We start from the raw sequence: 143,205 nt of genomic DNA, 5'->3' as shown, positions 1-143,205 counted from the left end.
TGAATGTTCCATTCTACCTGGGAGCTGGGGACCTTGCCCCGGCAAACCATCTTCCTAAGTAATGGCCTCCAGGCAGATAGACGCTTCAGATAGCCAAGGACAAGGTAGCAGAAAGCCAAGGAAGAGTGTTTTATGTGTTTTTCTCCTCTCCTAGGTCTACAAACCTGAAACTCTGATGGGGTGGGGGTGAGGGGTGCTTCTCCAGTGCCATAGTGAAAGATTCAATGTAGGTAATGCTTCCCTTTGGGGCCACCAGGTCACAGCAGGTTAGAGAGAGGCCTAGGCTTCAGTGATGAGCGTCAGTATGTCTTGGTTTCTTTTCCTCTCTTAACTAACCCACCATTCTTCCCTAACTAATCCATCATTCTCCAATTAACCCACCACCTTCCCCCAACTAATCCACTACCCTCCCCAACTAAGCCATCACCTCCTCTAACCAACCCGCCACCTCCCCTAACTAACCTAGCACCTCCCCTAACTAGCCCATCACATCCCCTCTGGTCCCCTTCCTCTGGCTTCTCTGAGCAGTGAGACCCCTTCTCCCATTGATCAGTCTCTGGAAGACCAGCATCCTTCGGCTCCCCTGTCGCCTACACTCATTCTGGCTGTCTCTCAGCAGGATGAGAGGAAATGCACCCTGAATATGACCCGCAGGGCACAGCTGATCCGTGTCCTTCCCACTTGGCCCAGACTTATCTGCATACTTTGTCCCTGTCTCCAGACGGTCCTGAATTCTCACCCACCCGTCCTTAGCCTTTGTGGGCAGTTCCTTTAGTGTAGGACTCTGTGGTTGTTAATCTTTGTCTTGACTGGATTTATCTCCTTGAGAAGGCACCTCTGGGTGTGTCTATGAAGGGCGATTTTCATTCTCAGAGAGGTGTAACTGAGGAAGGAATCCCTACTCTGAGTGTGGGAGGCACTGTCCATGAGCTGGGGGCCTGGCCTGAAAGAAAGGGAAAAACAAGAGGAGCTTCCTGACTGGGGATGAAGACGGCCTTCCCTTGGAGGTCCCGACCTGCCCTCCAGACCTCCAATATGGACCTCACCCTCGAATAATAATAAGCCAAGGCAAACCCTCCTTAAGCCACTCTTGTTAGCAGCAATTCACGTCTTGCTTGTAGTGACAAGCAAGATTGAAGGAAGGAGTGTCATTTGGGGCTAGGGAGACCTTTGAGAAAACTGTCCCTTGAAGCCATTTATTTTAAAAAACGCTTTCCCATTGCTCTACCCTCAACCTCCAGAATCACTTCCCATTTATTTATTTATATATTATTTATTTATTTATTGGCCACGAGCACAGTTCCCTTTGCTGCTTGCCACTGCCTGTAACAGCCTGTGGACACACACTCACTAGACATTGCTGGCTTTGGCAGTGATTTTTCCCCCCTTTAATCTCAGAAGAATCTAGTAATAACAAGGTAATAGGTGGTTGCACTAACTGTACATACAGAGAATAATTTGGAAAACCACCACCAGACATTCCTCAAGACCACAATACTGTGAATGTTCTGTTGCTCCTCTCCTTCTGAAATCAGCTCTAAAGTTTCAGACTGCTGCTTTTCCATGACACAGTTGGAGAGCAAATCCACGGCCCGCAGTTCTGCAGTGAGGAGCACCCTACCTCTCCTGGACACGCTGTCGACGACCTGGGATGCCCACTGCTGGGAGAAAGGATTCTACTCTCGGCTGAGTTCCAGGACACAGGCTCCTCTTTGAGCACTTTCCATATTAGGACTGATAAAATGGCTGACATTTCCATAACTCTCTGAGGTTGAGGGAAATGTCCTTTCGTCTCTGTCAGGATGAAGTCCACACAGATGGCATTGCCAGTTGATTTTGACTTTTGTCTGGTTTTGTTTCAGTTTTGAGACAGGTGTATCTATGTAGCCCTTAGGTGGTCTCGCCTGGTTTCTGCCTCTGTCTCCCCAGATGGGGTCACAAACATCTGGCGCCACAGACTTTGTCAAAACAAGGCAGGACAGTGCTGCAGGGTTCACGTCTCACAGAAGAAACTGCCAGACATGCTGCAGAACGCAGAAGAAAGTGACTGGCACACTGATGATATAGGCAAACAGTCTTTCAAATGTCCTGCTTCATTGAAAAGTCTGCTGGATGCTACGTGCCTGTGGGCTGAAGATGGATGCCCCAACAGTATAGAAGAACTTTGGGTGACTGTCCAGGCAGTGAGATGTCTCTGTCATTTCTAGAGTTTTGAAAGTTGCTTACAATGCACTTCTTGGTTACTCAGGTAATATTATATCCTTGTGGAGTCTTTGATGGAGTTGAAGAATAGATAGTTATGATTATAGTTTTCCTTAGTTACAATAAAAGATAAATTAGATATGAAACTTTAAACTCACAAAGATAGGAGAGATGATAGAGTACTTTCTTTAATTTTGCCAAGTACAAATAGACTAAATAGTATAACTAATTCTTGGCTTGATAACCATTTTGTTATATGTAATTTTCCTGTGTTAAAGTTAAAACCTTCCTTTTTAATTAGACAGAAAAGGGGAGATGATGTGAGACACCCTTCTGTATGCTGTGAATATGCTTTGTTATTATTGTTTGATAAAGAAGATGCTGTGGCCTATGGCAGGGCAGAATAAAGCTAAGTGGGAAATACAAACAGATATAGGGAGATAGAAGGCAGAGTGAGAAAGACACCTGCAGCCCCCAGAGTCGCAAGAAGTGCGGTAACAAGCCACAAGCCTCGTGGTAAAATTAAAAATAATAGAAATGGGTTAATTTAAGTTGTGAGATCTAGGTAATAATAAGTCTGAGCTAACAGGTCAATTTTAATTAATATTAAGCCTCTGGATGATTATTTCATAAGCAGCTGCAGGGATGGGCGGGTGGGAAGGAAACCTCCAGTTATAAACCTGAATTTTTGACTTCTAAGATCAACTTCCAAGTAACCTCCCAGGGTGCAGCAATGGGGGAGGTGTGTAATTGAAGCAATCCAGTGAGTTTTCTGGAAATACTCGAGATCTGGTGCCATGAGTGGTTGCTCAAAGGGGCAAGCATGGGGGATGGCGTTCCATGGTTGGCTACACAAATGCCCAGAAACCTCACTTTCTACATCAGCCCACTTCCCAGAGGGTCTGTGAGAGACACCATCCTCAGAGGAGAAACTGAACTGTCAGAGAAGGCCACGGAGAGCTGACTTCTGCTCTAATGTCTAGTCCCCAGGAGACACGCCAGGAGCATTCACATCTTTCTGACTTCTTACACAATTTCTCCAGTTCTTACATACAGAGCACAGCTTGGCCCTGGGTGACTACACGGTGAGCCTCCCAGCTGGCCAGAGTTGCGCTTTGCCCTGTGCACGGCTTGGTTAGCCAAGAGGTCAGAGCAGAGGCCAACTAAGGTCACGGTCTTGGATGAAATTCCTATAAAGGCCAACCGGTGAGGCACACCCTGCCCCCTGCTCTCTCCGCTCAGGTAGCCAAGGGACCAGGAGAGAAGGTAGGGGTGGACAGCTCATCATAGCCCAGCCCACTTCCGTAAACTGCTCTTGTGTGTCCAGAATGGTGGGTCAGTAAAGAGACCTCAGACCCGAAGAGGCCTTGATTAAGCAACATTTTGAATGAGGCAACACAGCAGAAGAAAAAGAAAAAGAAGTTCTGGGGACTTGGAAGAGCAGGAAGGGGAAGAGGGGTAATGGGGGTGAAGATGATCAACAGTATTACATACATGCATGGGAATGTCACGATGTAACCGTTAGCATGTATAATTAATATGTGCTAGTAAAACACTTAACCAGGGAGCAGGAAAGATGGCTCAGCAGTTAAGAGCACTTGCTGCTCTTGCAGAAGACCCGGGTTCAGTTCCCAGCGCCCACATGATGATTCACAAATATCTGTCACTCCAGTTCCAGAGGACCCAATGCCTGCTTCTAGTCCTTTCAGGCACCAGGCATGTATGTGATACATATAACATACATGTAGGCAAACACTCTTACATATAAAATAAAAATAAACAAATCTTTTAAAAGTTAATAAGACACTAAAAATAATCCCAGCACTGTGGAGGCAGAGGCAGGAGGATTTCTGTGAGTTCAAGGCCAGCCTGATCCACTTAGTAGACTCCAGGTCAGGAGGAGGACAAATAGTGAGACCCTATCTTAAAAGCAAACAAACAAAAGAAAAACAAAAGAAAATTGTGGGGACATGGGAAAGGGAAGGATTCCCTCATCCAGAATCTGGTTGACTCCTCATCAGCTGAGAAGCCAGAATTCCCACACAGTTTTCAAGATTTGCCACGAAGGTTGTCATCATAGCGACAGTGTCCTTCCACAGACAGACAGTTTTTGTGAAGATAATGAATCTCAGGTAAGGCAAGGCCCTACTGCTTTTCCTGATGTGTTCTGGAAATCACAGGATTAATGACTTCATTTACAGTGGAGATAGCCTACCTTCCTGTGACCCATCTTAATCAACTGCAGTCTTCCCTGATGCCCTCAGGGTCCGCCGTATGGTCTCATTAAGGCTCCTTAGCACCCCCCCTTTTACTTTCTTTTTAATTATTCCTTGAGTCATGCGTCTCAGTCCCCTTCATTGCCTGTCCCTGTGCATCTACCCTCTGTCATCTTAGCAACCCTTTGAAGGTAACAGCTGTAAAAGGCCACCAAGAACAGAAGACATCGCTGTGGTGAAGACAGTGGAGTGTGACGCCTCAGAGCTCTCAGGTGTACACTAGTCTCTCCTCAGACGCTGTCTTCCTCTTAAGGCTCGGTTTACAGTCTGAACTCTTTAACAAACCCACACCTCTGCATCATGCTGGCCCATCCTAGAATTCTTTCCTGCATTGAAACCAAGGATTCAGTTTTACCTGAGACTTGTTTCCTAAAGATTAAGAGAACTACTAGGACCACCACTGCTGACAGCGTGGAACTGTTTCTCTGTGCCTGCCACCTCCGGCTGGAAGAAACACCAGGACAACGTTCAGCTGTGATGCTGTGGCATGGATTAGTCCCTGCAGATACAACCCTCCTGCTAACAGACAAGCATTCTGTCTCCTGCTGCACTCAGAAATATCGGCTGCACGGCCTCAATTTGCCTCTGAGCAGTCGTAAGTCCACAGGCCCCTTCCCCCCTCACGTCCCTCACCCCACAACTCTTTCCCTCACTCACCCAAGGCCATTTCTTTCCTGGCAGCCACTAGGGATTTCATCTTCCTGACTCAGCAGAATGAGTTTTGAGATGGTTGTTTATACTCTCAGATGGACAGATTGCCTTTTGCCACAGTGGACTCTGTCACAAGGATTTAAGTGGACATTAACTTTCAAGGTTTTTCTGAGCCACAGAGGGTGGCAGTTAACAGCAGGTATACAGGGCCTGACTGGGCCTGGCCAGCTATCTCCCGGTATGTGGCTTGGGATATACCGCTTCACCCTACCAGGCTTCAGTTTCTGTGCTGTAAAGGAAAGCCCACACGTGTGGCAGTGTTGCCATGGGGACCAAAGAGAAAATACATATTTGCACTCAGCGTCACCAGACCTATGACAAGTGTTATCTGCAATCATTTATCTGCCAATCGACACACAGAAGGCTTCTTTTGTTAAAGGCCTTGGTATGATAGCCTGCAAGTAGAGAGAATGGCTCATTTCGGTTTTGTCTAGTTTTTCTTGTTATTGTTGTTTTGTCGGTCGGGGCAGAGTCTTTCTAGGTAGCTCAAGCTATCCCGGAACTAGAGATCCTCCATTCCTCAAGCTCCCAAATTCTGGGATTGCAGTGATGGGCGCCTACGCCCAGACACCTTCCTCACTATGAAACCTTTCAGCGTGCAATAGAAAGAATTTTATAAATGGCACTCTTACACCTTGTCTGGATGTTGTGACTGCTTATGTTTTATCATAAACATCCATTTTTCTGAACTACTTCCATGTAGGATGTAAAAGTCAATTAAAACATGTGAATATAGCCAGGTGATGGTGGCACACTTAATCCTGGCACTTGGGAGACAGAGGCAGGTGGATCTCTATGAGTTCGAGGTCAGTCTGGTCTACAGAATGAGTTCCAGGACAGCCAGGGCTACACAGAGAAACCCTGTCTTGAAAAACAAAACAACAAAATAAAAAAACACATGAATGCTTATCTCTTGAAAATGAAGATGTTCTCCTACGTATTTCCTTTACTAGGCTTTAAAGAATTGACAGTAGCTACCTGAGTTCACCTATTCTCCGGCCGTGTGACATATTCCTGTAACCTTCATCAATGTCCTTGAAAAGTTTTATTTTTCCAAATAAGAGCCAGTCAAAGCCAAACATGGCATCTTTATGATGAGTCCTTGGAGACTGAAGTAGGAGGAACTTGAGTTTGAAGCTAGCCTCGGTTACCAAAGGAGTTCAAGGCTAGCTAATAGCCAGAGCCTGTTTCAAACACACACAAAGAAGATTCAATCAGCACCTGACACTGGATCTAGCCGTTACATATCTGTTCCGTTATTCCAGAGCATGGCGGTGGAGGTGCTCCAAGGCCCATGTCATTACAGATTTAGCTGCATGAGCGGTGGGCTGCAGTCTCCTCCACGGTGGCCCTGTGACACGGGTACCCAAGCTGGGCTATCAGCTGCCCACCACCCGATGTCTTCTTTGTCTGCTCTGCACACAGAACCTGCTGCGAAGGTAGCCAAAAAAAGTGGGTAGAAGGGGCAGTTAAGGCAGCATCTGCTTAAATCACAGGACTTGGGAGATGCGGACAGGAGAATCAGAAGCCCAAGGTCACCTCCGCTTTATAGAAAGGTTGGGGTTTGCCTGGGTGACATGAGACCCTGCCTCAGAAAAACAAACAAATAAATAAATAAATAAATACTAATATATATGTGGATGGTAGGAGGTAGCGGGGAAGGGAAAGCTCTGCTCTCAGGGAGGTGCCCTCCCCACTTTGCTCCGAGGAGCCTGGCTTCCTGCTGCAGCTGAGCACTTCAGCCAAGGATACCAGTCAAGTCCCTTTCCCGTGCTGTACCAAGGCATATGACAAGGCCAGAATGAGGAAAGAAGTATTTATGTTGGCTCACACTTGAACTTGAGTCTGTTATGGTGGGCAAGGCTGCTGCCACACTGCACCAGCAGTCAGGAAACAGAGGAGGGTGTTTGTTCAGTTTAGTGGGGTAGATGAAGACTGTGCGTTCGTTTCCTGGGCACCCACTCCCATAATCACACAGAAACTCTATTAATTACAACACTGTTTGGCCGATGGCTCAGGCAAATTCCTAGCTAGCTCTTACATCTTAAATCAACCCATTTCTATTAATCTATGTATCACCACAAGGCTGTAGCTTACCAGGAAGATTCCAGCATCTTTCTCCTTCTGCAGCTACATGGCATCTGCCTGGCTCCACCTTCTTTCTCCCAGCATTCAGTTTAGTTTTCCCGCCTAGCTCTATTCTGCTCTACCATAGGCCAAAGCAGCTTCTTTATTAACCAATGGTAATAAAACATATCCACAGCATACAGAGGGGAATCCAACATCATCTCCCCTCTTTTGTCTAAATAAAAAGGAAGGTTTTTACTTTAACATAGTAAAATTACATATAACAAAACAGTTATTAAGCAAGCATTATAGTTACAATATTTAGTCCATTCACACAGCAGCCAGGTGCACCTTCTCATCTCAGGTAAGCTGACCTAGAAACCCCTTCACAGGCACACCCAGAGGATCTGGCTCCAAGGTGATTGTGGTGGTTTGCATAAGGAATGTCCCCCATGGTTCCAGTATTTGTATATTGGTCCCCAGCTGGTGGAGCTGCTTAGGAAGGTTTAGGAGGTGTGGCCTTGCTGAAGGAAGTGTGCCATTAGAGGAAGGCTTTGAGGGTTTAAAACCTCACCCATGTCCAGTCTGCTTCCTCCCATTCCTGCTTATGAATGAAGGTGTAAGTTCTCAGCTGCCTGCTCCGATGCCTACCACTTGCTGCTGGTGCCTCCCCACCACAAGGGACTCAGCTCCCTGGAACTGAAAGTAAAAGTAAACCCTCTCCTTCCCTAGGCTGCTTTTGGTGCCTGCCGGGGCTTGCTGGGCCTGGGACTGCACACCGTTTCCTTTGTTTGTTTGGGTTGTGTCTGTTTTGTTTCTTGAGACAGAGTTTCTCCGTGTAGCTTTAGTTCTCCTGGAACTCTCTATGTAGATCAGGCTGGCCTCAAACTCAGTGATCTACCTGCCTCTGCCTTTCAAATGCTGGAATTAAATGCATGTGCCACCACCACCCAGTGAGGCACACCTTTAATCCCAGCCCTCTAGAGGCAGAGGCAGGTGGATGTCTGTGAGTTCTAGGTTGGCCTGGTTTACAAAATGAGTTCCAGGACAGCAGGGGCTGCCTAGAGAGACTCTGTCTCAAAGGAAAAGTAATGATGACTGTGAGCCTAGATCTTGTCAAGCTGACGGTTAACGTCACCTGTAGCCGCCTTTTCTCCTTCCTCTTTCCCTGACTGAGTAAACCCCGGCTCCCTCAGACTCTGCTGACTGTAACACCCGACCCCTGTCTCTGAGACAAGGCGGGGCATCTGACTTGGTCTAAATAGGAACCTGCACCACATTGTCTTTCCCTCCGCCATGTTCCAGTCACCCTAACAGTGGACTCCCCTGTGATTCTACACACAGCAATGAAATTCCTGAGCACAAAATGAATCAAGAGAGACAAACCCTCCATTGAGAGGGTGGGCCATCTGTAGTGGGTGTTCTCCACTGAGGAGAGAGGACTCTGACCAGATCTCAGAGCCCTGGGCATCTCTCTCCAAACACCGCTTCAACCTTCAGGTCAGAATCAAATGAAGAGCTAAAAATCTTGAGGAGCTAGCTGAACATGGTGATACACACACCTGTCATTCCTACACACAGTAAACCGAGGCAGGAAGACCATGGATTTGAGGTTAGTCTGGACTACAAAATAAAAGAATCTTTCTCAAAAAAGAAAAACTTGAAACACCAGAGGGAATGCCTGCGGGAAGCCCTGGATTATCTGCATGGCAGCCTGGCTAATTCTCAGTCCTGGCTAACCTGGCTGCTGTTTCCTTGTCAACTCTCCTTGACCAGATGTTGGCTTCTGGCCAAAATACACATAGCCATTTAATTATTAATCCGAGCAAAACATGGGTAGGCACTTTCGCTGTGTGGTTTCTGTGCGTGTGCACACCACAGCTACTTGTTTGACGTCTCCTTTCTTGTTCCTTGGGGTTTTTCTGGGCTGCTGTCCCTCTCCATTTGTGGAGATGACCATAAAGTGACTGTCACCGGGGAATTAATTCCTAAGAACCTTTTGGTTCTCTCCCTTGAAGGTGTGTGGAAACATTTGGCTGCTGTGGAGAGCTTGTGTTCACAAGAAGTGAGTGACCTTGGGCGTGGAGTGGAGTGTGTCTCTGTGACCAGGAAAAAGCCCAATGTTTGTGTTTGGTGATGGTTTTATGCCTTGCTGTCAGTAGAGACATTTACAAGCTTCCTGACAGCCCAGGCTCCGAGAGCCTCACAGTGACTTAGCCAACGGCTTTCATGAGTCCATATAAATGCATTCTATTTTTATATTAATGCTAGGGAGGGGAAGCTGAGAGATCAAACACAGAAGGATGGACTTGAGAGACACCTGCTCAGAGCCAGTGGGAGGTCCACAGAACTGGGCTCAGCACGCTGCTCTATCATTTCCCCAGGGTTCTCATTCCTTCCTCACTGTGTGTGTGTGTGTGTGTGTGTGTGTACACGCGCGCACGTGCACATCTGCACTGTGTGTTTGATAGTTTTGTTATATAGTTCAGGTTAGCTTTGAACTCCTAATTTTTCTGCTTCAGCCTCTTGGGTCTTCAGATTATCAGCATGCACCATCATGCCTGGATTTTTTCCTTTCTTCTTCTCTCCCTCTCTCCCTTCCTTTCTTCTTTTCTCTCTTAATATAGTTGTTATTATAATTGTTAATATACTTATTATGTCTTGGGCACAGTCCTAAGTGCTGAAGATACAGAAATTAATAACACATATCTTCAGTCCTCTTGAAACTCAGCCAAATCTGGGAGTAAGAAAGAGAGGGACAGGGAGAGAGAGAGAGAGAGGATGCACATTTAATACACAGAAGGGTTTTCTGATTTTTTGGCTTGGTAGAGAGATGGGAAGCTTCCTGGAAGAGACGACTGAGGGACTGACTAGAAGTGAGCCAGGCCCAAGGTCTTTCTTTCTCAACAGAGCAAGATACTCATGAGGTTTAAGAACACTGGACGAAGGGAATGAGGTAGAGGGCTTTAGGGATGTGGGCCTTCCTTAAATGGGAGATGTACTGGCCAGGGTTGTCTAGAGTAATAGAACTTATGGAATAAATCTCTCAATGTAAGAAGGAAGGGGGTTTATGAGAATGACTTGCCGGCTGTGATTCAGCTGATTCAACACTGGCTGCCTATGAACAGAAGGTTCAAGAGTCCAGTAGTTGTTCAGTCCCCCAGGCTGGGTGTCCCAGTTGGGCTTCAGCATGTGCTGGGATCCTGAGGAAGTCACTATAATGCCAGTGAAGGGATGGACTTGCCACCGAGGGTGAGAGCAGGCAGGCAAAGAACAAAAGCTTCCTTCTTCCGTGCCCTTTATTTAGGCTTCCAGCAAAAGGTGTGACCCAGATTAAAGGCGTGGTTTCCCACCTCAAAGATCCAGGTTAGAAAGAGGTCTTCCCACTTCAAATGATTTAATAAAAAAAAGAAATCCCTTGGCAGTGTATGCACCGTTACTCCCAGCACTCGGGAGACAGAGGCAGGTAATCCCTGAGTTTTAGGCCAGCCTGGTCTACAGAGCAAGTTCCAAGACAGTCAGGGCTACACAGAGAAGCCCTATCTTGAAAAAAAGATTCCTAATAGTAGTCAAGTTGGCAACCAGTGATGGCCATCCCAGAAGACACACGAGTGTGATGTCGCTGGGGTAGTGAGGACCACAAAGGCAGGGCAGGGATAATACTGAAATGGTTCAAATCTGAAACATCGGCTCCTTCTTCCTTGGTGTCTTGAGTACTTGGTGCCCGTCTGGCAGTTCTTGTGTGTGAGGCCTTGCTGGAAGGTGTTGTCACTGGGAGCACTGGGAAACGAAGATGTTGTCACTGGGAGCACAGAGGAGAGCACTGGGAGCACTGGGAAATAACCTCTGAAAATCACAGCTCCGTCACCGGCACAGGCCGTGTTCTCCATCCTGCCTGTGTCAATGTGGGCAGCGTGGACCACACGCTTCCACTGTTATAGACCAAGCTGCCTAGCTCGCCTTCCCCACCATGAAGGATGGAGGCCTCTGAAGCCATGAGCCAAAACAAATCTTTCCTCCCCTTCAGTCATTCCTGTCTGTTTGTCAAAGACACGCCTTTCCATTCTGGGAACAGCCAGGTGACTCACTCCTGGGAGTCTGGACTTGTTTCAAGTCTCAGGTGGTTGACAGCAGGAATGAACGCTGAACTGAGGGTCTGGGGCTCCGATGGCCGAGTTCCATCCCCATGGCTGTATGTACCCGGTACGGGAGCACATGCCCATAATCCCAGCATTTAGGAGATGGAGGTGGGAGGACAGAAATTCGAGCTCAAACACCTATAATCTTAGCAATCCAGAGGAGAAGCAGGTGGATATCTGTGAATTCAAAGCCAACCTGGTCTACAAAGCAACTTTCAGGACATCAAGAATTACACAAAGTAAGTTTAAGGTCATTTGTGGCTCTATAACAAGTCCAAGGCTAGCCTGGGATAAATGAGAGCCTGTCTCAAAAAAAAAAAGAGTGTAGGGAATTAGCGGAAATGAAGCTCTTGGAGAGCAATGCACAATATACATGGTGGTCAACTTCTCTGGACTGAGGGATGCGTAGAAAAGTAAAGTGTACTTCTGGGTGTGACTGGGAGAGTATTTCTGGAGAAGATTGACACGCACGTCAGAGAACGGAGTGGGGGAGAATCACTCTGAACATGAGTGGAACTTTCCAACAGGCTGAGACCCAGGGAAAGGTTAGTGGAGGAGGGGAAGCAGGAGCAGACAGTGGGGGAAGGATAAGGTCACTGTACCAGATAGGAACAGAAAAGTTTTCATAAGACCTATCGTTTTGCACAATGAATAGTTAAAAAAAAAAAAAAAAAACCCAAAGGAAAAGAATCTGCCAACTACAGAAAAGGGGATGTTTTGCTTAACTGCTTTCTCCACTTTTCAAAGTTCTCAGTGTGTCCAAATGCCTTGTGTCAAGTTCTACTCTCAGTGGGGTTAGAAGGTCAAAGCAGACCCTCCCCCATCACAATCCCTGGTTATTTAAACTCAACACAATCACTGCTATTTACAAAAAAAGTTACTACATTTTCGTTGCGTGAGGACAACTTACAGGAGCTGCTTCTCTCTGACTATATATATTGACTCCAATTGTCAGATTTGATGCCTTCACCTGCTGAGACATCTGGTCAACCTTCAGAGGGTTTTTTTTTTTTTTCCTTTTCTAAGCATGTTCCTCCATTTTTACACCTGTTTTATCCAGTTAGGTCCAGAGCAATGCTATTGTGGGGGACTTGGGGTTCAGGAATTACTGTTTGGAGCTGCTCCCTTACTCTCCCCAATACCCTCAGCTTTCTGTTCCTTCTGTGAAAGAGGGGAGCAGCACTGGTGACTCCCTCCATTTGGGGACTGGGTCTCTATTGAGCTCGGTTAGCATCATCAAAACGCGTCATGACTGCTACCAGGCACAGTGACCTGGTCCCATGGGGTCTTCTCTTTTCTCCCCGGCTCTGTGTAGCTCCCATTTGAGAGTGGCAGAAGCAGGATGCAAGCTACCTCACGTGGACATCCAAAGGAACTGGTAGCCCACGGTGTGAACAGGAGTCAGTGGGCTGTGTTTTAAACACCCGGGAGTCTATGATAGAGGCCAGATCACTCCACGGCTCTTTCATTTTCCCTCACCTCTGGTTTTTCATTTTTGTTTCAGCTCTGTGCCTTCGTGTGGCTTTAACTCAGTGTGTTTTCTCTTCCTGGGGGACTTGGATGTCTACCTTCTCTCTGAGGGCAAGCTGAGGTGCATCCTCTGTTAGAAGATAACAAGTCTCCTGCTGACAGCTCTGTACAGTGAGGCAGCTGTGGGTTTCAGGCTCCCAGTGACACCCTGTGACAACCTCTCCAGGAGGCCATGAGAAGAATCTGTGTGGTCTGCCCGTTAACAGAGCACAGGGGATCAAGAGGCCTGCTGTGATCCTAACCCTCTTCCCCAGAAGAATTCACTCTACCCCTTCAGAAGGTAAAAGAAACCCACTGGAGCAGAGGGAGTGACTTCTGGTTCACCCTGATAGCCAGTGTGCGGTGCGCTCCACAGGGGGGGTGTGACTCACCAGCCTTGGTCATGATTCTGCCCAGGCTTCACAAGTCTTCCAGAATTAGCAACCGGTGCATACACCCACGTAGCTAGACAGCTCCCATTCAGAAGGCTCAGCAGGATACCTAAACACACAGAGGGAAGGCTCACTTGCTGTGGATGACCCCCGCTCCTCTGACTGACCCACAGAGGGACTCCTCCCTGCTTCCCATACATCTGTAGATCTCCTTCTAGAGAGTGGACTCTCCTGCTTAGCCTTTTAGTACCTGCCCACTCATCCAGCTCTGGACTCTCCATCACCAAACTACATCCCAGCTAAGAACTACCGGATACCTTCCCTGTGTTTTACAGTCTTCTGGGTCCCTGGGAGGTATTCGTAATCAGGCCATCTTGTGGAGTTCATCATTCGGTGGGGAACCTTGGGTCAGTGACCTAATCCTTCACAGTGTGGTTTCCTGGTCCATGGGATGGGGTAACGATACTCCTGACTTATTAGGTAATGCACTCGAGAGTGTTCATCGGCACACCCGGCACTTAGTGGACATTTAATTACGGTGTGCTGTTAACTTCTATTAAGAAATGGCTGGTGTGGGATTACGGTGTCCTGAAGGGCCTGCTGGTGCCCCACAAAACCAGCTCTGGGCCTGGACAGCGCCACACTTGAGCGCTAGGTCCCAGCGGGGTGGGAAGGGAGCTGCTGAACTCAGTAGGAGGCTCTGCCCCACGGGTCAAATAATCTGAAAGAAAGCAGGGTGATCAACAAAGGCAAGCAAAGGGAGAGAGAGCTCATTCTGAAGTGTCATCATTTTATAGCCAATATTTGTTTCCTCTTTCATGTGGGGAGCCACCCAGACAGCAACACGATGGAAAGAAAGCCTGGGGTGCCAAGCTGTATGGCTGGCTACTGTCCCACGGCCAGTCAAGGGGCAGTCAAGCTGTAGCCTGCAAAGGCCGCCTTCAGGGCAGCCTCCCAGGCCTGCTGCTGCCCTGGGTCTCAGGTCCCTCCCTAACCTCCTCTTGGTGAGGTTTCCGAGACCACCCCCATCCCCAGGCATGGACCGGTTCTGCTTTTTACTAGCAAAGACTCCTAACAGGGATCTGTCCTTACACTCTTGTGGTGTTGACATCCGCCCCAAGTTCCTGATCAGATCCCACTGTGTCCCCCAGGCCTTCTGGAAAAGATGGGGCAGCCTCTGATGTTCCCAGTGAGGCGAACGAGCCATCCTGCCGCCCTTGTGTGAATCCAGATGGCTGCCAAGGCATTAGTCCTCCCAGGTGATCACTCAGCCTTGTTAACACGGGCAAACCGCCCTGGGGCAGAGAGAGAAGCTGATGATTGGCAAAGGGAGGTGACTGTTGCTTTCTACATGTAACCTCAAAGCAGACAGAGGGCACCGAGCTATCTCAGAGGCTCCTTCCCGGTCTGTGATTCTGGGATCATAAACGCCTTTTCATTTTTATTTTTCACTTTTGCAATCCTGGGGGTTGAATCTAGTGCATTATATATGCAAGGCGACTTTTATCATGGAATTGTTGTGAGCTAACAATAATGTGAAGCTGGGCAGAAAACCCCAGGGGGGAGAGGAGGAGACAGACAGAGAGAGAGAGAGAGAGAGAGAGAGAGAGAGAGAGAGAGAGAGAGGGAGAGAGAGAGAGAAAGAAAGAGAGAGAGAGAGAGAGGAGATGTTCTAGGAAGTGAGCAGCGAGCTTTGGAAAATCCTTGGAATATTCCTGTTTGAGCCACGTCTGCATCCAGAGCTATTCTTCAGCATAAAAAGGCTCTGCCCTCAAGAGTGTTTAGAAATTTACCACCTTCAGATTTCAGTCAGAGTCCCAGTCTGGCTAAACCCTGTGGACTGAGGTAGCGAGAGGGCAGGAGATCAGAGCAGGCACCCGGGCCTCCTTCCTTTGCATCCCAAGTACCACCTCCAGGAGGCTCGACTTGCCCTTCCCAGCCTGTGTGGCCTTGCCTTGTCCTTTCCTAAGCCCCCTGAGCATTTGCTCTGGGTTTTAGAGTTTACTTTGCATGTTGGGGTGTAGTGGAGCCAGACAGATCTGGTGTGTTCCCCTCCATTTGTTAACTATCAGACCTGAACGTATTTAACTGGCGCTTCAGTTTCTTATCTTCCAGATGAGACCACAGGAAGGTAGTGTGTGGAGTCTCTGTGAAAAATGAAGTGTGAGAGAGATCCTGACTCAAAAAACACCCCAAAGTTAAAAAAATGAATAAAGCCAGGCATTGTGGCGGTGGTGCATGCCTTTGATCTCAGTGCGTGGGAAGCAGAGGCAGACAATCTTCTGAGGTCAGGCCAGCTAGTCTCCTGAGTTCTAGGACAACCATGGCTACACAGAAAGACTCATACAAAAAATAAAATACGTAGAAATTAGATGTGGGCATGCATCTGTCTCCTGCTTAAACTATGTGTATGCCTGGTAATGTCTATTAGGAGCTATGAGGCCTTGAGCAGATTACTGTGCCTCAGTTTCCCGCTCAGTAAAATACAGAGACAAGTGCTACCTACATCAGTGGGCTCTGTTTAAATGAGTTAATACATGTTAAGATGCATGTAAGTAGATCAGCAGGTGGTTTGTACTGAATCCCAGCTGTTAATGCGATTTAAAACACACCCAGAGGAATGCTAAAGAAACAAAACCAACCCAAAATCTCTGCCCCTGGCACCTGGGATTCTAAGTCTATGGCAGATCTGGGAGCTCCCTGCTCTCTGGCTGTCCTGGGCAGCTGCCCCTTGCCACTCTTACAGTGACTTGGTGACTGCTTAGCCAGCAGGCCCGTGTTTTACGACACAGGTATGTCAGCAGGTCACTGGAAAAGAAAGTCACTGTGTGTGACTTGGGATCATCCTACGAAGTAGACAAGCATTCCGGAAGGAGCTGTCACTCAGACTGAACCTCTACACTTCATTAGCATTTTAATGTCCATGACAGCTCTCTGGATTGTCTCTCAGGAGGTCATCTTCTAACCTGCACCCCGAAGCAGGAGACTGCCAGGCTCTCCTGGCCACTGCTATGCTCTTCAGGGAGAAGTGTATGGGAAGGCTGCCATGGGGGAGGGGAGCTCAGCAGCTGGTCCAGACTGGCTGTGCTGGATCTGCAAGGAGAAGACACCTACTGCAAGTCAGCAGAATTGGTCACAGTTGGAGTACCACCCCGTGCCAGGCACAGAGGCACAATGGCTTCACGACACCTCCCAGACCCTCAAGGAGTTCGCTCACCAGCCAGCCAGATGAAGGGTGTTTGCTGCAATAGGTGTCAATGACCTGTCAGGCTCTCTCACTTCCAGGAGAGGGACATACAGAGAGAGAGAGAGAGACAGACAGACAGACAGACAGACAGACAGACAGAGATAGGGGGTGAGAGATTGATTTTGTCATGTACAAAGTTAAAATTTGAGAAACAGGCAATGAAGTCACAAAAAATGTCATTTAATGTGATTTTATTTATTTATTTTGGTTGTCCAAGACACAGTTTCTCTGTGTTGCTTTGGAACCTGTCCTGGAACTTGCTCTGTAGCTCAGGCTAGCCTTGAACTCACAGAGATCTGCCTACCTCTGCCTCCTGAGTGGTGGAGCTAAAGGTGTGTGCCACTACTGCCCTGCCTAAGTGACTTTGTTATTTTGTGTTGGATCGCATTTGTATCTGTCTAGGGCTACATGCCCCATGATTAATGATTGCACACCACTGTGTGTCCAGGCTACATGCCCCAGGATTGCGCACCACTGTGTGTCCAGGCTACATGCCCCCAGGATTGCATACCACTGTGTGTCCAGGCTACATGGCCCCAGGATTGCACACCACTGTGTGTCTAGGCTACATGCATCCAGGATTGCGCACTACTGTGTGTCTAGGCTACATGCATGCAGGATTGCGCACCACTGTGTGTCTAGGCTACATGCGTCCAGGATTGCATACCACTGTGTGTCTAGGCTACATGCGTCCAGGATTGCATACCACTGTGTGTCTAGGCATTCTTCCACAGGCTTTCCCCCTCTTATTCATGGCACTATTTTGGAACAGGTATCCATATTCTCATTTTTAGATGGGGAAACTTGGCATTGGAAAGTGATGGGAAGCAGGACAGAGCTAAGCCTCCTACCAACTCTGCTCCAGAAGGCCACAAATTCACCTTCCAGTCTAAATGTCTTACAGCCAGAGAGGGTGGTTCTGGGAATGACATCCTTCTCTGTTTCAGGATACCCACTCCCTGGTGACTTCATCGGAGGGACTTTAAGCCACAGTGTGTCCCTGTGCCTGCTCCTGTCTTAGGTCTGGGAGATGCTGACAGCCCTCAAGAGCAGTGCTGAGGGATCCCTGCTCAGCCTCCTCTTTAGCCTGCCTTGTCACCACCCAGGACAGGAGTCCCCAGCAGGGGCTCTCAGTACATTTCCAGATGGCTGTCTTTGGAGGAGATACCAACCCATCCAGTTCTGACTGGGGTGGTGAGAGGTGCGTGGTCAAGAAGAATCGAATGGTTTGTTTTAACCCGGAAGAGCTTGCCTGATGCACGAATAGGCAGCGGAAGGCCAGCCTGCCAGCTTTACCTCCGTGCTTGCCCTGAGTTGTTGCTGGCTGCTCAACATACACGTTTGCACAAAGTGTATGCATAAGTCTGCTAGCACTGAAAGATAAACTGTCTAACTATCTAGCCACAGGGAACTGGGTCAATAAATTCAGGTGTTCTAAACACCAGGCTCCTAGATACCATCAAAATCAGGGCCTACAAGACGGTACAGTGGGTCAAGACGCTTGCTGCCAAGTCTGATGACCCAAATTTGAATTCCAGAACTCATAAGGTGGAGGAGAGAATGAACTCTGTGGCTGTCCTCTGACCACCGCTTGTGGGCTGAGACGCCGGTCCTTGTTGATAAGGATAAAAATGTTGTCTCTGTCTGTTTTCTTTTGCTACAGCAGAATCCCACAGGTCCCATCATTTATAGACTTACTCACGTCATCATTCTGGACATCCAATAACAAGGTGCCCGCATCTGCTTGGTCCTCTGGCTAGGTTATAGCATGACAGAGGCTGTCACATGCTGAGACTGAATTATGATGCTGGATTCAGCCTCTTCCCCATCTTCTAAAGCCACTAATTGTATTGTGGGGGCCCCACCCTCATGACCTCATCTAATCCTAATTCTCTCTCTAAGGCCCCTTTTCCAAATATAATTACGGTGACTTGGGTTAAGTTTTTAACACATAAAATTTAGAGAACATTTTTACACGATAGCATGCTTATAGAAAAATTAATTTATGTTCATTATTAATTGACACAACCTCTGACAGGAAGAATAAAAATTATTTTGTTTATTTTCTTTCTGATTTTTTATTTTAATTTTGTTTTTTTTAAGACAAAGTTTCTCTGTTGCTTTGGTGCCTGACCTGGAACTAGCTTTTGTAGACCAGTCTTGGCTTCGAACTCACAGAGATCTGTCTGCCTCTGCCTCCCGAGTGCTGGGATTAAAGGCGTGTGCCACCACTGCCCAGCTTTCTGAATTTTTTAAAATGCATTTAAATGCAATTAAGCCGGTGGGTTTTTAAAGATTTCTCTGGGAGGTGCAACAGGTGAGAGCCAGCGGCATTTTAGAAACAGCCCCAGCCAAGGAGGATGGATAGCGGCTGTAAGGGGGGGGGGTCAAGGGGCTGGACTTCAGAAGCCTGTGTTTCCAGGCCTGGGCAGTTTGACGCTGTCAGGCCACTTCATTCCATTTGCTTCCATGGGCACAGGAAGGGCCAGAACCATTCCACACGGAGGTGCCAACTCTAGGCAGAGCAAGGCAGAGCGTGCTGAGGGTGGTCCTTCACTGTCCTGAGCCTCCACTGAGTGGCAAACATGAGGCTGCTTAGCTGCAGATCCAACCAAGAAAGTAAAACCACGGTGACGAGGGACAGAAAGACTAACCGTCAGCTCTTTCTTACAGGTCTGCTCCCCCGGAAGTTCGTCCCACATGAAGGCAGAGGCCAGGTCCTCATCTTTAGCTTGCACTGAGAGCTGTTCATTCTTCTTCCCTTTCTGAGAAGCTCAGTAGTGAGGCTCACACCCCCAACCCCCCGTGTGAAGCCAGTGTGAGTTGCTGCCCTGAGATCTGTCAATGTTTCTGCAAGTGTTCGCTTTTACGTTGGTCAAGACTTTCCCTGGCAAACTTTGGAAGCCTCATGTTAGTGAGAGTAGACCACAGAGGGGAATCAGCTCATGAGATAGTCGAGATTCCAGATAAGTGAAGGTTGGAGAAAAGAGCCTAGACCCCAAGAACCAGGAGAAGCACTTATGTGCGGCCCGCCTCTGCAGCGCCATTTCTCTGTCCTCACTCATGCTTGCTTCCTTCTGTTCCAGACAGGTGAACCGCCTCCATTTCCACAGCCTATCCCTCCCGCTTCTCCAGCACAGAAGACAGACTCAGCTGATCCATTCTCATGGTTGCAAGGTAAGAGCAGTTGGCTGTGACCAGTATGGGTCGTGGTATCTCATTGGTCCATGGAAAGATACAGGTTCTCAAAGGTCTGAGAGGTCAGCTGGACAGGGGTTGGGACCATTTGGAGTCCTGGCCTCCAGCTGCTCTTCCCTGCTAGAGATCTTTATTTTCCTTCTGATTTGAGTTACTAAAGGCTGTGTCAAAGTTGTTTACCAGCTCTGCTTCACAAGCACGCGTTGTCTTGGCCTTGAGGATCAGGGGATAAGGTTTTCACCTGTTGGCTCACTTTACTGTTGTGTATATGAGCCTCTGTAGTGCTATTGAATAAAGGGCTTCTTACCAGTGACTAGAGGTCTGTGTCTCTGTCTCTCTGTCTGTATGTCTTTGTGTGTGTTTCAAACTCTAGCCCCTTGCCCAAAATTTGCGAACTGTATGGTAGCGCATAGAGCACAGATAGGTGTTGTATGCTGCAAACAGGTGGCATGGCTCTGTCATCCTAGCTACTCAGAAGACAGAGGCAGAAGGACTGCAAGTTCAAACCTGAACTGCAGAGCGAGTTCTAGGACAGCCTGTGAAATTTAGGGAAGAGCCTGTTTCAAAACAAAGTTTTAAAAGGGCTGGGTATAACTTAGTGGCTAAATGCTGGCCTCATGTGCAAGGTTCTAGGCTCAGCCCCCGGTGCTGGGTGGTCCTGGGTGAAAGTAAGGTTATCCCCATCCTCATCAGTGTCATTTTAATAAAAAATAAATAAATACAATAATAAAAAAAATCCAGATTTCGAGGCCAGCCTGGTCTACAAAGGGAGTTCTAGGACAGGCTCAAAAACCACAGAGAAACCCTGTCTCGAAAAACCAAAAAAAAAAGAAAAAAAAATCCAGATTAATAATAATCTGGATATTAAAAAGTCATGATAAAAAACCCTAGCGAGGTCGACCTGTAAGACGGTAGTCAAAGGCTCTCACAGTGCAGCCTGATGGCCCGAGTTTGGTCTCCTGAACCCATGTGGTGGAGGAAGAAACAACTCCCGCGGGTTATGTGCACATACACACCTGGGTGCACACACAATTATAGCAAACAATCTAGCCAAGGACATCCATCCTTCCTGTTTAGGCAGTATTTTCACAACCAGGGTGGGGGTGGGGGAGCTGCTTGGCTTGGTCCCCTAAAGAGTCCCACCTGGGTATTAGGCCTTGAGTCAAATTGAAGAAGGCTTCTCCTCTCTCCCCAGCCCTCTCTACAGAGAGCTAAACCATGGGGAAACAATCCTATAATTTTAACTGTATTTATAAACCCTCCGTCCTTTATGTAATGCCTTTTTCTGCTCTGTGCTTAGCCCCAGCGTTGCTATTTTCTCAGAGGAAATCAGAGGAAAGAGATGGTAATTATAGGTCAAACGTCAGCTCCGGAAGCGGGACAGGCAGAAAGGAGCTGAGTACTCCCTGCCTCTTCCGGGTACACCCTGGACACCCCCGCTTTCCCCGTGCCTAGGTCAGCTTTCCACCTCCTCATCCTTGTGTCTCTGCTGTCTGTCATTTGCCAGCCCAGCAAGGGACAAAACAGAAAGGGAATTGTTTAAAAGACAGTGAGTTAAAACTTTATGATGCTCGGGTAGGCCTGCCTCTTGGAGACAATTCAAACGGGAAAGGAAAGAAGAAAAGAAATAAAACCAAACCACAACATTTCAGGTCATTGGCCTTTTTAAATAGACCGCTGGCAATATTTACTGCTCCTGAAATAGCAGTCACACGGAATAAAACCATGTCGGTAAAGCCTGCAAAACAAAGGACAATTTACAGGCTGCCATGCTCACCGAGGGACCTCTGTTTGCTGGCTGACCCGGCTCTGCTTCCTGGCCGTCCCTGCCACCTTCTGCCCAAGGCCTTCAGGAGGCAGATACAAGTCAAGGTCAGGCTGCCCAGGAACCCTTCTCACCTTAAGATGGGAAGCAGAAGGATGAGGAGAATGTGGACTTTGCATCTACCACAGACGGGTGCCCAGGGAGGAAACACCGTGGCTGTTCCAAGAGCATCTGCCAGCGGTATCCTGTCTCTCCACCAAGCCATCTTATCTCCTCTTTCTCCTTTTCCTCTGCGTCTCCCCTTTTCCTCTCCCCTCACACACCACAGACACACAGACACACACAGGCACACACCTTTCTTACATTCTCCTGATCTCTCCATATGACTGGGGTCTCCCTGGATCTCTATCAATTAGCTGTTGCCTGAAGGTCAAACATCGTCACTAATGGTGGGTTAATGAATGAATGGGCCAGGTCGAGGCTGCCACACGCTCACACTGGAACAGATGACTTTGGTAAGGACCACGGGAACTTTCTGGCCCTTGTTCTTTACATCCTTCTGCTCAGTTGACAACACACAGTTAAGAAACCCATCATTGACAAATAGCTGTCCTATTTATAAACACTACGCTCCTCCACACCATCCATGTCATTTATGCCAGGTGTTTTCAAGACCTTAGGAGTTGTGCAAAGCAGCTGGAGAAGCAGAAAGAGGTGTGGTGTTAACATGACTACATCAGAGAACTACGACAAAGGGCCAAGGGAGACTCATCCCAGACCTCAGAGAGGGTCCTCCAGCGTATTCTACGACCCGAATCTCTGGCTTCTCAAACTTGGGGTGCTTCATGGACAGTCAAGATCACCACGAGGAGAGACACGAAGCAATCTTCCCTGGGTGTCTTGGGTTCCTTCCTTTACATCACTACCTTGAGAGGACCCGTTTTGATTTCTTTTCCATGTGTCAAATGCAAGGCAAGTGGGGAAGAGTTAGAGATGGGCAAGCATGGCATACACCCGGGATTTCAGCGTTTGGAGGCCCAGACACAAGCTTGAAGCTAACCTGGTCTACAGAACGAGTTCAAGGCCAGCCTGTCATGTAATGAGAATCTGTTTCAAGCAAATACATACACAAAAATCAGATGGTCAGAAAAGTATGCAGTATATTCCTTTCGCCCAAATGATAGACAGTTATGACCATAAAGAAAATTGTTTGAGGTCTCCTGTGAAGTCTGTCTGCCTGTGTGCTCAGCACGGTGCTAATGGCACTGGGGAGTCTGTCTATGTCTGTGGGGTTATGGTGTGGCAGGAACTGTGCTTCTGCTGCTAAGAGCCACCTCTGGCCCTCTCAGGAAGAAGGACCACTTTTGCCTGGGACCACAGATAGCTTAAAGGACTGGACATCATCTATCCAGAGAGCAACCTTAATCGGTGATTGGCAAGTGTGGGACATGCCTGTCACACTGAGGTCTGGTACGCATTATGACTGCCCCTCTGTGGGACTGGACTCAAACCCTCGCCCTGTTTTGGGTCCCACATAGTTCCTGAGCTGCTCTCCAATCTCACACTGGAGTCTTCCTGGAACACATCCTCACAACCTTTGTCCCAAAGTCCTCTATGCACTTCTGGGAAAATCTAGCCAAGGAGAGTTTGGTTGTGCCCCTGGAGCCGTCCCAGCCCTGGCCTCACAGTCAGAAGAATGAGAGATGAAGGGATGAAGGCTGGGTCTGCCATTCGGCAGAAAGATGGTATGGAAGGCGCTGGCTTACGAATGGAGCAAGGGAGAAAGGTGGTATCTCCAGGTTCTGTGTAGAATCCACTCCCAGGGCTAGGAAGGGAGGCCTGCTGGGAGCTAGCCTCCACCTGATGCCTTTTCCAGAATACTAGAAGACAGAATGGAGACTGGAGACAAGTCTCAAAGTGGACTGAGGTTGAGTCTGCCCTCTGGAGGTGCTGGGGGATGCTCAGGACGAGGAGGGAAGCGCAGTTGCTTGCTACAACATGGGTACCCTGACACACTTGTGCTGAGTGCAGACAGATACAAAATGCCATGGAGTTACATTCACATCAAACACCAGGCTAGTGATGAAGACAGCAGTGGCCAGGGGCTGAGGCAGGGGTGGGAAGAGACCGAAATATTCTGGAACGAGCTGGTAGAGCTGGAGCAGGACCTCGAGGGGACTTAAAACCCCAGAGACGCACACTTTAAAGGGTGCGTCTTGTGAGGCCTGGGGATAGCTCAGCCTTTAAAAAACAAGGGAATCTTTGTGTGGTAGAGGGGCTGAACGCCTGATGGACGGGGATGCCACACGTTAGGGCACTGTTGGTTCCTGGGTTTGGCTCTGCCCTTCATGAGCTGCAAGCTCACCCTCCTTCTCCGGTGTCCTATCAAATCCTGACCAAAGGCAACTGGGTCGGGCAAGGGATTATCTGGCTTACACATTACAGACACCATCAAGGGAAGCCAAGGCAGGAACAGAAGCAGAGACCACAGGGGAGTGCGGTACTGGCCTGATTTCCATGACTTGCTTCTCCAGCTTTTTTATACAGCCCAGGGCCACCTACCCCGGGGTAGAACCACCCACGGTGTGCAGAAGGCCCTTCCACATCAGGCAGCAATCAAGAAAATGCCCTATAGATACGCCTACAGGCCAATCTGATGAAGACAATTCCTCACTGAAGTTCCCTCCTCGCCAGTGACTCTGGTTTGGGTCAAGTTGACAAAAAACGAAGCAGCCCAGGTGGATGTGGGCCGGGCTCACTGGGATCTCTGGAGTCGTGTGAGGCAGCGCGTAGCCCAGCACTAGGCTTATGCAGCAGAGCCAAGATAGACAGGTGCTGCGTACGGTAGCCCCGGTTAGTTATTGCGGTGATTGGCGCTATCAACTCGACATCTGGAATGACCCAGGAGCATGCCTATGAGCACAGCTGTGAGGGATTGTCCAGATGAGGTGAGCCTTCAGGTGTCCTGTGAAGGACTAGGGATGATCTGGGTGAGGTGAGCCTGCAGGTGTCCTGTGAAGGACTAGCTTGACTCTGCTGAGGTGGGAAGACTTACCGTAAAAGCAGGCAGCACCATTCCCTGGGCTTTGGACCCTAAACTCCCTAAAAAGTGAGTTGCATGCTCGTTCATCTGTTTCCTGACTGCTCATACAATGTGACCAACTCCTTGAGCACCAACCATCTCCACAGCTCCTCTACCCCGTAATGGCCTCTGTCTGCCGACTGTAAGGCAAACCAAACCTCTTCTCCTTTCGGTTGCTCAGATTTTTTGGGTTTTTTTTTGTTTGTCTGTCTGTTTGTTTGTTTGAGGGCTGTGTTTCTCTGTGTAGCCCTGACTGTTCTAGAACTCACAGAGATCCTCCTTGCTCTATCTCCGGAGTGTCTCCTGAGGTTTAAAGGTGTGTATCACCCCTGCCTGGCTTGGTCAGTGTGTTTTAAAAGACACTAAGACAGTTATGTATTTCGTGAGTTTCTTCAACACTTGGGAGAGCACAAGCTAGAATGTTGTAGATTTTTAAAATTGTTTGAGAAGTGTTCATTTGCTTTCCCAGTTACAAGGTAATTACTCTTTCTTAACTACACTGTCTCTTTAGGCAAAGGGATCTGCTCTTTCTTTGCTGGTCCAGTCTGGGTGTTAGTGACCAGGCACCAGCATCTCCCCTGTGAGGCCCTCACAATGCACAGGGCTCTGTTCTGTTTGCAGAAAACATTCCCAGATCCTCCTCCAAGACTCAGGACTGGTTCACGGGCCAAGAGGTCTGCCTCATCTCCTCTGCCCTGTGCTTCTCAGCGCTACCTGATCCCTTCAACAAAAAAGCAGCTTTGATTTCTGGAGGTCATTGTGGTTGATTTTCCTTGATCACGATACACTCTAACATGAAATAGGCTAATCATGATAACACCACTGATATCAAAGCCCTGATGACCAAAGCCAGCTCAAAAGTCTGCAATTTCCTCTTTGTGGAAGAATGAGTTCACGTGCGAGAGTTTAGTTCCATCCCGCCATTCCAACCCTCACAGTGCCATTCGCTTCGCTGATTCAGAACAGAACATTTTCTGGCTGGATTTGCTCCTTCTCATCTAATGACTGTCAGGAGCCTGTGTAATGTCCCAGCGTTCCGAGCGTTGAGCCGTGTCCTCTCCTCATCTCCACCCAGTGAAGGACAGTAGCGTTGCCCTCTCTCCATGGGTTGGCATTTCATAGGAGTTTGTTCCCAGAGCTCCACACGGGGTGTTCCCTGGGCACTGGGTGTTCACTGGGATGTAGAAAAATGTCACTTCCTGGTTCCAGAGTTGGCACTGTACCTGCCCACCTGACCATTGGCTTTGAGCCAGAGATAGCCCAAGGGCTAAGGGTTCTATCTAAACTAGCACGTTTCCAGTGTCCCTGAGTCACAGCTGCGGTTCCTGCCTCCTGTGCGAATCTGTGTGTCTGTGCTTGCTGAGGTTTGTATAGTCAGACTGGGTGCTGGAGTATGTGTGTGTTGGTAGCTGGAGCGCCCAAATGTCTATTAAAAAATCAATATTTATAAAGAAATACCAAAGCAATCAAGAAACAAAGCTCTCATTCATTCCAGCTCTGAGTATCTACCTTCGACTAGGTCATGGACTTAACGTATGAAGGAGACACAGATCTTAAGATTCAAAGACTTACAAATAGCATAAAATATCTTGGAGTAACTCTAACCAAAGAAGTGGAAGACTTGTATGACAAGAACTTTAAATCTTTGAAGAAAGAAATTGAAGAAGACACCGGAAAGTGGAAAGGTCTCCCATGCTCTTGGATAGGTAGAATTAACATAGTAAAACTGGCAATATTACCAAAAGCAATCAAAGATTCAATGCAATGCCCATCACAATCCCAGCAAAATTCTTCACAGACCTCAAAAGAATGGTACTCAACTTCATATGGAAAAGCAAAAAGCCCAGGATAGCCAAAACAACTCTGTACAATAAAAGAATTTCTGAAGACATCACAATCCCTGACCTCAAACTCTACTACAGAGCTACAGTACTAAAAACAGTCCGGTATTAGCATAAGAACAGACAGGAGGACCAATGGAACCGAATAGAAGACCCAGATATTAATCCACACATTTTCGAACACCTGGTTTTTGACCAAAAAGCAAAAACTATCAAATGAAAAAAAGAAAGCATATTCAACAAATGGTGCTGGCATAATTGGATATCAACATGTAGAAGAATGAAAATAGACCCATATCTATCAAAATGCACAAAACTCAAGTCCAAACAGATCAAAGACCTCAACATAAAGCCAGCCACACTGAACCTCATAGAAGAGAAAGTAGGAAATACACTTGAACGCATTGGCACAGGAGACCACTTCCTAAATATAACCTCAGTAGCACAGACACTGAGAGAAACAATTAATAAATGGAACCTCCTGAAACTGAGAAGCTTCTGTAAAGCAAAGGACATGGTCAACAATACAAAACGACAGCCTACAGAATGGGAAAAGATCTTCACCAACCCCACATCAGACAGAGGTCTGATCTCTAAAATATACAAAGAACTCAAGAAATTGGTCATCAAAGAACAAGCAATCCAATAAAAAAAAAAAATGGAGTACAGACCTAAACAGAGAACTCTCAACAGAGGAATCTAAAATGGCTGAAAGACACTTAAGGAAATGCTCAACATCCTTAGCCATCAGAGAAATGCAAATCAAAACAACTCTGAGATTCCATCTTACACCTGTAAGAATGGCCAAGATCAAAAACACTGATGACAACTTATGCTAGAGAGGATGTGGGGTAAAGGGAACACTCCTGCATTGCTGGTGGGAGAGCAAGCTGGTACAACCCCTTTGGATGTCAGTGTAGTGATTTCTCAGAAAATTAGGAAACAACCTACCTCAAGACCCAGCAATACCACCTTTGGGTATATATCCAAAGGATGCTCAATCATGCCACAAGTACATGTGCTCAACTATGTTCATAGCAGCATTGTTTGTCATAGCCAGAACCTGATGCCCCTCGACTGAAGAATGGATAAGGAAAATGTGGTACATTTACACAATGGAGTCCTACACAGCAGAAAAAAATAACAACAGCTTGAATTTTGCAGGCAAATGGATGGAGCTAGAAAACATCATTTTGAGAGAGGTAACCCAGACCCAGAAAGACAATTATCACATGTACTCACTCATAAGTGGTTTTAAAACATAAAGCAAAGAAAATCAGTCTACAAATCACAATCCCAGAGAACTTGGACAACAATGAGGACCCTAAGAGAGACTTACATAGATCTAATCTACATGGGAAGTAGAAAAAGTAAATTGGGAGCATGGGGACCTTGGGAGAGGGTTGAAGGGGAGGAGAGAGGCAGGGAGAAGAGCAGAGAAAAATGTAGAGCTCAATAAGAATTAACAATAAAGAAAAGATCCAAAGGCTTTGGGAGAGGGGAGGTAAATATATAAATAAATTACTGCAAGTCAGAGTCATTGGGCAAATTACCAAGAGATCAAAGAGGAAGCATTGCTATCACCAAGGGGAAATGTGGAGGTGACATTTTAAATGTATATCTAAACCTAGCACACACACACACACAATCAAAAGGAGAAAATATTTGCCAGAATTAGGGTTGGATGGAGTGGGAGGGAGGAGTGAGAGCCGTAAAGCCATGCAAGGCTGAGCAAATAGCAAGTGTGAAAGTTCTGGAACACTCAGGTGCGTGGACTCCAGGAGGGGATACAGGGAGACTTAGACATGAGGCTGCAAAAGGGGTGGGCTGTCTGGAAGAACACGGGCACGGTCATGGTAGTGTCTGTCAAACAGGCTCTGTAGCTGGACTCCTAATCCTCCTGCCTCCACCTCCTAAGAGCTGGGATCACAGGGACGTGCCGCCACGCCAGGCTCCCAGTGGTGTTTTATAAGAATTGGACAGTGTTCTGGAGGAAGGACCAGAGTTAGGAAGGCTTGAACAGGAAAAGCAGCCATGATTAGAATACATCTCGGGGTCCTGACTGCCCAGGAGAATCATCTGAGGGGTGATTGGTTTGATCTAGGTAGTCTGGGATAATGTGGTCTAAAATGTTCTCAGCCCTAGCGTGGGAGCCATCAGTATCTGAGTGGTTAAGAGTGTAGACTTGGCTGGGAGCGATGGCTCAGCAGTTCAGAGAGAGACTGGCTGCTCTTCCAGAGTACGTGAGTTTGATTCTAATAACCTTGTCACCACGTCACCGTAGGTAGCTCCAGCCTCAGGGTATCTGACATCCTCTTCTGGCCTCCGGATCATATGTGGTACAGACATACATGCACGCAAAATACCCATGCACATAAAATAAAATGAAAGAAAAAAGGAATACAGGTTCTTAGCTATTGCAGGGGCGTTGGGCCAACTTTGTTAGTATTATTAATGCCCCCATTTGTACAAGGTGAGAAAGCTGCCTCTTTAACCTTGAGTTGAAACAGGTCAGACACAGAGGGCTTGAACCCTGTTGCTAGCCAAGGGAACAACTCACGGCGGCTCCCCTCCTTACTTTGAAATGATCCAGGAAAGAGGTGGTGAGGGTTGGTGCTGAGTCAGAAAATGCAGGTTGAGGAGAGCAGAGAGCCTGAACGGTTAAAAAGAAAAGCATACTACGCACGAAGATGGGGCTTGGTGGACACGTATAGATGGATGAGAAGAGTTAAAGAGGGTTTCATGATGTCAGGAGGCGGCGAGAAAGCAGAAGGCCAGGGCGGGGCAGAGTGTAAGATGTTATCAGTGCAGTGCAGTACCAAACCTGTGGGCCATCAGGTGAGACCTCCTACGGGGAGGGGGTAAGAGGGTCACGATCAAGGGGGCCGATCTGGGATGGGGTGTCTGTGCGGAGCTGTGAACGTATGGGCAAATCCTGGAGCTACAGAAACAGACAACATCACTAAGGAAAGGATGAGTGTGAGGGAAGAGATGAGGTTGAGTTTAGAGCGTGGGAAGTGCTCAAACATGAGAGCAGGGAGAAGAAAGGGGCCTATGACCAACCCGGGGAATGAAGTAGGGTTATACAGAAAGCATAAACCGACAGGGACCATCATGAAGAAAACACCCAGGAATAGTTAGCAGTTACCTACTGAAGAAAGTCTGGGCTGGAAAAAGCTTGAGAGCATTGAGAAAAATAATCAGATTTTATGTGTGTGTGTGGAGGGTGGGTTTCAAGACAGGGTTTCTCTGTGTAGCTTTGGAGCCTGTCCTGGAATTCACTCTGTAGACCAGGCTGACCTCAAACTCAGAGATCTACCTGCCTCTGCCTCCCGAGTTCTGGGATTAAAGGTGTGCACTACCACCACCCAGCTAATAATCAGATTTTAAAAGACAAATCTCTCTGGATATTGTGGCACACACCTTTAGTCCCACTATGGAGGCAGAGGGAGGTGGATCTCTGGGAGTTTGAGGCCACTGTGGTCTACAATGTGACCAATATAGTGACCGGCCAGTAAAGACTACACAGAGAGAGACGCTGTCAAAATGCAAAAACCAGCCGCTTGCTTCCAGGAGGCACAGAAAAGCCTTCCACATTCTCTCATGTTGTCCACACCCTGCCCACATTTTCTTTTTGTCTGGGGCAGCCCCAGAGCCAAGCAGAACAGTGGCAGCTGCAGTAATGTCTTGCCCTGTGCTGGTCCTATGATGGCGGGAACTGCGTTCGTCACACAGCAAAGTGCCCTGCATGCACTTTGTACCTTTGCTTAAGGCTCTCAGGGGCCACCCAGGAGAAGGCGCTGCTCCACACAACTCTAAGGAAACTTCCTGCCATTTGTAGATGCTAGTGGGCTGGCCACTTCATCCACTGTCAGCTCCCTAGCAGTCAGGAGGACACGTCCCCAAAGTCACCAAAAGGGGATGAGTGACTAGGCTTTCCCCAAGGCTCAGAAAGCTCTCAGGAGCAGCAGCCTTTGTCTGTGGGCGACTGTATAGTGTGTATCTGGTGTTAGTGGGTTTCCAGTCACATGTCTGGAGCCAGCAGCAGCAGTTCAGGCCCTATCCTAGACCTGACTCTGGAGGCTGGACTCCAGCAGTCTTTTTATTAATTAATTTAGATAATTTTGGTGGCTCTAGGATTGAGCCTAGGGCTTCAAGCTTGTTAAACAAACATTTTATTACCGAGCTATGTCCTCCACCCCTCCAATCTGTTCTTTTTATTTTGGGACTCAGTGCTGGCTGTCCTGAAACTCAATACATAGATCAGGCTAGTCTCAAACTTTTTACAAACCTCCTGCCTTTGTCTCTAGAGTAGTGGGATATTATAGAGGAGTAGAGGCCACTACAACCAGCTTTCAATACGTTTGTTTTCTTATCTAACTTTATGTGGGAACATCGTGTGTGCACACACCGCATGACATGCATGTACAGATCAGAAGAAAACGGTATGGTCACTTCTCTCCTACCTTTACCCAGGTTCCCTGGGTATCTGACTCAGGTTGTTCAGCTTGTGGGACTAGCAATTTTTCTCACCGAGCCATATCAGCATCCCTAATCTTTATTTAATATTTATCTTTAATGTGTACATATGCATGTCTGAGTGCATGTCTGCATACCACATACATGAAGAATCCCATGGAAGTCAGAGAGGGCGTCAGATACCCTGGAAGTGGAATTATAGATGGTCATAAGCTGCTATTTGGATACTGGTAACTGAACCTGGGTCCTCTGCAAGAGCAGCAAGTGGTCCTAGCCACTGGGCCACCCACACCCCACTCTGTTTTTAACACACCCTCCAGGTGGTCCTGAAGTATGTGCAGGCTTGAGAAGCCCTGCCCTGTACAATGGTGAGATCCCAACTCCTCTTCTCACCTCCCTCCCTAGAGCACAACGGAGCAAGTGTTGCTGGGCCGGTGAGAGCTGAGGACCTGGTTGACACAAGACTGTTCCTGTGCTCACCGCACACATTCAGGCACGCGACAGGCTTTGTCTGAGTGCTTGTTCACTGGGAAGCTGGAGTTCATAAGCAGACAGAAGTTAGATCAAATTGCAGAGACTGCTAGGCAGGGGGCCTCGGGATAGGTGCCTGCACCCGTGAGTGACTCCTGGGGACATGGGAGGGAGGGAAAGAGGTTGTCTGTAATGAGTAGGTGAAAAATGATGCTGCAAGGAACCAGTCAGGCCATCCAGAAACAGGGACATCAGGTGGGCGCTCGTCCTGGCTACTGTGCGTTTGCTTACTCAGAGGCAGAAGAAAACATAGAGGGACAACCCTAGTTTATAAGCATTAAAGGACGGCTTGGGTGTAACTCAGTGCTGGAGCACATGCTTAGCAAGCATGGGCAGTCTCTCTGTCTGTTGTCTGTCTGTCTGTCATCTGTCTGTCTCTCTCTCAGCATGGGCAGTCTCTCTGTCTGTCTGTCTGTCTGTCTGTCTGTCTGTCTCTCTCTCTCAGCATGGGCAGTCTCTCTGTCTCTGTCTGTCTCTGTCTCTCCCAACCCCTGCCCCTGGCTCTCTCTCTCTAGCCCGGGCTGACCTGAAACTCATCCACTCATGGATCAGCACTCAGGAGGCAGACACAGACAGATCTATATGGGTTCAAGGCCAGCCTGGTCTATATAGCAAGTTCCAGAACCAGCCAGGGTTACACGGGAACACACACACACACAACAACATAAAAATCCTAGATGAAGCCGGGCGGTGGTGGCGCACGCCTTTAATCCCAGCACTCAGGAGGCAGAGGCAGGTGGATCTCTGTGAGTTCGAGGCCAGCCTGGTCTACAAGAGCTAGTTCCAGGACAGGCACCAAAAACTTCAGAGAAACCCTGTCTCGAAAAATTAAAAAAAAAACCTAGATGAGAAGTTGAAAAAGACAAAATCTCCTGAGTAAATGGGGATCATGGGAATCATGGGGGAAGGTCGAAGGGGAGGGGAGGGGAGAGGGAGGAGAGTGGAGAAAAATATATAGCTCAATAAAAACAGCTTTTAAAAAATCCTAGATGATGCAAGGCCCTGCTGCAATCTCCAATACTGCAAACAAACAAAGGAAGGCAGAGGCTAGGCCCCCGGGGCACAGCCTGTACCACTTAGGAGGCTGAGGCAGGAGGATCAAAAATTAAAGAACAGCCTCAAGTATACAGTGAGTTCAAGGCTAAATTAGGCAATTTAGTAAGTACCTGTCTCAAATTTAAAAAAACTAGAGTAAAAGAAAATGAAAAACAAGGAAGAAGAGGAGGAGGAAGAAGAGGAGGCCAAGGTGGGGAAATAAGAAATAAGTATGGTGAAACCAGCAGACGGTTGGTGTTGTAAGGCTGTAAGTTTCTGTAACCCAGGGTTTGGTTCTGCTTGCCTGCATTTCAGTGTGTGGAAGGGCTTGGGCAGGGCTGATGAGAACTGGAGTCTTTAGAGGAAGACTTGTGAGAAGATTTGTGTCTTCTCTCCCTCCCCTTCCCTGAAGTGTGCCTTCCTCCCTTCTCCTCCCCTTCATTTCCCTCCCCTCTCCTTCCCTCTCCTCCCCTCTCCTTCCCTCTCCTCCTCTCTCCTTTCTTCTTCCTTCTCCTCTCCCCTCCCTTCTCCCCTCCCCTTTCTTTTCCATCCTTCCCTTCCTCTCCCTTCCTCTCCTCCCTCACCCCATCTCCTCTGCCTTCCCCTTCCCTCTCTCTCTTCCTCTCCTCTTAAGTTAAGGCCCTCTAAGCCCAGAAGGTTCAAGGTTAAAGGCAGTCATCAGGCAGGGTAGGCAGAGAGTGGTAGGTATGAGCGGCCCTCAGGCAGTGGGGAGCTTGCTTGGGGACTTCTGCAGGCAGATTACAGAGGAACTTGGAGAATGGAGACCTCCAGGTCAGGGCCTTGTGCCCTAGGTGGTGTTGCAGCCTCTGTGCAATCAGGAAACTCAAGTAGTCATGGTGGCCTCAGGTGGGGGTTGTTGCTTCCTCCAGGCTGAGAAGTGACAGGGGCTCACTTTGCAGGGAGGGAGGGCTAAGGGGCCACCTCTGCAGACTGTGCTGGTGGCTCTTCATGGAGCTGGCACAGGAGTGATGAGCTTGGATGCTTGCAAACCTAGCATTGCGGAGGATGAGGCACAGGCACTGCTGAAAGTTTGGGTCCAGTCTGGGCCACACAGCGAACCCCAGGTCCCAGCCTGGGCTAACGATCTAAACCCGGTTTGAGAAAACTGAACGTGCTGGGCAGTGGTGGCGCACGCCTTTAATCCCAGCACTCGGGAGGCAGAGGCAGGCGGATCTCTGTGAGTTCGAGGCCAGCCTGGTCTACAAGAGCTAGTTCCAGGACAGGCTCCAAAACCACAGAGAAACCCTGTCTCGAAAAACCAAAAAAAAAAAAACAAAACTGAACGTTACGAGTGGTGAGGGAGAGGTACAGGCAGGTGACACTGTAGGGCGTGTCGGGAACACATATCCACAGTCCCAAGGAACCCTGGGCTTCTGAAAGAATGCATTCCTGATGTGCTGAGAACCTTCTGGTGTGCCACAGGAGTGAGCTCTTCGTCCGTCCGACCCAGCAGCTGTCAGTGGGACAACACAGATGAGGACTGAGGAGCAGCCTGGGGTCTGGAGGTGGGGCCAGCTCTGTCACCGTCCCCTGCCTGAGATACCCTGAATCCCTTCTCTAGATGTCCTCAGTGGGTGTGGACGGCCTCCCAAACCACAGAACTGGGCAGGGGGGCTGGTGCCTTTCTCTCATGACTGTTTAATTATGGGACTAACAAACAAGGGGACAAAAACTCAGTCACGTGAGGATTTCAAGTCCGAGATGGCTCCAGCTGTGGAAGCGACACGGGTTGTGCAACAAGGGTTTCAGGGTGGAAAGGTCGTGTGTGATCTTGGTCTGATGGCCTGACCATCTACAAAGCACTGTCCCTTTGGGAGTGACTGGTGGGGCGGCGCCGCCCCCTCCCATCCCACAAGCAAGCAAGAAAAGGAGAAAGACCTGATGTTCGGTGGCAATCTTAGGAGCCACTTGTTGGCTGTTTCTGATTCATTTTAGAAAATGACAGTAAGAGGCCAAAGACATAGAAGGTAGATTTTTTTCTCAACTGTCTTCCTTCCTGTTAAAAAACCTCCCAAGCTCAGCCCATCACCTCCCTTTATCCCTCCCTCCCCCCACCACAAACCCACTTCCTCCCCAGGCCTGGCCCACCCATTAACATTGCTTCTCCCCTGTCCCTTCTGCTCCTGCCCCCACAGCTGCCAGCTCAGGGTCATGCCCAGGCAGCCAGATACTGGCCAAGATTCTTACCTCACTTGGCAGCTCTGCGCAGAGCTGCCAGCACAGCTGGGTCACCTTGGGAGAAGGCAGGAGTGACTGGAGGTAGTGGCCTGAGAGCAAAGCCAATGGCAGCCTGGTCTTGTAATCATTTCAAATATGGCATAGTAGAGCCACTCCTAATCATCCGCAGAGAGCTACCACTGAGGGGTGCTGGCTTTCAAATGCGTGCAAAATTCCCTGCTCAGACTACATTTACCCGCCTCCCTGAAGGAGCACATGAAAGGTGTGGCCTCTCCCTTTAGAGACAGCGACCTGGTGGCAGCTTGCAGGGGTACAGACTCAAACACACCTGACTCCAGGTCCCCTGCTGACCATCATGGCAAGCAGCTTCAAAGGGCGTTTATTTACCTTGACTTCTTCCCACCTGCTGAAGTGGGAACGCATCTCAAACAAGAAGCCATTTAGAGGGGAAGCTGGTTGCCAGGAGCCAGGCTGAGACTGCTCCAGAAGCCCCAGGGACCTATAATTGGTCATCTGCAGGGCAGCCTGCTCTTTCTCAAAGGGGCTGTTGCCAAGACTCCTGCAAGCCAGGCCTCTGGGCCTGCATCCTAGTCGGTTTAGTGGTAATAGAGCCAAGGTCACAGGCACACTCCTAACTTTAGCTAACATTTCTCAAGAGCAGTCCACTGGGTGGGGGTGAAAATGACTTAGCTCAATGCTCTAATTTTTCAAATAAATAAATAACCCATAAAATCGTCTGCAATACAGATGGATGTCAAGGGTTATAGAGACATTTTTAAAATAGTTTCTATTTGCAATAGGAAAGACCTAATGTTTCAGTGAATCTCAACCCCCAAAAGGCCAAATTAGAAATCTACTCCCTTCTCCCTGAGATGGTATCCTGGGAGGTGAGAGCTGTGACTTACCAGTCAGGGCCAGTGAAGGGGACACCTCCACCGTGTGCAGCACTGGGGTGGGCTCGGCAGAGAACCCTGGATGCTTGTAAAAACTTTAGCCTTAGTGCAGGAGACAGGGCACACACGCCTGCACACAGAAAGAGGCATAGAGCCGGATGGTAGTGGTGCACACCTTTAATCCCAGCACTTGGGAGGCAGAGGCAGGCGGATCTCTGAGTTCAAAGCCAACCTGGTCTACATAGAACTTCAGGACAACCAGGGTTATGCAGAGAAACCCTGTCTCAAAACCAAAAAACAAAACAAAACAAAAAAAAAATAGGCATAGAAACACGTAACTAAAACACAGCACAGACAACAACAAGGTGCAAAGAGGTGGAGAGGGGGGGCTGCAGGAGTTTAAACAAGAAACAAGCTTCTAGGCGTAGAAACTTGTACCTAAAACTCAGCACAGACAACCACAGGTGCAGAGAGGTGGAGAGAGGGGGCTGCAGGAGTTTAAACAAGAAACAAGCTTCTGAAAGAGGGAAAGCACAAAGCTCTCAGAGCTGAAGCGTTGGGTCCAGGTGAAGATGAGCACATTTCCAGACCCGGCTGGAACAGGCAGGTTCACATTTGAATCTAAACATAAAGCTTAGGATGCAGTGAGAGGCCCGAGGCTGGCCTGGAACTCTCAACAATCCTTCTGCCTCAACCTCTCATGCGCTAGGATTACAAGGTATGGACCAACATGACTGGCTAGGATGAAACAGTAAAAGCAGCGTGTGATTCTGCGAGCAGTAGTCTGACTCTACTGGAGAGTGGGGAGAGTGCAGAGCTTTTGTGGAGAATGTGACATCCTTCTCAGTTCTGCCCTCTCACCTCTCACCCTGCTCACTCCCAGCGCCAAGAATGTTGTGAAGGCTGTGCAATTCTGCTTCCGCTAAGAATATCCGAGCAAGGCTGGTGCAGCACCTCCGCATGAATCTCTACAATTCTATTCAAAGTGTCCTTCGAAGACGCCAGAGGTTTAAAGTGGCCTACTAGGAAGAGGCTACCAAAGCCTTTCTTTTTCCTTTCCCTTCCTGGCACTGAACCCAGAATCTGATGTATAATAGAGAAGAAGGCAAGCTCTCCGCCATTCCAAAACCCCAGGGAAATGCTGGGCCCTAGGCACTAGGAGCCAGGATATTCGTGATCATCTTGCTTTTTGCCTAGAATAGGCTGGAGGTAGGAAGGGTGAATGGACAGACAGCGGACAGATCTATTGTAGTAGTTTAGTTTCATAGCCACACCCTGGTGCCACAGTCTCCCTTGACACCTGCTGTAGATCTCCACTGACAGAATTTTAACCTAGTTTGAGTGATTTTCCCTCTATATGGTTTAAATGTCCATCTGATTGCTAATGCGCAGTAGATATTACAGCATCTTTTAAATGGATTCATCCCTTTCCACATGGGAAATAGAACTGTCCAAGTTCATTAAAAAACCAGCATTGGAGATTTTGGCTTAGGGGCTGAGAATAAAGTTAGAAGGAAAGAAAGTGTCTGGACCTGGTTGGATGAAGAGAACATGAGACAGTAATCAAGCTGGCTGGGTCTCGCTGTGCATGCTGATGCCTTCTGGAGAGACAGGAGCCAATGCCATTCACCCAAGACAGGGTACCAACAGACCAGGGCAACATGGCCACTCAAGTCTAGCTTAGTGAACGGTGAGTTTAACAGGAGCTGCTTACAGAAAGAAGCATGGGTGAGGGTTTCTGAGAGGAACTTGGACAACTTACAGACAGCTACATCACCAAGGAAAAGCCTGTCTTCACCTCAGCCATTGTCAACCACTTTTATGTCCTCAGGGAGGGAAGGGATCGCGTGAGCCACCTCATGAATGCGCCTCTCACTTCCTTATGCCAACAGGACAATCAGAGGGTCCTGTGGGTAAGGGCCCCATGCTGGTAATCACAACTACTCTGATTCATAACCACAACAGCCATGCCAATGCCTAGAGGACAGTCTGCAAACCACTTGTCTCTGAGTCCCCGACCCTTGAGCCTAGAGGCTAACTTGTTAGATATGCCCCATCCCCAAGTCCAGTGATTGGTGGTCCTTGCCCATGGACAGTGTAAATCTCCACTTGAGTGTGACCGCCATCAGTGTTCCACACCCAACGACAGCAGTTTATCTTTAGAACAGAACTCGGAAGTGAGAAGTCACTTCAGCGTTTTGCACACCTAGCCAAGCTCACAACGCGGTCGGTGACAAAGACGGAATCACATCTCTGGGTTCTCTCACACTGGCTCTCTCCTGTCTTGTGGATTCACCATAAATTTGGAGCCACAGAAGTTCAAAACAAAGCTGAATCCTGTTTGGGGCTTTAAGCCCGTGAGTCACAGTTAAACAGTGGCTTCTTTCTTTCTTTCCATGTTAGCTGGGTTTTTCCTCCCCTGTGGCCTCAACAAGAATCAACTTTGTGACAATAATTCATTCAGTGCTGCCTAGAAGCAGGCACTGAGTTGGGAGGTGACAAGCTCTGTAGTGGCCCAGGTAGCAACGTGTCTTCTGCTTAGAGAATGCTGAGGTAGGGGGAGGGCACTGAGCCCAGCAAGCAGAGGTCCTGGATTCGTTCAGAGCTCAGCAAAGGCGGCCCGTGGAAGAAAGGCTTTCCAAATATCTAAAATGCCTAGGTGCGGGAGAAGACTCCAGAGGCGAGAGGGAGTGAGCCAGCCCTGGGAATGAGCGCTCTGAGAACCGCACTGGCTGGATTGGGACCTATGTCGCTATCGTATCTGTGTGGCCAAAAATAGTTGTTGGGGTGCTTTGGGAAAGAAGCCCCTCCTTACCTGTGGGGGCCATGCTGCAGGGGGGCATGCACAGCTTACTGACCTCTGCCCTTAGTGTCCCTGTCAGCTCTGCTCAGTCCTTCATGCTTACCTCAAACTTGTGCCTAAGACTTCTCTTCAGTGGTACTTTTTGTTCCTTGTAGGGGATACTGTGGTCTCCAGGTCATTTTTTTCCCTCTCTCTTCTAGTTTTTCCAAATGTCCCCATTTGCTGTTGGCTAAATATATCTTTAAAGCTCTTTATATGCCCTGTTGGGGAATTTACAAATTTTAAAATGTTAGCCCTGACATAACCTGGGAGAAAATACACAAAATTCCCTTACTCAACAATCCAAGGCAACAGAAAACTAAATGCTGAATATTTACACTACACAGGAAATGCTCAAGGAATTGTAGGGGGAGGGATGCTGCCCTGGGTCAGGAGGCTAGACCTTAAGAGAAAGTGGAGAGGCAAGAGATTGAAGCTGCTGCTCCAAGTGCAGTTTCCTGCTGGAGACAAAATAAATGACCAGTCGTTAGGAGTGTGTGACTTAGAGCTTCTGAAACAAACCCACCCTGGAACGCAAGAGTCACAGAACCTGCCGCGCCTGCCTTGGGGTGCCTACCTCCGCTCAGCCACTTGGCTTCTCTTAGTCAGCTGAAGCAATCGATGGTTAAGGAACCCCTCTCAGGACTCTCAGGACCACATAATAACTGCTACTGGATGGCGACCCAGTGACTGACAGAGGGCAGTTACTCTGTATCAAATGGGAGTCAATCACAGTGATAGAGGGCAGTTACTCTGTATCAGACGGGAGTCAGTCGTTCCTGAGGCAACACTTGAGGTAAAAGTATCATGAGCCTCAGTTCTAGGTGAGAAAAACTCGCCTGTTGTATATAAGAAAGCAGCATCACCGACTGGACTCATCTGCCCAGGAGGCCCTCCTTCCAAGCAAAGCTGCCAACAGAGGAAGAATTCAAATCACATGCTCTTGTAGTTGTGGTAGAAAGAGAAACAGATGAAAAAAAATTGGTATTTTGAGAGAAAATCTGTTTTAATGACATATTTTTTCTTCAAATATCTCAAAAACGCCGCTTAAACATTTAATCAGTATAAAAACTCTTCATCTCACTTTGCTTTTCTCATGTGAGCTCTTCTGAATTCATCTGTGTATTTTTAAACCTACAGCGTATTTCGATTCAAATGCTAAATTTGCAACAGAAATCTGTATTTATATTTCACATAATTTATGGCTGCAACAGGATTCACATACCTGATTTGTTCCAAACATACTTCAAAGTTTTCCAATATCTAGGGCGAGTACCAAAAATAATTTCCCCTCTTAATATCTACGTCCATATTGCTTGGTCTAGCTTCTTTATTTTAGAACCGACTTTAAAGCACAACCCCGTGGATTTCAGAATTGTCTAAGTAACTTGCTAACTTCGTGTGATTCTGTACTATCGTTCATTTACTTGGTCTTTAGTTCAGCACACAAATGCTGGGTTATCCTAGCTCACGGATCCAGGCTACCGCCTATCATCTTTTGCATACACGTCATCACGTCTAGTTGTCCTCATCCCCCCCCCCACACACACACACGCTGCTCTTTCCTGGACCCCTCCCTTCTCTGTCTGGTCCCTTTTCTTACCCCGGGTAGGTGGCCCTCTGCCTTCCTGCTGTCACCCTATCCATTCCCCACCTCAAGAACTCCTCCTCCTCTCTCCTCTTCCCCACCCTAGTTTTGCGACCAATCCATACACAGAAATGCACTCCCGCTCCCGCGTACACTTCTCACTTTCAATACAGATTCCACACGTCCTGGTTTTGTCTCTGTCACTGTGACGAAACCTCTGACAACGAGCAACTCCAACGGCTTATCTTAGCTCCCAGTTCTAGGCTACAGTCTATCACCCAGGGGTTGCCATGACAGCAGGGGCCCAAGCAGCTGGGTCATCACATCCACAATCAAGAGCAGAGAGAAACGAACACTTGCATGCTCACTGCCTGGCTTGGTTTGCCACTCAGGTATAATCCTGGACCCAAACCCAGGGAATGGTGCCGCCAGTTTTAGGTTGGGTCTTTCCACAACAGGTAACACATTTGTGACCACACAGACGCGCCCAGAGACCATCTGGGTCTAGACCATCCCTCACTGAGACGACTCTTGAGCGATTCTCAACCGTGGCCAGTTGACAATTCACAAACGAGCACAGGACATACGAGAGAAAACATGAAATATTTGGCTTCCTGTCAACTCAATATCAGCATGAAATTCAAAGCGGTCTTCCATAAAGTAAAATTACTGATGTTTACTTCATATTCTTTTGTCTTTGCAACGAATTAGCATAACACTCTTGAGTACAATGGAAATCTACCCACTAAGTGACTGATTCATACTGCTTTAAACATTCAATTTCCTCATAATTTTTTTTGTGCCCATCACGCTACATCACAGGGAAGCTTTGATTTCTGCAAAGCCCCAAATTAGCTTATTCATGTATAAGAGGTGTAAATCATCCTACTGCCTTGGATGATTGGATATCTAGCAACTATTCCTTTTGCTTCAAGAATATCTTAAGTAAGAGATAACCATGAAATCTTTGCAGAAAGTTCTCCACCACTCTGCCAATGCTTTTCCTACCCCAGGTAGGTGCCCACTCTGCCAATGCTTTTCCTACCCTAGGTAGGTGCCCACTCTGCCTCCTGTCACCCTCTATTCCCCAGCTCCCCTTCATCATCATCTCCCGAGATTTATGACCAACACATGTACAGAGTGTTGGCAGAGAGCACAGATAACTGTCTTCTGTTTCCGCGCCCACAATAGGATGACTCACAGCGTGTGCACACCTTAAGAACTACACCCACAAGCTCGCTCAGCAAGCTGAGCACAAGCATCTTCAATGTGGATCATTTAAGTGGAGCAAAGAGCAGGGTGTTGGTGGTGCACACCTTTAATGCTAGCCCAGGAGATAGAGGCAGGTGGATTTTGGTGGGTTTGAGATATCCTGGTGTTCATAGTGAGTTCCAGGATAGCCTGGGCTGCACAGTGAGCTTCAGGATAGCCCAGGCTGTACAGGGAGACCCCGTCTCATAGATAGATAGATAGATAGATAGATAGATAGATAGATAGATGATAGATAGATAGATAGATGATAGATAGTAGATAGATATGAATGAATGAATGAATGAATGAATGAATGAACAAACAAAGCAAAGCAACAGGCAAAGGACAAGCTTCTTGTCTTGAAACTGTCCTGAGTCCAGGGAGGTGTGCTGGGACACCCCAGTCCCAGCTCTCCATGGGAGACCCTAGTCCCAGCTCACTGAGGGATACCCCAGTCCCAGCTCTCCAAGGCAGAGACAGGAGAGTTGGAGGCCTGCAAGATTTTATAAACTTAGCTTCTTGAGCAGCTGGAAGAGACCCTGCCTCAAAAGACATGGGCTGTGGTGTAGAGCACTTGCCTGGAATATGAGAGAGCCAGCGAGTACACTGAATCCAAGCAAGCAAACAAACACCACAGGCAATCCAGTCCTTGATCTACTGTCTCCAGCACCCTTCTCTGTGACAAGAGTCATGCTTGTCTTCTCTGGCAGAGGACTTTGACAGATGTAAAACTCACAAGTGTCTACATAAATGAGTTCAATATTCTACATAATGACGGTACTTTAAAGAAATGACTTTGCAAGTCCTATGAGACGAGTCAACCCAAATATCTTCCTTACATCACACGATTTTCTCTGTAGCAGAAGAAAGTCCTTCTTACATCACGTGACTTTTCCTGTAGCTGAAAGGATTTTGAATCAATCAGAATTTGATGCTATGAGGGAGACTTTGTGTTCACGAGCAATTGGTTGTTTAGTTGAAGATCTTTTGTTTTTTTTTTTCCTTCCAGCTTTATTGAGGAATGCCTGACAAAAGCTGTGCATATTTAAGATGTATGCATCTGATGAATGCCGTGGCGTGGTTACTGAATAAAGCCAAGGATTTCACAGTGACCACCTCAGGTGCCCTTTAGTGAGCAGTGGGAATACTTACAACCTAATACAGTATGCAGCATCAGTAATTCATACATGCTGATTTTATCGTTGTTTTGGTCTGGGACTGAACCCCGGGCACTGCTTTTGCTAGGCAGGCATTCTACCACTGAGGAAGAACCCCAACCCCAGAATCATTACATGAACAGCGACTCTCTAGACCTCCACACTGTGAACTAGATCTTCATCTTACAAATAAAAGCAGCATCTCCCCATTTCCCATACTCCCCATCTCTAGGTTCGCTGACACACGTTAGAGAGTGGGTGCAGCATTTGTTCCAGAGCTTCAGGTTTATCTCTCTTAGCATGGTGTCTTCCAGGCGTAGCCATGTTGCAGGAAATGGGTTTCCTTCTTTATAAGGCTGAATCATATAGATATAAATGTATATCTTTATATATCTGTCTATCTCACATTTTCTTTATCTATTCACCCACCAGCAGGAGTTAGGCTGTTTTCCTATCCGAGCTATCGTAAACGATGCTGGGAAAAGCAGGGTCTAAACGTCTCTTCCAGGTACTGACTTCATCTCCTTGGACCGATACCCAGAAGAAGGATTGTTGGGCCATATGGTAGTTCCGCTTTTAATTATTTTTGAGGAACTTCCAAAACTGTTGCCCTAACGACTGTGTTGAGCTTCCACAAGTTGTTAAACGTCCTTTAGATCTTTTCCTTTCTGTTCCAACAGAATTTCCATGATGAAGATGGTAATGTCTTTGGCTATCTCTCCCAAAAAAAGTGGTTCTCTTTTGGGTGTGAGAATTCAACTCACCTTATAGACCAACAATATGAGCTAGATCCTGGTAAGAATTGTTTAAAATTTTTATTGAACATCTAATTCCAATTTCAGGTAACGAATATTGACTCTCATTTAACTGTTGAGAGAAAGTATTTTTAAAATTTCTGTCTTTTCACTAACAGTGTCTGAGACAGCCTTGTGTAGCCCAGGCTGGCCTAGACTTCTGATCCTCCTGCTTCCACTACTCAAGAGCTAGGATTGCAGGTGTGCCCTCCACACGTGGCTCACTCTAAGTTGTTTGTTTTACAAAACAGCATTTTCATAGCCTCTTTTCTGCTGCTATAACAGAATACAACAGACAAAGTAATTTATAATTTACAATATCAGGGAACCATCCTCACCTGACAGTCAGCAGGACCATTCTCACCTATCAGTCAGTCAGTCAGCAGGACCGTCCTCACCTGTCAGTCAGTCAGCAGGACCATCCTCACCTGTCAGTCAGTCAGCAGGACCGTCCTCACCTGTCAGTCAGTCAGCAGGACCATCCTCACCTGTCAGTCAGTCAGCAGGACCATCCTCACCTGTCAGCCAGCCAGCCAGCCAGCCAGCCAGCCAGCCAGCCAGTCAGTCAGCCAACAGGACCATCTCACCTGTCAGTCAGTCAGAAGGACCATCCTCACCTGTCAGTAAGTCAGCAGGACCATCCTCACCTGTCAGTCAGTCAGTCAGCAGGACTATCCTCACCTGTCAGTCAGCAGGACTATCCTCACCTGTCAGTCAGCAGGACCGTCCTCACCTGTCAGTCAGTCAGCAGGACCGTCCTCACCTGTCAGTCAGTCAGCAGGACCGTCCTCACCTGTCAGTCAGCAGGACTATCCTCACCTGTCAGTCAGCCAGTCAGTCAGTCAGTCAGTCAGTCAGCAGGACCATCCTCACCTGTCAGTCAGCAGAACCGTCCTCACCTGTCAGTCAGTCAGCAGGACCGTCCTCACCTGTCAGTCAGCAGGACCATCCTCACCTGTCAGTCAGCAGGACCATCCTTACCTGTCAGTCAGCAGGATTGTCCTCACCTGTCAGTCAGCAGGACCATCCTCATCTGGAAGAGCAGCAACAGGATGGCAGGAGCTTGCCTGGCAATTGAGTAACATCTCTGTTTAATCATGGTTTCCACCATACAGATTTCACCTGTTTGATTCTTTTTTTTTTTTTTGGGATTTTTCGAGAAAGGGTTTCTCTGTAGCTTTGGTTCCTGTCCTGGAACTAGCTCTTGTAGACCAGGCTGGCCTCAAACTCACAGAGATCCACCTGCCTCTGCCTCCCGAGTGCTGGGATTAAAGGCGTGCGCCACCACTGCCCGGCTACCTGTTTGATTCTTTCAGAGAGAGAGGAAGAGGAAGAGAGAAATGAGGAGGGATAGAAGGAGGGAGAGAGGAGGCATCTTGCCTTTGTAACAGATCAACACACAAGACAGCTATCTTACTATTGTGACCAGCTCAGAGGTTCTTCCACACCATCACAGAACAATTAAACATCAACATGAATTTTGTTAGTGGGGTGGCACCCTCTTGTGCTACTGTGCCCTGTGTGGAGAACAGAAGGCACATTACAGGAGTTCCACCCATGTCCCAGGGATCAAATACAAGTGTCATGATTTGAAAAAAAATGGTTTCTTTTGATTTCTGTCTATGTGTGTATAGATACATACATGCATGTATCTTTGGAATTCTGTCTATGTCTGTATAGATACGTGCATGTATCTTTTGAATTCTATGTGTGTATAGATACATGCATGTATCTTCGGAATTCTGTCTATGTGTGTATAGATACATGCATGTATCTTTGGAATTCTGTCTATGTCTGTATAGATACGTGTATGTATCTTTTGAATTCTGTCTATGTGTGTATAGATACATGCATGTATCTTTGGAATTCTGTCTATGTGTGTATAGATACATACATGCATGTATCTTTGGACTTCTGTCTATGTCTGTATAGATACATGCATGTATCTTTGGAATTCTGTCTATGTGTGTATAGATACATGCATGTATCTTTGGAATTCTGTCTATGTGTGTATAGATACGTGCATGTATCTTTTGAATTCTGTCTATGTCTGTATAGACACATGCATGTATCTTTGGAATTCTGTCTATGTGTGTATAGATACATGCATGTATCTTTGGAATTCTGTCTATGTGTATAGTATAGATGTCCTTGGAGACCAGAAGGGGTGTCAGCTACCCTGGAGTTAGAATTACATTGGTTATGAGCTGCCCAATGAGGTTGTGGGGAACTGAACTAGAGTCCCCTGGAAGAAGAGTAAGTGCTCTTACCTACTGACCATCTCCTACAACATGAGGTTTGACAGAATACTCACCCACGTCACTGCTTCTGCATCCACACTGATTTCTGTGTCAGGAATAGTCCTTCATTTTAAACATTACATTTTTTTCATGATTATTGTTTGAGCGTGGACTATAACTTATTATACCATATTCAAATTAAAATATTTCAGTTTTATTACCAATTTTGGCTTATTCAGATATCCCTATCACTTGCATTATCTCATCAAACATTCAAAGAAACATATTAAAGCCTTGTACTGATGTGTAAAAAAAAAATCACTCAAGCCACTAATGGCAGTTAGAAAATGTGTCTAGTGGTGATTCCCTCTGTGGGCTTACTGAAGAGAATTAATTTTAAAAGAGGACACCCACCAGACAATACTAATTATTTTCATGAGGCAAAATACTGAAAATAAGGAGAAAAAGATAACTCAAAACTTCATGGCATTATGTTAGCATAAATTTTAATGCCCTCTTATCACAAGAAGCTGGGATGGTTGGGTGCCCATGAGAGTTATTTTCTTGAAGAACTGGAAAATAGCAGCAAAGGGGAATAATATCAAGAGGTCCATTGCCTAGCATGGCAAACATAAAAATTATATTCATATGGAATCGAGGAAGTCAATGCTCATTTTTTTCTTGCAAATCAGCCCAATGCCTAGAATAATGCATGATCAAATAGCTAGGCCATTTTGTTTGTTTTTTTTGACATATAAAAATAAAGATTACATTTATTAATTTTTTAAAAAAAGAAAATGTGTCTAGTTGGGCAGTAGTGGTGGCACATGCCTTTAAAACCAGCACTTGGGAGGCAGAGGCAGGAGGATCTCTGTGAGCTTGAGGTCAGCCTGGTCTACAGAGTGAGTTCCAGGATAGGTTCCAATCCAAAGATACATGCATGTATCTATACACACAGAGAAACCCTGTCTCAAAGCACCAAGTCTATTCAAGTACCTAGCACATGCTGCCATGTCTAACGCTTTCCACAACAGGATGAAGGAGAGATGATTTGAGGTCAGTACGTAAAGAGGCTTGGCACCAAGCCTACCAACTTGAGTTCAGTCCCCGAAACCCATATATCCAAGGGAGAGAACTAAGTCCTAAAAGCTGGCCTCTGGCCTCCACATGTGCACTGTGGCACCTGCATGCCCACCAACCCCAAATTAATAAATAATGAAAAATTTAATAAAATGTACAGGTAGGTGTGGTGATACAAAATTGTACTTGAAGGTTGAAGCAAGAGTCTAAAGCTAGCCTGGGTGCTGTAGTTCCAAGCCAACCTAAAATACAGAAAATCTCTGTAACACACGCCTTTAATCCCAAAATTTAGGAGGCAGAGGCAGCCGATCTCTTGTGAGTTGGGCGTCAGCCTGCTCTGCAGAGTGAGTTCCAGGACAGTCAGAGTTGTCTCAAAAGACAAAGAAAAGAGGAGGGAAAAAAAATCTCTGTATCAAAATAAATAAATTAACTGATTAAATTGAAAATCCATTTAGGCTAACGACATTTTACATGCTCAATAGCCATCTTTGGTTGGAGGCTACTAACTTAGGCAGCAGACAACATAACTCCAGGCTGTTTCTCAGCAGCAGACTCAGAGTCATGATTCGAATCCAGTTCTCAAGTCCAGAGTGCCTTCTTCTGTCCCTACTGGGTCTCAGGAAAGGAGCCTTGACTTCTAGGAGACATTTTTATGAATATCCACAGCCTTTACTTCAGTCCTTTTAATCCCTCTGCAGAAGGATGTGGTAAGTGGCAGGCTACCCCAGAGTCTCTCTTGAAGGCCCCAGGATTCTGTTCTCAAAAGGACCAGCGAGGTCTGCGTGTTCTGTCTTGTCAACGAGACGTTTCCCTGCCTTCCATGCTCGGGAAACTATTCCGCTTCCAGTTTCCAGGGGGTTTCTTAGACTAGGCGTCGAGATTGCACCGTGTGAAGCTTTGTTTAGTTACCAGGAAGCTCTTTCCCCGTCTCTAGTACTTACTCTGCCTCACAAACGCCTCTGGAGCAGGCCTGGGTGGAATGGGGAGATTCTGAAGAGGCACTTGGGTTTCTCAGTACGACTACAAGACTGTTCAAACAATCAATCCCAAAGAAATGGGAGCTTTCCCAGGAATCTCACGCTGGGAAAAGAATCAGGTACCACTCCAAGTGGGGCCCTGTCTCTGAGGGAGAGGGAAGAGAGGGAGGAGAGGGAGGGGAGGGAGAGACCACACAGGTGAGATGGATCAGGGGTGGGTGGAGCCACACCTTGACCAGGACTGCTTAGACCTATAAATCCTTGGCCCTAAACTTTGGTCTCACTTCAGGATCCAGAAGATGAACTTGGAGGTGCAGGGGCGTGGGGTGATGAACTTGGAGGTGCAGGGCCGTGGGGTGCGGTTACTGAACCTTTTGGTTTCTCTTGTCAATGTGGCCACATTGAATGGATACCCTTTTCCTGCTTCTCACTTTGAATTTGGCTCTTAATTGGCTTATTGAGAACAGGTGATGGGACCTGACTTGGGTCACAGGTTGTGATGTCACCGTGCCTTCCAAATGTTGATTTGTTCCTCTTCATTTCAGCAAGACTGTTACATCCACCTGGACTTCCTCTGTGGTCTGGAAAACACATCCAGGCAGAGCGCCAGAGATACTGTAAGGGCGCCTCATTTCTCTCCCTGTCCCATGTATGTCCCCCAGTTTGTTGTTTCCTGGTGAGCTGAGGAGCACGGTTGTGTGAACACTTGTCTGGAAGTCTCTGTGCAAATGGAGTCACTACAGCTCCTCTTCTGACAGCCTATTGTCTTCTCTGCCACCACACAGTCTCTCTCTTCCTCCTCTGCGTTGTTTTTTCTCCCCAGAAATCTAAAGAACCGAACTTCCCTTGTCTTTGTTTCAGGGACCCATCTGTCCTGCCAGCCTTCCTCTGCTGCTGCTAGTTCCCAGTCACGTTTTCTGGACTGCACTTCCTCCAGGGAGGCACTGGAGACGATCTTCCGGTATCCCTCTCTTTTGTTTGTGGGGATTCCTCCTCTGGTGTCTGAGGGTTGGCAGTCTGTCTTCTGGCTGAATCCCATGTAGGCGGCAAAGGAGCCTTCCCTCCCTGGTTTCCCTCTTTGACAGAACCCAGATGTCAGTTCAAGCTCGCCATGTCAAAAATAGAGGACCTGACTTTTTCTCTCCAAAATCTAAAATTGCATACATATATCGGTATGTCATTCCCTGCTCACAAACTATGTAGAGAAAAGAATGATAACTCAGCACCCAGAAAGAAGAAAAACAAGGGCAGCGTTACAGGTGGGGTTTATTTTCCCTCCCTATTCTTCTCACAGGTAGTAACCAGTTTATTGAACCAGTGTGTTTTAAAACGTTACTTATTGCTATCATCAGTGTGCACATGCCACACACATGTGCAGTTAGAGGGCGAGCCTGTGGAGCCAGTTCCCCCCTCCATCTGTACTTGGGTCCCAGGGATCAAACTCAAGTCTCCAGGCTTGGAACAAGCACCTTCACCCACTGAACCATCTCATTGGATCTGAATCCTCGTGTATGTGTGTGTGTGTGTGTGTGTGTGTGTACACTGTGTTTACAGTGTGGGTACATGGACTATAAAGTTTTCTGGGTATGAATTGTATGTATATATACATACATACGTATACTTTCCAAGGATTCATAAACAATACATAATACTTTATGTATTTCATTAATGAATCCAAGATTATCACTTTTATGAAGCCCCTGCCTGGAGAAAGAAGACAAAAATAAGACATTCAGCAGAATTCCATTTCCCAGAGGCTGACTGTCTACCCTGCAGCGTGGCTGTGTGGGGAAGATGGAGCAGTTAACTGCTGTTTCCATGCTGAGCCTCGGTCATTGCAGAGAAAAGGCAGCTGTGGGGGCTGCACGTGTTTGCCACTTGTTTTTGTTTATTGGCCTTGAGGAGGAATTCCGGAGAGAATAAAAGGGCTAGCGGAAGAAGGAACGGGGTAGCCGCCTCTGACGTAACCATAGCATCCTTACAGACCCTGCCTCATGCCCATTGTGAGTCAGGCGCTGTGCAGTCTTTTCTAAAGCTTTGTGTCTGGTTCCCAAAACAACTTGAAGTAAGCCTGCTTGTCCCTGCTTGGAAATGGAGAAGCCGAGGCGGCCCAGACTATAACTCCTGACAGGCAGGCCCTCTTTCCAAGTCTTAGTACATTCACTCAGAGATTGGGCTGACATGTTAAGCCCAATATGTACAAAATTTCTCTCTGCCTTTATTCCCCTCTCTCTGACTTTTTCCTGGTGAATAGTTGCAGAATTAAACCTTGTTTTAGTTTATGTCCTATTGCCACTGTAAGAAAGACCATGACCTAAAGCGACCTGGGAAGGAAAGAGGTTTTTTGGCTTACACATCCAGAGAGCTATCCATCACTAAAGGAATCCAATCAGGAACTTTTTGTTGTTGTTGTTTTGTTTTTGTTTTTGTTTTTCGAGACAGGGTTTCTCTGTGGTTTTGGAGCCTGTCCTGGAACTAGCTCTTGTAGACCAGGCTGGTCTCGAACTCACAGAGATCCGCCTGCCTCTGCCTCCCAAGTGCTGGGATTAAAGGCGTGCGCCACCACCGCCTGGCTCCAATCAGGAACTTAAGCAGGGCAGAAACCTGGAGGCAGGAACTGAATCAGAGACCATGGCTTGCTCCCCACGGCTTGCTCAGTCTGCTTCTTGTACAACCCAAGACCACCAGCCCAAGGATATTGCTGCCCACAGTGGTTTCTCCTCACCTCCCAATCGTTACCCAGGAAAATATCCCACAGACATACCGTAAGTCTATCTAATGGAGACAATTTCTCAAGCAAAGCTCCCTCTTCCCAGATAACCCAAGAAGCTTGAGTCAAGTTGACAAAATTTAACAGCACAGGCCTCTTAGATCCAGGCGTAACTGGGACTACCCTGCTCCAAGCTCCTCACTAGTTCCTCAGCGCCCAAACAGCGATGTAAAAAGTTCTCACCTTGACATTCCAAGTCCAAGTCCCTTTACACTTCTTTAATAAACCTGACTTTATTGCTTATTCTCCTCCCAAACCCCAGCCAGCGCTCACACCTTCTCAGCCGCCTGTTCCTGCTCCTGTTCTTCCTCTTTCTGTTCTGTTTATCCGCTGACTTCCCACGGACCCCAGTGGAGACTGGCTAGGCGGTCCCTGCCACTCCTTTTCTTAGCCCCCAACAGAATCCGCCTCTTCCTCTTCCAGCCCTGACTGAATTTTTATACGTCCCTTATCTTCTTGGATTACCCTGTGATTCTCTGTGTGCTTGCCTTTCCCAACCCCATAAAATTGTAAACTCCCGGACCATAGCTGTTTCCTCCTCACCTTTGCTCCCCCTAAGGTCCAGGAGGAAAAGGGGCGATCTGCGATCCTTGAATTGATGTGGCACCTTCTCTACCAAACTCAGAACAATTCATGTTGAAATACAGAGTTCAGCCTTGTTCAGCCTGGGCACAGAATAAATTGCATCTTGCAGGAGCTTAAGGTCACACTCCCCTCTCAACCTGGATCGGTGACCTGGAGAAGCTGGGAAAGATAGCTGTTGTAACTCAGTGTGTAAGAGTAAAGACAAAGGCCTGGGGCCAGGGCATAGCTAAATCAAGACTCTGGGAAGATGTTTACATTTTACATAGGCCTTCCCTGAACCTGGGAGACAGCGCTCGATGGGCAGGTAAGACTTCACACTTGCTCTGGAAAGGCATTGTGCAGACTTTCAGAGTTCCAAGTGGAAGATGGTTAGGAATAAATACAAGGCAGATGACAGTGTGTGCGTTGTGTCGTGGACACACACTTGTGTAGTGGACACACTTGCGCGCATAGAGCACGCCCACAGTGGCTCTCAACCTGTGAGTAGTGTAAGCCGCCTTATTCCTGGCTTCCATCCCACTGGCGTAGGAGTATCGGGTTGTGATGGGCTTTAGGGTCCCCTCCACACAGCCCTGCTGCACCCTCAGTCCCAGAGAACCCCGAGGCACATGACAGGCCATGAGCTTTGCTTCTGTCGTGACACTTTTTTTTCCTGGAAGAGAAAGAAGCTTGTGTTTGTATAATTTTCTCCTTTGCTCTGGACTACTTCAGGCTGTCCGTCCGGTGCAGTCATCTTCTTTCCCCAATTAATGTCCATGTCATCACCCCTCTTTAAAAGTAAGGATCCAGCCCGCCAGCTCCAGTGACCTTAAGAAAACTTTAGTAACTCAACACTGCTAACCTTGGACTCTTCTTTGCTTCCTTTTCTTCCTTCCTCTGACATCCCCCTTACCCCCTGCCAAAATAGACCTGGCTCAGATTCTGTCCTTTCGGTAAAGGGTCCAATTCTCTTGATTACAAAACCTTGACATCATTTGTAATTCTTCTGACTTGACAGTTCCCAACCCTACAGACCGTGTGTGTGATGTTTGTGTGCATGAGTGTGTGTGTGTGTGTACACACACTAAACCCGTTATCCCACACATACACACATGCTGGCCTAGCGCCCTACAACTGAGCTACATCCCCAGTCTTCTGTTGCTTGAGCTCTTCCCAAGCTGGCCTTGAACTTACTGTTCGTGTTGATTTGGTTCTCTTTTCAGGTGGCTGTGGTGCTATTGGATCCAGGCCTTGCACACACTTGGCAAGTGATGGTCTACTACTGATCTACAACCCTGGCCCTCAAACCCCATCTGTGATCAAAACTCCCTAGCATTTCTTTGTTGCAGCTCCCAGCATCTATTCCCAAAGCCACATTTAGCTTAAATCACTCATTGCTTAGGGATTGGGGAAAGGGTTGCATTAGGAGATTTATTTCTTTCCAAAGCTCGGTTTGCCTCCTCTACCTTAGGATTTTAGCTGCCTTGGGGGAGCTAGGGGTGATAGCATTAAAAAAAAAAAAAAAAAAAAAAAAAAACCCTGGGTGTTCTTATACACACTGCTTAGCACCACACAGCCCAGCCCTTGCTTCATGGACACTTGCAGTCACCTCTAACCAGCTCCTTTGGCTTCTGCTCCCCCAATCTGCTGTTCTGAGAACACCGCTTCCAACCCAGCATCTTCCATCAGCTCCTCCTGCCTGATCTCAGGTCAGGTCCAGGATCGACTCTGTCATCAGATTGTCTCCTAGCATCTGCTGCAAACTTGACCACCCCAGTGGCATCCTCGCTGTCATCCCTTCTCATTCCACATACTCCAACTCCGCCCAGTGCAGTAAGCCAGTACCCTTTGTGCTCCATTTATTCTGTGTACCCTCCCAAGTCTGTCTCCAGCCTACATCTCTTTCTGGCCAGACTTCACTGTCTAGCTACTTACTACATGTTTCACAGATCTAAAGCGCCACCCCAACCCTATCCACTCAATCTAGACACCTGGGAGTGGGTCATCCTTCCCTCTTTGTCCCCAGCCCCTATGCACATGCAACAAGCCATCAAGTCATCTCCTGTATTTTGTGTTTGATGTACTGTACTGTATATGTATACCCTTATGTCTGAATCTGAGCTCTGTCTCCCATCTCAGAAGCAGATCCAGGCTCCTCCTCCTTTTCTTCTGGTCTCCTGGTCCCACTCTGCCTTCTGTAATCAGTTCAGCCTCTACTTTGCCAACAATGTAGTTTTTCCGGAATACACATCTAGATCCCCTCCCAGGCTCCCCCTCCTTTTCTTCTGGTCTGCAGGTCCCTTCTGCCCTCTGTAACTTTGCCAACAATGTAGTTTTTCCGGAATTACACATCTAGATCCCCTCACAGGCTCCCCCTCCTGCCATCTGCAGCGCTCAGAACAGTGCCCGCCCCTCCAGGCTCCTGAACCACCTCTTCTCAGGGTTCTCATGCACCTTGCTCCCCATGCCCAGAACAATTTCCTTCCTTTGCTCTGCTAACTTCTAGCTCCTTGTGATCGCATGCGTTCATCCAGAGCTTCCCCTCCCTCCTCGGCTGGGACCTGTGGTATCTACACACCTCCTCCATATCTACTCCTATCCAGACAATAGAAAGCCACGACCGTGAGCTTTGGGGTTTTATCTCTCCCTGCTTGTGGCTTTTCCCGGGGATTTGAGAGGGTAATGTAAGACCAAAGAAATGATTTCATGAAAGTTTAATGTGGTAAACCGGTCAGTTTAATTGGGGTTACTTCCAGGATCATGAGCATCTGCCTCTATGGTGTGATGCTCATCAAATAATGTCCCAAAGGAGACTCTGTCTCTTCTAGATGCAGCCTCCTCTAGAACGAATGCTCCCTTAGGGCAAAGACCACAATGCCTTCCTATGGTTTTCTCAAGACAGGGTTTCTCTGTGAGACAGGATTCTTCTGTGTAGCTTTGGAGCCTGCCCTGGAACTCGCTCTGTAAGACCAGGCTGGCCTCAAACTCACAGAGATCCACCTGCCTCTGCCTCCCGAGTGTTAGAATTTAAGGCGTGTGCTAACATCGTCCAGCACACTGGAGGCCTTTAATAAATCTGTTTTATTCATATAAAGGCCCACTATCCTGGACTAAGAGAGTCCTGGGAGGTAGGACTTCAGTGCTGGAATCTGAACAATCCCTAGCAAAGTCTGCCATATTGGGTCACCTATTGGCACACTGAGTTTCCAGCTGGGCTTTAATTGACGTGAAATTTCACCTCCACAGATGAGTTTTGTCTCATCTACTGATGTTCTCCAAACAGCCGACAGGGCAAAGCATGTTGTATGTGATTAATGGATAAGTCTGAGTGAGGGAAAACTCTGACCACCTTTCTAGGCAAGAGCAAAGGTCTACGGGAGCAAACACCAGTCCATCCTGTTGTCATCTTTGGTCAAAGCTTCTGCTCAGCACAAATGGAGTCTTCAGTCTCAACCCTGAGTTTTCGATGAGAAAGACAGACAACATCAGGATACTATAATAAAAAAGACACTGATGCAGGGGCCTCGTGCCTGTAACTCTAGAACTCAGGAGGTTGAGGCAGTAGGATTGCTGAGAGTTTCAGAAGGGGCAAGACTGTGGGGTGGGACCCTGTCTGAAAAAAAAAAAGATCCGAATGTGTCAGAAATGACCAAGGGGCATGGAGGAGCGAGAGAGGCTGTAAGAACAGCTCCACCTCGCTTACTCTCTGCCACGCTCTTCATATTAGGGGTCTGACACACGGCAGTGTGATATGTATGATGGAGATTATATTCATACAAACAGACCCATAGAGACTCCTTCCTTCCTTCCTTCCTTCCTTCCTTCCTTCCTTCCTTCCTTCCTTCCTTCCTTCCTTCCTTCCTTCCTCTTTCCTTTCAGTAAGGTCTTGCTGCATAGTCCAGGCTGGCCTCAGATCTCCAACCTCCCTGCCTCAGCCTCCTAAATGATAGGGTTTTAGGAACCGCATGGCACCTGAATTCATACATTCTGTTGGTGGTGGTGCTGAAGCTTTTTCTTTTTTCTTTTCCTTTTGTCTTTGTTTTTGAGACTATGTAGCTCTAGTTGGCCTAGAACTTGCTACATAGTCCAGGTTGTCCTGGAACCCACAGAGATCTGCCTGCTTCTTCTCATTCACAGGGTTCTGAAAAACTTTTGCTATGGAAGCCAAAATAGAGGCTCTGAAGATGACCGATTATTTCTAACTCAATAATTCCTGAAAACCCCTCACATTTCCATTATTATTTTGTCCAACCGTCGACAGCACTACTGAAGACAAAAGTCAGCTTGCTGGCTGATTTTTTTCTCCTGTAAGCCTGAGCCTAAACCACAAGCCAAGGGGAGAAGACAGACGGCTGACATTCAGCAGCTGTGTGTTTGAGAACAGCAGCAGCCTCAAACTACCAGATGCTTCTTCAGGTAAATGAGGAAAGGCCACCCTCAGACTTACATAAGAGCTGCATATCAGCACCAAGGGGACATGCAGGTTTTTGCATCACTGCTTTTCATAATATGGCTAGAGGACAGTCATGTGACAAAGCCCACCTCTCCCTTCTTTCTCCAGGTCAAATTCTGAACCAAGATGTGGCATAAGGTATTTTCCTATGGCTTCGGAATTTTAATTTTTGCCTGGATGTTATGCAAACTATGCAAATCTTTAGAGTGAAGAAGAAATGTCAGAGGACTAATTTCTAAAACAGCCAGATTTTCTTTTTTGATGGTCGTCTTGAAAGTTTGTTTTCTTCAAGTCTCATTTTTTCAAACATGGTTTCTGTTAAATTTCCTCTGACTCCTTCTTCCCAAACCAAATGATATATTTTCCCACAACACCACGAGGAACATCTGTGGTGAGTTTTTGTTCATTTGTTTTGTTGTTGTGACTGTGCTTCTTTTATTTGCTGCTTTTTATTTACTTTTTTTCCTTCTGTTTTTGTTTTTTGAGACAGTGTGTCAAGTTGCCCAGGCTGCCCTCAGACTTGTTATACATTCAAGCCTGGCCTTGGACTCCTGACCCTCCTGTCCCTCCTTACCAAGTGCTGAGACAACAGTATGCACCGGCCCGACAGGCTTGTTTTGTTATTTGTTTAAGTCTGTCCCTTCTCACTGGGCAACTCTTTATTATCTCTTCATTTCTAGTGATTGGCATTTTGCCCGACACAAGGACTCTTATTAAATGCATGTTGTAGCATGGGGAGTTTGCCAAGCTCAGGCGTTTTAGTTGCACTCACAAGGACAGTGGTTCATGACATGAACTTTACAATTCTGTCTGATTCCTCATCTACATAGGTCCAAGATAGGGTAAAGCAAGTGCTAGCCGACGCTGATGCTCTCAGCCCATACTGATGGAGCACAGGCTTCCTAGCTATGAAGAGACAGTCAGGCGATCATAACACGGCAGGATCCTCAGGCATATGTACACCTTTGCTGCCCTTTAATCCACCTGCTGGTCCCTGGTACTCCTTGCCCCAAACAGATCTCCAGCCTAACCATTTCAATTGTCGTTGGCCTTGTGGAAAGTCCTGGTTGACCAACACAGTAGCTCATAGCAGACTGAGTTGAAATGATGAGCTTCACGAAAAGTTTATAATTCAAAAGAGAAAAGTGTGACTTCTCACCTTGCCCTGCTAGCACCTTTGTCTGAAGTCACAGGAATTCCAATCATCTCAACACACACTGGCACCCAGATAAACCACGTGGAATTTTAGTCCTTGAAACCTAGAAAAGTGGCTGGGGGTGATGGCATTTGTCTTTAATTCTATCACTCTGGAGACAGAAGTAGGAGGATTACAAGTTCGAAGCCATCTTCGGTGATTTTTGCAAGATCAAATTTCTATACCTTTTAACAGCTTACACAGCAACTTAATAGTCGAAAGCTCTTCTTGCACATAGCAAATCTTTGATAAGACAGTTTTGTTTTGTTTGAGACAGGGTCACACTCTGAAATCCTGGATGGTTAGGAACTAACTATGGACCAATGTAGCCTGGAACTTTCAGCCGTCATTCTTCCTTTGCCTCCCAGGGACTAGGTTTACAGGTGTTTGCTACCATATAGATGGTTCATAGTGACCACATTTCTGTCTAGGGCCCAAATACTTAATTCAAGACAGAGGGTGGAAAATAGACTTTTGACAGATATCTGTGTGTAGAAGAGCTGCCTGTATAAGGTTCATTTTATCAAGTGTTGCCCTCAGGTGTCATATTTAAAACCTGTGCCAACCTCTCCCAGGTCGTGCATCTTTCCTTCCTACCCGTGTATGAATGTGGAAGATAAGACTCTGAGAAGGTAATGATAAGATAGGCTCATATCGTTAATGTCATTTAAAGTTGGGCCAGTTCACTGCTAGGGTTCCCACGCTGCAGTAGATAGCCCACATCTGTGCACACAGGTCAGCAATAACTGGACTTAGTGGGATGTAAAAAAATATTAAGTTGGGGGGGCTGGACAGATGGCTCAGTGGTTAAGAGCACATGCTGCTCTTCTAGAGGATTGGGGTTCAATTCCCAGCACCACATGGTAGCTCATAACTGCCTGTAACTCCAAGATCTGACTTCCCTACACAAACATACATGCAGGCAAAACACCAATGCACATAAAATAAAAATAAATAAAAATTTAAAAAATACTAAATTGGGTCTTTGTTCTGAGACAGGGTCATACTACATCTTATCCTCCCCAAAATGCTATGAACTTTGAACCCTTGTTTTTTCTTTCTTTCAGGTTTTGACTTAACCTTTTCTTTCAAACTTCAAAAACTTTTTCCCCAGGTTCTGCTTCAGACAACACCCAAATAGTTGTGCTCATTCTAACTGAATTACTAGGAGTCTATTAGTCTTTACTTAGACAAACTTTCTGGTCAAGACCCCCAGCTCACAAATAATGACACGGAGACTTATTATTATGAAAGCTTGGCCTTCCCTTAGGCTTGTTCCTAGCTAGTTCTTATAACTTAATTAACCCATGTTTTCAAATCTACATTCTGGCACATGGTTCATCACCGCATCTCCCTACTGCCCAATCTACTTCTTCTGTGTTTGGCTGGCAACTCTGCCTTTCTTCTTCCCAGAATCCTCTCTGTCCCTGCAAGTCCCACCTCACCTCTTTCTGCCTAGCTATTGGTCCATTCAGCTCTTTATTAAAAATAAATAAGGCACCTTGGCAAAACCACATCTTCACAGTGTAAACAAATATTCTGCAATACCTTTTTTCGTGTGTGTGTATGTGTATGTGTGTATTCTTATATACACTGTCTTTGTTATAAATATCACTACTTTGCTTTGTGGACATTTACTCTCACTTGGGGGTGGTGCTAGGTACTGAACCCAGGGCCTTGTGTACGCTAACAAGTATTCTACCTCTAAGCTACACCTTCAGAACTCTATACTTTTTAAAAATATTTAGGTGACTAGAGAATTGTGATTTCAGACTTCTGTGTACACAACAATAGAGAGCTTATTAAAAATAGATTTCTAACCTTTTCTCCATATTGATATAGTGCATCAGGTGAGAGGTCCAGGAACCTGCATTTCACATAATCACCTCTAGGATTCTGATGCAGGGAATCTGACGCAGGGACTCCAGTAACCACACTTTCTGAGACTACTGGGAGCTGAAGACGCTGCTGCTCAATACTGCTGTCTATTTCAGGAATGGCTAGGAGCAACAAAGTAACCCAGTTCCCGCTTTCTGGGTGCTTCCAACTCTTCAGAGGAGTTTGGGATGGCAGGTCCTGTGGTGAATATGGATAAGACATGCAATTGGAACTCTAAGAAGAGAGGCATTCCCCTCCCTGGGGAGGGGGCAGATTATTGTGAAAAGCTTCACAGAAGGTAGCTCTCTAGCTGGGCTTTGAAGAGAAGACACGTTTCAACAAGCGGAGATGAGGCGGATCATTTCAAGAAGGTGGGGTAGCACTAAGTGTCAAGAAAGCAAGGTCACTTTGTGGGATGCTGAATTTGGACTCTGCTGTGTGGGTACTGGTCCATTAGAACCAAGAGGCACAGGTAGCTAAGGGAGGCTGAGAGCTGGAGAAACAGTCTTCAGGGAAGACCACACTAAGTGGTGATCCAGGGCCGAATGGACTGAACAGGTTGTGTTTGTATATTTAGGAATGTGTGTGTGTAGCAACAATTCAAGAAAAAGGCTATGAATTTGAAAGCGAGCAACGAGGGTGGTACAGGTGAGGGTTTGGAGGGAGGGGAGAAATGATCTAATTATATTATAATTTTGCTCTCTCCACATATGTATAAATACACACATACACACATGCACACATATATCTCCTCTTGAAAGATCCTCTGGCGGTCATCTTGAAACCCTGAATTATGATGGGTGATTCATTTTGCAAATTGTTAAAGACATTTTGAACCTTAAAGAAGAGTCAGCTTAACCTGGTACAAGCCTGGATGAAAAGGTCTTTTAGTTGCTGATGAGCCTCCTTGATTGGGAAAATTGTATATAACCTGGTTGTTTAATACTTAATTTCTTATTAGAAACTTCATACAAGTATTTCTTGTGCATCAAACATATTCCCCTCCCATTTATTAATTAACCCCTTTTATTCCCGCAGACAACTTCATGTCTACTTTCAAGTTGCAAATGCATACATGATTTAATGTATCTATGTAAAATCTAGGAATCACAAACAAGAGGAAACAGGATATATTTTTCTTTCTGAGACTGCCTTATCTCCAGTTCGATCTTTTTCCTACAAACGATATAACTTCGTTCCTTATGGTGAAAAAATTTGTATATTCGCCACATTTTCTTTATCCACTCCTATTGTTGGCTGGTTATATAATTTGTTCAGGAAAATGTAGGGCTAGAACTCAACTTGTACATAACTCTCGACCTCCTCACGCCTTAGGTCAGTCTACGTCAACAGTTTTTATTAGGTCAAAACGAAAGGGTGTGGCACTTGCAGGGGAGACTGAGGAGGTTGGAGGTCACTTACTGTCGAAGCATCATATGAAAAGCACTGTACAAAAGCTAACATGAACAATTCTTGGCTTTAAATTTAAAACGCAGTAGAAACCTCCAAGGCCGAAATCCCAAGACCCCCCACATCAGCGAATCTGAACTTGACTGCAGATGACAGAGGTCCTCAGCTGAAGGGGTTAAACTGGGCTAAGTTCGGAACGGAAAAGTTCTTTTCAGAGGGCGTGGACTTGCAGAGTTCTTTGAAGTGGTAGAGTCGACCTTGCCCAAACCCCACGCGAGAGCAGCGCTCAGCGAACCGCGGCGCCGAAACCCCGGGAGCTACAAACCGACTCCCCAACCACGGCTTACGCCGTTGAAGACCTGGGAGGACCGGGGAGGATGAAGGCCCGCCCAGGAGCCCAGCCCCGCGTTCCGATTGGACGAGCTCATTCCTCTCCGCCCGGGGGCTCCTTTGACTGTCAATCACACTGCTCTGACACGCCCCTGGCCCCGCCCCTGTGCCACTGACGCAACACTTGGCGTTCTTGGGCGCCCAGGGGCGGGCGCTCTTCGGCTCCCTCTCACCCGCTGCCTGGAGGACGACCCGGGTGTGGAGCCGAGCGCGGGCGTGCGCGAGGCCCGACCGTGGCACCCCCACTTCCCCTCTGCCCCCAAACCCCGAGAGCTTTCATTACAGTTGTGACGCACAAGGCACCCCGCTCCCTGCCTTCACTTGCGATTGGCTGGCACCCGCGTCTGTCACGCAGCCCCGCCCTCCCATCCCCTTCGGACTCGCGGTCGCCATCGCGGAGGCCCCGCCCCCCGCCCCCCGTCCTGCCGCTGAGCCCTGCGATTGGCTGAGGGAACTGGCATGCTTTCCCGCCCCGGCCCCCTCCGGAGCCTCGGGAGGCTTCGTGGGACCCCGCGGAAGTTGTCAGTCAAACTCCTCCCTCCACCCCCCGCGAGCCCTCCCCCGGGCCGCGCGAGCGCGCACGCACGCGCCCCGGGTCCCCCTCCCCGCCCGCGCCCCGGTCGCCCGGACCAGCCGCCCTCTCAAGTTGTAGCAGTTGCTCGCCCGGCGTGCTCCGTGGGCGGTCGGTGGGCGCGCGGGGGAGAGCTAGGGCGACGCTGCTGGGGTCGGGGCGCCGGTGGCCGCCCCGGGCGATGAGGGGTCGGCGTTGACAGGAGAGGCGAGCGCTCGGCGGCGGCTCGCGCGGACCCGCGATGGAAGCGCCCCGGGAGGAGGCTCCCGGCCGGGCGGACGGCGCGGGCAGCGGCCGCTGAGGAGCCTCCGGGACTCGGTGCGCTCAGGGGACGCGAGGCGCGCTCGCTCGCCCCAGCCGTCCAAACTTCGGGCTCGCCTCCGCCCGCCCTCGGCGCGGGGCGTCAGCAACTTGAGCGGCCCGCGCGCCCCAGCCCTCCCCTCCGCCAGCCCCGGGAGGCGGCCGCGCGGCGCGGGGATGCGGCCGTGAGGCGCTGTCGGACGGGGAGCAGCTCGCGGAGCGCGAGGGCGGCGCGGCCGGAGCCCGGGGCGCAGGGGCGCAGGCTCTGCGCGCCCGTCCCTCGCCCATTTCCCGGGCCAGCCGCGGCGGGAGGTGCCGGGCGCCGCCGGGGTCGCGGAGATGTCGTCGCCGTCGCCGCCCGCGCCAGTTGCCTGCGCCGCCATCTCGGCCTCGGAGAAAGTGGACGGCTTCACCCGGAAATCTGTGCGCAAGGCGCAGAGGCAGAAGCGCTCGCAGGGCTCGTCGCAGTTCCGCAGCCAGGGCAGCCAGGCGGAGCTGCACCCCCTGCCCCAGCTCAAAGGTAAAGCGCGCGGCGGGCCGCCCCTGGTGCCCCTCTCCCGGGTTGCCCACCTGACCTTGCCGTGGCGACCCCAGGGTCCCCCAGGTACCAGCGCTTCCTTTCCTTGTCCGGTTCTCCGACCCCTTACCCCCACTTTGCGAGCCTCAGACCTGGCTCTCCTCCACGCTGAGCTATTTCGTCACTTTCTGTACTTGTCTCTCGGTCGCCAGATCCAGGGTCCGAACAACTGCCCCCAAGTTAGCTGGCCTTTAGACGTAACTATAAAGTAGAAGCCTAAAACCGCGACCAAGTGACGTATCTTCCATACTGTGTCGGTAGGCTCAAGTGTCATCCCTTAGAAGACCTCGATTGTCGTTCTGAAGGAACGAGTATTTCTTTGCAGTGGAACGGGAACTTGGTTCTTGGGGCTGTGCTTCCAAGGACTTTGCAAGGTTTTGTACAGTAATTGAAATTGGTGTCCATGCCTAATGCCTCGCAGGAGAGGTTGGCAGTTCTTTTGGCTCGCCTGCTTTCCCCAGTAGGTTTGGAGGCTTTTCACGAAGTTGTTTCCTGGTGTTCTTGCTTATTCTTTGAGAGTTACTGGCTTTCGATTTAATAATTTTACGTCTAGATGTCATTATGGAAAGATAATTATATTCCTAGATACTTAAGACATTCTTGCAAACCTGATAGAATCTAGAGAATGATTTACAAGGCCAAGAAATTAAAGGCTCATGCCTAAATAGATAAATGATCAGCAGATTTTTCAGTTCGTTTGACAGAGATCCAGCAACCCTTTCAAGGCCAATCTGGTTCTGATTTGTCTTTGGATCTGTGAATCCTGACATAGTTTGGCAAGGTGGATAAAGAAAATCCCAGATCAAATCAACAGTTGACTAACAACAACTTTGGAACCCTCTTCAGACCCTCCATCTTTCTCTTGGGGTGCTTCTGAATCAAGGACATACCACAGCTAGGCTCAGACGGACTTGTGGGAGAGTTTATGTATGTTCAGTGTGTATCTCATTTATTGTTAACACATTGGAATTGCTAAAATTGGCATGGCACAGTCAGCGGGGTGCAGCAACTGTCATAATCCAGTACTACCTATTAGGCTATTGAACTCAGAGGTTTAAGTTTTTATACTTCATTAAAACCTATTTTATACTTTGATTGCTTTTCATTAATTTTTCATGTTATTTTTAGTTTGAAATCTTGATACTCGCATTTTTCTTTTATATTTAATCTGCTCAAGTGAGTTATTCTTGTTCTTAATGTTGTACTTACTGTTCTTACCTAATAATTGAATTTGAAACATCTGGCTAGTCTCAAGAGATGCAGTTTTAATAGGCTTTATTTTTAAAGCCGACACGTTTATAGAATCAGGAATTATATTCTAAGTTAGATGGTGTTTGCTTCAGAAAGCTGTGGGTTCCATAGTTTTTATATACAGAATTTGGTCAGTAGTGGAAAAAAGAGAAAATTGAAACTCTAGGTTGATTTCAGATACTTGCATGTGTTCTATTGCTCAAGGTATTATTCATGGTAAACTCATGCAGATCCAGTTGAGGAGATAAATTTTCACTTGGAAATAAAATCCTCAAACAGAAAAAAACCTACTTTCGCTCAAGTTGTTAAAATGCTTTGAGAAGTTGAGTTTTACTTGGCTCTTTGTCGGTGCCCTTGATACCACAGTTTTGTATGTTTTTTTCTGTTGGTAGTACCCCCCCCCCATTTGTGGGTTTAACAAAAACAACACCAGAAAATCCTTTAGTATGAAAGAGAGTTAGTTCTTCCTGCTCTGAAATACAGTCGTACTGTGAGTGATTCAGATATCCGTGGGCATCCGAGATGTTTCAAGTATTTATATCAACCTGCTTACTCTACACTTTGTCCACGGGGATCTGGGCTGGACAGGTGCCAAGTTGTTTTCTTAAAAGCAGACTGGGAGTAAGAATTAACAAAACAACCCAACCTTTTCAGTTTATTTTTGCAGAATCATGTAGGTGAGTGAGTTGCATGATTTTTTTTAATGTTGAAAATGTTCAAAATAAACAGTGAGTTCCCCTGAGAGCTAGGTGCTAGAAAGTAAAATTAGGAACACTAAATGGGAATCATTTTTCTGGCCTTGGAACTTACATTCATGTAGGATGTAATTTTTTCACCTGTAACTTGATGATCATGAACCATTAGGAAATTTGCTTTTAAAGCACATTCAGTGTGTTTAGTCTGTTTTGGTTTAAATTTCTGGCCTGGTAAAACAGCTGATTCCTTACATGTGTATAAGAGAGCTTAGTATTTCAAATGATTATCTTCAGAAAAACAACACAAACCAGTGTTGTCCATGACAACTGGAACAGCCCAGAATGGTGTATTGTTAACCCTTCTTCTGCCTTTTCAGAGCCACCATGGCAGTGCTGTTAGGCTGTTATTGACAGTCTAGGGCTCGGTGTCTTTCTTTGGTTGATACTAGTAACTTCATTTAGGAGAATATTGAGGCTTAGAAAGGATAGTTTTAGGCCGGATTATCAGGATGGTGCTTCATCTGACTGGGGGACTCTGGTCTAATGCCATTGTTTTTGACGTAAATTCATTTTATACAAACTTGAAGTAGTATGGTTGAGAAAGTCGGGTCTATGGGGGTTAGTTCAAGGTGAAAAGTTAGTTTTTAATCTGAGTTATTTTCCTTATCTGTAAAGTGGGAATAACACTGTCTCCCAGGATTGGAAGGATTAAATGAAATAATGTAAGAATGCTAGCTCTCATCCCTTTTGTGTTTGGAATCCAAATTAAAATATTTTAAATGAAGAATTACTAGTAATACTCAAACATAAACTTTTCCAGAATATCATTATGTGCATGTGAGTACAGGTGTCTGCAGAAGCCAGAGGTGGTAGATCCTCCTGGAACTGAACTGGGGTCCTCCGGGAGCAGTATGCTTTTACTCCAGGAGTCATCTCCAGCCTGGAGAAAAAGGATCTAGTCATTATGATTATACAGATTTGTGTTTCTCCTAGAATAGTCAGTAAACAGCAAGGAACAGAAACTGATTTTGAGATTGAACTCTTGAGGTAGAGAGGGGCTGGAGAGATGGTACAACAGTTGAGAGCACTGACTTTTTCCAGAGGACCTAGATTCTGACCCCAGCACTGAACGTGGTTGTGAAGTTTCAGGGGATCCAGTGCCCTCCTCTGGCCTGTGAGGACACAGCACATAAGTGGTACACAGACATCCTATCATACAAATATGAATAAAAAAAGATGAGGTAGAGAACTCCCCGAGAATCATTCAGTTTCACTGTTGACCTCTGAAGAACTGAGGCCAGAGCCTTGCTGCTGTTTGAAGGAGCTTGCTTAGCAGTGAGGGAAATGTGTGTGCTTGTTTGTCAAGGTATGTGGTCTTCCGAGTTAATTATAACTTAATTCGTTTTCTAGTTGTCCTGATTTGGGGAGGGATTTGCTACTACTACTTGTTTAACTTTTAACTGGATATTCACAAATTATTGTTCCATCCAAACACAAAACTTTGTAATTAGGAAAACACTAAGGTAAAGTTGAAATTCATCTGAGTAAGTTAAGTGTTTTCAGTGGCTTCCAATGTTATTTTAGGACTGTTTTCTGACTCTTGTCATGTCCCTCTTAGAAGACATAATTAATTTTTCTTTTTACTTTTTAAGGATATACTTAGAGGAATTGCTAAATATAGTGTCTAGTTCTAGTACTCACATGAGGAAATCTTTCCTCCTTGAAGGTTAACATCTTCAGAATTCCTATTTAGGATCATATCTTGCCTCCTCTCATTTTTTTGGTTGTCTTTCTTAATTATTGATTATTTTTGGAAGCATCTAATTGAGTAAAGTGATAATCCAGGAAAATATATCTAGCAAGTTGGTGATACCATTTGGGGCAGAGCACTGTCCTGTAAATAGCAGATTTGAATTGTCTTCCCGCTTCAGTGGTGACTCACAGCTGCTTGAGGCTAGCTTTGGCCCTGTGAACTTATCGCTTTCACCTGTAAGAATAACAGTCTCCTTGATAAAGGCACTGTGAAAGTTGTTCTTTAGGCTTCTTTGAGTTTTAGAGACAAAAGTTTAGCTACAACATAATACATTTGGGAAATAGTAGATTTTTTGTGCTTTGTTTTGTTTTCCAATTTAGCTTTTAACATCTGGGGCAGGGCCTAGTTTACCTTTGTTTTTATGTATCGAGCGCATCTTAGTCCTCTTAAACACTTGGAAAACTTAAACCCACACCTGGCCCTCATTCCTCCATCAGCATTAACTGGTCTAAGGTGGAATCCTGGCATGTTTATTTTTTAAAACTCCCAGGGTGATTCTCAGATGCAGTTAGGAGTCAGGGCCAAGCCTCATAGTATCAGCGTCTGCTGGTTTAATTCATTCATTGAAGCTTTGTCTTTCCCTCTGATCCTCAGGGCTCCTTACTCAGCCCATTAACTTTTCTGCCCTCCCTTCACTTCTGGTGCTCACAGTTCACTGTCTTAGCTCTGCTGCCCCCTATGGCCGCTGATCAGCTGTCCTTCTAAAGGGGAGACTGCTAGCGTCTGAAGTTTTCATATGATGAGGTGATTCTGTTAGATCTTGCTTTATTTATTTATGTACCTAAATGAAAGCCCAACTATTGTCATTCAGTGCCAGGTAATCAGACCTTTATTTTTTTAAGAGCTGAGATTTGAGTAGGCAAGAATTGAGAACATAGGGTAGAGGTTGGCCTAGCTTTAACCCAATTTTTCAGAATCACAGGGATAATGGCAGTCACTTTGGTGTATCAAATGATGTCTTCTATCTCATGAGTATATTGAATCAAATGTAATGGTGATGTACACCTTTAGTCCCACCTCTCTGGAGTCAAACCGATCTCTGGGAGTTTGAGGCCATCTTGGTCTGCATAGCAAATTACAGTCCAACCAGGACTGCATAGTGGACCTGTCGAATTTAACTGTTTGGATCATGCCTTGTATTTATTTTGTACCAAGTATTTTCTTTCAGAGAGTTTTCATGGTTTTTTGTTTGTTTGTTTGTTTGTTTAGTTTTTGTTTGTTTGTTTTTCGAAGCAGGGTTTCTCTGTGAAGTTTTGGAGCCTGTCCTGGAACTAGCTCGTGTAGACCAGGCTGGCCTCAAACTCACAGAGATCCGCCTGTCTCAGCCTCTCGAGTGCTGGGATTAAAGGCGTGCACTACCGCTGCCCTGCGAGAGTTTTCATATTGATGTTTAACTTAATCTTGTGTGAAAGGTATCAGTGAGGGTCTAGAGCGACTTCTAATCCATTTTCCTAATTTGTCTGTGGCCTTTCTGCTGACCGCATTGAATAACACTAGCATTTGTTGGTTTATTCCAGGTGAATGTTCCCTAGTATGAAATGGTAAATTTTGTTTTGCAAAAGTGGATGTCATTATCTCCCACCCCCCCCCAAAAAAAAACTCATAGTACCAAATGCAGTGTATTAAATGTCATGTAGACACAGTCGCTATTTTGGTGAAATTCGCCTTGGTTACCTTAGTCACTTACCTTCCTGCATTGATAGTGCTTTCCCCAGAATATTAGGTATTGACTGTCAGATATTCATTCTCTTTTATTTGCCTTTTGTTTAACATATTTATGCCTAAAGCAGTTCAGGCTAAGTACATGAATTCTGATTTCTTAGTGCTTTGATAGTGAAGAGTAAATACGGGTTTGGCTTGGCTTTTGTTTTAGTACATGTGCTGCTGAAGTGAGCAGAGTAATTACTGGATTAAAACAAAGGTGTTTGCTTTTGCATTTCAACATAGTGTGAGCTGTGTAACACCGATTGTTCTAGGAAAGCTGTGTATACAGTTGTGTGGAAAAGTAATGCAGGGTTGACTTAGATATGGACTTACATGTGCTTAAAATTGGATAAAGTGAGATAGCTTATATTAATTTTTTTCTTTTTATCTGTGTGTGTGTGTGTGTGTGTGTGCACGCGCACTAGGCTCTCATGGTGTAGCCTGAACTGACCACAGACCCAGAGTGGACTTGAACCCCTGACCCTCCTTCCTCCCAAGTGATGGGATTACAGGCCTGCACTACTGTGCCCCTGCACTAGCATGCCCAGCTAGTTTATATTAATTTCTAAATTTGAGGTGCAGCCTTAATTTATGAGGATGTTCTTGAAGGAAATAAAAGACATAGATTTAAAATGTATAATTACTTTTAGTGCATTATTACGTAACAAGAAACCTAATTGCTGAAAGTTTGACGTGACAGGCTGGGTTTATGTAAAACAGACTCTGCTTGTCTGAGCAGGATCATTGGCTAATAAGCAGTTACAGAACTATTTTTCATGTGTATCTTTTTGAACTCTTCCCTGAAGGAATTTGTTTATGTGAGCTTTTTGAGTGAGTAATGAAGAATTTTAGAAATCCTGTCATTTTGATTCACATTTCCTTAAACAAACTTACTGGGTTTTATGTGTCCGTGCCTGTTGTATTGTAGTTTGTAGGTTTACACGACCTGAGAGAACCTGTCTCTGACTTGGATACTGAACGCTAGAGATTCCTTGGGATCACAGTCCTGGAATAGCTAAGCTGCTTCCCCTCCAGCCCACTGTGAGGTGCTGAGCAGGAGGGCCTCAGGAGTCCTTCTCTTGAGCCTCCTTTGGGAACCGATTTCACTCTTCTACATAAACATCATTCTGGTCATCTCACCAGAGAGAGTCTCTGAAAACAGGGAGGCGAGTTTGGGAGTAAAACAGTATAGACGGGGGCTGCAGAGGGCTCGGTGGTTGAGAGCTCCGGCTGCTCTTGTAAAGGACCCACATGGCAGCTCACAACTGTCTAATTCCAAGGGCACTAGCTGTGCACACGGTACACACACACACATGCAGTCAAACACTCCTCACATCAAAACCAATGAATCTTATAGGAGTAAAAGTAGTACAGGCAGTGACTAGGTGCCTGAAATAAGAACTTTTTAATATCTGGGCTTAGAACTTGAAGTTCCAATATCAAATGTCAAAACTAGAGCCCCCTGCCAAATGTATGCTTTGTCTGATAAAGGATGTTCTAGAATTATAGTTATTACCAGAAGACAAATAGTATTTGAAATCATTATTAGTTATTTCCTCAAAATTGATAAAAGTGCAAAATATGACAGATTTTTTTATAACCCTGAAGTTAACAGAGCTGGATGTGTTTTTAAAACATTTTTTTCAGATAGGCTTGTGAAGATAAACATCTGTTGAAGTTCTAAGTAAAATAAGATAAAACTTTTGCAGAACTATGTGTCCGATAAGAATTACCCTTACCACTACCATTCTTTGAAAAGAGTTTTCTTGCCCGATATGAACTTTGCTTTAAAAACAAAAATCTAGTACAATTTTTTTCTCTCTCTCTGGTTTCCATGGTACTTAAATTTTACATGAGCCATTGGGGAGATTAAAATGTTACTTAGGTAAATAAAACAGTAAATGCTTTTTCTTTTGAAATTAATCGTATTTAGTATCTTATAGTGGGTAAAGAATATATACTTTAAGAACTTTCAATCAGTTTGCCAAGTATTGACCTGTCAGGGAATTGTGGAAGAGACCTGGCCTAGGTTTATTATGGAAGGAGAGAAAAAGGAAACCTGCCTGGTGTAGGAGATCAGCTGAGACCAAACAGCTAGGTGTTAGGCTAAAGTAGATGGAGTTGAAGACCCATCCGTTGGACAGGATGTGTGACCCACAGTTGAACACAGTGCATTTGAGGATTGGCAGCTTTTGTGTACTTAGAGAAGACAAGGGAACAACAGTTAGGACTTTGGTCTTACTTTCAGTGTTATGTTGTGGCAACACAGGCCTTTAATCCCAGCACTCGGGAGGCAGAGGCAGGAGGCCTTGTGAATGCAAAGCCAGCCTGGTCTACAAGAGCTGTTCCAGGACAGGCTCCAAAGCTGCAGAGAAACCTTGTCTTGAAAAACCAGAAAAGAAAGAATGGGTACAGGTACTATACTGTGTTTATATCTACTGAGGATTCTGGGAGGTGGGAATAAGGATTCCACTTGTAATCTGGACATGAAATACAAAAATAGCCTTCCTAAATGGAGATGGGGTAGTGTCTCAGCAGAGGACTTGTCAAAAGGAAGTCAAGAATGATACAGTTTTTATTTGAACAGCTAGTAGGTATATGATAGCAGTTTGTCTGTAGGTAGCCCTGGCTAACCTCAGATTCAACAATCCTGCCTTACTTAGCCACCTGAGCAATGACATTACAGGTATGCACCACCTTACCAGCTAAAACAGTTTACTGAGAGACAAAGCAGATTTGTGAGAAGAAAAATAACATTTTTATTGTTTTGTTGGTAGTTAGTGCTTTTTAAAAATCTTGTTTTTGTTTTGAGATGGGATTACACTATAGTGCAGGCTAGCCTAAATTCATGGTGCTCTGCCTCAGCCTTCCAAGTGCTGAAATTACGGGTGTGAGTCCCCTGTGGTAGGCTTAAAAAAGCAATCGTTCTTCTGTGGGAAGTTAAAGTGGCCCTGTTGGAAAGTTAATTTGTGCCTAGAGCTGACTACATGTACACTATGAGAGTAGTCTGGGAGTCTTCAGCTTGTCCGTGGCCTTTGAAGCAATGGAAGTTGAAGCAGCTTCTCAGTAGAAATCTGTAGAGTGAGAAGAGGCCAGAGCATACCAACATCTAGAGGTGAGAGAGACCAAGGAGAGGCTTAGTAAGTGAGTAGGTAGAGCAGATAGCAACAGAAAAGTGGGTGAGTCAAGTAAAAATTAAAAGTTTCCATACTTTTGATAATCTTCCTTCTGGTGTCGTTGATTATTTTGGGGGGTCATTTCAGAGGGTTGATAGACTTGAGATACCTGTCGGGTAAAGATGAAGTAGAAATTGTATAAGCACAGTCAGTAAGTAAGAATAACTCTTTTAGAAAGTCTGGCAGACATAGATATGTGTCTTTCTGTGTATTTGTATATTAATTTATTCATTTAAATATTGGCTGGAGAGATGGTTCAATGGTTAAGATCACAGGCTCCTCTTCCTCGGGACCTGGGACTCATATCCCAGCTCCCACATAGCAGCTAACAACAGTTCTTAACTCCACTTCCAGAGGATCTTCTGGCCTCCACAGGCACTGGGTACACATGTGGTGGACAGACATAGATGCAGGCAGAACACCCATGTGCATTAAAAAAAAATCTTGAAAAATAAGTGTTATAGCTGCAAAAGGGAGAATGGATTAGAACAGAGCAAGGTTTTAAGAAGGGAAGGGCCAGTCAGGAGGTTTTTTTTTTTTTTTTTTTTTAATAAGGTTTTTATTTATTATGTGTATAGGTTTCTTCATGTATCCTGCAGTACAGAAGAGGACACCAGATCTTATTACAGGAGGTTTGTTTTTAAGGCTAGCTAAGACATGCTATAGCCACATCCAGAATGGTTAATGCAGAAGTGCAAAGAGGTTTATTTGACATGTACATCATAGGTAGGGCTTGTTAGTTGTTTGAAGGAAGAGGTAGAAAAGGAAGAACTGGTCATCCTGAGGTGTGCTTTATCCTGGACACGTGACTGAATGCTGCCACTGAGGACTGTGCTAGGAAAGGAACCAAGTAGGGAGGGAAGGTCAGTTTTATTTTGTAAACTGTAAATTTGGGATGCTTTTAGAAATGCAGTTCTAAATATCAAAAAGACCTTTGGATTTTTTGTTACACATATTTCTATGTGTGTGCACATATTCATGTATGTGTGAAGGTCAGAGGACAACTTAGGGGAGTTGGTTCTTTCCACCACGTGTGTCCTCAGGATGGAATGCAGGTCGGCAGGCTTGGAGGCAAGAGCCTTTGCCACTGACTCATCTCACCTGCCTTGTGTGTGAATCGAACAGTGCTCGTTTGGGTAGTTCCTTGACCAACACAGCTACCTTCAGGAGCCTACTAAGACTCCCGGATTTTCTTTTGAAGGACTTGTAAGCCGTTGGTCTTCTGCGTACATGTGGTGCAGGATGAAATCTGTTACGTGTGTCTTCCTACACAGCATTTAGAGCCTGCCGTATTGTTTATTGAGGGAAATAGTGAAGCAAAGGCTGTTATTAAGTCATCTAAAGAAAAACATTTTCTATCATGTTATAGTTAACATTTTAATATATATTTTATATCGTATATATTTATATAAATTATATATTTTGTAATGTTTAGTAACTGTCTTGGTTATTTTTCTGTTGCTATAAAGAGATACCATGAACATGGCAAACTTATAGAAGAAAGAGCTAATCGGGAATTTACAGTTTCAGAGAATTAAGAGTTCATTGCCTGTTGCACAATTTCTAGTTAGTCTTAATAATAAAACCTGGAGTCAGATATTAGGGAGTTAAAGCTGAAAGATCAGAGCAGCCAGCCCTAACTAGTTCTTACTTCTGTGAAATCCTCAGACCGAATGGGGTCTCCTGTTTCCACAAGTCCTCAGACTGAATGCTGAGCTCCTCCTCCAGCTTTCTCTCTCCACCCAGCCTTATCACTTCCTGTCTCCACCTCTCTAGTGCTGGGATTAAAGGTGTGAGCCACCACTGCCTGGCCTCTATGGCTAACTAGTGACTTGATTCACACTCTGATCCTCAGGCTAGCACAGACATGACTTCTGCCTTGCTTACAGGCATGTTCCTGGAGCGGTAGCTGAGAGCTTATATCTTAACTGCAAGTAGGAGGCAGAGCAGGGAGGGAGAGGGAAGTAAAGGAAAGAGAGAACACTCTCTGAAATTGGCATAGGCTTTTGAACCTCAAAGGCCACCCCCAGTGGCACACGTCCCAAACCTCAGACAGTTCCACCATCTGTGAGCCTACAGGTGCCATCATTCAGACCACCACATTAACTGGGTACTATGTAGCTATACCAATATTTTTACCATTTTGTAGATAACCAAACCCTAGATTAGGTCATTTATAGTTTGATCTTCTCAGTTGGTTAATTCCTTCTCTGTAATGTTAAACTGAGGATGTATGTTGACTGCATCAAAGTAGAATTGTTCCCTTCAGTGCAAAGGAAAGACTGTGGTTGGAAATTTTCTGAGAAAGCTGCTGATTTCCTAGGTGCTGGACAAATGGTCCATTACTATCTAACACTGTCTTCGCTGCCCTTAAATAGCCTAAAGCTTGTTCTAAAAGTAGGTGGGAACATTTGCTTTATGAATAAATCCTGATGATGGGATAGCTGTTGGTGCAGCACATTTGTGGCAGGTAGATTGTAATCGGAGCCTCCAGCCACTCCAGTTAGAGCGATCTGTTCCAGAACTGGATGCTGTACCTACTCTCCCTCTCCTTTGGAAATGCTGTCTTTAAGAGTTTGGAATTTCCTTACACTGTGGCCACATTAGCGTAGCACTGTCTTTCCTGGTGGTTTCCCCCAGTTTGAAAACTGGAAATAGTAGGACTGGAAAACTGAGATTTGCATAGAGACCTAATTAGGAAAATTCATCAAACACTTCACTAATTTTAGTCTCCCGAAGTTTCCAGAGGAGATAAAATTGGACAGTTATGTATCATCTTTTTAAGTAGTATTCCAGATGCATTTGTGCCTGCGGTTAGGGAACAAGCCTTAGCTCGAATGTATAGTTCAGCCAGAGTAGCAGGTGTAACCGGGAAGTGCTTCTCAGTTGGTTGTCTAAGTCCTGTTCCCTTCCTGGGAAGTTCTGGTCTTGCAGTAGGAGAGAAGAAAATAGCTCTGCTCTCCTTAGCTGACCCAGCCACAGGGCAGCCACGATGGGGTCGGTACATCATGTAGTCAATGTCTGGTGTAGTGTGATCACCTGGATGACCTTGCACACACTTGGAATGTGTTTTTAGTTCTAGAACAGTAGTGACTAATTTAGGATATAATACTCGGTGTGAGTCATAATTGAGTCTCAGTTTTCATTGTTTTCTGAAATAAACTCATTTAAAGAGTACACAGTGAGAAATATTCTGAACTATCTCGTTTCTTTGTGTCTTTATTTTTTAAGAGCTTGTAGATTGTTAAAAAAAAAAATCCCCCATTCAGAATAAACCTCAAATTTAATGTCAGTGGGACCAGAGTAACTGTAGGTTGTTCACCCCATGCTTTCACTTCTTAGAATATTATAAATTGCATGCTTTTTCCGAAAGGAAAAATAACCATTTGGATTGATCCTGAATAAAGTATTTATTTCTAGAAATTCTGAGTTGGGTCATTTTGAAACCTTAGTTATAAATTCCATATACTAGGGCTGTTGAGATGGCTCAGCAGGCAAAAGGTGCTAGATGCCAAGCCTAGTGACCTGCATTTGGAGCGTCCTCTGATTCCCACTCCTGCCCCACACTCTGAGATCTCATACTCAGTCTAAAAGAAATAAATGTTAAAAAGTAGATAAATTACACAGACTAAAAGGGCTTCTTTTTTAAATTTTTATTTATTATATGTTTGTATGCATATGTGTGCACTGACACAGGCATGCCTTGGAACACGTATGGAGGTCAAAGGGCAACTTGTGAGAGTTGGCCCTTTTGTGTTGATTCTGGGGATCGGCCTCAAGTTGTCAGGCTTAGCAGGTGAGCTATCTCTCTGGCTCAGAAATAGTTTTTTTTTTTTTTAAAAAAAAATCTTATTTTTTTGTAGTGCCAACTATTAAATGAGAGGCAGCAACTATTCTGAGTACTAAGTCTTGTTTTAGGAGTTTATACATAGATCTATTGGAAAGTCCAGCTAAAGTCATCATTTCCCTAGAAAATCAATGAAATATCCTGAGACTTCCACACCTGGCCGTCACCCAGAGCCAGTCTGCGATGGTGAAAGGAAGTGGAGTGGGTGCGGAACTGCGGTGCTGGTGAAAGGGGGCGACACCTTCTGCACAGGAGCAGGGGCCTCGTAAGAGCTGCATAGACATCAGCATGAGCTAGAGTTCCTCACAGCCTCCCCCTCCGGTCCTACAGGTCTATCTAAAGTCCCACATACTGTTGTTTTGTGAATGGCAGGTTTGTAGTCAAATGAGATTAAGGAGACGGCACAAATTTTCCATTTATTCTCAGCACCATGGTTGTTAATGTCCACAGCCAAAGGACTCTGTGTCACACATCTAGTAGTAGCTCATCTTTCTTCCTTGTTCTGGCTGTCTTAGCGGAAGTGATATTTGAAATTCAAAAGATAATATGCAATTAACTTCCCTCCTCCTTCCTCCTCTCTCCTCCCTTTCTTAATGGGGTTATATAGCCCAGGCTAGCCCGGAGCTCTCCATTCTCCTGCCTATGCCTCCAAAATACTGAGATTATAGGCATGTGCCACCTTACCCAGCTTACTGGGTTTTTTTTTTTTTTTTTTGAATAAAAAAACTTCTATAACAGTAGTTGTGGGTACAATTTTGTTTGAATGGTTAATTAAAGTTTTAGCCAGTAGCCCAGTGATTTTGATTAACATACATTTACATATACCAGACCGACAGTGTCCACGTTACAGTTTCCTAAAGTGTGATGTCATACATTTTTTTTGCCGTTTTCAGTTGTAATGAAATCACAGACTCTTAATTAAGTCATAGTGCAGAGTCATTTGTTAAAATACAAGTATTTCCCATGCTCCTTTGACTTAGCCCGATCTCTAGTTCAAGATAAAAGCTAGCTCAGGTTCTTTGTTTTAATGTTCTTGGGTATTGCTAAAAAAGCAACACGTTCTATATCCTGTGACAGTCTCTTAAATTAGAATTCTGGACCACACCCTCGGCATACCACTGAATGGCGGTCCTGGGTTGCTAGGATACTGCACTTGTTCTATAATTTGTAGCATGAATCCTATATGAGATGTTAGTTTAGATTTTATATAAACGAGCAGCAGTACCTGGGGATATGGTTTGCAAAATTATCTTATTACAAATGATGCTTACCTTTTCAAATATTTAAATACAGCACTAACAAATGAAAAACCTGAAATAACTTGATTGTACCTGGGTTTCTCACACTGTAAAGAAGATGAAGAAGCCAGCTTTAAGATGGGCTACCCAAATATCAGTTCCCCTTCTGCTGGCAGCAGCCATCAGGTGGGCCAGGATGGGCATGTACCAATACATCCAGGAGCTGTGAAGAAGAAGCAGTCTCTTCTGTGCTACACAAGGCTCCAAACCCCACCCAGCCAGCTAAAGCTTGTGGGCTGGGATACAGAACCAAGCAAGGTTATGTCGTGTGCAGAGTTTGCCCAGCTCCTTCAGTCTGTTGAGAGCTGAGTACCACTGTGGGCCTCTGAGAGTTTTGAATTACTACCAGGCTGGTGAAGATCCCACATACAGATTCTTTGAGGCTGTCCTCATTGTCCGTCCCATAAAGCTCTCAGCAGGACCTCTGACACCAGTGGATCGCCACACCCATCCACAAGCACAGAGAGATGCATGGGCTGACATCTGTAGACCACAAGTTCCCCCACACTGCTCTCGCTGTGCAGCCTGGAGAAGGTGCAGTACTCTCCAGCTCCACCGTTACCCATAGCTAATACATGCAATGTCTTCAAAATTCATATCCAATAATTTGATGGTTAAAAAACCCACAAAACTTGTGTTCTTCAACTTGGTGTTTGAAACCATGTGAGGTTAGAATATCGACTAGATTTTCTGCTGAGATGCTCTTGAGACAGTACCAGAAATACCATATTATAGGGCCAATTCTAAATCATGTCACTGTAGTAATTTTTTTTTTTTTTGAGACAGAGTCTCACCATTTGTTCTGGCTGTCCTGGAACTCACTGTGTAGACCAGGCTGGCTTTGAACTCAGAGATTTACCTGCTTCTGCCTCTTTTGTGCTGGGATTAAAGGCATGTGCCAACACACCCAACTTCACTAAGTTTTAACGGTTTGGCAAACTGTTCTACAAACCAATCCTATGTAGCCCATGCATTTTTACTATATCTTTATTTTATTTCTTGCTTTTGGAGTTCTTATTTATGAGTCCCTACAGATTTTTTACTGAATCCAATTTAATATTATAAAGATAAAAGAAATCTAAGCATGTGTTCTCTATGTTTGGTGGACTTGGTCAGAGACATGACTACAGTCAATCATTAAACTGTTATTGTCTCTCAGTAATGTCAGATATTTGACAGGAAAGTGTTTGAGAGACTGGACTACATTTTAGGAATGGCCTTATTAGGAAAAATTTACAGGGCTGAAGATGGAGCTAAGCTGGTAGATAGAGTGCTTGCCTAGCATGCACAGCCTAGGTTCACATAACCAGGGCCGCATAAACAGACCAGTGCAATGTGCTTGTGATTTCAATTCCTGGAGGTTAAAGGTTGGAGAATCAGGAGTTCAAGGTCATCCTCAGCTACCCAACTAATTTGAGGCCAGCTTTGGAGATGTGAGACTCACAAGATCCACACACTAGAAGCCACCCGTCTCCGCAGTTGAGTAGGTTTTAATGTATTCACAGATGTGTGCCACGTTTAGAGTCAGCTTTAGAATATTTCCATCACTCAGTTTTTTGTTTGATAATGTCTTTTTTTCCTTTCTTTTTAAAAATAGCTTTGACAGCATAGGATTTTTTTTTTTTTTTTTTTTTGGTTTTTTCGAGACAGGGTTTCTCTGTGGCTTTGGAGCCTGTCCTGGAACTAGCTCTTGTAGACCAGGCTGGTCTCGAACTCACGGAGATTCACCTGCCTCTGCCTCCCAAGTGCTGGGATTAAAGGCGTGCACCACCACCGCCCGGCGACAGCATAGGATTTTTGATCCAGCGTTTATCTTTGAGCCTTTGAGTGTGAGTCTGTATTCTGGCCTCTGTTTTCTTGGTTGATAATTCACCTGTCAATTTTAGCTCCTGTAAACTGTTTTATCTTGTTTTCAAGATTTCATCCTTGTTTAATCTTAAGTACTTTCACTGCACTGAGTCTACAGTTGATGGGTCTCCTTGATTTTATCCTTCATTTGGTTTTTCAGTGTTTTTATTGTTTGTTTGTTGTGTGTGCACTGGCTGGTTATGAATGCCTGTGTACCACAGAGTGCGTGTGGAGGTCAGAGGACAACATCAGAAGTCCCTTCTCTCCTTCCACCATCTGAATTCTAGTTTGGCAACAAGCACCGTAATGGATGCGCTGTCTTGCTGGCCTGAACTGATGCTTGGAGTTGGCTAAGCTCTGTGGATATGCTAGGTTAGAACTAGTCATTACATTTGCACAGCTTTGGTCACTGTTTTCTCAAATGTTTTTTTCTGCTCCTTTTCCTCTCCTTCCAGTACCTCCATTCTGAGCACTTTAATATCATGATAGTGCTCTATCTGTCCACTTCTATTTTTAAAAATTAGGTTTGTTTAATTTTATATGTGAATGTTTTGCCTGCATGCATGTGTGTTTGGTTAGAAGAGATCCTGGCTTCCCTAGGACAGGAGTCATGGATGGTTGTAAATTGTGTGGGTGCTGGGACCCAAACCCAGGTCCTCTGCAAGAGCAGCCAGTCTCTAAACCTTGAGCCATCTCTCTAGCCCTGGTTTCGGTTCTTCAAGATTGGATATGTGTGTGTGTGTGTGTGTGTGTGTGTGTGTGTGTGTGTGTGTGTGTGTGTGTGGCTTTCAGTTTCTTGTGAGTCTCTCTAGTGAAGGTTTTGTTTTGTTAGACTTCTCAAGTCTGTAATTTCCATTCTCTTTTTATTGGTGTTTTTCTTCTTTATTGATATTCTCTCTTGGACATGACATTGCCATGACACTTCTTAGTCATTTCCTTAAATCCCTTGTGCACTCTCCCAGGCAGTCAAGTTATGCTGTCCCCTTGTTATTATTCTTTCCTTCTTGTTAACCTGTAGCCTGTACTTTTCCAGGCAGAGCAGGAGAAGTGGAAATAAGAAGGGAGTGAATGGCATTTAAAGTATGTATTGGGTACTGGCCTCAGTTGTTATCATTGCTTGTTCGTTTAGTGGCTGGGCGAGGTCTCCGTATTTTCAGCCTCTGATTCTGTTCTTCAGAGAGACATTGCTTTGGTTGTGCTCACATCGTCCTGGGAGACAGTAGTTTTGATAGGCTTTTCTCCTGACAGTACCCTACCTCTTACGTTCCGTCTTTTTCACCTGACTGCTCATTGGTTTTTTAGCAAAGCCAATTCAGTTCAGGCTGTAAGGGATTTATGTCAGTGATCTTGTTCTTGTTTGGTTCCTCCAAGCTACCCCTCTTTTACAGATCTCTCCTGAAAATGAACTGTGCCTTGGTGAATTTGGAGATCTCTACTGTTCCCTCTATTCTAGCCCTGCTCTTTCTGAGAGCACCTGTAAACTGAAGGGTGCCTTGGGAAGGAAGAGCTAGCTTTCTTAAGGGTGACTTTTAGGCAGTAGCCTAAGGTTCTTTTAGCTTGCCTAAAGGACCAGGGTGGGTGACTGGGACACACTCTTAGTGGTGCTGCCCAAGGGTGCAGTCTGAGGAGCCCCCAGCTCTCTGCTGCTCTTTGTTAGAACTGAGCCTCTACCGCAGGCTAGACGTGCCAGTGTCCGTGCCTGAAGAAGGCTGCCAGGAGCTGGAGGTAGGGGAGCCTCCGGGTCTCTGAGGAGAGTTCCTGCCGTGCTAAGTGAAGAGAGCCATCTTAATTCAGGTTCTACTCACTGAGTTTTCATTAATTATTTGTGGTGTGGGACTCACATCCAAGGCCTTGCTCAGATTAGAAGAGTGCTTTCCCATGAGCTCGTTGCCTGAGTTTTCATAGATGTTCTTAGGTGTTTCCTCACTTGCTGCTTGCCCTTGGGTCTATTCAGAGTCTTCAAATGGTGTTTTATTATCTTTAAACTTTATTTGTTTTGAAAAAGGATCTTGCTCTGTAGCCCCAACTATCCTGAATCTATGTAGACAAGGCTGGCCTTGAACTTTGGTGATCTTTCTGCCTCTGCCTCTCAAGTGCTAAATTGTAGGCATGTACTATCATACTTGCCTAAATGGTTGTTTTAAACTAAAATTTGGGGGAAGCAGGTAAGGTCTGAGGAATTCTTACCCTTGTCTTGCTGGAAGTTGACCTCTGACTTGACTCCAGTTTAAGCTTGTTTTATAGTAATGGTTAGTACCTTTTCTCTAGGGTGGCATAGCTTTCAGATACAAAATTATGTGCTTATATTTGAAATCTTAAAGGATATGGGAAAATTCCTTGAAGTAAACAGCTCTCTAAAAGTGACACAAGAAGAAGCAGAAATTTCAATAGGTCTGTGTCTGTTTGGTTGAGTCTGAATTAATAGGTTTGTGTCTGTTTGATTGAGTCTGAATTAGGAAAACATTACTAGAAAGTAAATTACAGAGCACTGTTTCTTATGGACACAAACTGAAAAATATTTAATAAAATATTGGCAAATTGAATTATAAAATATATAGGTAGAATAATATGTATTGATGACCATGTAAGATTCATGCAAGGGATCTGAGACTGTTTTATTATTATTATTATTATTTAAAAAATGACCAGCAGTCATTTCTTGGCCTTTTGCCTCATCTAGTGTAAAACACGACTACTGTTAGTTTTTGACAAAGATGTAAAGAATAGAGATTGAAGAAAAGATCACTTCCTTACCAGTGCCAGAAAAACTGGACTTCACTTCTAGGAGAATGGGACCTGATGCGTATGACCACCATGCACGCTGATCAACTCAGGATGGATCTTAAGGTAGTTAGGACTTCAAAACGGCCGGGAGTACAGCCCTTTACTATATGCCACAGGCAAGGACTTCCTGGAAAGGAATCTAGCATAGTCCCGAGAACTGGCAAGATTGTGATGACGTGAACTTAAGGTTCTTTACAGCAAAGGAAATGATCCCAGGGTGAGGAGACAGTTTACTGGACAGGGAGAAGCGAATCTTGGCCATCTGCTGTCAGACTAGAGAGTTTCCAAATAGATAAAGCGAGCTGCAAAAATTAACCACAGAAATCATCCAGTGAGTAAACGGACTAAGCCGAATACATAGTTCTCAACAGAAGAAGTAAAAAGGCCAGTAGTACTTTAAAAGTCCTCAGTGTCCTTAGCCATCAGGAAAATGCAAATTAAAAGTGTCTTGAGAGCCCATCTCACTCCTGCCAGATGGCTATCAGGACAACAAACAGCAGCAAATACTAGCAAGGCTGTGGGGGAAAGGCCCTTATTCACCACTGGTGGGAAAGTAGACTTGTGCTGCCACTGTGGAAACTAGTATGGACATTTCTCAGATAACTGTGACCCAGCTATTCAACTATTGGTGTGCCCAAAGGACTATTAAATTATCATATCGTAACTTGCACACCCATGTCTACTGCTGCTACACTGTTCACAATAGCCGAAACAGTGTCTGCCAATCAAAGAGTGTAGCACAGACACACAGTGGAATTTTGTTTACCTTGAACTGGGGCTCTCTAGAGGAGCAGAGCTGATGGAATGAATCTCCGTTAGAAGGGAATTTATTGGAGTGGCCTACAGGCTGTGGTTCAGTTAATCCAACACTCGTCTCCTGAAGGACAGGCCAAGTTGTTAGTCCACAGGGCTGATTTCCTGCCTGTGCTGGAGTCCTGAAGAAGTAAGTTCTAAACTAGCAAAGGAATACCTCAGCAGAATAGATGCACCTACCAGCACGAGTGAGGGCAAGTAGGCCGAAAGCTTCCAGCTGGTGTGGGAGGTCCTTCTGTATATGTGTTGCTTTTATTGGTTAATGAATAAAGCTCCTTTGGCCTATGGCAGGACAGAATATAGCCAGGCTGGAAGAGATAATAGAGAGAATAGGCGGAATCAAAGAGACACCATATAGCTGCTGAAGGAGGCAGAAGCCATGTAGCCACCCAAGAAGCAAGAAGTAACAAACCACGAGCCTCGTGGTAAAATATAAAATAATAGAAATGTGTTAATTCAAGTTGTAAGAGATAGCTAGAAATATACCTGAGTCACTGGCTAAACAGTATTGTAATTAACAAAGTGCAATCTCTGTCTACACTAGCCACTGATATTGTAGCATTTTACATGTTGTAGAATGACGTATGAAGCACATCTTGCTTTATAATTGAGGATCCATATACACTGCAATAAAACAGTGTAATCACATGCGGTACCCTCTGATTGGTTTGTTTGCTTAACTCTCGTCATAACCCATCAACATGATACTGCGACCCAGTTACAATCCATACTCTAAAAAAACAACACTGTAGGACATATTTCTGGTATGAACCAGGTCACCTTCAAGTTGAGTATTTGTGGTAAAAACCTCGAAGAGTCCAGAAAATACCTAACAGTGCTTTGGGGAGCTGGGTTATGTAGGATTGCTTTTATTTTTATAGTGTAAGTGGAGTTCTCTAGTGTATTAGTAAACTTTCCTCCTCTCTGTGACAGAGCACCTGACAGAAACCATTTAAGGGAGGAAGTGTGAGCTGTGGCTGCTGGTTTCAGAGTTGCAGTCTGTCACTGGAGGCACAGCAGAGGGGGCATTGGCTGCAGGTGTCACTTGCATCAGGGCAGGCAGGAAGTGAAGAATACAGACCAGAGCCCACCCCAGTTCCCTACCTCTGCCATCTAGACCCCAATTCCAAGGGATCCCCAGCACCAGCAACTGTGGACCACAAGAGCCCGAGGGGACAGCTCAGACTCAAACCTGTTATCTTAAGTACTCCTCCATATACACTCATGGCTCGTTTATATGTTTTTAGAGAGATTCTGATCCAACAGTGTGTTCGTTCTCCCATTGCTCTGGCAAAAATACTTGATACAACAAGGGAGGAAGGTTCTTGTTTTCGTGTCTTAAGGGTGTGCCTTGGGCAGAGCATTGTTGTAGCGGAAGTAGCATGACCCCAGTGACCCACTTCCTCCAGGCTGGCCCACCTGGCAACCAAGAGTTCACCTCATGGGCTTGTGGGGAACATTGCATTTTCAAAACAAAACACTATTTGAAACAGATAAATAGCATCAGTTCCAGAAAATTTTATTAAAGTATCCCCAACAAAAATCTGAGAGGCTTAGGATAATTAAAATCAGAATGACTAAGCAAATGCAAACAGTATATGGTTAGGATACTGTTGGTACAAATACTTGGGGTTTCATGAAGCTACCCAGCATTGTGAGAGGGTATTCTACCATTCAAGGGATCAGAGCTGAAACTGGTTTCTTCTGAATGCAAACCATTTTCCTGCCACTTTCTTGCTACATTGTAGCTTCAGGGCATGAGTTTTGTTGGTGTTGTTTTTCAGGCCGGTCTCACTGTGTGCCTTAGCTGGCCTGGGATTCACTGTGTAGACCAGGCTGGCCTGGAATTCACTGACTCTGAGATGTTCTCAGAGTTGCCTTCACCTGCAGGATTAAAGAGGAGTGAGCCACTACTTTTAGTTAAGGTTTTAAATGGGAGACATGGCGTTTCACAGTAGAGGTGGGAGGACAGAGTGACCTAGTCTTGCTTGCAGATGGTGATTATATGTGGATAAAGCATGAATTTGTGTTCACTTCTGCATCAAGGAGAAAAAAGCTGAGAGAATATTTTAAGACTGTGAGAACTGAGTCAGCCTCTGAAGGTGGCACCTATCATCCTCAGATCATCATTATAATGGGGTCTATTTATTTTAAAGATGCAGTTCTCGGGCAGGAACGTAGCTCAGTGGTAGAACACTTACCTAGCATGTGTGATGCCTGTGTTCAGTCCCCAGAACCACACACACGAGACTAAGGTGTAATACAGATGTATTTGTCTACTTAGTAAAGATAAGTATGTCTTTGAAGTATATGGGTGTTTTTGAAGATAAAGGAGTAACTGAAAGAACTCTGGGGATTTTCTGTGAGTTGAAAAAGGGTTCATAGAATGACTTTATCTTCTTGAGTGGGTATACACAATATGTATTCCGAAAAGTTTACCATTGTTAGTTTTCAGAAACCAAAGGTGTCTTGTCCTCTAGCTTTTTAAACAAATGAACTTGGTACCAGTGTTAAGAAATGTCATTTAGTAATTAAATTAATCATTTGACTTTAAGGACCAAAAACTCCAAAAGATTTAATAAAAAGGTCATTCATATGTTGCTGACTTAGTGGAGATGGAGAACAGGCTCTACTGCTGGTGTTTGGAAGGAGCAAGGGTAGTAGGCCTGACTGCTGGCTGTGTGTGTCAGGTATGCTTCATATTCACCACAGTATAGTAAAGTCTCATTCCAGAGCACAGATAGCTTATATATAAAGGGCTGCAGGTTTAATGACCCTTAAAAACAGGATATCTTAAAACTTTCTCGCTCAGGGCAGTTCCAGAAAAGGTGATTGAATAAACTGGGCAGTGGTGGTAGACACCTTTAATGCCAGCACTTGGGAGGCGGAAACAGGTGGATATCTTTGAGTTTGAGACCAGCCTGGTCTACAGAGCAAGTTCCAGGACAGGCTGCAAAGCTACAGAGAAACCCTGTCTCAAAAACACAAACAAACGTGATTGAATTAAAAAACTCGACTACCAAAACAGTAGTAAAACCATAATTTACTGTCCATCAGTTTTCCATGAATTCTGAATGCCAGTCTGATGGTGGAAACCTCAGCTGACTCTGGGACAGAACAGTAGATGCATTGTTTATGGATGTAGAACCGAAGCTTTCAGTGCCATAGACACAAATGGCTGTGATAGCAAATTCAACATTTATTTTGTAATTTTCATCATTTAGGCCAGAAGTTTTATAAAGTGTGCCAGTCTCTTAACATTTACACTTTGCTACAGTAAGAATGTATAGGGGACTGGGGAAATGGTTCCAGATAGGCTCTGAAGTCATGAGGTCCTGAGTTGCATTTCCACTACCAACCCACAGAAGCCAGGCACCAGCAGTCCCAGCGCTGAGGAGGCAGAGACAGGAGGTCCCGAGGACTCGCTAGCCAGAGTGCTGGGCACATTGGCAAGTCCAGACTCAGCGAAAGATCCTGACTCAAAACACAAGGAAGAAATTGATCAATAAATTAATTGGCATCTGATGTCAGCCTCTGGCCCTTCTGTGTACACTCAGACACACACAGACACACTCAGACACAGCCACACGTGGGGACACAAAATGTAAATACCTGCCGGGCGGTGGTGGCGCACGCCTTTAATCCCAGCACTCGGGAGGCAGAGGCAGGCGGATCTCTGTGAGTTCGAGACCAGCCTGGTCTACAAGAGCTAGTTCCAGGACAGGCTCCAAAACCACAGAGAAACCCTGTCTCGAAAAACCAAAAAAAAAAAAAAAAAAAAATGTAAATACCTATGGCAAAATTTTAATCTTTTTGGAGACCTTTTTCTTATTTTTATATAAAATAGGTACTTGCTTTGGATGGAGAAATAATTTTACATATTATGAACATAAATATCAGGTTTTAGATATATGATCTTAAAAATTTAAGCTCAGTAGCTCAGGAGATGGAGGCAAAGGAGCTACTGGAAGGTCCCTGTTTACAGATCTGAAAGTCCAGAGTTTAAATATTCTAATTTTTTATGCTAAGAACATATATAATATATTTAGAATATATTATATATATTACATATATAATATATTTAGAATCAATACAATGTACCTTGTTTTTGTCATGAGCAAAGGCAAATATTTATTAAGTGCCTTTTATGCACCAGGCTCTATCCTGAGCGGGGAGAGAGAACAGTGGGCATAGTGAGATAACACTTGATTCCTGCTTTGGGGGAACTTCATAGATCAGGATCATTAAAAATAGTAAGACATAATTGTCATATGATACAAAAAAATACTGCAGCAGAGATACAGGCCTAAGATACTAAAGAAAAGATGGGTTCACCAATCAGTTAGTGCCACTTCTATTAGGAAGGCCCCTGATTAAAGACTTAGGCCAGAATGGAACCAGTGGGTAGGGTCCCCAGATAGTGGTGTGGGGAAATGGGCATTCTGGGCCTGGGAAGCAGCGTGTGTTCTTAGGGTGGAAAGGTCTGCATGGCTGTGTTGAAAGGTGACTTGGTATAAGCAGATGACACAATACAGAGGTTCCTTTTTCCAAATTATTGACGATCTTATTGAGTGTGATAGTATTGATTCCTTTAGGAAAGTTTTAACTTTTAAAGTAGTTTAGATAATAAATCAGAAATAAATACTTAGTCCTGCATTATTAGCAAGTTCTGACTGAAATCTAGATGAGGGATGATGAGCATCTAAAATAATTGAGGTGATCAAAGAACGGTATGTTAGAATCAGTGATTGGTTGTGGGCACTGATAACAGCCCCGTATAAATCAGTACCTGATAGGATTATAGATGCATGGATCTACCTCGATCACAGGATTGTGTGCATACAGATGCCTTCTACAGAGTTACAGCTAACAGATACAAAAGCAGTGTAAAGGCTGGTTTGTTCAGAGCTTCTCTCTTTCTGTTTGTAGATGCCACTTCGAACGAGCAGCAGGAGCTCTTCTGCCAGAAGCTGCAGCAGTGCTGTGTGCTGTTTGATTTCATGGACTCTGTTTCAGACTTGAAGAGTAAAGAAATCAAAAGAGCAACACTGAATGAACTGGTTGAGTATGTTTCAACTAATCGTGGTGTAATTGTTGAATCAGCGTATTCTGATATAGTAAAAATGGTAAGCCTCTAGATTTCTATTCCTCAGATATGTAAGATCAAGGATCTGAGGTGTATGTATTGTAACTAACATACCCAAAAGGGTGTTCTTGGTAACATCCTACGGGGTGAGGTCTGGTAACGCATGCCATTAATCCCAGCACTCGGGACACAGAGGCAGATGGGTCTCTGAGTTGGAGGCCAGCCTCCTCTACAGAGTGAGTTCCAGGACAGCCGGGCTACATAGTGAGATTCTGTCTCCAAAAAAAAAGGGGAGTGGGGACGCTCATTGCAAAGATTGTCCATTTTGTTGGCGTGGGCCCTGACTATAGGACTTGGAGAAAGTAGTAGTTCTCGTGGCTCTTGGCTACCATATTGGATAGTTCAGACACTTGAGAGAAAGATGTAGGTTCAAACGTACAGTTCTTGTATGGGACTACTGGAGTCTGGTTCCCAGTACCCGTATCTGCAGCTCACAACTGCCTGTATGTAACTCCAGCTCCAGGAGGGTGCTTCTGGCCTCCGGCACTTGTCCTGAGGTGCACATATCTGCACACGAACACATACATGTAACTAAAACTAAAAGTTAAAAAAGTGAACTCCTTTATCCAGATAACCGATTATGTCTGAGCAAGCAGTCTCTGGGAATTGTAAAGGGGGCAGAGAGGGCACGTGAAGAACACAGGTTTAAAAGAAATCCGATACGGGATGTTTTCTTATATTCGTAGAGAATAACACTTGATTATAGCTTAGAATCTTATCAAGCTTCTCTAATATGGGAGCCAGAAGTCAAAGCACTAAAGTTTGACACTGACGTGACTCCCTAAGTGGAAAATTGTACACCTGACTTTATGGATTGCAGTCCAAACAAGCGAGATAAAAATAGTGACCATAATTGCCTTTGTATCGTATGTAAGGCACTCTCGAAACAAATGAACTTCATGTTTAGATGCCCAGAACACCTCACATAGGCATTTATAGGTGAGTAAGCCAAATCCAGGATACTTCTTGCTCCAAGCATTTTAGGCAAAGAGTGCTCAGCACGGTAGATAAAGTGTGGAATCTCTTGTGAAAAAGTGAATTGTTGCCATCTTTATTGCAGTAAGGCTCCTTTTAGGAGGTGCTGTTAGTAGTTTAACCTCCTCCTTCAGCAGTGGACATTGGTTCAGCCTTTGTAACTGGCGTGTTGTCCCGTGCTAATGAAATTCAAAACCCGTGCGAGTGGTTAGAGTCACAAGAACATAATTTAAACTACATCCCAGACAGAAGAACAAACAACCTAATACATGTTCTCGGAGAAGAATAGAGTGGGTAGGAGGAAAGAGATTTGGTCACAGTCGAAGACCCGCCAAAGGAACTTAGGAATTTGTGTTGTATTTTAAGAACAGAAATTAATGCTTTAGTGGGTTTTTTGTTTTGTTTTTAAAAGATTGACTATAGACAGAATATTAACCAGAATAAAACTAGCTTCCTAAACTCCCACAGAAAGTAAAAGAGGATGTAAGTATTGAATGTTGATGAACTTCCTGTTTTTGTTTGTTTGTTTGGTTGGTTGGTTTGTTTTTTGAGACAGGGTTTCTCTGTGTAGCCCTCACTGTCCTGGAACTCGCTCTGTAGACCAGGCTGGCCTCGAACTCAGAGATCCTCCTCCTCCTGCCTCTGCCTCCTGAGTGCTGGGATTAAAGGTGTGCACCACCATACCTGGCTGAGTGTCCTATTTTTATTTTATTATTAAAGTTTCAAGAGTAAAGATTATTTTCTTCTGTTACCTGATTTCCAGTGGTTTTTATTGAGAAATTTTGAAAAGTTGATATTGAAAATACTCAAGTATTTGAGTCAGACTATTTTTAATTTTCTGTATATCATACTGGGATTTAATCTCTTTACTCAAATGAAAAGTTGTGTATGTTTCATTGTTTCTGTTGTTTAGTTTCTGGTGCTAGTTTCTAGGTAGGAGTTGGGCCACTTGATCAACCTTTAACAGACTTCTGAGTATTTGTTACGGGTTATTTTATTGGTGGCTACGAGGTTAACATTTAATTTTACTGGTGACAATCATGAGATGCCCTGCTATTTGTGAAGTTGATGCCCATCAGACTATTACTGGTTTTACTTTTAAATTTGGTTTTGAGAGCTGGGCATAGTGGTGCACGCCTTTAATCCCAGCACTCAGGAGAGGCAGGCAGATCTCTGAGTTTGAGGCCAGCCTGGGCTACAGAGCAAGTCCCGAGATAGCCAGGGATAAACAGAAAAACTCTGTCTCCAATAAATAAATAAACAACAAAAAATGGTTTCGAGTTGCAACTTACGAAGTTCTAGATAGTTGCCTCCTGGCTTCTAGGGTTATGGTAATGATGCCTGTCCTGGATGCCACTTTTTATGAATGGGTAGAAAGTTAACTTGTACATTGCTTATATTACCTTCTTGCCCCAGGTAGTTTGTTCCAAATAGTCCTCCCCTCACTGTAGTCCTCCCTCACTCTAGACCTCCCCTCACTGTAGTCCCCCCATTATAGCCTCCCCTCACTGCAGTCCTCCCTCACTATGGTCGTCTCTCACTGTAGTACCCCCTCACTGTAGTACCCCCTCACTGTAGTCCTCCCTTACTCTAGACCTCTCTTACTATAGTCCTCCCTCACTATGGTCCTCACCTCTGTAGTCCTCCCTCACTGTAGTCCTCCCTCACTATGGTCCTCACCTCTGTAGTCCTCCCTCACTGTAGTCCTCCCTCACTATGGTCCTCACCTCTGTAGTCCTCCCTCACTGTAGTCCTCCCTCACTATGGTCCTCACCTCTGTAGTCCTCCCTCACTGTAGTCCTCCCTCACTATGGTCCTCACCTCTGTAGTCCTCCCTCACTGTAGTCCTCCCCTCTAGTCCTCCCTCACTGTAGTCCCCTCACTTCAGTCCTCCCCTCATTGTAGTCCTCCCTCACTGTAGTCCTCTCTTACTGTAGTTCTCCCTCACTATGGTCCCCCCTCACTGTAGTCCCCCCATTATAGCCTCCCCTCACTGCAGTCCTCCCTCACTATGGTCCTCCCTCACTATGGTCGTCTCTCACTGTAGTACCCCCTCACTGTAGTCCTCCCTTACTCTAGACCTCTCTTACTATAGTCCTCCCTCACTATGGTCCTCACCTCTGTAGTCCTCCCTCACTGTAGTCCTCCCTCACTATGGTCCTCCCTCACTGTAGTCCTCCCCTCTAGTCCTCCCCTCATTGTAGTCCTCATTGTAGTCCTCCCTCACTGTAGTCCTCTCTTACTGTAGTTCTCCCTCACTATGGTCCCCCCTCACTGTAGTCCTCCCCACACTATAATCATCCCCACATTAGCTCAGTCTTAAACATTTACTAAACTGTCTAGTGTGGTCTGTCCATCATTCTTAAATGAGTCTGGGCATGGTGGTGCACACCTTTAATCCTAGGAATCTAGAGGCAGAGGCAGGCGGATCTCTGTGAGTTTAAGGCCAGCCTGGTCTACAGGGCGAGTTCCAAAAATGAAAAGAATTGTGGACTGGGACCACAGTGCAGTCCTAGCTGGTACTGATGGTGCAGAGGAGGAAATCATGAATACCATATCACTCAGACTCTAAAATGAATCTCAGTGCACATCCTTGTTTCCGAGCAGTTTGTGTTTTTAAAGCCTCAAATCTCAAAAGTATTAAAATACTGAGAGTGGAAACATCCTTGAAACTACGTAACTGTAGTAACAGGGAGGGGTTCTTGTTATGGGTGCAGAACATGCTGCGATAGAATGTGGGAGGAATGCAGAGCGGTCAGATTCAGATAGATGAAGGTGGTGGTATTTGCCTCCCCTCCTCGTCCCCATCCTCTTTCATTTTAAGCAAACTTTGAAAGAGCAGCTGGTAGTGGCGTGTGTGGAGGTAACATGCAGTCACCAGTTGCTCGGGGCCTAAGGAGGTTAGCTATCCCAGAGAACGAGAAACGCCTCCCTCTCTATCTTGAAGAGATTTATAGGTAGAAACTGAATTTATAGCAGTACATTTTTTCTGTAAAAAAAAATGGTGTTATTTTTCACTGTTAAAATTCAGTTATACACAGCAAAGAACATGAATCCAAACTTAATTTCTTTCAGATCAGTGCTAACATCTTCCGTACGCTTCCTCCAAGTGATAACCCAGATTTCGACCCAGAGGAGGACGAGCCCACACTTGAGGCCTCTTGGCCTCACATACAGGTATGGATTATAAGTTTGTATTAATAGTGTTTACATTTCAGTTTCCTGCTGATTCTGGGCGTTTAAAATATTTGACTTTTAAACTGTATGTGTTGTCATGGGCCTGTAATCTTAGCCCTTGGGAGGCTGAGGCAGGGAGATCATGTGTTCGAGGCCAGTGTGAGCTACATAATAAGAATCTGTCTCCAAACAATTCTGTCTTCTGTCTGTAGTATACTTCCCCAGTTGGTCATTTCATATGTTCAGACTCATGATGCGTGGCTTCTCGTGTCTGGGTTCTTCTACTTAGCATAGTGTTCACGGCTCGTCCATGTTGTAGCAGACACGGCTGGAAGCAGCTGAGAGTCTGTTCTTCCAGGCGACAGGAAGTGGACTCGGTGTCAAACTGAGGGAGGTTTGAGCAAAAGAGGCCTCAAAGCCCATCCCATGTAATGACACACTTCCTCCAACAAGGCCACGCCCACTTCAAAGCCACACCTCCTAATAGCACCCACTCCTTATGAGTTTATGGGGGACAGTTACATTCAAACTACCACAGGCTGTTACAACCAGAGCTATTAATACATTTATATATAAATTTTGTTTGAGCATTTATTTCCCATAAGATATGTGTGGTTTTTTGTTTTTATTCATCTATAACTTGTTTTTTAATTTCCCACATGATTTTATTTCATTGTTTATTTTACTGTATGATTTTAGTTCTTGTAGAGTTGATGGCAGTATGTCCTGGAGAAGATTACACGTGAACTTAGACCTGTCAAGGGGCTGTGTGCTGCTGGGCCTAGCTGGTTTATAGTCTGTTACCTCACTGATCTGTTCATTGAAAGAAACGTATTGAGTCTCCAGGTGCTGAATTGTCTAGGCATTTCTGTGAGGTTTTATGTCATGTGTTTTGGGACCTGGTTGATAGGTGCATTTAAGTTGATGTTTATTTTCCTTGTGGATGTCCCTTATCGTTACAAAATGCCCTTTGTCGCTATTTTGAAGTTAGGTTGTTTGGTATTAGTGCAGCTGTTCCAGGTTTTTGCTACTGTTTATTTACATGTCTTGCTTTAACCTCTTTGTTTCTGACTCTAAAGTGTGTCTCTTACAACAGCATGTGTTTGTAGGTGCTGGATCTACTGTTGTTTTGTGTTTTGACGTAGGTTTCTGCCTCCCCGGCTGGCCTGAAACTCACAGGGATCTGCCTGCTTCTGCCTTCCAAGTGCTGGGATTAAAGGTCTGCATCTCTATGCCTGGCCTCTAAATTACTTTTTAATAGAATTGAGCAGAAGTTCACCTGAAATTTCCTGCCGTACTTGGTATAAAATTAGGGGTACTGTTTTAGTAATGGGAGGGTTTTTAAAGCATGAAATTCTCATTAGCTGGTGTTTCTCTCTTTTATTAGGTGTAGTTGGAAAGTCTTTGGAAAAGACTTTTAGCTTTTGAAATTTTAAAAGACAGATTTTTCCATCAGGATATTTTAATATACTCATAGAAATTAACACAAGAAATTCAGCCAAGTAAACAATGTTTGTCATCTTTCACTGGTATAATTTGAGGCTCCATTTGAATTCCCTGAGAGAAAATGTTTCTTAACATTTTAGAAGATGGTAATTACTATCAGGATACTATTTCTATGGCTGGTGAGACTGCTCAGCAGATAAAAAACATGTGAGCCTGGTCCAGTCCATAACCTTTGTGTTGCAAAGAGAGAACCAGCTTCTGCAAGTTGTCCTCTAACTGAGCGTTACACACACACACAGAGAGAGAGAGAGAGAGAGAGAGAGAGAAGTAATTTACAAAATGGTCTCCTGGGGGTTGATGACTCTGTGGTAAAGAGCTTGTCATGCAGGTGTGAGGACCTGAGTTCAGATCCCCAGGACCCACGAGAACTGACTCCTTCAGGCTATTTTCTGTCCCCCACACGTGTACTGTGGCACACTCACGTGCATGCACACACGTAGATACATGCAGTTAAAATTTTTTTTTTAGAAAGTAGACAGCAGTAGAGGATGACACTCAACAATGACTTCCGGCTTCCACAAATATGTGCACACTCACATAACACACACACACACTTTACAAAATGGATTTTTACACAAGACACATTCAGATTGCACAAGCACACAAGCAATTTTCATTTATCTGTGGTCTCTGTCTAAAATTTTAAACTCTTGAGTTATTAAAATTTGATATAGCATTTAATTTGGCTATTAAATATTTTGAGGCCATTTGAAGTGACTGTATGTGTCCAGCATGTTGTAGTTGCATATTTAAGCATCTTGAGTTTTTGGTTTGTTTAGTTTTTTTGTTTTTGGTTTGTTTTTGTTTTGGGGCTTTTTTGTTTGAGACAGGGTTTCTCTGTGTCCTCCTCGCTGTCTTAGAACTCTATCAGATTTACAGAGATCCACCTGCCTCTAACTTCTGAGTGCAGGGATTAAAGGCGTGCACCACCACCGCCCAGCTATGCCCATACTTCTCCTTAATATGCTGCTGTAATCCTGACTTGCAGTCATCGTGCCCTTTGCTGCCGTGCAGGTTGCACAGTGCTTCTCGATCTCAGACTCGCCCATGTCTGCTTTATCTGCTCCGTCAGACCTTCCTTTCTCAGGCTTGTGCTTGTAGGGTTTGCGTAGTTATTCTCCACCTTCCACCACATGGGTACCAGGAATTGTACCCAGGTCAGCAGTTGGCGGTGAGTAGTGTTACTTGCTGAACCATCTTGCCAGACTAGTTTTATAGGAGCCGTGAATTTTACACACTGCTCACTCTCCGAGTCTGTGTTTAGGGGACAGCGATAGTAGTGCACTGGGGGAAGGAACATGAACCTGATACCTGAGGGCACTCTGATGAGTGAGGCAGAGAACCACAGACCTCATAGGCTGTGCCCTAGGAGACTCTGCCGCTGTGATGATCACCATGACCAAGAGCTGTCTGGGAAGAGAGAGTTATTTGGCCTACACTTTCACGTCACAGTCTACCGAGGACAGACTTCAGGACTGGTTTGCTTTCTTACCTACACACCCCAGGGCCACCTACGCACAGGGGACTGAACCCTCTCACATCAATCATTAATCTACAACATGGCATTCGAGGCAAGCCTGGTCTACAAGAGCTAGTTCCAGGACAGCTAGGATTGTTCCAGAGTAAACCTTGTTTCTGGGGTGGGGTGGGGGTGGGATGGCCCACAGCCTTGCTTGCCTGTATGGCAATCCAATGGAGGCATTTTTATCATCTGACTTCCTCTTCCCAGATAACTGTAGCTTGTGTCAAGTTAATAAAAGCCAATCAGGACAAAAGCCAAGCTATAAAGATAAAGGTTTTTTAAAACTTTGTTTTGCAGAAACAGTTACCAACTCAAGCCGATAAGAGGTGTGTTTTTACTTGAAATGTAACTCAGTATTATTTTATAGGCATCATTTTGGTTTTTGCTTTTTTGCAGTTGGTGTATGAATTCTTCTTGAGATTCTTGGAGAGCCCTGATTTCCAGCCTAGCATTGCAAAGCGATACATTGATCAGAAGTTTGTACAACAGGTAAGGGACTCTTAGATCTCAAATCTTTTTATCTTAGCACTTGCTTATTAAGAGTAGTCATTCAAAATGTGAATAAAAGTACTTAGTAATTGTTCTTGACAAAGAAAAGCGGCTTTGAGGGGTTGGCAAGATGACTTGGATCAAAGCCCTTCCTGCTTTTCCAGAGGCTCTGTGTTGAGTCTCCTCCCAAAAGCCTGGTAACTCCAGTTCTGATTTGGTGGTCTTCTGACCTGCACAGGTCACACTTTTTTAAGTAGCTTTCAGAAGTTAAGAGTTTGTATCAAGGGTGAGCGAGTGCCCAATGCAATCAGTCAAACTGCGCTTTCAGCAGCTCCTCAAAAGTTTGGGGTGACCATTTAATCCGAGGGCGAAATTTCTGTTTAAAAACTGTAAGCCTATGAAACGTTGAGCTGCCAGGGCAGAAACCATCACTGAGCTTGAGCTCTGGGTGCCTTCTGGACATTCAGCATCAGTCGCCTGTCTTCCCTCTTCTAGCGCCACAGGTAAAAGGGGCCATGGAGGAGAGGACATGAAGCACATGGAATGACTTCTTGGTTTATAGAAACTGGTATCACCTCTATAATTAATTTCTAAGAATATTTTCATTTGTTTTTATTGGCAAGAGCTTTTAGACAATTTAACAGCCTCTTTTAATCATTTGAAATTGTCTGACCCTAAACAGAACTGAAAAGTGACCCAAGAATTTCTCTGTCCATTGTCAGTATGTAAGTAAGCCTTGTTAGGGATTTGATGGTGAGGGCCTTTCAGACCACTGTCGGGTGTCCAGATGTTAAAGATTCCTCATATTTAAAACTGTTCCTGGCTTTTCAGGGATGGTAAACACCACCTGCCTAGCCCTTCGAGGACTCTTCATAATCCACACAAGATTAGATGTGCGCTTACAGTACGATATGTACTCAGCCATGAATAAAATCAGTCGGATGACAGTGGGGTCTTTGGGGCTATTGCAGAGGAAGGCACATCATTTTCTCGTATGGTTCTCATGTGGAATGCACTCAGCACCTAGTGAAGCCACATGCACATCAAACTTTCAGATGCCAGCAGGTTGAGGGGAGCTTGCTGCTTCAGCCTGGTGCTCTACATACCCAGAAACCTGGGCTTTTCTGGGGTGTGCGGGGAAAGCCTGGCAGGAACCATTTTCTATCTCTACACCAAACTCTTAAACTGTCTGGGAAGCCAAGGCCAACAATCTGTTTCCAGCGGTTTCGTGTGCTACCTACAGCGGCCTGTTTTAAGGAGGCTGCTTGTTTTCTGGCTGCCCAGGCTCCCAAAATAATCACACAGAAACCATATTATTTAAATCACCGCTTGGCCCATTAGCTCTAGCTTCTTATTTGTTAGCTCTTATATCTCAGTTTAACCCATCTCCATTAATGGTTGTGGCCTACCAGCAAAGTTTGCAGCAGTAGCTCCGTGGCTTCTCCCTGACTCCGCCTCCTTTGTCCCAGCATTCAGTTTAGTTTTCCCTGCCTAGCTCTACTCTGTCTTAGGCCTGTGGTAGGGTAGTGTCTTTATTAACCAATGGTAATTCCAGCATACAGAGGGGACAGCCTCTGGGGCATTAGGGTTGCTTCTGTAAATTGCCATGTGAGAATTCTCAGCTTCTAAGAGTTTTAACAGTCAGAATAGGAGAGATTTGTTAAAGTCTGGTGTTGGGGGACCCTGTATAATTTAAATTTATGTTCTTTCTCCAAAGAAGACTAAGATGTAATCATTGTTTTTTTGTGACACAGAACCTATCATTTGAACACGTCATAAATGTTAAGCTTCTTGTAAAGAGCAAACCCATATCCAGTGCCACAGCTAGGAAATGGCAGAGTCTGGATTTGAATCACAGCAGTGGTTCTCAGCCTTCCTAACGCTGTGACCCTTTAACACAGCTCCTCGTGTGGTGCTGCCTCCCAGCCATAACATTACCTCATGGCTGCTTCATAACTGCCGTGTTGCTGCTGTTCTGGCTCATAATATAAATATTTAGTATGCGGTATGTTTGATATGAGACTTCAAGGGGTCTCAACCTGCAGGTTGAGAACTGCTGACCTAGGCCCTTTGACTTTGATTGAATTACTCTTAAAAAAATAGTTTGAGGGCAACAGAACCAGAAAAGGCAGGTTTCCTGATACGAATATGATATTTCTAATGAGGTTTATTTAGTTATAATATTCAAAATATGTCTAGCTAACAAGTACTCACAAGCTTAGTATTTCTCCCTTAGAGATAAATGTACTTGGAACAAAATCAAGTAAACCAAAATCAGAAATATGGACTTAAGGTAAAAGTGAGAAGTTTAGCAATTTTTAACTGTAATAATTTGGATCAGTGCTTCTGTTCCACAGGTATTTTTGGCTGTAGCCTCATGTAGTACCATAACCTAGCCAAAAATGAGTGGAAACCACAAGCAAGTTACTTGTTTAGGACACACGAGTGTGACCCACCACTACCGCAGAAATTCTACTTGGGTTTGAAATCTACACATAACAGAATGGAGTTAGAGCATCTGGTGTTGAAGGAGTCCACTTGTTGGTTCCCAGATGCTCAGCCCCCTAAAAAATCACATAGAAACTATATTATTTAAATCACTGCTTGGCCCATTAGGTCTAGTTTCTTATATCGTAATTTAACCCATTTCTAATAATCTGTGTATCACCATGAGGCTATGGCTTACCAGCAAAGGTTTCAGCGTCTGTCTCCAGGGGCAGCTCCATGGCTTCTCTCTGACTCCACCTTCTTCCTCCCAGCATTCAGTTTAGTTTTCTCTGCCTACCTCTATAGCTCTGCTATAGGCCCAAAACAATTTATTAACCAATGATAACAGCATACAGAGAGGAATCCCACATCAATCTGGTGAGGCCCAGCACCACAATTCAGAATGGGAGGTCCCATGCCCATGCAGTTCTGTAAACTACATGGGCTTGCTGTTTAGTCTCTGAGCACCAGCACCTGGGAGCTAGAGGCAGGAAGATTGCAAGTTCAAGGCCAGCCAGGCCAAGTTTTTAAATTACTATCATAATTTGAGAAATGTTTAATGTTTTTTAACACTAAAAATTACATTAGGAAAGAACTTTAAAGTCGCTGGCAAGGTTTAAAAAATCTTATTTTTATAAAGTGTTTTTAAAATGACCAAAGGATAAAGACGAATCTGGGGAAAATATTCATGCTTTCCTCGTCTTCATTTACTTAGCCAAGGTAAAATCTGATCAGGCAGAATATTCAGGGAGAATGTTAAAGATTTCATAGGCAATCTTGCAATCAAAATTAGAAAAAAAGTGGTTTTAGCTCGATTATTTTTTTAAAGTAATTTGTCAGATTTTTTTTAAAGCTCCTGGAGCTTTTTGATAGTGAAGACCCGAGAGAGCGCGACTTCCTGAAGACGGTTCTGCATCGGATCTATGGGAAGTTTCTTGGGCTGAGAGCGTTCATCAGAAAGCAAATTAACAACATTTTCCTCAGGTAAGTTCATCCTTTAGAGTTCCCCCACTCCTGCCGTTCCTTCAGCCAAGCCCCTTTAGGTTAGTTTTGATCTGAAACCTGACCTAGCTGCAGGCTCTCGGTCATTCCTACCCATCTTGAGGTTCACTTAACGTTTTAGAGGCGCGTGTCCTCCTTTTCTGGGTCGGCAGTGATCATGAGGACAGTGTTTGATGAAAGAATTCGCTGAAAAACTTTCTGAGCTTTTTAATTTTTTTAAAGAATCACTATCAAGCCAATGCCTATAAAAGTGCTTTAGATTTAATCAAAATCTTACTGGGCATTGGTGGCATACGCCTTTAATCCCAGCACTCGGGAGGCAGAGGCAGGTGGATCTTCTTGAGTTCGAGGCCAGCCTGGTCTACAGAGCGAGTTCCAGGACAGGCTCCAAAGCTACAGAGAAACCTGTCTTGGGAAAAAAAAAAATTCATAAGGGACTATGATTTAAATACTTGTGGAGCGTTTGCTTCATATTACTGCCTGTGGTTCAGGTTTATTCTCCTTGTCTCAGTTTATTGGAGACGAGGAATTAGGCTAGCACTGGAGGTGAGTGATGACAGCCCCCTAGAGTCTTAAGTCGGTGTTCCATCCCCTAGTCTGCTGCACCCCGGTGTCACCCCCACCTCCTGCTGTATTTGCCTTCAAGGCAGGCCTGATAGGCTATGTCATTGACACTCTAGAAAAATTCTGAGCAGTTGAAAAAGTGGACCCCTTTTCCCTGACCTTCATGTGAGTAATGATTTCCTACTTAGAAAAGGACTCTCATATGAGCATCCCCCTTCCTTATATAAAGTAAAATAACCCAGATGAAATGAGACTGTCATTCTCAAGTTGTAGCAGAGGAAATAGATCAAAAGGTCAAGATTGGCTACGCAGTGTAAGAGTGGTGTGAACAAAACACCTCGGGGCTAAACAGTTCAGAGAAAACCTGTCCCTGCGGCCCTGGCTTGGTTTCTTCACCTTCTTGCCTGTTTCCTGATGTTTACATTTATTACATCTATCTTTATTCCAAATTCAGGTTTATATATGAAACAGAACATTTCAATGGTGTGGCTGAGCTCCTTGAAATATTAGGAAGGTAGGTGGTGAGGGGGGCTGTTGGATTTTAAGAATTAAGAAACCGAGTGAACGTTTTACGTACCAAACAGCTGGAGTTGAAAAGTTTAGAGCACAATGCTGGAGGTCCTGGGTTCAGCCCCCAACAACAGAGCGGAAGATGGTTTCAGGGCCTTGGGTCTACACAACCTTCTGCCTTGGGAACTGTGGTCTATGCCACAGCTGTTTCCAGGCTCCAGCTGGGAAGAGATGAAGTTTTCATCAAGTATTCACTACAGGAATTCTTACCCAAATGTTGATAGGCTGTTCTTTTGGAAGACTCTTTGGCTTCATTTACACATTTCCTTTCTGTTCACCACATAGAATTCCAGATTATTCAAAGATGTAGGAGAAACTGCTCACTTATCACAGAACATGATGGAAATTCTAGCAGCACTGAGACAGGAAAGTGAATGCAGAGCTGCGGGATGGTGTGTAGAGGACACTATATGGCACAGTGCCCTGCTTAACCTTCTGCCTTTCTTCCTCCAGCATCATCAATGGCTTTGCATTGCCACTGAAAGCCGAGCATAAGCAGTTCCTAATGAAGGTTCTTATTCCCATGCACACTGCGAAAGGACTGGCTTTGTTTCACGCTCAGGTAAGAATCAGGAAAGTTGCAGATGAATTATTTAGTATAAAGGCAAAGATTTGTTTTGTGTCTAATAAGGAATTTGCTTTGGCAAACTTGTCGGAGTTTGTTTCCGTACTACTGGTGCAGCTGTAAGCTAGATATAGAAGTTTACTTATATTCAGGTCCAGCACCTAAACTACGTGACCCTGAGTCTTACACATCAAACCCTAACGGCCTATTAGAAAGGTCCTGGTCACCTTGCCAACCTTAGAGCAGTGGTCTCAACATTCCTGACACTTTAACCCTTTAATGCAGTTCCTCATGTTGTGGTGACCCCAACCATAAAATTATTGTTGCTACTGTTATGAATCGTAATGTAGTATCTGATATGCAACTCCCAAAAAGGTCAAGGCCCACAGGTTGACAATCACTGCCTAGAGGATAATCTGCATTATTTCATATTCATAAATATGCACTAGAAGACCAAATGGGTATTTTAGAGTTAACTAAGTCTAGAGCTAACAATCTGTTGAACTTAGAACTTTAAAAGTTATACAATTATAAATATATTCATCTCATACTGCAACTAAAAACTGAAGTGACATTTTGTGTAATGTGAAAATATCCCATCTCCCTAAATGCTACTCTTCTGACGTCTCTTAAACTTGTCTTGCCCTTTAGCTGGCGTACTGTGTCGTGCAGTTCCTGGAGAAAGACACAACACTGACAGAGCCTGTAAGTGTTCAGTCCCCTCCTCTGCACTTGTCTGATCTGTGGCATTTCATCCCAGCCTGTGTATCAGCTGTCACACAGGAGCAGCAACTTCTGGGAGGCGGGGAAGGGAGCATTCTCATGAGGAACTGAGTTTACTAACAGTTAGGGTGTGTGGCAGGATCCAGAGACTGCAGTGGATTGTCAGTCATCCTCACTGGAATCTGCTTTCTCAGTCACGTTTTACCATGAAAACACTGGATGCCAGAGCCATCCCTGAAGTATTAGATTCAACTATTTTAGGCTAACCCGAGGGGTGCTTAAAAATGTATATGTATGGTATTCATCTTTCATTTAAAAAGTAGTTCCATATAGTATTACAGCTGAAAAGAAATTTTAAGGATAAATCAGAATTAGAAGCTCTGGGGTTGGAGAGATGGCTCAGAGGTTAAGGGCATTGCCTGCTCTTCCAAAGGTCCTGAGTTCAATTCCCAGCAACCACATGGTGGCTCACAACCATCTGTAATGGGATCTGGCGCCCTCTTCTGGCCTTCAGGCATACACACACAGAACATTGTATAAATAGATATTAAAAAAAAGAATTAGAAGCCCTGTGGCACACATGAAACTACAAGCACTGATCTGAGAGATGACTCCGTTCACACTGGTTCACACCTGGTGCAGTGTGAATAAAGGCCAGGGAGTGTTCTTACGGCCATACAGTTGTTTTCCCTTTTGAGTTGAACCGTCCTTGCATTTCTAGCTTTTGTATTTGCACTACTGGATTAGTAAAATTTAACTGTTTGTTGAAATATATGGTCTTTTAATTAATGCTTCATTGTACCTTGATCTTGTCAGCCAAAAAATAATTATAAATTAGTTTAGATAATGGGAAATTATCGGTTCTTTGAGCTCAGGCCTCAGCTCTTTAGAGATAGTTTGCAGAGTGTCGGCCTAGCATGCACAGGGCCCTCATAGTGGAAGGCAGAGACCGAAGATCAGAAACCCAAGGTCATTCTTGGCTATGTATTCAGTCCTGAAAAACTTGTGAGATAACCTCCTTCACCTCATTTTCTTATGCTGGAATTGATCACTTATACATGAAAACCAGGGACTCCATCTGCTCGAGTGTGCCTAGTTTCATGTCCCAGGCCCTCATATGTATTTGCTGAATTAGCCAAGGTGCAAGGCTGAGTAGGAATTCTCATGTCCTGTGTGCTTTACTTCAGAATGAGCAAGTATCCCGACGTTAGCGAGTGGAGGCCAGCAGGCTGTCTGTATTCCAGGGTCCAGGATTATAGAGAAGCATCACCACACGTGACCGTTCCTTCTAATCTCAGTTGGTTTCTTGTAGGTTATCAGAGGACTGCTGAAATTTTGGCCAAAAACATGCAGTCAGAAAGAGGTGGGTTTAACAAAAATACAATACATCTTAATCAGTCCGCAATCTCGACTGCTCCAGAGTGGGAGGGGTGGGGAGATGACGAGTGAGTGCATATTTATTAATTTATTTGGGTTTTCCAAGACAGGGTTTCTCTGTGTAGCTTTGGAGCCTGTCTTGGAACTAGCTCTGTAGAGCAGAGTAAAATTTTTAAGTTTTTTTTTTTTTTTTAATCTAGGTGATGTTTTTAGGAGAAATTGAAGAAATCTTAGACGTCATTGAGCCAACACAATTCAAAAAAATTGAAGAGCCCCTTTTTAAGCAGATATCCAAGTGTGTCTCCAGTTCTCACTTCCAGGTATCAGCCTCCCTCTGCAGTGACGTTCTGATTTTGTGCCGTCCTTTCCTCTGTGAATTCTGAGGTTTCTGATCTCTTTTGTAGGTTGCAGAAAGAGCACTGTACTTCTGGAATAATGAATATATTCTTAGTTTGATTGAAGAGAATATTGATAAAATTCTGCCAATTATGTTTGCCAGTTTGTATAAAATTTCCAAAGAACACTGGAATCAGTAAGTTTTTTTTTGCTTTTTAATTTAACATATACTCAAAATAGCCCTGGCCTTGAACTCAAGTATTGTTTTTTTAACCATTTGAAACCTGTACTGCAGGCTAATGTCACAGTTTTAGACGTTAAAGTTGTACGTGAATGTTCCTCAGCAAATGGTCTTACCAAAGCGTGGTCTGGCTGTCCTGTGGAAATATGTGGCTGAGCTTGTTCCTGGCCTTCCCAAGCTAGGAACTGAAGACTATACAGTCTAACACGTGTGACATTTTTATCTTGCTACCCAGGGTTTCAGATGAGACACATGAAGGGAATCAAAACATCCTTAGCTATGTTAAACCTCAGCATAACACAGGACGGATATAAGCTTAGCAATCAGATCATACTTGCCCCTCTGGCTTGTGTGACTTAACTGTGCACTCAGCTACACCAGCCCAATCCAGAGAGAAGAGTGTAGATCTCCCAGCTGCTGGCCTTTAACCACAACTGGCTTCTTTCCTTCAGGACCATCGTAGCACTTGTGTATAACGTGCTGAAAACCCTGATGGAGATGAACGGCAAGCTTTTTGATGATCTTACTAGTTCCTACAAAGCCGAGAGACAGAGGTACTTGATACATTTGTGATTCAGTGTTATGCAGTTCTCATAGCTGCCGGATCTGCAGTGCATACAGTAGGCGGTTCTCAGAGCTGCCGGATCTGCAGTGCATACAGTAGGTGGTTCTCAGAGCTGCCGGATCTGCAGTGCATACAGTAGGTGGTTCTCAGAGCTGCCGGATCTGCAGTGCATACAGTAGGCGGTTCTCAGAGCTGCCGGATCTACGGTACATACACTAGGCGGTTCTCAGAGCTGCCGGATCTACGGTACAGACACTAGGTGGTTCTCAGAGCTGCCGGATCTGCAGTACATACAGTAGGCGGTTCTCAGAGCTGCCGGATCTACGGTACAGACACTAGGTGGTTCTCAGAGCTGCCGGATCTATGGGGCATACACTAGGCTTTGCAAGGTGAAACCTGAGCACTAAAGCTGTTGCTGATAAAGGAATGTTTTATGAATTTATTAAGCCTGGCATGACTCCCCTCTGATGGTTAGATTGTGGTCTTCTGTTGATCTCTACTGAACCTTAAGCTAGTTGCATGTACACTGTAATTTATAACAGCCTGTGGTTCCAGTGCTGTGGATTATCAGCAAGTGGTACTGAGGTTAGCACACTGTCATGGCTCTGGCTTAAGGGACAGTTACCTGGTGTTCCTTGTGCTGTATTTGTAGGGGATCCCCCTTCAGGAGCATCCTCCTCATAGTCCTTCAGTGACTACTCCAAGATCCAGCCCTCCAATAATTGACTGAATGCATTCTTCTCAACCGTTTACCAGGGCATAGTGGATCCCGCCTTTAATCCCAGGACTCGGGCGGTATAGGCAGGGATCTCTGTGACTCTGAGGACAGGACTGTATACTCGAGACCCTCTGTCAAACAAGCAAAACCCCACAAAGTTCAGATAGAAATAAGTACAGTCTGAGCCCAGAAGGAGGTGCGTAGGAGACTACACTGGTCGTGTGACTGTTGGTGTAAGACACCAACTTCTTTAAAACGAGCTGCAGAAATGAAATCCCATGTTACATGTATATGGCCTGTACCCACATCGACCATAATCAGATGGGTGGGTAGGGGTTGCCATTCTGTGGGTCTGGAAAGAGGGGCCCGAGGGTTATTTTGACCTAGAGCTGCTCTAGTGACGATGGTAAGTTAATCCCATGTGTGGTCACATACATCTACAGCATGTGGGAGGGTGACAAAACAACCTGTTCCATACTCCTCACTACCTCGAGCTTCTGATAAACTGTTGGTTTCTCCTCAGAGAGAAAAAGAAAGAATTGGAACGTGAAGAATTATGGAAAAAACTAGAAGAGCTGAAGCTAAAGAAGGCGCTCGAGAAACAGAACAGCGCATACAACATGCATGGTCTCCTCGGCTGCAATACAAGTGCCAAATAAGAGCAGCGCCCTCTGCTGGGCGGGCTTTTGTCCATCTTCTGGGATGTATAAAACTTCAAAGCAACCTCATCAGTATAATATAATTAGGAGGCCAGTTTTTCCTGGCAAGCGTAAGCGAAAGAAGTCGGACTAAACATAGCCCTGTGCTGATCATGGCCACAGTATATCGTAACCTGTCTAATCATCGATTGTCACTTACCGTCTGTGTTACGAGTGAGGTGATTGATTGTGGGAGTGGTGGGAATCGCACTGCACACAGAGCAAGTCGTCCTCTGTGCTTTCACATGGCTGCACACCTTGATTACATCTGGGGAAAGCATCTCCGTAAGATCACGGAGGCGGTGTCCCTCCCTCTCCCAGAGAGTGGCGGGATAAAAGCCCAACCTCCTTAAAGATACTGCCGTACTCTGGGGTCTGCAACACCTACGGTTCCAGGCTTCTGAAGCACAAAGTATTAAAGCTGGGGGAAAGTAAACCAAACCAAAATTATGTTCCCAAATACCCCCTTCAGCAGCAGCACCCCAGAGTGTAACAAAGTAGCGTCAGTGGGTGGACCCTAGGCTCACCTCTCCTTCATTCCTCTCCTCTCCAAGGCTGGAGGCACGGCCTTCCCAGTCCGCGACTGCCGGACCGGACCCCAGGCCTGCCTGCGGGGTGGAGGCTCTGAGTCCCACGGTGTGATGCAGACTGCTAGCTGTCACTGCCTGGCTTTATTTAAAGGAAATGCGTTGACTATGTAGAGGCCATGTACGTTCTTACCTGGTCAAGTATTTCTCACATGTTATCAGTACCATTCCAACCTCTTGCCTTGCTGTTGTACGGAACTGTTTTATAATGGAAGACCTTCACTGGGGATTGAGCAGCATTTAATAAAGTCTATGTTTGTATTTTGCCTTATGTCATCTGCTCTTTTATCTCTGGGAGAGATCTACAGAAAAATCACAACTTGTGGATGTGTTCTAGTTAAAATTAGGACGCTTATGGTCCATGGATTAATCTAGCCATTTATCAAAATGTAACCACTTAAAGAATCTTTTATAAAATCCCAAGCTGTGTCCCCCTGTGCCCTAGGACAGGTTTAACATTGAAGCTAGTTTTAATTAAAACAGGTGTAGGGACGACAACCTACAGCAGCAGCAGGGCTGCAAGGGCTAGGAGACTGTAACATGGTTTCAACTGAACACAGTTAAAAATGATACCGACCTGGGAAAGCCTTCCTTGCAGTACAATGGCTTGTGATTGATTTTGCAGGCCAGTCTGCTCACAGCTAGGCACAACCCTACCACAGAACACTGGCTCGCCTTTCCAAAAAGTGACAGGTGGGTTTTTAGTCAGTAGGCAAAAATACTTCCTAATTACCTAAAGCAAATGTCATAGCTCAACTTTTCCCAGCACATGAAAGTAAAGCTCCTGTGGTCACTGGGGCAGATTTCATTACGGAGGTTTGTGACCAGGGCTCCCTATGCTAAGTGCACACCCGACTGCGCTTAGCTGTACTCGTGGCCCTGGACAGGAAGCCTTTCACACTTAATCTTGATATGTTTATGCTTTGCATTTGCACTACAATGACATTTTATGAAAAAAAAACCTTTAGTCTAAAATTCTTGTACATCTATGAAATAGAAAGATAGCGGTGAATATTTCATTATACAAGTTTATTTCTAGGGATTCAGCCAAAACAGTTTCTTGCTGCTAAATTTAGAGACAAAAATGCCCTCCTTATACTCGTGAACAGTTCCCTTCAGATTCCCCAAGGCCTACTGTGAATTCTTTGAAAGTTACCCATATTCCCACACCATCTGGAAAAGATGGAGTCTGGGTTTATATAAGTGCCATTTGTCAAAGCCTTAAAGGTCACCCTTTTAGGCGAGCGTTTCTGAAGGACACAGTGGCCTACTGAGCAGCTCATTTGTAGTGTGGTGTGTCCATCTGTCTGGCCATCTGCCATCCGTGTCCAGCTTACCTTCCCTGGAAGCAGTGGTGACGTACCTCAGGTCAGTCCAGACTCATGCCGCCATTGGGGTTTGGCGGTCACAGCACGCGCAACTCCAGTATTGGTGCCTGTTGGTTTACTCACACTCATTCCTTGTATTAGCCCAACTTTATTTACCTGTTAATGAAATCGAGATACACTAAGTAGGCGCCTACTGTGTACACATCTGTGCCAGTGCTTCGAGCAGTGGCCACCAAGCTGACACCTTTGTCAGCTCGGTCCATCAGAAATGTAACCACTAGTTTCTAGTAGCCTTTCAAGTCTCACGTAAGGCTGGGAGCAGGAATAGAAGCTTTGCTTCCCAGCAGTGGGAAGGCAGAGGCAGGCCTGGTCTATACAGTGAGTTCCGCCAGGGCTACATTTTTTTTAAAAAAAAAAAAAAGGTCTCACCTAAGCTCTGTTACTGTTCTTAAGTAACAACAGTAGGTGGTATAAAGGTCAGGAGGAAGTATGTATACAGGATGTATCTCTACACTTTACAAAAAAAAATCTAAGGTAAAGAGGGAGACTTCTTTTAACCTGGAGCTTAACTACTTAATGGGCAGACAGGAAGAAGCTGCTTTCCACAAACCCCCTCCTCCAAGGCACTAGACAGCGCGGTAAAATGTCTGTTAATAATTTAAGTACTTAAATAAGTTTCAGGTTATTCATTGGATGTTTGCCTGTGGGCTCAGAACAGCCTCCTCCTGGACCAGGTTTGACCGTCCGGTTGGAAAGACCGCCCTTCCCTGCAGGGTCCCTTCAAGTGAATACAGGATGCTGGTGGCTCGATTGTCAACGGGAGGACAAGGCTTCTGTCAGTCCGGAGTGCTGGTGTGGCGACCTCAGCTGATGTGGTTTGCTGCCTGGCCTCTTCTCTTGAGGTATCGCTTCCTGATTTTGATCATCCACTTCACACTTAGTTTGGCAAACTCTGCTGCTTTAAATAACGCGAGGAAAGCCCCACAGAGGAGTGCGATGGTATTCCAAGGGTTGGCCGTGATTATCTGGGGAGCAGAAACAAAAGCGTGTGTTGGGTTGCAACAACCTTGACTCCGTCTCTGGATTCTGGACCCACAGAGACACATGCCTCAGCTCATTCAGACTTAATGTGGACAGCTGGTCTGGAGGGCCCTCTGAGCCCCTCCCTCCACATTCAGACTGAGCTTTAATTTGGTGGCTTGGTTCTACAAGTGACTCAGATGTCCCTAAAGTCTTCCCACCCCAGTTACCTGTTTGCTGTGTCCCCACATTCTGCCATGAGACCTCTGCTTCCCCTGCTGGGATGTTGTCCGAGCTGGACTTAATCATCCTTCCAGCTCAGCACTTTCTCCAGCCACTCAGCCAAAAACCTTTCTTTTGCCAAAGCTGTTTATCCCACAGAGCCCCATGACAGCTGTTTACTGTCTAGCAAAGACTTAAAGCAATAGCTGGTCCCCATCAAATACTCTCATCCCCGTGTAGTGCTAATGCGTGCTGGACAAGCGCTCTTCCACGGCATCTTCTCCCTCACCAAACTTAAGAGTTTGTACATTCTGGAATTCCCGTGTGTGGCTTAAAAAAATCACCTGTCAGCCTGGTTCCGTGGTGTGTTCTCACATGCCCGGTGGCCACACCTCTGCCTTCAGGACTGCTGAGATGCACGGTTCAAGGGCTCTACTTGGACCAGAACAAGCCTCTCGTGGCAGGTGGCTCTGGGTGCAGAGCGTCAGCACACCTCACATGCACATCTATAAGCTGGTTCCTTTCACCCCAGCTGTCTTAGCCTCCAGCCCTCACCCCTCGCACACAGCCTGGACCAATCTTTAGGATCATGGGTGTCAGCAAAATGTATCCATCTCACAGAATCCATCCTGGGACCCGCGCTTTGGACTCTCTTCCCTGTCACCAAGACCATCTCGGGACATCTTGTGATGGGTGAGGAAGGACCACTCTAGGCAGTACTTACATCCTGGACCTTCTGGATGAAGGGATCTTTCCATTCGAAGACCACAAAGAACAACTGTGTACTCTTCTCGGCGGCTGGTCTCTGGTCAATATAATTAACCACGCTAGTCTAGGGGTGGGACAGATGGAGAATTAGCACTTCTGGGCTCTCCGTTTCCTGGACCCAGGGAGGTAAGAGCGGGGAGGGATGCAGCCCTTGGCTCTCCTAATGGCATCTTCTGGAGAGGGAAAGTCAAGCTTCATGTATAAGACCTGTTCACTGGTACAAGAGCCAGCTGGGACTTTACAGTCCTTTGGGAGCAGAAAGACTGCAGTGCCTGGTAGTGTTTTGAACTGTCACCAAAATCTGCCATCAGGTGCCAAGACTCACAAACCATTACGGAAGACAAATTCAAAAGTCCCAAATTTCAAAATACTTGAGATAAGCAGTCTAACCCTTGATGTCTACGGGGACAAAGTGTACCCCCCACTCCATATGCCGAGGCAGCTCTATACATACTTAGCAGACACACATGATAAGATCAGCCAGTCGACTATGAAAGAAGCTGTGTAAACAACCGTGAGAAGACAGGCTCCAAAGGCACAGGGCCATCTCTATCTGATGCTCACACTGGCCGCAGAAAGACAATGCTGAGATTAATTACAGGGCTGCCCAGGAGTGTAGTGACTAAGGACACCCAAGCCCTGTGGGACTGGGCAGGCATCATACAGTAGCAGCAATTTTCCTGCCTCAACACCCAGCATGCTTCTGGCTCCAGGCCAAGGGACCAAAAGCTTTCTGATCAGCTCATCTCCTGCATCTTAACAGTCAGCACACCCCACTGTGCCTGATCCCTTTATCTACCACAATCCCTGCCACAGGAAGTCCTTCCCATGCCTACAGGCACAGAGATGGGTTTGTGGGGAACAAGCAAGCTGCTGTGGACTGCTTTTAGCACATGAAGCCTTCACAAGGGCTACTAAAGATATCCTCATCCTACGACCCCACCCAAAAGACCCTTCCCCTCAAAGTCTCCCTCCACCACAGATCCAAGCGTGGAAGTCATCATATACGTCAAGGAAACAACCACAACCTCTTGCCGGAACTCAACAGCTTCTCGCCCATCCTCCTCTTTGGTCTTCACCAGTGACATCTTGACCCAGGTGCGGAAGCCTCCTGAGAACTTCCAGCTTGAATAGGCACTCTCACAGGCCTGCATGAAACCCGCCTTGTCTGAGCTTGGGGACAGAAGGAAGGTCCAGGTTAATCCAGGCCTGACAGCTAGAACCCAATGTTGCCAAAGCCAACTCTAGTCCTGTGTGATGCTGGTTTCTTTTCTGGTACAATCTGATACTATGGATTCCCTGCTCCCTCTCCAGAATCTGGCTGCCTTACCAGGGTTGTTGGTCAGTTAGCATCAAAAGCAATGCCCAACCTGACTATACCTCCATTTGGTTTCCAAACAGTTCCACAGTAGGGGGGTAGCAACATGATCCTTGCCCCCCACTGCACCTCCACCGTGGGCACACTGGTTCCTCTCACAGCCTCTGCCCCACCCACACCTGGGTTTCCATAGGCTCCCTGAAATATGGCTAAAGTATGGCAAGCCACACTCAGTGAATTCAACCTCCCTTTGAGAGGCCCCGCGATGGAAGAGCATCCCGTTTGAGCCGTACAAGCAGCAGAAGCAACGCACAAGTGAGCGGGTGCAGAGTGGTACACGTCTGTCATCCTAGTGCCCGGGAGGCTGAGGCAGGAGGGTTCCAGGACAGTCAGGGCTACAGAGTAATGCCCTGGCTCAAAAACAGTGCTTGGTCCTAAAAGGGACAGTTGTAACATCGCCACCACCCTCCCGCCGAAGATCAGAACACTGGACATTGCAGAAGAGGGACAGGAGGAATGTGAATAAGATGTCCTCTCTGGACACGACAGCTACTGCCCTCCCCACAGCTGCTTATCACTGGGCCTTGTCAGCACTTCATCTTGGGGGCTTATGAGTTACTGGTTGCTGGGAGGGAAGCTGTTTCTTTCAACAGTATAGTCACTATGATCCCAACCACGTTCTTGTAGTCAATTGTAGCTGAAAACAGTTTACACAGAAAAGGACGTGAAGGTAGACAGACTCACTGCGGGGAATAAGGGTTTTGGTGGGGGTGAGGCTGCGGGTGAAAATGACCGAACTGTCAGAGAGTAAAAACACAAAAGCGGCAGTGCTAGGCTCAGGACCCTTAGGAAAGGGTGACAGGTCTCTGACGGCTTCCAGGACGGAGGCAGGACAGCAGGCTATAAGCAGAGAAGGTGCTGGCTAGGAGATACTGAAGGCCAGCAGAGGCAGCATGTGACTTTATCTTCAGATGGGCAGTCACCTCCCCGCCACTGTGATGTATCCTATATATCATAGAAATGGAGCCTTAGCTGATCAAGACTAGGTAGGGACAGACAAGAATATTCCTATTTTCTACTAAGTGTTTTAGGCCCCAGAGATGGCACTAAACTGTCCCTAGTGTTTGAAAACAGGAGCTGTCAGTGGGCAGGGACCATCTGAAGGCAGCTCCCTCCACTCTGCAGCCCAGGCTGACTGAGCCCTCTCCAGGATAGTACCGCATGCGGAGGGCAAGCAACTCTGCACCCTTGTGCGCATCTGCTTAACTGCTGCCAGTGTAACGGGCCGCCAGGTTCAGGGTAGCTCCTATCCTGAGCCGGCAGCTCCCGTTCCCCATCTTCACCCTACATGTTCAGTATGACATGTGCACGGCAGGAGACGGGCCCTGTGGATGTGGGACAGCCACCTTTGCATGAACTCCTGGAAGGAGGAGAAGAGGAGGTAGTCAATGGCACTGAAGTCCTCGCTGCTCTGGTTCAGGCGAAACTGGAGGAACACCAGCTCCCGCTTCTTCACTTCCTGTGGCCCCTGGACTATCAGGGCTGACTGCTGTGGGGAAACAAAAGCCAGAGGCTTAGTGCTCGGGGCTGTGCTCCCCCAATGCTCACAGACCTCCCCAGTGTTCATGCAGGCTCCTCCAGTGCTCCCCCAGCCCCACAGAGGCTTCAGTCACAAGCACTGCCTGGCAAACCCACAGCAGGTCATCCAGCAGCCTCCAGTAACTATCACCAAACCCTCCAGCCTGAGGATGCAAAAGCTGGCGGCGGGGGGTGGGGGGGCTTCACAGCACCCAGAGCCCAGCTGTGACACACGTCCCTTTTCACAGGCTGTCCACGCTACGGAACACTTTTACTGGGTGAGGGTGTTTTCTCTTGCCTGTCATGTGTTGGTGTGTCCCAGTTAAGCTTGTTCTAGATGTCATTTACTACATGGGAGTTTGATTCAATACAATGAACGAAGGCTGTTCGTCTTTCTCTATGCCTTCTGGGCTGGGCTTACTAAGGCATGCCAATACCTCAACACTCCCCAGTATATCTTACACGTGCATACTGCATATGCCTGGCTTTAGTTTTATGTGACATCGTAGGCAACTGGCTCCCAACCATCCTGTCTTCCTGTACCCTGGACCGCTCCTGTCCTGAATGCAGCCCAGGAATAGCTGGTCGGTCCCTGAGCCAGAGGTGTGCTGCCAAGGGCATCATCCTGTGCAGTGAGTGCCGACGGTCTGGGCCAGTTCCTCCCACGTTATCCTAGATTCTGCAGTATGTGCGCACCTCTCTTCTACACAAACTAGCTTGTCATGTCCAGCTAAAGTCCCCAGGATGGCTCGTGGAGCCAGGACTGAACCGACGGAGTAACCCGGGACCACCTTACCTTTCCTCCTCTCACCTTCCAGGGGACAGGCATGTGCTCAGAAACTGACCATGTGGACAGGACAACAGCACAGAGCAACACTGCTGGGCAATCCCATGACGCAACAGCGCCCGTGTGACCCTGCCTGCCAGGCAGGCTGTTCCATCAAGAAGCGTGTTTGCACACAGGAGCTAAGCCCATACTCTGAGCAGCGAGCACTTTGTGAGAGGGAACCGATTATTATGGGAGCTAGGAAAGCCCAAGAGATAGCATGAGCTTCACCTGTAAGAGGCAGGAAACCCAGGCAGTGAGGATGCGCCAATCCTACAGACTGGAAAAGGGGTGGTCCTGGCTGTATGAAAGCAAATCACTGGCTACAGGCAAACCACCATAAAATCCAGAGCACAAGAAACCAGGAAGTCAACAAGACCCTCAAGGGGGTGGGGGTGGGGGGTTGGGGGGTGTGGTGTCACTGTCATAGAGGCCTCGGTCAGGCAGAGCCTGCATAGTAACAGCTCATGGCAGCGAGAACAGGCCCCCTCCCCACCTGCCAGCTCAGCCCCAGTCCCCAAATAACTCAAGCTGAAAGCAGATCCAAGGAGGGCAGTTTGCTAACATCCAGTTCTGATGTGACCACAGAAGTGTCCAGCAACGCAGATCAGCCTGTAGTTGAGGCCGCAGCAACCGGAGATCAGCAGGAAGGAGCTGCCTGCACAGCGCAGCGGAAACGCAGGCCCTGGTGGCATCGCCACGGTCGCCGAGCAGCTATGAACCTTCCAGTCGGCCCGTGCCACACAGGCCCTGCCTGGCTGTCACCGGAATGGCAGAACTGCTGTGAACACTCGTCTCCCTCACCACACGGACACTGGCACATCGTGTTCCTTTTCTGAGATGGAACCTCAGTGTGGCGCTGAGCAAGATCCTCCCGCCCCGCGCAGCCTCCTAAGTGCCCACCCCACCCCTCATCACATCATCACACACTGGGGTTTGCTCAGCGAGCAGGTGGCCAGGGAGGAAGTAAACTTGTGAGGTTCACAGCTTGTGGCTGGAAGGAGCTGATGAAGAAAATCAACCGTCCCTCAGAACTGGCGGGGGACTGCATCGAACTTCCTTCCCATGAAAACACCCTGACTTTTGACCCCTTATTTTATGGGTTTTATATTTAAATTATGAACTCCTACAGCAATACAGCAGTCTTGAGTGTGAGCAGCTGCCTCCTAGGAAGTGTACCATCCACAGAGGAGAGGAAGGGGTTCCCCGAATGGTCAGGTCACTATTTCATGCTGGCCTCATGAACACGCCCAGTGACACCAACTGCCCATTCTCAGGAATACAGGATTCAGATGCCAAGTGCGGGAAGACATCTCCCTGGTGCTCACATCCGCTTGCCAACACTCTCTACCCATGGGAGCACTCTGCAACTGTGGGCAAGGAGCACCTGAGGTTCCTGCAGGAGTTCTGTCTCCAACCCGAGCAGAGGGCCTTCCCTCAGCCTGTGCAAAGGTTGTTCTGAGGCCTGGCACCCAGAGAAACACCTTCCCCAGCACCTCTGCAACCAGAGAGGACAAAGTCCTGGAGTCACAGCCATCAGCCATGCTCCAAACCCAGTCATTCAGTCATGTCAAACTGGGGGCCAGAGGCCTGCACTGCCTGTCCTGTCCTGGTTTGTGAGCCTTCTGTGCTCAGCCAGCTCCATCAACCAAACAGTAATCTGCACTGCACATGAGCTCCTCCGGCCTTCTGGTCTACCAGTCTGCAGGACTGGCCTCACCCCCTAGCTGTCCTCTCCTGCTTTTCATAGAGTAGAAATCATTTCATCAGGCTCTAGGGAGTGGCCTGGAGACGAATCAACTAGAGTCTTGGTGGTTCCTCTCCCCAGAAAGGACGCAGGACTGACCCCACAGCAAGACACACTCACTCCTTTGCTTCTGTCCCTAGCCACACCTCTCTCACATACTCGGCCTCCAGGGCACCCACCACTGCCTTGCACAGAGGCTCGGCTGCACAGCGCCGGTCCTCTCCATCACCACGTTCAGTGTCTCAGTCACTGTTCTGCTGTGAAGAGACAGCATGACCAAGGCAGCTCTTGTAAAAAAGAAAGCTGGGGGCTCGCTTACAGCTTCAGAGGCTTAGTCCACTATTGCTATGACAGGAAGCATGGCACCGCGGAAGTAGGCATGGTACTGGATATGCAGCTAAGAGCTACATCCTGGCCCACAGAAAGAAGGCGTGGAGAGAGGGCCGCCGGGCCTGGCATAGGCTTTTGAAACCTTCAAGCCCACCCCCAGTGACACACCTCCCCCAAGGCCACACCTCCCAATCCTTCCCAAATGGTTCCACTAACTAGGAACCAAGCACTCAAATAAAGGGCCTCTGGGGGCCATTCTCATCCACATCACCACGGTCACCAATGTCCTGTGCCCAGGAAGCTTCTGTTCTGATGGGAAGCTCTCAGATGGCCCCATCAATTCCGCCCCTCTTGGAGGAGGAAAAAAGACCAGGAAACAACAATGCAAAGCCACACCCCTGCCCAAGATCTCCGCATGGCCACCAGCCGAGCTCTGCTGTGTGACGCAGGGAGTCGGTCATCCTCACCACCAGTACAGGATCCCATCTTCACATTCACAAAATATGGATTCCTAGACCCCATCCACAGGCATGGTGACAGTTCCTGGAACCTGGTATTTCCAGGGGGACTGCTAACCACAGGCAGACCCACCTGCAGCCCCGCCACCCTCCCACCAGGCAGGAAGCCCTGAGGGTTATCAGCCCCAGTGGTACACATGCCACGCTCTCACCTGCCAGGACCATGGGCCCACGCGTACAGGCTGTAAGAGAAGGAAGGCTATAATCCTTAGCGGTGTGGCTAACCAGACAACCCAGAGACACAGGCATTACCATGGTGTGATTGGAGAAGGGATGGGTGTAATTGATCCTCTGGGTGGTGCAGTTCCTGTCTCCCGGCTGGCCAGGGCTGGTAAGAGGTGGGATGACCTCATAGTGGTGCTTACAGCTGAGCAGCTGCGCCTGACCGGGGTATAGGGCGATCCCTGGAACAAACAGAAACCGCAAATGTCAGAAGCCACAGTCCTGGGCTCGCCACATTGTCTCACACCTGCCTCCTTGGGGCAGCGCCAAGACGGGAAAAGAAAAGGGGGTGGAAACACAGCTGTACCCCAATGGAGGGCACTCGGCACCTCGGTCACCCCTCACCTCATGGCACACAGCTGCCTCGCGGGCCCCGCCTGCCTGGTGCTGCAAAGGCTCTGGCTGGGGGGTTCCCCAGAGCTAACTGGGAAACTCTCCTGGGAGTTTCAAGAACACACACCACACAATGTCCTGTGTGCTCTCAACTCAGGCTCCCAGGCCAGGACTCCAGAGCAGAAACCCTGCCGACGACGACACACGGTATTGAGGAAGAGCTGGGGATGGGAGCACACACTGTGAGAAAAACCCACAAGGAGCCCAGACCAGCAAAGCCAGGGCGAGAAGAAATGACCAGCCCGGCTGCAGGGTGACGTCTGGGAGCTCTGGCTCCAGCCTGTGGGCAGGATGTCCTGGGGTCATTGGGGCCAGAGCAGGTGGCACACTCATGGCAGGCAGGGTCTGAGCCCACACTCCTTCTCTAGTGCCACTATACAGAGCCAGACAGAGCCAGACAGTCAGCCAGTCAGTCAGTCAGTCAGCCAGTCAGCCAGCCAGCCAGCCAGCCAGCCAGCCAGCCAGCCAGCCAACAGTCCTCAGGGGTCAGCCATCCCATCACGCAGAGAAAGGTACACAGAGTGGCCTGGAGCCCTCTGGGCTAGGCCCTACATGATGTGTGTACCCACCACCTTCCTAAGCCCCGCTGTGGCCTGGCAGCTCACTGCCTGCGGCACTTTCAATGAGAACATTCCCATGGGCTCCTGTGTTTGAACACCTGGTCCCAGTTGTTGGAACTGTTTGGGAAGGACTAAGGAGGTGTGGCCTCGTTGGAGGCGGGTATGTCACTAGGGCAGGCTTGAGGTTTTGTTCCCAGTTTGGGCTCTGCCTGCTTTTCATTCCAGCTGTGAGATCCCAGCTGTTCCTGCCACCACGCCTCTGCTCCACTATGGCAGCCTCGGACCCTCTGGAACTGTAAGCCAATTAAATGCTTTCTTTTTGAAGTCACCTTGACGGTGCTGTTCTGTTACAGTAATAGAAAAGCAGCTAATACGCTGCCCCATTCCCTCGTCTTCTGCTCTAGGAGTTCTCACCTCTCTCCTAAGCAGCCCACTGCCTCCTGCATACACCCCGGGGCAGCTCCTCCTCCCACAAGCCCGAGCTGCCCATCTTGTGCCTAACAAAGCCTGGCTCCAGTGCCATTCCTCCCTGCCCACTCGGTGCCCCACGGCCTGGCATTAGCTCTCAGATCCATGCCTACAACTAATCTCCATCTTGCTCCACTCTGCCTGGGCTGGGAACACAGTGGTGGCTTAGGGAGGCAGTGTTTGCTAAGCAAGAGCCAGGGCGCTGATGCCCAGCCCAGCAGGCCCTACCTGGAGCGTCGTAGCGGTCCACCTCCTTGTAAGACACAGACATGACGGGGTGCTTGAGCTTTTCTCGGAAGTCCGTGATGGTCTGGTAGACCAGGAAGACAGCCACAGCCATGAGCAGCAGGTAGATGAAGATGAGCAGGACCGAGAAGACGTTCTTCAGGCAGGCCTTGCTGAAGCGGATGCTGCTGGAGGCAGACTCGCTGTCGACGCCTGGGGGCAGGACAGCAGGGTCACCTCTCCTCCACACCTCCCCCCCTCGCCAAGGCCACCGGCCTTACCAGTAGTCTCAGTCAGTCAGGCCCACATTCCCTTCCTTCCCCATCTTTCAGTCCTGAACTGCTTGCTCTTATCTGCCACTCCTGGGCCCATTCTGAAGTTCATAACCAACTCTGCCCTGCTCACTTCCCTTGGTGGCTAATCTGACCGGGGTCTCCATGCTGAGCAAGGACATGAGTGTCCCTCTGCTATGTGATGCAGATGCCATACAGCAACCACTTGTTACTGCCTCCATGTCTAATATGATGGACGGTGTCCTCTCAAACCGTGAGCCAAATAAGATCTCCTTCCTGAAGGTGCTTCCTGCCCAGACGGTCAGCACTGCAGCGCCTTGACCTTAGACACAGGCACCAGGCATGGGTTCCTGATACGAGCCACCCAGGATGGTGCTTGGACCACAGCCTGGTTCACCTTCCCGTGGTGTTTTTCCCTTCATTCCACACCACAGTTCTGAGGGAAAGGTCAGCTGTCTCTGTGGCTGTGACTTCCAACAGGGACCGAGTGGTGTGGTCACGCCACCTGCCTCAGATGATGACCTTAAGATCTGAGCATTAATTAATTTAATATGAATTAAATTGTATTAAATTTAATGAAGATATTAAAGAACACAGGCTGACAAGGAAGGACTTGACCTCTAGAGGAAAGAATGGCCCGTGAGCAAGGCACCCCTCCAAAGAGAATGGGTAACGAAAAGACAGTCCAAGCAAGAAGGATAAATCCTGGTCTCACTGCCAGTGGCCCCACAGTCTGCCCCAGCCATACAACTGTCACCCACATTCAGAGGGACTAGTTTGGTCCTATGCTGGTTCCTTCCTTTTTCAGCTGGAGTTGGTGAGCTCCCATTAGCTCAGGTAAGCTGTTTCAGTGGGTGTCCCCATCATGGTCTTGACCTCTTTGCTCATATTCCCATTCCTCCCACTCTTTGACTGGACTTTGGGAGCTCAGCCCAGTGCTCTGCTGTGGGTCTCTGCCTGTTTCCATCAGTTGCTGGATGGAGGGTCTATGGTGACATTTAAGACAGTTATTAATCTGACTACAGGGCAAGGCCAGTTCCGGCACCCTCTCCACCACTGCTTAGGGTCTTAGCTGGGGTCATCCTTGTGGATCCCAGGGGATTTCTCTAGTGCCAGGTTTCTTGCTAGCCCTATGGCTCTCTCAATCAAGATAACTCATTCTCTTTGAAGGGATACCTTGCTCAGTCTAGATATAGTGGGGAGGGCCTTGGTCCTTCCTCAAAGCAATATGCTAGACTTTGTTGACTCCCCTCTCTGAAGAGTGAATGGGGGGTGGGGAGGAAAGTAGAGGGGATGGGAGGAGGGGAGGGAGTGGAAACTGGGATTGGTATGTAAAATAAGATAGTTTTTTTAAAAAACAATAAATAAATTTTTAAAAAAGAAAAAGAATGATCATTGAGATGCAGAGTTGCCTGTTTGCCTGAAGGTTCATACCAACCTCCTAATGACATGGTTCAGGGTGACAAGAGTTCAGGGCTCAAGTGAAGGGGAAATCCTGAAAGTAGGGGAGTCCCAGAGAGGGGAGATCCCTAATTCTGAGCAGGTCACTGACTGAACATCCTGAGGGCTGGGGAAGCAGAGCTGATGTAGGAAGAGAAATGGCTGATTCCAGCTGACAGTATGAAAAGACAGGGCCGTAGAGCTTCCTCCTCTCCGCGGTACCTACCCGCCGAGACAAAAGTACTTCAGAGCCATGGCAACGACCAGAATCTACAGCAGTGCTGGCTGGTCTCCTCCCACCCGCCCAGGAGTAGCACACCTCTGGAGACAGGGGCTTTCCAGAGAGACCGGGAGGACCCAGGCGGGAGGACCCGCAGTCTGCCATTGGGCTACCCAGATAGAAAGTGTCCCCAGGAGAAAGCAGCGTGCCCTGCTGGCTTGGCTGCTTCCTGAGTGAGTCCTGCAAGCCCCTGCTAAGGTCTAACTCCAGCTTCCCAGGCCTTCCAACCTAGAGAGAAGGCCAGCAGCTCTCCAGGAAGCTTCCAGGCTCCTGCACCAGAGGGGACTGCTGAAGCGCCAAGCTCTGTGACTATGTGGCTACCAGGTTCTCTGCCTCTCCTGCACGCAGACAGACACTGCCAGGCTTCACCATGTAAGCCAGTCTGGCAGATGCTGTTTAGTATACACTCTGTACACACACACAGACACAAGCACACATGCACAGATACAAACACACACAGACACACGTACACACACACAGACACAAGCACACACAGACACACATGTACACAGTCTATTAGTTCTCTTCACCTAGAAGAACATGCCTAATACACCAGTGTTCAATTAAAAATTACTAGACATGAGGGGCTATAGAGACGGCTCAGCAGTTAACAGCACTGGCTACTCCTACAGAGGTCCTGGGTTCAAATTCCTAGCACCCACAGGGTGGTTCACAATCATCTATAACTCCAGTACCCTTTTCTGACCTCCACAGGCACCAGGCACACATGTAGTATACATGCCTATATACAGGCAACAGGCAAAACACTAATACACACAAAATAATAAAAGATGTTTTTTAACTACTGGACATGGAAAGAATTTTTTAAAAAATGAGGCTTTAGGACCGGCAAAGATGGCTCAGCAGGTAAAGCACTCGGGACCAAGCCGAACATCATGGGATCCATCCCAGACCCACGTGACAGAAGGAAAGAACAACTTCCGGAAGTTGTCCTGACTTCTACACGTGAACCATGGCACGTATGTGTGCGCACGCGTGTGTGTACACACACACACACACACACACAAACATTTAAAGGTAAAAATAAAAGAAAACATGACCCAGTCAAGGAAGACAAGCCTCCAAGATCAATGCTCAGACAAGCCAGCTCCTGAGCCACCGAGCACTGTGCAGTAGGGAAGGGATGTGCCTGCTCCGTGGTGCTGTCCCTTCTACCTCCATTTTGTGTCCGGCATTTTTCTCCTAGTTGGCATCTGCAGCTCTGAGGCATCCACTCCTGCCATCGTCACTGCCAAGGGGAGTGAAGAGAAGCAGGTCCTGCTTCCTCAGCAACTGGAACTGCTCCCCGAGTGCTCCCTGCAATATTCTCCTTAACAGCGAAGTCATCATTTCCTGCCAGGCAAGGCTCTCAGAGCTGTGAGCAACTGGGAACCCCAAACTTCACGTCGGGTCCTGCTCTCAACGTGTCATACGCCTGCTCCTTCAGTTCAGAAAATAAACGAGTATTTCCTGTCAGTGCCCCTGTGCTGCAGGCCCAAGTCAGCCAGACTCTGCAGTCTCGGCTGCCTGCTGCCCTCCTCACTGTCCTGAACTCCTTAGCACAGCTAAGGAAGCCATGAGAGCCCACCGCGCTGCCCACAGACAATCAAAGCCAACATCACACAACAAACCAACAGACTGAGGTGCACGTTCAAGAGAAGGCCAACTACTATGGAGGCCACCAGGTATGGACTGGACCAAAAAGATAAAAATGCAAGGTTACATAATGCTCCCTAAAGAATGTAATTATTAGGGCTGGAGAGATGGCTCAGTGGTTAAGAGCATTGCCTGCTCTTCCAAAGGTCCTGAGTTCAATTCCCGGCAACCACATGGTGGCTCACAACCATCTGTAATGAGGTCTGATGCCCTCTTCTGGCCTACAGACATACACACAGACAGAATATTGTATGCATAATAAAGAAAGAAAGAATGTAATTAATAGCAAGATGTCCCAAAGAATCCCAGACGGATAAGACGCCTGGTCAGCGATTTAAAATGTAATTAAATTGCTGGGTGAAAACAGGAAGACGATGTGCGTGGGAAATGTGGGGGCAGCGGGAGGCCTCAGTGCAGAAAGCACAGGGCTCGGAGGGAGATGTCAGGGGAACAGAAACCTATTCAATGAAACAGGGAGAAAACTTTCCTCCTCTTAGGAAAGACGTGGACACTGAGGTATTAAAGGCTTTAGAAGCCCAGACAGACATGACTAGGAGACATCTCCACCACGGCATGTTACGGTGTAGACATGACTAGGAGACATCTCTACCACGGCATGTTACGGTGTAGACATGACTAGGAGACATCTCTACCATGGCATGTTATGGTGCGGACGTGACTGGAAGAGATTTAACCACGGCATGTTATAATGCAACTGCCAGGAAGTATATGAGAAAGCTGTAAAATCTGCCACACAAAAGTCACGTTAGGGACATCCCCACTAGACCAACAGCAGACTGTTTGGTGGAAACCCTGCAGTCAAGAGTTATTATATTATACTCAGTGATGAGATCTACCCTTCAAGAATGCTGGAGAAATAAAGGCCTTCTAGGACAAAAATCGAAAGAATCCATGTTCACAGACGCCTTCCAGAAGCTCAGAGTGCCCTGTGTTGGCCGGCTTCATGTCACTATGGCAGATGCCCAAGCGAGATGAGTGACTGGATCACAGTCGCAGAGGCTGCCACCACTCTGTAGAGCAGAGCTGCGGCTCACCACAGAGAGGGCACCTGTGCTGTGGCTTCCTTCATTCCCCTGTGCTCGCGTGGGTTGCTCACAGGGGCCGTTCACATCCACGGTGGGTCTTCCCTACTCATTCCTCTCTAGGGAAGCCTGTCACAGACACCCAGAAGGATCGGGCTTCTCAAAGCCATCAACAATCAAGATTAACAGGCAGAAAGCCCTACAGCCACAAGAAAGATAAATCCCACTGGAAGAGCAAAACTAACTACCAGTGCAGGGAGAAAGCACTGGACCACAGCAGCCAGAGCAGAGGAAGGACGGGTGCCCAAAACAGCAGGAAGACCCATAAAGGCTGGGAAGGGTCCTCAGCCACAGCAGTGATGCTGACCTAAATGGACAAAACCAAAGGTACAGGCGGGCGCATTGAGGGAGGGACACTGTGGGGCTGAAAAGACGGCCTGGCAGTCAGAGCACTTACTGCTCTCGCTGACGCCTCAATACTGCCGGTTACTCCTAGTCATTCCCATGGATCCCTTCACACACACTAAAAAATAAAAAAATTAGTAAGCCTTAAAATAAAGCTAAATTATATATAGTGTGTGACTTCACACACTTTACAGGCTTAAACCAAAAGGATGGAAAATGACATTCTAAGCAAACAGAAACCTGCATCGTGGAAAACCTAAGGAGTGGCCATGTGACGTGGGAGGGTCTTCTGTTTTGTGTTGATTTCATTGGTTAATAAAGAAATTGCCTTGGCCCTTTGATATGACAGAAAATTAGATATGTGGAGTAAACAAAACAGAATGCTGGGAAGAAGGGAAGTTAGGCAGACGCCATGGAGCCAGCCACCAGGTCAGACAAGCTGAATCTTTCCCGGTAAGCCACCACTTTGTGGTGCTACAAAGATTATTAGAAATGGGTTAACCAAGATGTGAGAATTAGCCAAGAAGAGGCTAGAGCTAATGGGCCAAGCAGTGTTTAAAAGAATACAGTTTCCGTGTAATTATTTTGGGGCATAAGCTAGCCAGGCAGCCAGGTGGCAGGAACGCAGCCCACTGCTCCTTCAACAGCCATGACTGCAATGGACAAGAGAGATGGCAAGGATTATAAGACAAGGAAGGCTACCACACAGTGGCCAAAAAACCAATTCCCCCAGAAGACAACGACTTTGAGTTTACATGTGCCTTTTCTCAAGCCCATGAAACAAACCACTGCCACACCTGAAGGGGAGCAGGACCCAGAGCAAACACAACCTCAACGCTCACCCTCATCAGGGACAGATCACACTCCACAAGGCGGTACCTGATGTTACAGACATCCTACCCAATGGGTGAAGGATCTTCCCAGGTGAGTAGGCTCCTTATCTGTGGAGCCATCTCCACTGCTCATGACGGACCTCACGGTAAGTCTGTCTACATTTAGAGTCACCTGAGAAACAGATCTGCAGGCACTGAGGCCACTTCCAGAGGTCTACCCTAGGAGGAAGGACCCAGACTCAATCTGAGTGGTACCATTTCCACCATTTCATTGTCTGGATTAGTTCACTGCTGGCCTCCACATGCACACTCGTGTGCGCAGACATACACAAGCTCACACATGAACACGCACACACCTATCCCACACACAAAGAAAAATGACATTTATATATGTGCAGAAGCTGATGGAACTAGACAACCTGGCACTGTGTGAAGTAGATTCACATAACAAGCCCCTCATGATCTGATGTGGGATTACAGAGTCAATCTGATAGCACTTCAGCGGTCAGTCCAGGCCAGGAAGGGCAGTGGGGCAGACACGAGTAAAGACACAGTGCATGCATGTATTGAAAACACACCCAACAGCATGTGGGGCCCAAAGAGCAAGAAATGACACTATAAAGCACAGTAATTCTCCAGAGACGCAGTGGAGTGCACAGAAAGGAATTCCAAGTAACAACTGAGAAAACACAGTGAGAGGGAGCAAGCAAGTCCTCAACAACACCAGAGCAGCCGCGTGCTCTGGAGGAAAGACTCAGCCGGTAAGAAATGAGAGGTGGTTCTGCCTCCTGGCTAAGAGCACTGGCTGCTCCTCCAGTCTTGAGCTCAATTCCCAGCAACCAGAAGTGACTCACAACCGTCTCTAATGGAATCTGGAGCCCTCTTCTGGCATGCAAATGTTACAGCACTCATATACATAAAAGACTGAGAAAGAGAGAGATATGAGGATGAAGTCAGGCATGGTGGCACACACCTTTAATTCCAGCACTTGGGAGGCAGAGGCAGGCAGAACTCAGAGTTTGAGTCCAGCCTGGTCTACAGGGAGAGTTCCTGGATAGCCAGGGTTATACTGAGAAACTATCTCAAAAAACACCAAAAAAGAAAAAAAAAAGTGAGAAATCAAGATGCCAATGAATCAAAAATACAACTAATATCTGCAACAGCAATAGCAGATTAGACCAAGCAGAATTTCTAGACTTGAAGTCAGGTCACTGAAATAAGCCAGCTGCAGACAGAGCAGAAGTGCAGGGAAAGCCGCAGCGTCCATGGAAAGCCATCAAGAAGAGATCCACACAGTAGACACTGCAGAGGAGGAAGGGATGAAGGAAGGCACAGAGAACATTATTTATAACAGCTAACAGCCATCGAGTAAGGTGTGGACTCAAGTTCTAGCCACTGCAAAGAGCTCCCTTTCAAGACATTCTTAGGAGCTGTCCAGAGACAGAGAGAAGGAGAACCGGAGCCAGGAGCAGAAGTTCAAGCCTATCATCCCAGCCTGGGAAGGCTGAGGTGGGGGATCACAAGACCAAGGCCAACCTGGACTAGAGGGAGATCACATCTCAAAAATAAAAAAAAAAAAAAAAAAAAAAAGGATGAAGGATGAAAGGACAGATAAAAAGAGAAAGGGAGAAGAGGAAGAAGAGGGGGGAGGGAGGGAGAAGAGAGGAATTTAAAGCCAGAAAGGGGGCAAGGAAGGTACAGTCACTGATTTCCCAGAGGACACGGGGCAGGGAGAAAGCACCCCAGCCAAGAACTTCCCCCTCAGTGACGGAGCATTTCAGAAATGGGAGAAAGGGCCTTCCAAGCAAAGCTGGAGGGTTCCTCATCACTGGCCTGGTAAGAAACAGGGATGGATGGACTGTTCCAGCTGGAAGCATGGGGAAAATATGTCAGGAACACACACCGGTAACTCTTTAGGAGGGGTAAATTCATGACTGAATTCAAAATACTCCATTACTGTGACACAAAGTACCAGCTTCCAAAATTTAAACCTTTTCTTTTGGGGGAGGTGAGTTAGACGCTGTGGTAAGGTGCCTACGAAGGCCAGAAGGTGGCGTTGGCTCTCCCAGGTGATTGTGAGTGGCCCGACATGGGTGCTGGGAAACACACTCAGTCCCCTGCAAATTTCAAGTGGAAAGAATAAAAGTCAGGTGGAGTCAAGTGTCGTGGCCCAATCCTGTAAGCCGAGCAACCACGAGACCTCAAGGCCAGCCTGGACGTGTGACCCGGGTCAACAAGGAGCTCCCAACAGCAAATATCTACATCAACACAGAGAACCTGGGGCTCAGAGAACCTGGCACTTGCTCTATCATGAGGGCCAGGTCCTGTTCCCACGAAGGAAGTCAGACTGAGGGACAAAGGGTGGAGGATTTCTGGGGCTTGCTACCTTCTGGCCTAAGCCAAGAAACATGAGTTCCAGACTCCAGGGGAGCCCCTGCCTCAAAGAAACAGATGATAGAGGGTCAGTGGTAGAGGAGGATATGTAATGTCTTCTTCTGGCCTACATACATGTACAAGCACATACACAGAGGATATGCAATGCCTCTTCTGGCCTACATACATGCACAAGCGCTACACTCACAAACAGTAATAGAGACAAGGGCTCAGAGTGGCTCAGGAGTTACAAGCACTTGCTGTTGCAGAGGACCCAAGTTCAATTCCCAGCACTCTCTTCAAGGGGCTCACAACTGCCTATCACTCCAGCTTCAGGGCATCCAACACCCTCTTCTGGCTTCCATGGGCAGCTTCTCACATATATACACAAATATAAGTAATGAACAGAGTTGGCATGTGATGGCTCACGCCTTTAATCCCAGCACTTAGGGGGCAGAGGCAGGCAGATCTCTGTGAGTTCAAAGCCAGCCTGGTCTACAGAGCGAGTTCCGGACAACCAAAGCTACACAGAGAAACTCTGTCTCAACTCCCTCCCCAAAAATAATAAATCTCAAAACATGCTTATATTAAGAAAAATCTCAAATAAGCAATTTTGGGATTTTTATCTGTTTGTTTTTGGAGACTGGTTTTCTCTATAGCTTTGAAGCCTGTCCTGTCTCTTCCTCCTGAGTGCTGGGATCAAAGGTATGCGCCATCACTGCCCAGCCCAAATAAGCAACTTAATGCTGCCCCTCAAAGAACGAGAAAAATAATCAAATCAGGGTCTCGGGGGATGGCTCGGCAATTAAGAGCACTTGTTGGCCTTGCAGAGGATAAATTTGACTCCCAGCATCCACATGAAGGAGGGGCAGACAACAACCTGTGACTCCAGCTCAGAGGATCCATCACCCCCTTCCAGGTTTCTCAGGCACCCACATACATGCACACATCCTCACACAGACACATGTATATTCTCATAAATAAAAATAAAACTTTACATTGATGAAACAATGAATTTCTTTTTAAAAAATTAAAAGAACAAAATCCAAAGTTAGGAAAAGAGTCAACAGAGATCAGAGAACATGTAAATAGAATAGAGGCCAAGGGAAAGCACAGGGCTGGGGATGTCACTGGTCATTCAGGAGGTGCAGCAGGGAGATGGGGAGCTAAGGCCGTCCTCCCCACATAACAAGGACAGCCTGAGATACATCAGATATTGTCTCAAAAAACATGAAAATATTAAAATACATGCGATCCAGCGATACACAGATGTGCCCAGAGAATATGAAACCAGGGTGTATGTATCTGCTGCAGGCTGGGTCACAGACGCCAAGAACTGGAAGCAATCTCAAGGTCCAGGGCTGGGAAGATGGCTCAGTCAATCAAGCAGGTGGGTCTAAGCCCAATCCCTAGGACTGTAAATGTGAAAAAGCCACGTCTGGTGGGTCATGCTTATAATCCCAGAGCCAGAGACACCGAAATAGCATCTCTCCGAGGACTCGCTGGCAGCCTTGCTCACACAGTGAGCTCCAGGCCACAGAGAGACCCTGTCTCAGAAAAGGCACAGTGAGACAGGAGTGGCTTGGATCTGCAGTAGCCCAGCAGACCCAACTGTGGCAATGTGAAATGATCGCACAAGGCTGATCCTGAGAGGTTGAAAGGGTGGGGCCAGAGAGGGAAACTGGGCCACAGACTGTTTGGTCACTCTCCTGAGTAGATCGTTACAAGATAACAATCTAGAAGTTCACTGGCCATCTCACAGTTCCCGTCTCCTGGAGTAAACGCCAATCAGAAGAGAACCACAGACAGGACAATCCATATGCTTATGCAGATAAACAATATCTCGGTCAGGGTAGGACTAAAAATTACCACCATCCTCAGAGAGTTCAAGGCCAGCCTGGGCTACACAAGACTTTATCTAAACAGGAAGTTTAAATCTTCGTTTGAGACGTGGATGGACCCGAGAACAGACACAGGCCTGGAAGGGCAAATGTCATGCAAGCTCACTCACATGGACTTTGCAACAGCTGATGTCAGCAGAGGAGAGAGAACAGTGGGTGCCAGAAAGAGGGAGGGGAGCATGTGAGAGGTGAGCCCACAAGTTCTCAGACACAGCAGACAGGAGCGGTGTGTCCCGGGGTCCTCCTGCACAGCAGGGACTTCCAGTTAGGATTGGTGTGCTGCATATTTCAAGATAACAAGGGTTTTCAGTGCCCTTACCACAAGTGATAAATGTATGGGACAACGCGCTAATCGCCATGGTGAGCCATCACAGACTGTACCTGTGAACCACCCCACAGTGAACCTCACAAATACAGACAAGCCAGACCAGCAAGATGGCTTCGTGAACAAAGACGCTTGCAAGCCCAATAGCCTGAGTTCGATTCTTAGCGCCCGAACACTGGAAGATCCGACTCCCAGAAGTCCTCTGACTTCCACAATGCTCACCCCTCACCCTCTCTCACAAAAAATAAACATTAAAAAAAAAATAAGGCATCAGTGAGTTAGGGGTCAGAGTGCTCCACGCAGCCTGAGCTTGCAGTCCTCATCTATGAAATGAGGACACCACCTTTTGGAGTTCTTGTGAGAATTCAATGTGGTGTGGGGGTGGAGGCTGGAGAGGGACGGCAGAGCCTGGTGGAAGAGCAGTGGGGAACAGCAGCCGCTTTGCCTCCTTCCTTGGAGTGAGCGGTAAGCAGAATCATACGACCTCCTCCCCCCAGACAGAGGAACCGAAAGAACAGAACTCACTTCTCCTGCACCCACCCAAGAAGCTGGAAACAAGCAGGGGCTCCATCCACTGACCTCACTCACCCACCCCACCCGAGGAGCTAGAACTAGGAAGGGTTCTGTCCATTCGCCCACCCGAGGAGCTGGAACCAGGCGGGGCTCCCTCCGTCCACTCACCCACACTGATCAGCCTTGGCTAAGGAGAAGAACCATGCCTGCCCTCACCAGGTTTCACTGGTGACATCGGCGACAAAGGAACGAACCTCCTCTGCAGCAGCAACACTGCAGGGAACAGGAGTCAGAGGACAGGGGCAGTATGGGAGGATGGGACGTGATCCTGTCAGCGGGGAGCCGAGGAATGATTAGGCATTAACCCAGAGAGGAAGGGTAGCATGGCAAACCTGAGCACAACCACAGAAGCCCGTGTCTCTGACCTCCACGCACGCCATGCCTTCACGCCCTAAAATACATATCCTGTGCCCCCAACAATAAATAAATTTTAAAGGGGGTGACTGAAGAGGTGGCTCAGTGAATAAGAGCACTTGGTGCTCTTACAGAGGACCCGGGTTTCCCTTCCCAGCATCCACCTCAACTCCAGCTCCAGGGACTTTGATGCCCTCCTCTAGTCCCCACGGGCATGCTCACAGGTGTGTGGCATACACGCACACAGATGTACATAAATAAAAACAAGCCTTTTATAAAGATGGCTGAGAATTTCAGAAAGAAGACTGTAACAGCAAAGGTGGCCTCTGCTGGGCAGATGGGCTTTAGGACACATAGGCCTCCGTCAAGGAATCACTGGGCTATGGATGGAAGCGAGGGAATTAGGCCAAGGAGACTGTGAAACAGGCCAAGCCTGGGTGAGCTCCCCTACCAGCTGGTACAACGGGGAGCCCTCCAAGGAGCCCTTCTCCTCCAGGTCTCTGAGACGTGATCAGGACATCAGTCATGGAGAAGGGCTGGCCTCAGGAACTAGTTCAAACCCACTCTCAAAAATGCAGACCTTGAACAGGTACAGCCTCCCATCCGGAGGCTGATTAAATATGTAGCGCTTTAGAACTGGAGCAGACCTTGAGATGCAGCACTGGGTACAAGGGGAGGGGAGAGGAGGCTGCCACTGCCATCGCTGGCAAGGCGCCTGGACTGGGCCTCCAGCAGCAGCGGTAGCAGCGGCACACAGCCCACGGTCCAGCACCCTAAACCCACTTACCTGACAGGACCCCTGGACCTTGGACTTGAACTGGCTCCTTGTCTCGCTCGTCTGCCTGCTCCGAGTTCTCAACAACCTGGTCCAACTCCTCGCTGAGCTAAAGGAGAAGGAAAACGCAGCTCAGCTGGGGCAGCCTGGCCTTTTCGAGGCCAAAAAGCAGAAGCTGCCATCCACATAATTGTCACACATGCACAAAGACCACATGACACAGGATGTGTGAGACCGATGTCACTGTGTTCTCTCACAGCCCGAGGCTGGCTCCCTCCGAGCTGTGAGGGAGACAAGTTCCCAGCCTGTCTCCTAGCTTCTGGTGATAGCCAGCAACTCCTGGCATTCTCTGCTTGTAGCTTAGCCTGGTGTCTAACCACAGCCCCCATTTTCGCACGGCCCCGTGCAGCATGTGCCCCCCTGAGCGCATCTTCAAGGACACTCACCAGGCTAGATTTGGGGAATACAACTGAGTGACTATCTCCATTCACAAACAAGTACAGGCGTCACACATCTCCTGGGAAACGCCCACCCACAGAGCCAGTCAATGAAGGAGTCGCGCCACTCCGGTCTGGTCTAGTTCCAAAGCCCGTGGTCCTAACCACTTCCCAGAGGAAGAGGAAATGTGGCTGGCTTAGAGTCTGCTCAGAGAGAGATGAGAACAGCAAAGCTGGTGCCAGAGCCGTGTGGAGGCACTGAAGCCCACAGATGTGGGTGCAAACGGCAGAACACAGGAAGGATGCCCAGGTAACAAGCATTGATTGGCAGCCGGGTACCAGGCAACCACAACCTCATCAGTGTTCCCACCTGACCCGTCAGAGGCGGGAGATCTTGGCACTGAGAAAGCAGAGATTAAAGTGTCCTATCGCTTTAGGAAGCAGGCAGATGAAGTCAGTTTGGAAGGATTCCATTCCAACTGGGAGGAGGACTAGCTTCCCAGGCTCATGGTTTTATCAAGTAAAGTTACAATGTACCTTTCCCCCGCCTCTGAGACAAGGTCTCATGTAACCCAGGCTGGCTTCAAACTCCCCACCCTGGAGAATGACCCTGAATTTCTACTCTTCTGGGTCCACCTACTAAATGCTAGGATTAAGCACTCCAAGCTGCACCAACTCAGTTACGAACATCCCCAGTCCTCAGGGAGCTTTCTAATTCATCCCGGATGATTTAAGGAAAAAAGTCTCAAGAGAGACGGTGGTCCCCGGAAGACTGGAACTCCTCAGGAGCCAAGCCTGGCCGCAACACCCCCTCCCCTCAATACCAGCCTGACACACAGTGGCCTTTGCCTGTCCCGGCATTCTCAGAATGCCCCATCCTGGAGCGCCAGAACCTCTCCTCAGCAGACACCCAGAGTCAGGTCCACTCTCGAAACAATCCAGGCAAGAAAGACGCGGGCCAATCTCTAGGCAGTCTTCCTGGAAGTTCAAAACACACCTGAAGATGGTAAAGTGAGGGGACCCTTCTAGAGTCTTCTACTCATTGGGCATGACTCCAGTGAACACCCGATTCCACCTGTGGCCTTGCTCTGCAAGCAGGGCAGCAGCCTGGACTTCAATAAATTATCTTAGAAGCCCTGCTAAGTAAGGAGATACAGGCCATGTGTGGCTGAGCCGCGGTCCTCGGAAACCAAGAAACAGGAGTTGATAACATCCTGTTATTCACTCGGGGTCACTAACTCAACCGGGCGCTGAGCTCAGCACTCTGTCAACTCCTGTGGAGACCGTGAGCCTCCGTGGGTGGAAATGGTTACAAAGACCAGCTGCTGGGCTGTGGAAAGCTGCTGAGAAGCTTGGGCTGCTCCGGTTGGATAAGGTCTAACGGTGTGGGGCGGTAGCACCGCCCTGAGCAAACCTGGAGAGTGGTGGCAGACGGCGTAGGATGCAGCGCCGCGGGGAGACACTCAGGGCAGGGCCGGGGCAGCCCCAAGCCAGAGGAACACAGGGACACGGAGCGAGCGCGGCTCTACTAGGGGAAGCCCGAGGCTTGGGCGACAGACAAAGAGCTGCAGGGCTCGTGGGGCCGTGGAGGCGGCGGGGAGCCGCGAAGGAGCGGCCGGCTACGCGCTTTTCCCACAGCCCGAGGCCAAAGGCCCGGTCGTCTCGCGTGCGGGGACCACGCAGCGGCTCCACCTGCTGCAGAGCCCGCCCGCCCGCCACCGAGTGCCAATCATCCACCTGCGCGGGGGTCGCGATGCCCTGCCCGCCCCCCGCGCCCGCATGGCTCGCACCTCCTGGTAGGATGTGGAGAGGTCCTGTCGGATCATGGCACTAAACCCGCGGCGGCTCACCCGGGACCGCAACGCAGCGAAGGCGTGCGCTCCGAAATGTGCCCGTTCCTCTAAGCCAGACCCGCTCGCGTCTACGGCCGGAGACCAGGCGTGGCGGCGCTCGGCGCATGCGCGCCTCCTGCTGCCGCCGGGCCCGCGCGGGCGATGCTGGGAGATGTAGTTCCGTGTGCCGGGGAGAGGCTATGAGAAGAATCAGTGGGGCTCTACCTCCTGCCGGAGAGGCAAGCACGAGTCATACACTTCCTCTCTTTGTCAGGCAGAGGAACCAGTGCCTGAGTGGAGCGTGGCACGGGGTCCAGGTCAGCTGGATCGGTGTGCACAGTAACGGGAAGAGGAAACTTGGTTTAAAATGGGAATAAATGTCCAGAGAGCCCTGTATTACCAAGTTCTCCGTGCACTTATGTCTCGATCCTTCCAGGCATCCTGCAATGGGAACGTTCTTGTTACAGATTATGAAATTGAGGTACTGGGGATACCTTGTATCAGAAAGGATAGGGAGGGAGTGGTGATCAAGACGTTATTGCATCTGGGACAGGACTAACAAAATTCCGAGGGGCGGGGGAGGGAGAGACAATCTCTCACCTTGTAGATCAAGCTGGCTTCGAATTCATAGGCAGTAACTGTGTCTCAGCTTCCCAAGTCCTAGGATTATAACTTTCTCCTTCATATCATCTTTAAACTTAAAAAAAAAAAAGATTTATTTAGTGTGTGTGTGTGTGTCTGAACGTACAACCGTACCTCCTGTGTGCAGGTGCCCAGGGAGGTCAGAGAGGGGCATCACACACATGCTAGCCTCCTATGTAGTGCGGGGAACCAAACCCAGGTCCTTTTCAGTCGGCTCCTTGATTCTCAAGTTGCACACTTGGAAGTCGGACTTTGCCCCTCACCCACAATTTTTGCCATGTTCCGAGCCCTCCTTTGTCTACCATTGTGGCCAACAGCGTAGCTTCACAGTACCTTGTAAGAGACACCCACATACCTGTTCAGCCTTGAGGCACAAGCCCTAAATGGGGGAGAATGGAATGTTTTGCTTTAACTGGGAGGACTTGAGAACCACATCTTCCTCTTCTCACTGCCTAGAGCCACTCAGCTGTGAAGCAGACAGAGGCAGCTTATTGAATCTCAGGGAGCCTTGCTCTGTGCCCCCTGCAGCTTAGCAGCCCCGCCCCCAACCTACTCATGGCATTTGACTCCTTCCCCTCTCAGTGGCCAGCATAGCGGCACCAGCCACACCAGAGCATCCTGGATTTCAGTAGGTTCTCTTTGGAAGGTCTTGTATCTATAGCAGCAGCAACCAGTAGTGCCCCAGACTAGCGAGAGCCGTAGCAAGTGGCGCCCTCTAGTGTTACAGCTCCCGTCCAAGCCTCCGGTAACAGGATCCTTAGCTATAGGGCCCTGTTACACATACCTGCAGCTCTTACATACACCTAGGTACCAGGACTCTACACTCTACAATGTTACAGCTCTTATTAGACACAGTAAGGCAGGAATCCCCAGCCTCGGCAGCAGCCCGTATTCCAACTCCTGAACCATCTAACTTTTACACCCAGGCCTTTTCCTTTTCTCACTTTTGTATCTTACTTTCACACTTACTAGGTGGCTGGCTGATTGCTGATCCCTAGTGTTCCCTCCTCCTCCTATTTATCCTCTCAAGCTGCCAGCCCCGCCTATCCTTGATCCTGCCTTGCTATTGGCCATTCAGCACTTTATTAGTCCATCAGGTGTTTTAGACAGGCAAAGAGTCACAGCTTCACAGAGTTAAACAAATGCAGCATAAAGAAAAGCAGCACATCCTTACATCGTTAAACAATGTTCCAGAGCATAAACAAATGTAACACACCTTAAAATAATCTACAACAGGGTGGTACCAATCACAGAAAACTTCACATGCAAATGAGGGTTTGCATTTTCACCAATCACGCATCACCCTGCTAGGCCACTAGATGAGGGCCCTTCATCTGGCCTAAGTAGAAATGTTTGTCTGTTACCTAGAGCTCCACAGGCTTGTGACAACGAGTAGTTTGTGACGGCCTGGGAAGCAACCCTGACTGAGGTTGCACCTTCAAGAGCCAAAGCAATGGGTTGCAATAGCTGGATAGGTTTCTAAGGCTCCTGCGGCGTGTTCAGAATGGCTAGTACTGCTGTAAGGCAGTCTAACTGGCGGTCTTTCTGCCTAGGACAGCCAGGACAGCCCATTCAGCTCTGGTTATGGCATCCCTCACCCCACCCCATAAATGCCTTTGCTTTATGTATATACACCAGAAATGACCATCAGAAGGAATAGTTAAGGAATAGTTTATCAGCAGATCTTTGATAAAAGCTTAACCATTCTCAACACCTGCCTGTACCAGGGAGGGGTGGATTTCTTTTGTTTGTCTTACGTCACCCTGCCCACCCTAGGTCCTCTGCTTTTACGTCTATTAAATGAGCCAGTATATAGACAATGCACTCTTGATCACAGCCAAAGCCTGAGAAGCAACTCTAGACAGTGTGTATAGCACCTAACACAGTGTGGGGGGCTCAGCAAATATTGGTTAAGTTTCTCAATAGAATACTGGCTCAGCCATCTCACTTAAGAACTCACAGCACTTGTTGGTTTTTATGTCAATTTGACACAAGCTGGAGTCATTTTGGAGGAGGGAACTTCAGCCGAATACCTGGCCCCCCAGATGGGCCTGTGGGCAAACCTGTGTTGCATTTTCTTGATTGATGAGGGGCATGGGAGGGCCCGTCTCATTTGGGCACTGCTGCCCTGCGCTGGTAGTCCTGGTTTCTCTAGGAAAGCAGGTTGATCAAGCCACGAGGAGCAAGCAGCTCTCCCTCCATGATCATGTATCAGCTCCTGTCTTGACTTCCCTAGACGGTGGATTTAGAAGCTGTAAAGTCAAATAAACCTTTTCCTTCCAAAGTTACCTTTGGTCATATTTTACGACAGCAATAGAAACCTAAGTAAGACATCCACGAAAATACAAGCAACTAATGACATTTCTTACTGTATCAATAAAGGGTAGCTGACGGAATGTGTCACACAAGGGTTTTACAGTTGAAAGAAACCAGGTAAATTTACCCCAGTCAGACTGGACAAAGACTCGTTTGAAGTGAATACTGGCTAATGCGAGAGTCAACCCAGTTTAACAAACACATCACGCCATGCCCACACTGGATCCAGAAGTGACTGAGACACCCAGCGCTCCTATTCCCGTGGATCTGTTGTGCAAGTGCAGAGGGACCATAAAATGGGGATTTCAGCCCTTGATGTCCCCAAGGCCTCTTCTCCCACCCTCCTGAGCAGTCGCGCTTCAAAAGAGCGTGACTTCTGCTTTGTCAAACCAGCTGCCTGTTTCCTCGTGTATCTTCCTGTTTGCTTGATGTATCATTGGTATGCATGTGTGAGGTGGTAGGTGGTGTGTGTACTTATCACGGTGTGTCCACGGATGTCAGAAGACAACCCTTTAGGGTCTGCTTGCTCCTTCCACCGTGATTCCAGGACTGAACTCAGTAGTAAGGCTGTCAAAGGCTGTCAAGGCAAGGAGCATACAACTGAGCCATCTCACCATCCCTCATGCTTCTTACCCTTGTTCTCTCCGCAGCACTGCACCCCAAACTCCTTTCCTGAGGGCACACTTTTCCCCTGCCTTGGAGGACCCCTTGATGCTACCATCTTTATTACCAGTCTTGTGCTCTGGCTCCTCCTCCTGACTCCACAAGGTGACCATCTTCAAAACTAGCTTCTCCATCTCCATTCCTCTGGCTCCCTAAGGGCCAGGGAAGTAGCCATCCCTGTCTCATGGCGTCAATTAATCTCTCTATCCTAGAGCCTTGTAATAAATTTATGTTCCCTCTTAATGCTCAGAAGTGCCTCAGAATGTGACTTTGTTGGAAACAGGGTCACTGGAGAGTTAATCAGACATATGTAGAATGGGATGGGCCCTATCCAATAGGAGCTGTGTCCTGATGAGATGGAAGGTGTCTTATTCGTGTTCCTATTGCTGCGATACAACGCCATGAGCTAGGCCGCTTATAAAAGGAAGAAGTTAATTTGCTTGTTTCAGAGGTTAGAGTCCACGATGGTGGAGCCAGGCTCACATATTGCTTGATCTGCAACCATGAGACAGAAAGTTCTAAGAATTCCATAAATCTTTTGAAACCTCAAAGCCACCCCTAGTGACATACCTCTCCTCCAACAAGGTCACGCTTCCAAATCCTTTCCAAACTGTTCCAACAACTGGGGACAAAGTATTCAAATATATGGGCCTATGGGAGGCGTCCTCACTGAAACCACACACTGTGAGGACAGAGCAGCCTGGAGGGACACAACCCAGGGAGCCAAAGTGGCTCCAGTCACTCACATGGTGGCTGCAGGTCTCCACTCCATCCCTGGGCCATGTGCCCCATTACAGCTCTGAACCCAGCCCAAGAGAAAATCACAAACTTAAGATATGAGATTTTTTTTGTAACTTGATTGCATAGTTCCTAAACATGAATGTTGTGGATGACATCATCATGTTACAAGGCCAAAAGACTGAGCACACCTGTAAATCATCAGTCTGTGGTCCGCCAGCACAGCGGCCCTAGGAAACAAACCCACTCCCAAATGCCTGCTCTCTGAGGCCTCGGCTTGTGTGCCCAGTTGTCGGTGCCACTCCTCCACTCAGTGTCCACCAGAGACAGCAGGTGGCAGCTAGCAAAAGCGGGAACCAGGTGCCCCATGCCCCATTCTGTCTTAGCTCCGCTCTGACCAACCCTGAGGCTTGGTAGTTCATTTAACCTTCCTGTACATCAGTTACCTCATGCGTGATAGGAAACTATTGCTGCCTATTTGTGATGGTTAATTTTGATTGCCAGCTTGATTGTGGAAAAAGGAAGCCTAGGGTATTGGTGAGATATTGGTGAGGCATTTTATCCTTGGGGGATAAATGAGACATTGGGAAATATTTAGATCAGGGTTTCCACTGAATTCAGTTCAGGAAGTGCTGCCTGAGACTGGCAGGTCCAGAGAAGAGGAGAGAATGCAGATGGTAAGCTCCAGCTCCTCCCCAAGACTCCAACCCTACTCCAAAGGCACCTTGTGTCTCTGGTTCCACCTCCTTCCTTCCCGTGGCTGGTCCCTTGGGGTTGTTTCTGGGTTATTGTCACATCCTCTCCAGCCACCTGTGTGGCCGGCGACCTGCATCTGACCCTTCTGTTTTACTGTTAGACACAGTTAAGAAATAAATACTAGTAAACAGTAGTAAACATTTTATTTATTTTATTTTATTTTATTTATGTGTATGGATGTTTTGTCTGCACGTGTGTCCATGCACCACATTTGTGCCTGCTGCCCTCAGAGATCAGAAAGTCAGATCCCCTGGGACTGGAATTACTGATGGTTGTGAGCTGCCATGTAGGTGCTGGGAATTGAGCCCAGGTCCTCTAGAAGAGCAGTCATGCTCTTAAACACTAAGCCATCTCTCCAGCTCCAGTTTCTACTTTCTCTACAGATAACTATTGCTTCCAAGTGTTTTTAAAAATGAGTCTGAGCCCAGCAGTGGTGGTGGCACTCCTTTAATCCCAGGACTCAGAAGGCAGAGGCAGGTGGATCTCTGTGAGTTTAAGGCCAGCATGGTCTACAGAGAAACCCTATCTTGAAACACCTCCCCCCCCCAAAAAAAAGTCTGGGTTCGAGTAGCAGAGGGCACTTGGGGCACCTGGAGAGTCTGGGTACAGGTTCACTCCAGTGTGCCTGGGGGGCACGCTATTCAGTTACAAGCTGCTCCTTGGCCTCTCTGGGAAGCTGGCAGCTACGTGTGGTCAGTGAAAATCCAGGAAGGATCTTTCAATTTCAAGAGGGTCCTGACACACAGGCCTGCAGAAAGAGAAGGGGCTGGAGCAGCCAGACAGAGTGCAGGAGGACAGAAACCCCTCAAGTTGTGTTTGGCCTGAAGGGTCTCTTCAAGGTCACGAATTAGCTGCAACACAAAAGAGCCAGGCTAGGAGGATCCCTGAAACCTGGAAAGAGGAGAGAGAAGAGATGAGGGGAGGGGAGAGGAGGGGAAGGAGGGAGGGAGAAAAAAGAAAAGAGGAAGGGAGCCATAGAAAGGAAAGAGGGAGGGAAGGAAGGAAGGACAGAAAAGTAAGCAAGCTATCTGGGCTTGGTGCCACCAGCCTGGAATCCTAGTTTTCTGGAGGCTGAGGCAGGAGGATCACCGCCAGTTCAAGAATATTATAGGCAACAGAGTAGGATTTATTCTCCGAGAGAGTAATTAATAAGGCCGGGTCCTGTTTTACAGGGCCCCTCCCTAGTTGCTGACTGTGCTCCGCCCCGCCGTCCTCCCGCCGGCTCCAGGCGGTCCATGGCGCGCCCCGCGCCCTGGTGGCGGCTGCGGCCGCTGGCGGCGCTCGCCTTGGTGCTGGCTCTGACCCCGGTGGCCACAGCCCGCGCTGGGCAGACGCCGCGCCCCGCAGAGCGCGGGCCCCCGGTGCGGCTCTTCACGGAGGAGGAGCTGGCCCGCTACGGCGGCGAGGAGGTAGGCGGCGCGGCCTGGGCCGGCTGCTGTCCCCAGGCCCCAGCTGGTGGCAGGGGACCCGCGCGAGGCCCTCAGTGGAGGCCGGGCGCTGCCCTCATGCCCCACCCCGCGCTTCCCTCGCTCCGCCTTGTCGCTGTGGTTTGAGTACAGACTTCAGACCCTTCTAGATTTTAGTGTGAGTGTGTATGGTTTGTGCAGTGGCCAGCCAGAGCCCACTCTCTGGGCTAGTGAGACTGGGGCGGGCCCGGATGATCCAGGACTTCTCAGCCCTTCCTCTTCCTGCTCCGTTGTCCAGGCCTTCTGGAACCCTTCCATCAGACCCCATTTAGTGTCTGGGCTCATGGGGATGAATGCAAAGGGGGAACAACGCTCCCCGATAGGGGCGGCTGCTTTAGGTAGGGAGGAAGCCATGATTTCCAGGAATGAATCCCCCGCCTTTACTGCCTGGGAAACTGAAGCGCTCAGTGGCTCAGGAGGGAGGGACCTATGTTGCTTTGCTCAGTCTCTCTGGGCTGTGCTCCCTAGTCTCCCTGTTTTAGCCGGCCTTACACAGACCGAATATTCAGGGGTCCTTATGGATGACAATTTAGGACAGCAGTTCTCAACCTGTGGGTCGTGGACCCTTTCACAGGGGTCCCCTAAGACCATTGGAAAACATAGATATTTACAATTCATAATGGTAGCAAAATTAAAGTTATGAAGTAGCAACAAAATAATTTTATGGTTGGGGATCACCACAACATGAGGAACTGTATTAAAGGTTACAACATTAGGAAGATTGAGAACCACTGGTTTAGACCCATGGGTCCATGAGGACTCAGGGATAGGAACGTGGTGGTGGTGGTGGTGGGGGCAGATGGTGTTAAGGGAGCTCTTGGTGCAGATGCTCACAGGTGCAGAGAACACTTAGCAAGGCGTTGTATTCCTCCCTATCCGACGGGGATGCCTCACGACTTGCACGGGGTGTCCAGTGGGCTTTACGTGGAGCACCATGCAGAGGAGCACCATGCATGGGCGCACCCAGCGTAGCTGGGGAAGAAGCCAGGGTTTCTAGTGCGCAGAAGACTGGCTCTTGGTGTTTGCTGCCAGGGAAAGGGTATATTCAAGGGGAAGAGATAGCGTAAAGAACACAGGAGTGGATTCGTCTTTAATATCCGTGAACTGCCCTCTATAGAGTTTGCATTCATCCATATATGGGGGTTCTTGACCCCCCCGCCCCAGCACACATTCCAAGGAAGGGCACACCCAGAGACTACAGGACAAGGATGGAGAAAAGACCCTAGTTTTCATATTAATCATATGTGGACTGAGACTTAAGGGTGGAGAGCCATAGCATGAGGTGGGAGGAGCCAGGGAAGGAGTTGCTGAGAGCAGAGGTAGAGAAGTGCCCTGGGTAGTTAACAGAGCTGTGCGGTGCCAGAAATGGCTCTGGTCTATGCTGTGGGTCCTGAGGAATTACCAGTAGCCACGCCCACCACCACCCCCAGTAGCATCATGGTTTGTGTGGTACGCTATTTGGCCATGCTGAAACTTAAACCTTTACTGGTACCTGGGCTTCTGATTTAAGCCAAGTCACTAAGCCTCACAGCTGCCATATTTTCAACTGAATGGTACTGGCATCGGAGAGGAGGAGGGGAAGATAGTATTACAACGGTTTCAGATGGTGGGGCTGGCTAATCAAAGGAGGCTGAAATTCTCCAGCAGGTCCTTCCTCCCTTCCTTCCTTCTTCCCTCCCTTCCTTCCTTCTTCCCTCCCTTCCTTCCTTCTTCCCTCCCTTCCTTCCTTCCTTCCTTCCTTCCTTCCTTCCTTCCTTCCTTCCTTCCTTCCTTCCTCCCTCCCTTCCTTTCCTTCTTTCCTTTCCTTCCTTTCTCCCTCCCTTCCTTCCTTATGTCTTTCCTTCCTTCCTTCCTTCCTTCCCTTTCTTCCTTCCCTTATGTCTTTTCTCCCTCCCTCCCTCCCTCCCTCCCTCCCTCCCTCCCTCCCTCCCTCCCTCCCTCCCTCCCTCCCTCCCTCCCTTCCTTCCTTCCTTCCTGGAAGGGTTTGTTGAGACAGGATCTTACTATGTAGTTCTGGCTGTCCTGGACTCACTATGCAGACCAGGGTGGCCAAAGAACTCACATTGATCTCAGGCAGGCGCCACCATGACCGGCTAGGGAGAGTTCCTTTTTCCTCAGGGAACCTCATGACCTTTCCGTGGGCTGGAGCAGGTCACACCCACCCAGATTATCTCTGATGATTTACTGTATGTAAAGCCACCTGACTAGAGCTTGTTTGACGGTTAACCGAGAGCGCTGAAGGCAACCTCAGACCAGGCACTTGTGTTTTCTTCCACTTTCTATTATTTTCTTCTATCCCTTTTAGTCTGTTGGTAAACCCCTGTTCTGTGACCCTCAGATAGGTCATGGGTAATGAATGCCTGCAGTACCACAGGAAGGCAGTTTTCTCATGAGAAAACCCCCACACAGCAGGTTCCCTCTAAAGAGGGGTGCAAAGGAGCTGGTCTGGCTCAGCCCTGACCCGGGCCCAGAGGATGGTGAGATGCAGGTACTCTGACCAGCTGTGCCCACAGTCCACTCCCTCTCTGCCCAATGCTTCCGCGGCCCCTGAGGCACTTGCTATTGGCCAGAGACAGGCAGAAATGCCAGATGGTGAGGCCACCGCACATCTCAGGTGAAGGGCAGTGAAAGCTCCCATCCCTTCCTGCCATGCATGTTTTCCTAGAGCCCTGGCTCTTGAGCAACTTTGGGTCCCTACTCACTGTTCCCCTACATCCAGGCAAGTTCTCTCTGGACTAAGGATGCCCTCTGGTGGACATCGAGAGAGGGCAGGAGGAACCTTGTGTTCCAAATCTCCACGTGTGCTCCTGCCTTCCCCTCTGAGTCACTCCTTCTCATATCTTATCCTTGGAACCAAACGGCCCTACTCAGCAGGGTGTGGTGGGGGCAAGCCTGGAATCCCAACCCTCAGGAGACATTCATGAGAACTGGGTTCAGGGCTAGCCTAGGTTAAATAGCAGCAGTGTCCCAAAACTCTCCCTCCCCCCCTCCCCCTCCCCCTCCCTCTCTCTTTATGACAGACAGACAGACAGACAGACACACAGACATGCACAACTAACAGTCTCAACCATAAAGAACATGTTTGAGCATCTTCTAGACTCCTTCCAGCTTTAAAGTCAAAGTCCCTGTGAGCAGTTTTGGAATTAATTTTCATTGTTCTAGTTTTTGAGACAAGGTCTTGCTATCTGGTCCTGCATTTTAGGGTTTCTATTACTGTGGTGCAACGCAATGGCCATGACTCGGGAGGAAAGGGTTTATTTCCTCTTACACTTCCAGGTCACACTCCTTTCACTGAAGGAGGTCAGGGTAGGAACTCAAGCAGAGCAGTAACCTGGGGGCAAGAATGGAAGCAAAAGTCATGGAGGGGTGAGGGGTGCGGCTTACTGGGTTGCTCCTTACAGCTTGCTCAGCCTGCTTTCTCATACCTCCAGGCTCTGCCACAGTGAGCTGGGCCCTCCCACATCAATCAAGAAAATGAACCGCTAGCCAGCCTATAGACCAGTCTTATGTAGATATTGTTCAGTTGAGGATTCCTCCTCCAAAATATCCTTAGCTTATGTCAAGTTGACATAAAACTAGCCAGTTCCATGGCTGGCCAGGAACTCACTATGTAGACCAGGCTGGTCTCAAACTCACAGAGATCACCTGCCTCTGCCTCTTGGATGCAGGAATTTAAGATGTGCATGCCCACACCTAGCTGGAATTACATTTAAAATACATTTCCATTAGGAAAACACCAGTCTTCCTTCTTGGTTATCTGATTCTTCTTGAGTTTACAAATCTTAAAACTTAGATTAGGCTCTTCCATTTTGTGGTCATCTCTCTTGAGTGGCAGCCACCAAAATGATGTTCAATCCTTTTGTGAATTCTGACCAAACCAAGAACTGGAAAAGGCATTCCAATGTTGCTTCCCACATGTGGAAGAAAGTCATGTCTGCCTCTGTAGGGGAATGTGGTACAGTAGTGATATTGGGATATCCTGACTTATCGGGAAGCCGGGATATACTTAGAGCCACAATAGGGCAGCTCTGGAGGGGCAGAGCTGCAATGGGACAACTCAGCCCTGGAGGAAAGGTGGCCTCACTATGGGGAAGCCAGGCTACCTAAAACCGCAATACGACCCCTCTGGAACCATAAGCCCAGATAAACTAATACATGGTATTGCCACGGCAACAGAAAAGCAGCCTATAGGAAGCAGTTACATCACAACAAGCCGGTGCTGTGACGACCTGCTACCTTTTCTAGCTGTAGCCACCAAGTGAGATATGTACATATGCATGCATGCGCATACATACATACATACATACAAATACACACACGCATCATCATCATCATCATCATCATCATCATCATCATCATCTCTCCAGGCTCAAATAAATCTTTTTTTTTTTAAGAATCAAAACAAAAAGTGTGTCACTGGCATGCTTAAACCCATGTGTGTCTGTTGGTGACAGGATCATGTTCTGACTGAAATCCAGCATTTCATATTCTTTTGATTTGTGTCTTATTTGAGCTAGGGTCTCACATAGCCTAGGCCTGCCTCAAATTTGATAAGTAGCTGAGACTAAACTTGAACTTCTGATCCTCCTGCCTCTGCTTCCTGAATGCTGAGATTATGGGGTGCACTACCATGCCTGGTTTGCTTGTCTGCTTCAACCCCCGACTGTTTTGCAGGAGGGCATTGCCACACCTCATGGCACTTTATGACTTCCCAAGCTTTGGTGAATGGGTTTGACATTGTTTGAGAGGTGGTGAGCCTGCCAAGCCAAGCCTAGCAGCTCACCACCGTTCCTGACCTAGCTTGTGGCAAGCAGTCCTAGCTACCTGTGTAGAGAGTCAGTGTTTCTCCCCTGCCCCTCACACCTCTCCCCTGCTTTCCAGGAGGGTCAGCCCATCTACTTGGCCGTGAAGGGAGTGGTGTTTGATGTCAGCTCTGGAAAGGGTAAGTGGCTCTTTCTTTCTGGGGAACACAGGGCTGGAGCAGGTGCCTGGAGGAACGAGGCAAGGGGTCACGTCAGGCAAGGCCTTTCCCTTCCTTTTGAAAGGCCCTGATGGAGCTAACCCGACAGTGTTTCACCAAAGAGGTCTTATCTACTTAGTACTTCCTGACCGTACCAGTTCCTGTTTGGAGGGCTGTGGAATCCAGTTCAAACCTGTGAGTACCCCCTGAAGGCAGAAAAGTGCCCCTTAGCTGAGACTTGCTGTTCTAGAAGGCGACCAAACACTGCTTCCCCGAGTCTATCGACATATAGCACCAGGAGGTGTTTGGTTTTTAAATAATTTTAAAAAATTTTTATTTTGCATACGGGTGCTTTGCCTGTATGTGTGTCTGTGTAGCATGTGCACACAGTGCTCACAGAAGCCAGAAGAGGACATTGGATCCCCTGGAACTGGAGTTACAGGTGGTTGTGAGCCATCATGTGGGTGCTGGATTGAACCTGGGTCCCGGACAAGAGCCAGTGCTCTTAACCACTTGAGCACTCTCTCCAGCCCCAGGAGGTGGGTTTCATGACTCATCCTGTAAGTCCACATAGTAGAAGGAGACTTGGCTTCCTGAGGCATTTGAGACCAGAGGTTCTTCTTATCTGTATTTGTATATACATCTCCATACAGAGATACACACAGAGATAGATAGACAGACAAACAGATAGATACATACATACATAGAAACACACCATATGCACACACCATATACATAACATACATACCACACACACATACACACACAGGATTGAACCCAGGACTTTATGTACGGTAAAGTCATACTTTGTCATACTTTAAGAACAATAAAGGTAAATCTGTAGGCAAGTAGTCTACCATTGAACCACACACCATACCCTCCCCCTCCTTTTTAAAATACTTACTCTGGGGTGGGTGTAGGCTAGCCTTGAATGTGCAATCCTCCTGTGTCAGCCTCCTTCCTAGCTGTGATTGCAGGCCTGCATCATTAGGTGTGACTTGCATTTCAAAGGGACTGCATTGTGTGTTTTCTACAAACCACCATACAGTCGTGGTATATCTCCCTCATGTTCTTGATTGGTGGAGCACCATTCTGGATTGGTGGAGCACCATTCTAGGTGGGTGGAGCACCATTCTGGGTTGGTGGAGCACCATTCTGGGTTGGTGGAGCACCATTCTGGGTTGGTGGAGCACTATTCTGGATTGGTGGAGCACCATGTGGACTCGGGCCTTCCATCTGCCCTGCTGTGTTCCTTCTCAGTACTACAGCCTTTTCTGAGGATGGAGGGGAGTCTGGAGAACTCCCAAGTAGCTCCTGGCTGCCCTCCACACACCCACTATCTCCCCTTCCGCACCCCCTGCAGAGTTTTATGGACGAGGAGCCCCCTACAATGCCTTGACCGGGAAAGACTCCACCAGAGGAGTGGCCAAGATGTCACTGGATCCTGCGGACCTCACTCACGACACTGTAAGCTGATGAGCTGACTGAGCATTTGTCAGAGTGCTCTGCTCTGCTCCCATGCCGGGCTTCGTTTGTTGTTT

The 143,205-nt window shown here is 47.1% G+C and overlaps 3 protein-coding genes across 4 annotated transcripts in view; 2 read left to right on the top strand and 1 right to left on the bottom strand.

Annotated features, from left to right (window-relative positions):
• The first annotated feature begins 60,723 nt into the window (after nt 1-60,723).
• Nucleotides 60,724-104,353, top strand: Ppp2r5a (protein phosphatase 2 regulatory subunit B'alpha). The gene is made up of 13 exons (XM_057769514.1): nt 60,724-61,546; nt 85,762-85,958; nt 90,029-90,130; nt 93,555-93,647; nt 96,988-97,118; nt 98,155-98,214; nt 98,724-98,832; nt 99,487-99,540; nt 100,871-100,921; nt 101,136-101,255; nt 101,340-101,467; nt 101,965-102,066; nt 103,319-104,353. The coding sequence occupies exons 1-13, from the start codon at nt 61,366-61,368 to the stop codon at nt 103,452-103,454; spliced, it is 1,464 nt and encodes a 487-aa protein (XP_057625497.1). The 5' UTR covers nt 60,724-61,365; the 3' UTR covers nt 103,455-104,353.
• Nucleotides 104,354-105,075: 722 nt separating this feature from the next.
• Nucleotides 105,076-130,216, bottom strand: Pacc1 (proton activated chloride channel 1). 2 transcript variants are annotated; one of them, XM_057770683.1, is made up of 8 exons: nt 130,082-130,216; nt 127,867-127,963; nt 115,607-115,816; nt 113,988-114,139; nt 110,143-110,285; nt 108,447-108,591; nt 107,375-107,482; nt 105,076-106,433 (listed from the first exon to the last, which is right to left on the bottom strand). In XM_057770683.1, the coding sequence occupies exons 1-8, from the start codon at nt 130,115-130,117 to the stop codon at nt 106,272-106,274; spliced, it is 1,053 nt and encodes a 350-aa protein (XP_057626666.1). In that variant the 5' UTR covers nt 130,118-130,216; the 3' UTR covers nt 105,076-106,271. The 2 variants fall into 2 exon arrangements, with proteins under 2 accessions (XP_057626666.1, XP_057626667.1); XM_057770684.1 differs by lacking the exons at nt 105,076-106,433; nt 108,447-108,591 and having other exon boundaries at nt 107,371-107,482.
• Nucleotides 130,217-136,274: 6,058 nt separating this feature from the next.
• The window catches only part of Nenf (neudesin neurotrophic factor), a 9,278-nt gene continuing 2,347 nt past the window's right edge, over nt 136,275-143,205 (top strand). Inside the window, exons 1-3 of the mRNA XM_057770099.1 lie at nt 136,275-136,647; nt 141,586-141,646; nt 143,028-143,131. Coding sequence (XP_057626082.1) covers nt 136,474-136,647; nt 141,586-141,646; nt 143,028-143,131 — 339 coding nt within the window. The 5' untranslated portion in view covers nt 136,275-136,473. The remainder of the gene's footprint in view (nt 136,648-141,585; nt 141,647-143,027; nt 143,132-143,205) is intronic.

This window comes from Chionomys nivalis, chromosome 5 (assembly GCF_950005125.1).
Source record: "Chionomys nivalis chromosome 5, mChiNiv1.1, whole genome shotgun sequence".
In the NCBI taxonomy this organism is placed as follows: Eukaryota; Metazoa; Chordata; class Mammalia; order Rodentia; family Cricetidae; genus Chionomys; species Chionomys nivalis.
The sequence above is the reverse complement of the archived record's forward strand: the minus strand, read 5'-3'. Positions and strand labels throughout refer to the sequence as shown.

Coding starts and splice junctions, on each gene's coding strand:
- Ppp2r5a (XM_057769514.1), top strand. CDS start 61,366: ATGTCGTCGCCGTCGCCGCCCGCGCCAGTTGCCTGCGCCGCCATCTCG. Junction 61,547..85,761: donor CCCCCTGCCCCAGCTCAAAG/GTAAAGCGCGCG, acceptor TTCTGTTTGTAG/ATGCCACTTCGAACGAGCAG. Junction 85,959..90,028: donor ATTCTGATATAGTAAAAATG/GTAAGCCTCTAG, acceptor AATTTCTTTCAG/ATCAGTGCTAACATCTTCCG.
- Pacc1 (XM_057770683.1), bottom strand. CDS start 130,117: ATGATCCGACAGGACCTCTCCACATCCTACCAGGAG. Junction 107,483..108,446: donor CTGTTGAGTTCCGGCAAGAG/GTTGTGGTTGTT, acceptor TCCCACCCCTAG/ACTAGCGTGGTTAATTATAT. Junction 106,434..107,374: donor TCATCCAGAAGGTCCAGGAT/GTAAGTACTGCC, acceptor TCTGCTCCCCAG/ATAATCACGGCCAACCCTTG.